Raw genomic sequence first — 144,179 nt, 5'->3', positions numbered from 1 at the left:
TTGACTTATTCTTTATGAAGCAGCTCTCTTTCTAGTGACCCATTTTAGAAGTTTTCAATTGTTTTTTTCTCTTTTGGTTTTTGCAAGGCAATGGGGTTAAGTGACTTGCCTAAGATCACACAGCTAGGTAATTATTAAGTGTCTGAGGCTGGATTTAAACTAAGGTCCTCCTGACTCTAGGGCTGGTGCCTTGTGACACCTAACTGCCCTGACAAGCTCATTTGTTAAGACAATATAGTGTTCCCTAACAAATATAGATTGATAATAATATTGCTAATTCACTGAAAAAAATTTTTTTTTGGAAAATAAGGTCATTTGATCATCTTCCATCTTTGCATAGCTTAAAAAAACTCAAGTTGGTTAGTGAATTAGCAGTATTTTCCTATTAATTTTTTCAGATAACTTGCACTTTCCTCCTCTTCAGAATTATTTCTCTATGTGTCTTTAATTTCATTCTTGACAACTTTCCATCTCTTCTGAGCTAACTTACTTTGTGTAAAATTTTAGTCCATGAGATCCAAACTATCTTTCTGCTATACCCTTTAAAAATCTATTTTTCTTAAATTTAGAATGCTTGGGATGGCTGGCTTTTTCATCTCTATCACAAACTCCAGGAAGGATTAGTCATTTCATTCAATTAGTCAATCAATAACTATGTGACAAATATTAGGGTAAGCTAAAGAAGCAAAAGATAGTCACTGCCATGAAGGAGCTCACAATCTAGTGGGGGGAGACAAATATGTCAAACAATCTAAATTCTGGGTAAATAGAATGAAGGAAAGCGCATGCATTATTAAAAGGAGTTGGGAAAGGCTTCCTATAGAAGATGAAATTCTATCTGGGTTTTGAGGAAAGCCAGGGAAATCAGTAAAAGGAGATGAAAAAAAAAAGAGCCTTTAAAGTATGGGGATGGTTAGTGAAAGTGTCTGGAGTCCAGAATTGTATTGACTAACAGTGAGGAGGTCAGTATCTCTGAATCAGACTATGTACCAGGGAGTAACATTTTCTATTTTTTTTCCTAGAGGCAACAGGGAGCCATTGCAGTTTTTTAAGTAGATAAGGGATACAGCCAGACCTGTGTTTTAGGGAAATCATTAGCAGCTGAATGGAGGTAGGAGTGGAGAGGGAAGACTTGAGGTAGACCGACCTTCCAACAGACTATTAAAAAAAATTTTTTTTAGGCTTTTGCAAGGCAAATGGGGTTAAGTGGCTTGCCCAAGGCCACCCAGCTAGGTAATTATTAAGATTTGAACTCAGGTACTCTTGACTCCAGGACCAGTGCTTTATCCACTATGCCACCTAGCCGCCCCTTGCCTGATGTTTCTATCAGCTCCTCCCTGTTAGTAGAATCAAATACAGAAGAGAATTTTCTCTTGTTTGATTCCACCATTTCTTGGAGGCAAGTTTTAAAGTAATTTACTACCCTGCAGAGAGAGAACACTAGCAGGGGTCTAGACAAGGAAGATTCCCATCACTATTGTTGCATGCTTCTGTGCTAGGGTTTTAATCTGTTTCCTCAATTCATGTTTTTCCCCTTTTTGTACAGGTGGCACATAATATACTTCATTCTCTAGTCATCTTCACTTAAATGCTTTCAACCATGCTTCCCAATTCTGGTTTCCTGATGACCTTACATGAGTATACATTGTCTCTATCCTTTGGTGATTCTTATTTTTTTTAATAAGGTATACAAATTCGAAGTCATAGTTGAGTTATAGGTATCATCCCATTAAATCTCAGTGTTATTTGTGTAATGAGGGTTTGATGCAAAATTCCTCAGCATCTCAATATGGAGGATATTAGGTAACAGATTACATCTTTCTAAATGCATATGCTAGGGAGCTTCTTGGATATTTGTGTAAAGGCATTTGAGGCTATATGTTTTACTACTGGCTTCTTTTGTGAATTTTGTCCTCTCAAATGCCATTTTTCCTTCATCATAGTTGCTCTTTATGGTGTTTTGATTGGTAAATCTACAAAAACATTATTCTACCATTTCCTTCCATTTTATTTGGAAATTCTTTTGATTTCTGGTTATCACATTTTAGGAAGGACATTAATAAGCTTGAGAATGTCCAGAAGAAGGCAACCAGAATAGTGAAAAGCCTCATATAGCAATATGGAGATTTTTTTAGAAAAAAAGAAAACTGGGGTGGCTAGGTGGTGTAGTGGATAAAGCACCAGCCTTTGAGTCAGGAGTACACGGGTTCAAATCTGGTCTCAGACACTTAATAATTACCTAGCTGTGTGGCCTTGGGCAAGCCACTTAACCCCATTTGCCTTGCAAAAATCTAAAAAAAAAACTTACAAGAAGCATGATGGCTATGTTACAATATTTGAAAGGGTGCCAAGTAGTAGAGGGTTTGAACTTTTTGTCTTTATTCCCAGAGGGAAGGCAGCAATAAATAGAAGTACATAGAGGTAAATTTCAGCTTGATATAAAGGCAAATTCCCTTAAATTGTTTGTAATTTGACTACTCTGAGTTCAGCAAAGGCATGGATGTCTATTTGATGGAGATTTTTGTTTGGAATGTTTTTTTGATCTGCATCTGTGATATCAATGATGTAGGGAACTTACTCTTATCAGTGAAGGTGAGCAACTGTTTTCTAGTTTATAGTCTTACAGAATTACTTGGGAGTAGGAAAGGTTAATTGGTAAGGGTCAGACAATGAGTATTTATTAGAGGTAGGGCTTCAACCTTCTTGAAACTGAAGCTGGCTTTCTATGCATAAAACCAGTGTTACTTCAGTGGGGGATAGAAGAGATGGGAATTCAAGTTCAAAGTTCAGTTGGAGTAGACAGTTCCTAAGCTACCTTTCAACTCTTTGATTCTGTAACTTTGAGACCATATCAAACTAAAGTAGTGCCATCAGAAAACAATAAGGTCTTATTCAATCACTTTCAGCTTTCACAGATCAGAGGAAAAATCACCACTGAAAATCCTAGAGCTAGAAAGGATCTTAAAAGATAACTTACATCCTTTATTTTACATATGGTAAAAGTAAATCTCAGACTTAGAACCTAGTTAAATAATTGAGGTAGACCAGGTCATGGTAAATTAACATAAAATGTAGTACCTAAACTGAAATTTTCTTTCTCTTTCTCCAGCATTCTTTATCATAGTACTTCATCCCTCTCTGGAAATTCATACTATAACAGAAATGGAACTGAATTGGAATCTCAGAGGACATCTGTGATGTCTCCAATGACAAGACTCTGATCTAATCCAGCTCTTAATTTTTTTTAAATAAATGAAGAATCCAAGGATCAGGAAAATTGAATGACCTTTTTAAGGTCATAGTGTGGGAGTTGGAATTGGAATCAGATCTTTTGACTCCTCTGTCATGTTGTTTTCAAATGTACCATATTGCCTCTAAGACTTTAAAAAAGAGTTTCAGGGGCAGCTAGGTGGAGTAATGGATAAAGCACCGGCCCTGGAGTCAGGAGTACCTGAGTTCAAATGTGGCCTCAGACACTTAATAATTACCTACCTATGTGGCCTTAGGCAAGCCACTTAACCCCCGTTTGCCTTGCAAAAAACCCCAAAAACCTCTTAAAGAGTTACTAAGAAAATATAGGCATTTACTGCATTATGTTTCCCCCATGAATGTTGCGTTGTGATATTCTACTAATTTACTTTTTTTTTTGCCATTAGCGAACTGTGAGGTTGGAGAGTTCTGAGGCAGAAAAGCATATAACATCTTGTCCTACATGAAGGACATTTATGCTTGAGATCCTCCCTATAAACAGTTGAAATGAATAGTAGCTAATTGAGTTAGATACTTTAAATAATTGTTAACTTTTATTGAATTTTTTGTTTTTATAATTGCTTCCATTTCTGAATATATCACTTTCTATTCCCCTCTCCAGTGAACTATCTCTTATATTCTGGGCCTGGACTAACTCAGAGTTGTGATTCAGCATAAGGATTAGAAAACAATAAAATGCTTATTGACCATAACATGCAAAAAAAATCACTACACTTATTATGAAATATATAGTTTATTAAAATAGACACTGTCCTCCTCTGCCTCCACATTTACCAGGGTAGCAAGGGCAGTGGAAACTCTTGTCAAATCTTAGAAACAATAATACTCCCACAGACTAAGCTGTAGCAATTTTTCATTAAAGAAGCAAGGAGGCTAAACTCCAGATTTGGTTGTTCCAGAGGACTAGGGGTATAAAAAGCTAGAGGACTAGCTTGTGGAAGGTTATTACTGTTTCTGAGGAAAGGGTTGACTAGGTCCAGGACCAGATTCATGAACTTAACCATCTTCATGAACACTAGTCATTCAGACAGTAAGCATTTATTAAGGGCTTAATAACATCAGGCCTTATGCTAACTGCTGGGAGATACAAAAAAAACTCAATCCTTCCCCTCAAGAAATTTTTACATTTTAATGGGAAGGGGCATACAGGTAGAGATGCAATGTACCCCAAATTATATAAGAAGTATACAGGGTAAATAGAAGGTTGTCTCAGAGGGAAGGTACTAAAAGTAGAATAAGGAAAGGCCCTCTAATTAGGTTCCCTGTTTCAAATCTCTCCCCAGTCCACTTTATCTTCCATAGAACTACCAAAGTGATTTTTCTAAAGTGTAGATCTGACTATGTCACTCTCCTCTTTAGTAACTCCTGATGACTCCTTATTGCTTCTACAAAAAAATACAAACTCTTTTGTCTACCCTTTAAAGTCCTTCACAACCCATAACCAATCTACTTTCTTCCATCATTGTATATTACTTCCCTTCCTGAATTCTATGTCTGGCCAAGCTGGCTTCCTTGTATTTCCTTATATAACAAACTCCATCTCATGTAAAATGAGCTAGAGAAGGAAATGGCAAACTACTTCAGTATCTTTGCCAAGAAAATCTCAAATGGGTCATAAAGAGTCAGACATGATTAAAACAACTGAGCTAAATAATGCACATACATACATATATAAAACATATATACAAGTAAACATATAAACACCTACTTTATGCTTTGCATTGTGCTAAGCATTTTACAAGTATTATTTTATTTGAGTCTCATAACCCTGTGAGGTAGGAGCTATTCATTTTACAGATAAGGAAACTGAAGATAACAGAGATTACATAACTTGCCAAAGGTCACACAGCTAGCGTCTGTGGTTGGGTTTGAACTCCAGTTTTCCAGATTCTAGGTCTGGAGTTTTCTCCAGAGTGCCACCCTACTTGCCCTAGTTTTAGGATCAGGATTTAGGACAAAATCCTTCTGTTCTCTAGTTACAGTTAGATACAATTATTCATCCAGAGGGTATGAATGGGGGGGGGTCCTTAATCAAAATCTGATGAAGATAAAATCACATTTGGATCAACAAACACTTTTAGTGATGAGGAAGCACTCCAAGATTGCTCCAGCCAGAGAAAGAGACACAGAGAGAGAGAGAGATCCCTATCTGAACAGGAGGAAAGGCTAAGTTCAGAAGTCACCCATTTCTTGTGTGTTCTTCCTGCTTTGAAAGCCTCAATGGGAATAGAAACTATAATACTGCTGACTTTTTAGAAACTGGCGACAGATACATTTAGGCTGTGCTATCCATGGACCCAAATTTTGGGTTGGGGCCCACTGGGCTCAAGGATACCTAGTTTCCCACAGAGGATGGGGAGATCAATTATTCAGAAGTGGCAGCACTTCATAGCAGAAATGTTTGAATTCATATGGTAATGTAGATAGTAAATAGTCTGACATACCCAAGGGGAGACAAACAAAAAAACAGTTATGGTTTGGTGTTGTTTGCTGGAACAAAGCCTCAAACTGACTTGGGAACTGATGGTTGAGCAGTAGGTAGTCCTGGAGTTAAGACCTGAGTTCAAATTTGATCTCAGACACTTACCAACTGTGTGACTCTGGACAAACTCACTAAACCTCATTTGCCTCAGTTTCTTCATATGTTGAATAGCACCCCACCTCAGAGGGTTGTTGTAAAGATCAAATGAAATAATAACCTTGGGAGACAAGAGGTTGAGGATGCCAGGGAGAAGAGATGGGGCACATAGGCAGTCAACCTAGAACTCTTCTGAGAGGATTCAGAAGGGGGTCTGGGTATGAATTGAAATAAGAAAACTGTAGTTCATTACTTCCATACCATATATGGAAAAGCAAGAAGGCTATGTAAAATTGAAAAGTGATTTTAATTCTATTTTTAATATTTAGTCAAATTGACATAGGTTTAATACTCTCCCACATTGCATGAGTCTAAACTCTTAATTCTTATAACTTCACTATTCACCTACATTATGGAAAAAACTAGACAAAAGATCAAGCTTTTGTCTTATAAGTACTCCACAGTTTACTCAGGTAACATATCATATCTGCAGATTAATCTGAGTATTACTCCCATCTCCCAATGAGGAGATGAGATAGAGAGGAAGGAAGGTGACAACCCTCTTCTTCATTAAAATATCTGTTGTTCATTCATGTCTGACTTCTGTTACCCTGTGGAACACAGTATGCCAATATTGTCCATGGGGTTTTATTGGCAAAGTAGTCTTGCATTTCCTTCACTGTTGGAGTAAGGCAAAGAGTTTAATGGCTTGCCTAAAGTGACAGAATTAGTAATTGTCTGAGGTCAAATTTGAATTCAGATTTTTCTGACTCTAAGCTGGTATTCTGTTCACTGAGTCATCTAACTACCCCTATTAAAATGGGCAACTGTCTTACCTCTGCAAAAGGAAACCAAATGACACTGTTAAGTCAATCAGATAGAATCCAAAGGAAAACAGCTGTCAGCTTTGTTTCAGGGCTTTTAGCCATTGAAAGGCCATTGATCCAATTTATTGGTTGGTTGGTTCTTGCCCTTTATTATTGGAGAAGACTTAAATGATATCATTATGTTACAGACAAGATAGGTGTGTCCGACTGAGATTAGTCAGATAAATTTGGAATTTGGAGTGCTCTATCCCAGGTTGGGCACAAACAGTTCAAATGAATACCTGGAGTGGGTCATCTAGACTTATGCATCTCATGCTTCCTTTGAGTTGCTTCTATTCTGTCTTGCTCATAGAGCACAGTACCCTCTTTGATGAGGCCCTCCTTGCTGGGTACTCCTGTTCCAGTATCTTCCATACTACAAAATCCAATTCCAAAGTTTTTAAGAGAGACCTGCAGTCCCTGTATCACTTCTTTTGACCCCCCCATGAGCACTTGTCCTATATGAATTCTCCATAAAATAGTCTTTTTGGCAAATGTACATTAGTCATTAACCTGGGTATTAACCTGGACAGTACATTAGCCTGTAGTAATGTTTGAACATTTGACAATTTAGCTTGAGAAAGGACCTTGGTGTCTGGTATCTTCTTCTGCCAGGTGATCTTCAGAATCCTCCTGAGAAATTTAAATGAAGTGATTCAGTTTCCTGCCATGGCACTGGTAGACTGCCCAGTTTTCACAGGCATGCAACAATGAAGTCAGCACAATAGTTCTGTAGACCTTAATTTTGGTAATTAGTTTAATACCTCTTCTTACCCACACTTTCTTTTGTAGCCTCCCAAATACTGAGCTAGGTCTGGCAATGCATATGTCACCCTCATTATCAATATGTATTTGGAAAGGTCACTGCCAAGATAAGTGAATTTATCCACAGTATTAAAAAATTCTCCATTTGCTGTAACTGATGGTTCCAGACATAAATGGTGTGGTACTGGTTGATGAAGCACCTGTGTTTTCTTGGTATTAATTCTTAGTCCAAAATTAGCACAAGCAACAGAGAATAGATCTATACTTTGTTGCATTTCAACCTCGGAGGTTTCACTGAATGCACAATCATCTGCAAACAGAAAATCATACACCAACACTCCCTCCAATTTGGTCTTGTAGTTTTTTCAAGTTGAAGAATTTTCCAGTAGTACAGTGATGATCTTGATATTGTATTCATCCTCAGTGAAGGCATTTGATAATATGGTTGAAAATATCATGCTAAAAAGCATGGGAACAAGGACCCTTCTTTGTTTTATTTCATTGGTGATGGGGAAATCATGAGAGCGTTGTCCACTATCCAGAACCTGGGGAAGGACATAGTCATGAAACTGATGTACAATACTATGAAATTTCTCCAGGCAACCAAATTTTGACATAATTTTAAGTCTTCATGACTGACAATACCAAAGGCCATGGTAAGATCTACAAGCATTGTACACTGACTTCTGTTCTGCTCCTAGCATTTTTCCTGGAGTTGTTGGGCAGCAAACACTGTATTGACTACTTTTGACCTTTTCTGAAGCCCCACTAGATCTCAGGTAGATGACCATCTTCCAGATAAAGGATCAGCCTGTTGAGGAGAATTTTGCAGAAAATTTGAAAGTAAAACCCCTGTGATTTCCACAAGACTATTTATCCATTTACCTTTATAGATATAAGTGATGGAGGCATTCTTGAATTCCTGGGGGATAATCTCTTCATGTCATATAACCTGCAAACTTTCAGTCAGCTTTTGGATAAATAATAGACCCTCCCACCTTGTAAGTCTCAGCTGGAATAGAATCAGCACTAGGTGTTTTGTCACATGAAAGGAGCCTAATGGTATTCAAAACCTTTTCTTCAGTTGGGGTTTCAGCTAAAAATGGATTGACTTCAACATGAGGTAAATAATCAGTGGCTTCTTTTTGTTTTAGGTTTTTTTTTTGAAAGGCAATGGGGTTAAGTGGCTTGCCCAAAGCCACACAGCTAGGTAATTAATTATTAAGTGTCTGAGGCGAGATTTGAACTCAGGTATTCCTGACTCCAGGGCCAGTGCTCTATCCACTGCACCAGCTAGCTGCCCTAATCAGTGGTTTCTGCATTGATTGATGATGGTCTGTTAAGAATACTATGTACATGTTTATCCCATCTCTCTATGATCATGGCCCTACCACCAATGTAGCTCCATCAGCACTGAGTAATTGAGATTCAGCATATGTCTTTGACCCACAAATAGCCTTCATGGCAACATAAAAGCACTTTGGATTATTACTAACTGCATAAAACTGAATTTCATTTACTTTCCTACTGAGTAAAGCATCTCTCTAATTTATTCTTGTATTTTATTTTTTGAAGGAATTAAATGCTGCCTTCTTATAAACGGATGTACTATTCTGTTGGTAAACCCCATGGAGCTCTTATTTTTCATTTAGCAGTTTCTGTCATTTCCCCATCATTTTCATCAAACTAGTCTTGATGTTTGTGAGTGTTCTGATCCTGATGAGCAAATGCATTGTTGTCCACCAAATCTCTGAAAGCTCTCACTCCTTTTCTGCTTCACATTTGCCAACTATGTTGGTTCAACTTTCCCTTCAAGTTAACAACAAACTGTTCCCACTCAGAGAAGCACTCTAATCTCCTGACATTAATTTTTCTAGTAGTCATTTTGCCTTGGGGCCACATCTTCATTTGAATGTGAATTTTTAGCTTGGAGAGGATGAGTCTGTGATCAGTCTAGCACTCTGCACCACACATTGCCTTTGTCACTCTCACATCCTGTCTCTCTTCTCCTTACAAACACATCGTCTATTAGCTGCCAATGTTTTCTGCAAGGGTGTATCCAGGAAGTTTTATTGTATTTATTTTGGTAGACCTACAAGTTTTTTGTCTTATGTGAACCTACCCCAACTTCATGGTGTTCCCCTTCACTGTGGCTATTCTAGGAAAAACAATTATCCAGCTTCAAATACAGGAAAGCTGGTCTCCATTTGCCAACCTTGTTTCACTCAGGGCTGCTATTTGGTTATGAAACCTGTTTTGTTCTCTTATAAGAAGAGCTGTTTGTTTTTTAGATTTATTGGATCTTGTGTTGTCTATGAGTGTGCATACATTCTATGTACTAATAGTGAGTGGAATCTTCAAAGAAGATTGCACTTTGAAGATTTTTTTTTGTTTCAATTTTTTTTGTGTTTTGACCACAACCACAGGATGGGATTCTTGCCTGTTGTGGTAATCAGGTAAGGGTTGGATAAGCTGACAATTTTTAGGGCATCTTTTCTAGCCCCTTCTTTACACTAGGAGATGAGCAGTGTGATCTTTATAAGACCACTCAGACATCCAGGGGGCTGGCAAATCCCACTGCTGCTGTCAGTGAAGACACAATCCTATGATCTAGGCCACCTGTGTGCAGGGTTACAACTCCCAGCATACCTGTACTTGCTGCTTCATCATTTGCCTATAACCATAGATCTTTGAGATAGGACAGGTAAAAGGGTATGGGTGATGTCTTTTGATTCCTGGACAAATTGTATTTAAGCAAGGCAGAGTTGTACAAAGTTGTTGGCCTCCCTCTCTCTTCCAAAGTCATCACAATCCAATGGCAAGATAGGTTCAAGACAACTGGTGATGGATCTAGATGCATTGGGTTACCTTAACATTTTTAATATCTAACCAACCTCTCAGAGCTCCACAGAGCCTGCTTCAACTGCTTTCATGGTCATTGGAATTAATTGTTCTCATCCACTAATTCCACTAGTGTAATACTTCACATGCTTTGGGTAGACACTCCTCTAACTTATCAATGAATTTGAGATCCCTTAGCTACCCTCAACCTAGTTTAGCCCATCTGCCAAAACAGTTTATTGGGGTTTGACTGCTGTGCGTACTAGAGCTTCTTGGAGTCACAGGTGAGAGGTGGCTCAGGTGGACATCAAAGCTGGAAGGTAGCCCTCACATCAGAGGGAACACACTCTATACTCCCTAGTTACTGCTAGCCTATCTAATAAATTGATCCTGCTTAGAATCTTGTCTTTCAGTTTACCTTAATTTTCAAATGTAATTGTTAAGACCATCAAAAAATATGAAGGGCATATTATAAATATATTAATGCATAACAAGATTATGAACCTAAGTTGTTCACCAGAAAATTCTATGAATCCTTAAGAGATCTGTGGCATTAAAAACATAGGGAACTGCTAGTGTGAGAATTTCCCTTTACCATCTTAAATTGAAACTTGTTTTTTGACTTGGATAAATTCTAGGGAGTTTCCTGAGGCTCCTAGAGGTTAAATAGGATTGACTTGAGTAGGAGGATATAGCTGATAAGTAAATGACTTAGGACAGCTAGGTGGTGCATTGGAGAGATCACAAGCCCTGGGGTCAGGAGGATCTGAGTTTAAATCTAGGGACAGACACTTGACACTTACTAGCTGTGTGACCTTGGCCAAGTCACTTAATTTTGATTGCCTCACTTCTGGGGCCATCTTCAGTCCCTTGATTTATATCTGGCCACTGGACCCAGATGATGGTATAGGTGAAAGTGTGGCTAATGACTTAGCACAGCCCTCTTCACTCAAATCCAATTCATGTGCAAGTTATGGCATCACCACCCTGATGCCAACTAACTGATAAAGACAAATATTATCATCTGACTTAGAATTTGAATGCAATCAGCTAATACATTTGGTGCTAAACTATGTTGCCTTTGTCTCTAAGAAACATTTATTAAGCTCCTACTATATGCTAGGTAACACACTGAGTACTGGGGATAAAAAGACAGTTCCCCCATCAGTCTTATGAAGAGAAAACTATGTACAAATAAACTCTCTCTCTCTCTCTCTCTCTCTCTCTCTCTCTCTCTCTGAATTTTTGAGAGACAAAACCCACAGAGGGATCCAGTGAGGCAATTCTCCAGCCGAAGGTAACCTGGAAAAAGAGCAGAAAAGCTCAACTCCACGGGGTTAGGAGGGGTGGCCCACCAGAGTGAAGGAACTTCAGGCTTCCAGAGGCAGCCCCAGAGGGGGGACTTCTGCCAGAGGGAGCTTATGGAGCCCAGTCCTCAGGGCACTCAGCAAACAGCATGGCCGAGGCAACCCAGATCCAGGAATTGAAAGAAGGTAAAGTCGGTAAGTAGGAACCCCGAGGTGTGAGTGCTGAGCCTAGGTAGGGGAGTGGAGAGAGACTGCCAAGGTATGTCCTCTGTCCCTGGAACAGGACTCTGGGGCTCTGACCACATTCAGATCCTGATTGCAGCCCCCCCCCCCCCCCCCCAGTGTTTGTGGTCATTCACAGACCAGGAGGGAAGACAGAGACTCACACATGGAGATCCTTGTGGGGGGGTGTGTCCCAATAATACTAAAAAGCTCAGGAAGTACCCCAAAACCAGGCACAGGCTGGAGAAATGAGTAAGCACAGAAAAAAGAGGGACAGTATTGAGAAATAGTTTGTCTGTGATCTCAAGAAGGATGAAAATACTCAATCTGAAGATGGGGAAGTACAAACTCCTGCATCTAAAGACTCCAAGAAAAACAGAAATTAGGCTCAGGCTATGACAGAGCTCAAAAAAGACTTTGAAAATCAAGTGAGGGAGATAGAAGAAAAATTGGAAAAAGAAATGAGAGAGATGCAGGAAAAGCATGAAAAAGAAGTCAGCAGCTTAGTCAAGGAGATCCAAAAAAATGCTGAAGAAAATAACATGTTAAACACCAGCACAGGTCAAATGGATAAAACAGTTCAAAAATTTATTGAGGAGAAGAATGCTTTAAAAAGCAGAATTGGTCAGATGGAAAAAAGAGATAAGAAAGCTCTCTGAGGAAAAAAAATCCTTCAGATGTAGAATGGAACTGAGGGAAGCTGCTGATTTTATGAGAAATCAAGACATAATACTTCAAAACCAAAAGAATGAAAAATTAGAAGAAAATGTGAAACATCTCACTGAAAAAAAAACTGATATGGAAAACAGATTCAGAAAAGATAATTTAAAAATTATTGGGATACCTGAAAGTTATGATCAGGAAAAGAGCCTTGACCTCATTTTCAAAGAATTACTACAAAAAATTACTACAGGAAAATAGCCTAGAAGCAGAGGGCAAAATAGAAATTGAGAGAATCCACCAATCTCCCTGAGGAAGGGATCCAAAAAAAAACAACCCCCAGGAATATTATAACCAATTTCCAGAACTCCCAAGTCAAAGAGAAAATATTACAAGTAGCCAGAAAGACACAATTCAAATATCATGGAGCTTCATTCAGGATCACACAGGACTTAGAAGCAACTATATTAAGGGTTCATATGACTTGGAATATAATATTCTGGAAGGCAAAAGACCTCAGAATGCAGCCAAGAATCAACTACCCAGCAAAACTGAACGTCCTCTTCCAGGGAAAAAGATGGACTTTCAGTGAACCGGGGAATTTCAATTGTTCCTGTTGGATTGGCCAGAGTTGAAAAGAAAGGACTCAGGTGAAGCATAGAGAGTGGAGAAGGGTAAAATATGAGAGACATAATGATGATGAACTACATGTATTCCTGCATAGAAAAATGATACTGATAATACTCAAATGAACCTTCTCATTTAATAGAGCAGGTAGAAGGATCTTTTATGGATGAAGCACAGGAGAGAGCTGAATTTGAAGATATACTATAATGTAAAAATGGAGTCAATGGCTAAAAGGGAAATGTAATGGGAGAAAGAAAAAGGAGAGGTGGAATAGGCTAAGATATTTCATATAATAAGATTTTTTTATTACAATGAGCTATTGTAATGCTATGGAAGCAGGGAAGGCAAGGGGGAATGTGGCTAGGAGAGGAAACAGTATATATATATATATATATATATATATACTCAATGGAATATAGACTTCTAGAATAAGAAGGAGAAAAGGGGTTCAGGGGGAAGGGGGGATGTGAGTGATGGAGGAGAGGATGGACCATGGGGGGAGAGTGGTCAAATATAACACATTTTCTTTTTAACTTCTTGCAAGGGGCTGGGATTGGATGGCCTGTCTGGGACCATAGGGCCGGGTGGATGCTGGGCTTAAGGGGTGGTATGTGGCCTCAGGGCCAGGTATCTGTCTGCTGCACCACTCAGCTACCCTATAGCACATTTAAGAAGAGGGACAGAGTGAAAAGAGAGAGAAAATATAGTACATGGTAGTGGGGAAGTATGAATAGAGGAAATTGCAATCACCAATGGCAACAGTGGAAAAATATGGAAGTAGCTTTTGTGATGGACTTATCATAAAGAATGTGATCTACCCGTGACAGAGCTGGAGGTGTTGGAACATAAACTGAAGCACATTTATTATTATTATTTTTTTGGGGGGGGTTGCAGGGCAAATAGGGCTGGGTGGCTTGCCTGGGGCTGCACAGCTGGGTGATTGTTGGGTGTCTGAGGCCAGATTTGGACCCAGGTGCTCCTGGCTCCAGGGCCAGTGCTCTGTCCCCTGTGCCACCTGTCCACCCCTACTATTATTATTAATTTTAATTTTTTCCTCTTTCCTTTACTTTATCGCTCATGTGGGTCTATATTTTTTTGGGGGGAGGGGTGTTATGTTTACTCTTAAACAAGAATATTTTTGCAATGCATAAAAAATCATTTGTACAAAATAAGAATAAATTAATTAATTAAAAAATAAGAATTTGGGGCAGCTAGGTGGTGTAGTGGATAAAGCACCGGCCCTGGAGTCAGGAGTACCTGGGTTCAAATCTGGTCTCAGACACTTAATAATTACCTAGCTGTATGGCCTTGGGCAAGCCACTTAACCCCATTTGCCTTGCAAAAACCTAAAAAAAAAAAAGAATTTGATTTCCACACCTTAATAGTGAGTTATTCCTTAAATCACAATCCTCATTACTTTCTATCAAAATCTTCACCTCTTGGTTGGTGATAACCTCTATCATTGCTTGTACTTTTATGAGTCTTGGGAGTAGAACTGAAGTGTGATAGTTCCAACTCTCTTTCTTTGCTAAAGGCAGGCAACAAACATAAGGTTTAGCTACAAGGAGGGGGCATAAATAGGGGTAATACACTTACAGAATCAAGGGGAAAATTACAGATAGCAAAGGGGAAGATCCTCCTAACCAAACAACTCATACACATAGATATGAGATGGAAAATATGAATGGGTCCAGCCTCTCTCTTTTCCCCTGAAGACATCCAATGTCCTTATACATCTTCAGAGTCTGTTCTGAAAGGGTCCTCTCTAGTTCAGGTGACATGTTGAGATCTTCTTTACTAGTAAAGGAACTTCTTAGCATACCTTTTTAATCAAATAAATATTCATAATTCCAACACTAGACAATAAAATTCTAGAGCTTATAACAATTTACTTACTGTCATGTTGATATACTCTAACAAAATAAATGTTTATAATTGTTTCACTACACAAATAAATTCACTGAAAATTGCCAAATTAACTTGAACTTGTAACATATATTTGACGATCATCTTAGTGCTGAGTGTCCAGCAAGTGACATACAAACAATCTTAACCTTTTCTCTTATTAAAACAATGACTCAAGCATCCCTAACTAAAATGAATTTCTCTCCTCAAATATTTCTAAACACACCATAGATTATTCTTTTGCTGATATACTCAGGAGATTTATACATACATACATATACATGCACATGCACATGTATACACACACATATACACACAAATGTAGAGATATGCACATTTCTTTCCTTAAAATAGAAATTGAAACTGTTACTGTACAGAATCATGTCTTGAGATCACAAAAACTTCTTATTCTTCTTACCTAAATATCTGATTTTCTTGTAGCAGTTTATGATAAAGATCCAGGACATCAAAGGAAAATTCCTTCATACATGTGTGTAGACATATATGTCTCTGTAGCCATAAAGGCACGTGTGTATTCATATACATGTATGTCCATATAGACACGTATGTCTATACACATGTGTAATTTTGAATGTCAGTTTTCAGGCAGAGTCATGTGCATAGCCAAATGCTTTGAGCCCAATTTTATATCTACCAGGTGAGAAATTATTCAAATGTCACATTTGGGAAATCAAGTCAGAAAGGGTCCAACCTCAGACCATACTAAAAAGCCACTCCTTCAACTTCTCATCCCAATGTACCTGTCACCTATAGTCTTCAAATCTCCATTGGACTTTCTGGTTTCAAAAGACCATTACTCCAATAGCATTTCCTTTGTTGACCATACCTGGTATCTGACACACAACAGAAAACAGAATCATCAGTCCCATAAGATTTTTAATAGTAAATTCCACTTAATTAGAACTTCAAATATGCCCAGTTCAGAAGGAATAAATAACAATTATAATCTTATGTCAAAAATAGCAAGTGATTATCCCAGAAAAAAATATCTCAAATTATTAGTATTATTCTTACCTTTCTCATATTACTCAAGTACTTTCATTTCAAAGCAAACAACCACAGTTTTAGGATTACAACCACAATAATCCCAAATTACATATAGAACTGGAAAATTTCTATAAAAACAACTCTTTTTTAAGCGTCTTTTTTCAATTTATATTTTATTTTATTTTTCCAATTACATGGTATGAAAAATTTTCAACATTCATCTACATGCTTATACATATTTTTAAGTCATATAATTTCCTTCCACCCTCCCTTCCTACCTCCCCACCTCCCCAATGAATAGTCAGGTCAATATTGCACATATACATTTGTATTTAAATTTACAGATTATTTATTTTCAGTATGAGGAATTAGGATTAAGGGAATAGAAAGAAAATCATGAGATAAGAAAGAAATACTTAAGAGAAATTTAAAAAACTAATTCAGCGTTCATTCAAATTCTGCAGGGCATACAAACAACTTTTTTTTTTTTTTTGACTTTTTGCAAGGCAATGAGGGTTAAGTGACTTGCCCAAGGTCACATAGCTAGATAATTATTAAGAATCTGAGTTTGGATTTGAATTCAGGTCCTCCTGACTCCAGGGCTTATGCTCTATCCATTGTGCCACCTAGCTTCCCTGATAAAAGCATCTCTTAACAGTAAACCTGTTTAACTATTAACCATGCTTAAAATACAAATCATTACTTTCAAAATTATTTCAAACCATTAGAACACCTTAGATGACTTTAAATCTTCAATATGTTTTATTAATTCCAAATGTAACAAAACATTAATAAGAATAACACATTAATTACTAGATTTTACAAAACAATCTTTCCATTATGATATTATACATAAATCTATAGACTGTAGCAGGTTCAATACATTGTTAGAAATTTCAGGAATCCCAGTGGGGTCTTGATATTTGACATTTTCCCTCATTATCCCTACAAACCAATCAAGTATTAATTCTAGACATCACCATCATTATAGTAACCCCCCAAATCTTATATTTTCACAACAGAAAGCCAAACAATTGTAAGTATAATACCTCTGTGGTTACAGAAGTAGAAAACATAGCTAATAAAAATTTCTTAACATCTCACTCATCAGTAAATAACCTTATAGGAGGTTACACCATTTTAAATTGTTCAATCATTCTTCAGAGTCCTCACACTTATCCAATACTATTGGAAGAACATCTTGAGATCAAGACATTTTTTCCAATTGCCTGTCCACCATCCCCCTGGGTTTGCAGCTAATATGGGAAAGAAATCTACAATCCTGACTTCTTTAAAGCTGAACATATTATTGTTAAGCTACATTAAATATAAGGTTTCCATGCATCTTATTCCCTTCAAACAAAACAAAACAAAGAGGTTTTCTTAACTAAGGTTAATCTAACATTTTTGTTTTACAAGTTTATTTACCTCTATTCCAGATACACTTCTATTTTCAAAAAGAAAATGAGATTCTTCAAGAATTTAATGTTATACACATGGTAATTTCAAAATCCTAATATAATTCTTATTTATGCCATGGAATCCAGCCAAATGATTTATGCCAGGCAGTATCAATCATACTTACATAGAATAAGATTTCAAATGGATACTTTTATCATTTTCAAAAAAATAAAAGATGTTAAGTAAATTAACTTTAATCTTACATATACATGTGATAGAAGACAAAGTTTTCAAAAACTTTCTGGGTCAAAAAGACTTTGAGAAACTGTTGAAGTAGTCTCTAGTTTTCACATAACAAAGGTTTACAGTACCTAGAACATTAAATGAAACTTCAATTCATTCATTCAGTTTGCTATAACATACCACTCACATTTCAAAACTTAACTCAAGAGAAAACTTAAAGTTCTAGAGTCTCATTAATTAAAATATGTTGGATACAATTGTTATCAACATTAGGTTAATATTACAACAAATTAGCTTACAGATTTGAGAATTTAGTAGGCTCTGTTACATAAATGACTTTATAAAACATTTCTTTCCTGATAGTGTTTCTCTTTCTCAAAAGAAATCAGTAAATATTCCCACTGTTAAAAGGCTTAGTTATTCAATCTTAAAGCAAAAATAAATCTTTAAAACTGAAAGCTATGAACCTTAAGTTAGTATAAATTATCATTTTTAAGTATTATATATAAATTCCACAAATTTCTTCACATGCAATAAATTCTAATTACCACAAAACTTCTAATACCCTTTTCCTTATCAAAGTTTTAAAATGCCATTTTCCTTTGTCACTAGAAATAATAACATATGGCATATTCTTAAATTCTTAACAATCTAAGTTGCATAATTACTCCCATCCTGTATAAGAATTTTGTCAAAATTTCTTCAAAGCGATCCCCCAAATACAGTTTAGAAATGAGGTAATGAAGGAGTTGGAAGTTGATTTAACCTAATCTCAAAAACCTGAAAAATGGAATGGGGCAGGAGTGTTTAGTGCTTTAAATCATGTGGTCAAAGCAGAGGGGCTGATTTAGCATAATTTCCTGTCAGAATTTCCCCAATAACTCACATTAACAAATTCACAATTGTTCATACAGATTAGTAACTTTAAATCAAATTCCTCCCAAGTACTGACTTTAAAAAGTGACCTTACCATGACTAAACTATCCTCTAACAATTAAGTCATTAAGATTACCAAAATCAACCAGCTTAAATTTAGCTAAAAGCCCATCTAGGTTTACTTACAAGGATAGTCTCAATTTAATTAAAAGGATAATAGAATATATATAGCATAAATGATATTAAATTTCAATTTAGCATTTTTTTTAAACACAGAGAGTGGGGGTGGTGTAGGGGTAGGGGTGAAGTGGCCTTCCTCAGTTTGAACTCCTAGAAACTTGGGCAGACTGAAGTTAAAGTATTAATGAGATGGGAGATGGTTGAACAACTATGTGTATACCTCACCCCCACCCCCACTACATCCTTAGATGAGACTTGCCTTCTCTTATTTGACTTCAACTCATCCTGTTCTTACCAAGAAGGACTTTCAACTGAATCTGTGCTGATAGTCTCACATCCCTCCTGAACTAAATTCTATCAGATGATTAAATTCTTAGCTCTTCATAAATATAACTATTTGCATAACTTCACTAGCATTTTTCTTATTAACTGATCATGGACCAACATGGAAAAAAAATTCCACACAATTCACTAAAAGAGATTTAATCATATCTCAATTATGACATCTAAGCACAACTTAATTTAATTCACCCCTAGATTCCATAATCTCAGACAGATTATATAATTTAACTCTTTCTCCCATAACTTCTCAAAATTTCTCATGCCTCCCTCAATTTTCTTAAAATCTACTTTACAAATTTTCATAGCATCACATCTTTTTTCTCAATTTGTCACAATTAAAATATTCCCCTAAGAAATAAAAGCATCATCCAATAAATATGCTATCTTTTAAAGAGCTCAGCTCTCAACTCACTTCTAACTCCTACACACTGAGGTGCAACTGGAATTGCCACCTGAACCAGAGCAGGGTTAGGGCTGAGCTTGCAGCTGTGAGGGAGACAGAGAGAACTTTTTCTTTCTCCTCACCAATTTGCCTCCCAGCCCCCACAGTTTAAAACTTCACACATAGTAATCACAATACAGAGACTAGACAAGGATATCATTCAAATATACATATGCCTTCCCACCCCGCCCCATCGCCCAACACACACACACGCACATCCAGTTAAAAGGGCTGCACCCATACTCCTCACATCTCTTGGTCTGAGCACACACAGGCCATTCTGGTCTGCTAGCACATCTTCCTCCTCCCCTTCCCTTGGACTTTTTCTTTTTTGGGAAAATAAAATCCCAGGAAGAAAATCCTGGAAGGGGGGTGGTGGTGGAAGAAACCTGTTTTCCCCTTTCCTGAGTACTCTTTTTTTTTCTCCTTCTGATCCTTGGCATCTCATAGCTAAGATTTTTAGTTCCCCACACAGCATGAGGACTTCTAAGCCAATTTTAAAAGGCAATACTAAGCCACCAGTTTTCCCACTTTAATGGATCTACAGACCACAGTTTTTACTCTTAAGCTTTCAATCACTTTCAAGTCCTTTCAGACATCTGCTGAGATATTTTCAGAGAGGAAAACTGAGACTTTGCTTGAATTCAAGCCTGAATGATCTTTTCCTAAATTCTTCTGGGGAAATCTCAGTTATTCTGTATTTTCCTGAGATGAAGCCCCCAAGTTGTTATAAATGACTCATAATCATAAAACCTATTCAAGCACTCCAGGCTAAGTTTTTATGATTATGAGCCATTTATAACAGGGCTGTCTCTAAAATCTTGAGGGGGACTGTCCAAGTTAGTTGTTGAGATCTTTGAGTGTCAGGGTCAGTCTAGATAAAGGCAAAAAGATTCTGGGAATCTGGATGGAGTGGCACAGTAAAGATGGCATTTTTAAGATATGAGACTGAGTACAGTATAGTAGAAGAGGGAATGAGGGAGGGCAAGCAGTATATATGGGTTAGGTACTACAAGATGTAGAGGAATAACAGTCTGGTTAATGATGCATAGGTCCTGCATCCAAAAGAGCATTAGGCTTTTTTACTGGAAGTATCGGGTTATTATTGGGGGATGATGAGCCTCAGTTTAAGAAGTCTAACAAGTGGCCTTGAGTCCCCTAAGACCCACAAGGGGGACAGGATATTGAGGTCTGCTGGGGAAGAAGGTGGGTCCTTCAGCATATTGCGAATTGCCTCATGATGGGAAGCTATTAGAGGGACAGAAGTGTCCCAAATGACAGGGTTTATAGGGAGATATGGGAGACTGAAAGCATTGTGAGTGGGAGAGTCAGAGAGTGAAAGAAGGAAAATACCCATTAAGATCTGAGCCTTTAGATGGGAGAAGATATCCCTGACCAATAAAGGTATAGGACAGTTGAGAATAACTAGAAAGGGTTGAGTAAAATTGGAAACCCCAATAGCACAAGGTGAAGGAGGAGTAATTAGAGGTGAATCCCAATCCCCATAAATTGAAATAAGTGGTTTTTTTGTGGGTCCTTTATATTATGGAAACACAGAGAAGGTGGCCCTATGTCTAGGAGAAAAGATGTTGCCTTACCTGACACTTTGTAGAGTTACCCAAGGTTCTGCTTGTGTGATGGATTCGAGGGCTGAGGCAGAACCTGGGCACATCAGTTATCCATGGCCAAACCCGAGAGCAGGAAGGTTGTTAGGAATCAACAAGGTCCTCCTTTTTGAGGAAGATAGGTGAAGTCTAACTTCTAATGTCCTTTTTTGTTCAAGATTTGGAGGGGGTCTGGGATTTGGGCATTGGACTCCTAATGTCCTGACTTGCCACATTTAAAATTGTCACCTCTGGGATCACTGCCATTATTAAGTGCCCTTCAGAGGTTTTGGAACTCATTAATGGCAGAGGTTAACATCTGGAGAGATTTGGTCTGGAATGTAGCTTTCCCTTCATCCCAATTATTAAAATCCAAGGTGTCTGGGGTGGGGTGGGGTAGCCTCCTTTTCCCTCATTTTTCTACTGATATCAGGGGCTGACTAAGAAATGAAGTGGATTTTTTGGAAAATAATCCCTTCAGGAGATTCAGGATTAACATTAGTTATTTGGTAGTAGCCTCTTTGAGTCTGTTAAGGAATGCTGTGGGGGCCCTGCGAAACTTCCTTAACTTTATGAAAGTGGTCAGCTTTCTGAGCTGTGGTTTGTAGCCCAGGCATCAAGCAAGCAATCATTCCATCTTGCATGTAAGTCTTAGGAATGTTGGTAGTCCTATTTAGGGTCTTCCCAAGGAATGGATGGCAATTGTTTCTACAGGACTGTCTTTGGGATTCTTAATTAAAATGTCTGCATGATCCTGTGCTGCTTTCCAGACCCTTTCCTTCTCATCAGCAGTCAAATAAATGGAATAAATAACATAAATCTCTCTCCAGGTCAGGTCATAGAATACAGTAAACTATTCTTTAAAAAATTGAGAGGGGGAGGGGCAGCTAGGTGGTGCAGTGGATAGAGCACTGGCCCTGGAGTCAGGAGGATCTAAGTCTCAGATACTTAATAATTCCCTAGCTGTGTGACCTTGGACAATTCACTTAACCCCATTTCCCTGCAAGAACAAAAAAAGACAGAATGAATGAATGAATGAATGAATGAAAGAAGGTAAATTGAGAGGGATCAGTGGAATAGGAATTGAGGCATTTTTCAATTTGACTGAGGTCGGAAAAAAAAAAGGGAAAAAGGACCCCCCACTTCAGGAAGAGGGAGGACAGAAGGGAGGGGTTAGAAAGAGGACCCTCCACTTCAGGAAGAGGGAGGACAGAAGGGAGAGGGGAACCTTAGGCAAACTTGAAGAGAAGGTGAGAAGGGGGAGATGTGGTGGTTGAAGAAGGTAGATTATCTGAGAAAGAAGGAGGGAGAATGGATGTGTTCACACAGACCGGAGGTGCAATCAGGAAGAGGAAGAAGAGGAGGAGGAGGAGGAGGAGGAGGAGCATGGTTGGGGGAGGGAGTGGAGTGGGGTTGAAAGGAGGGCATTTTCCAGGAGATTGTTTGGAGGTGTGAAGGAAGGTGCTGAGGGATATGATGTACCAGTTTGGGGAAGTTCTGGTTGATAGAAAAGAAGAATTTGGGTAGCAGAGATGAATTTGCATAGGGAAAGTGCTGCCTTAGTTAAAAAAAAAAAAGCAGCTGGACATGAATTCTCACTTCCTTTGCCTTGCCTCTAACACAGGTTGTTTAGGTCAGTGAGGGTAGCATAATCAAAAGTCCCCTCAGGTGGCCATGCCTCCCCATTATCCAATTTATATTGAGGCCACTATATGGTGGAATGAAAGACAAGCTTTTTTAGGCTTGAGTTGGGGAATCTATTTGTTTCAGATTTTTGTAGGCATAGCCAAGGGGAATCTTTGGGGGTGTTCTTGGAATGTAAGGTCCCCATAAAGCTGTGTATTAGGAGAGGTGAAAATCCACAAAGTGACCCAGTGGCTAACACTAAGACCCTCACAGGGGGCGTCCTCACCTGCTGAGTCATTTATTTTCAGTTTAAACAGAGAAACAAAGTGGCATCCCAGTTCCATTTCTCTGTTTTAAGGTAGTTCCCCACCTAGGTAGTATTTCCGAAAGGAGCAACCTGGGTGCCCTGGAAAGCAAGAAGGGGGAATGCCAGGGAAGGAATCTCATTTCTCAAATTAGCCTCAGTTTCTGGAGTGGAAGAAGTGGTAACAGTTGTCCTTAAATAATAATGTTTATCCTTAATTTTTGAAGAAGACGACATCAGGGAGGTGATGCCATGACAACAAGCATGTGATTTGGATTTGAGAAAGGGGGGTTGTTGTGCTGAGTCACCAGCCTCACTTTCTCCTCTAGAGCCATCGGGGTCCAGTGGTCAGATATGAATCAGGACAACTGGAAATGGCCCTGGATGTGAGGCAATCTGGGTTAAGTGATTTTCTCTTGCTCAAGGTCAAACATATGGCAAGTGTCTGAGGTTGGATTTGAACTCATGTCCTCCCATCTCCAAGACCAGTCCTCTCTCCACTGCACCATCTAGCTGCCAATATTCAGGGTTTGGTAGGTCCAGGAGGGGGTTTGCAAGGGGTCCTTTAGGCAAGATCAGGGAGTTAGTCTGAGAGTGTTACCACAGTTCACTGTTTCCCTGATAGCAAGCCTTTGGGATTCCCTGCCAGTCCTCTCCCAGGTTTTGACACCAAATGAAAGGCTAAAAGGTGAACCTGTGGTAAAAAGGAAGATCTTGCTATAAATAGAAGTGAATGAAAATCTGTTTATTATGGGAAAGTAGAGGTGGACTGGATCTGAGCAGATTCCAGCAATGGGTAGTGGGGAGAGCAAGACTTTTGATAGGTTATGGGATATAGGAAGCAGGATGGTATGGTTTCAAAAGGGACTGGGAGCTGTTGGGGTCTCCATGGAGGATGTGTTTTGTTTAGGGGGTCACCAAGGTGTGATTGGGAATTGTTTGGAGTTTCTATGAAGGTTAGGATTTGTGTCCTCAGGAAAGGATAATCAATGGGGCTCTACTGGGCAAGAATGAAAATCAGACCTGGATCCAACAATTCATAGCTGATTATCTTGCAATACTCCATTTATTTTGTATAAGGTTCATTTCTATTGTATCAGCTTCTGTAAGTTTTTTATTGAGAGCATCCTGTTCATCATTTCCCATAACAGAACAGCATTTCATCTCAATAACATACCACGTTTTCAGCCTTTCCTGAAACACTGGCCATCCCCTTAACCTCCAGCTCCCTGCTACCAGAAAAGAACTGCTATAAATATTCCTATACATATAGAATCTTTTCTTCATGTATTTCATCTCTTTTGGAATATAGTTCTAGCATTGTCACAGCTAGGTCAAAGGGTAGGCACAGATTTATGGCCTTTTGGGAATAGTTCCAAATTGCTCCAAAGAATTGTTGAGTCATTTCACAACTCCTCCAAAAGTGTTTCAATGTCTCAATTTTCCTACATCCCTTCCTACATTTATCATTTTCTCCTTCTGTCTTATTTTCCAATCCAACAGGTATAAGGTAGTACTGCAAAATTGTTCCAATCCACTTTTTTCTTATCAGTAATGAGTTAGGACATTTAAAAAATATAAATAGATTGCATTGATAACCTCATCTGAAAACTATTCATATTTATTAATTATTTATCAAGTGGGATGGTTCTTATTTTTTGTAAATTTGACTCAGTTCTTTTTTGAGAAATGAGGTCTTTAACAGTGAAACTTGTTTCAGTATTTTTCCCCACAGTTGCTATTGCTAGCTGTGTTTCCCTCCATTCCCCATTTATTCTATTTTCTCTCTCCTTCCTCTCTGTCCCTCCTCAAAAGTGTATTGCATCTGACTACCCTCTCCCACAATCTTCCCTCCCTCTAATCTCTTTCCTCTTCTATTTCTCATTGAGTATATATTCCTTCTCTGGGCCAGTTCTGATGAGAGTAAGGCTCACTCAGGGAATTGCTGTTATTAAGAGGAATTGGGAAAGGCTGACCTGGCTTCCCTCCTTAAATAGAAGTTCTCAGAGGAATTCTCTACCCTTCAATCAGATCAGTACCCTCCAAGAGGGTACTGATGAGATGTGAATTTTAGATCTAAAGAGTTTCTAGGATAAAGAGGTTCCTGGAACATGATAGAGAAGCTAAAAAAGTTCAGCTGGGTGGGAAATGAAGAGAATTTTTTAGGGAAGTAACATAATCAGATCCATGCTTTAGCAGGATCAGTTTGGCAGCTGGATGGAGGATGGACTGGAATAAGAAGAGACTTTGGCAAGGAGACTAACCCATAGGCTATTATATCAGTCTAGACATGGGTGATGAGGACCAGCACCAAGATGGCTGCAGTATCAAAAGAGAGAATGGACATGTAAAAGAGAGGTTGCAAAGATAAGACCAACAGGATTTGGCAATAAATTAGATATGGGAGATGAGAGACAGTGAGGAGTTTAGGATGATGCCAAGGTTGTGAAGCTGAATAACTAGGAGGATGGAGGTATCTTTGACAATAGTAGGGAAATTAGGAAGAGGGAAGAATGGCAGGAGATGATGTAGAGAATTGTGAATATAGGAAATTTATAATTAGAAACAAATTCTGTAATCTTTTAAGCTGTTAAATTTTGTTAAATGTAGAAGATTGTTTGCTCCTGAGATATAAGCAGAACCCTCTTGTTTGAATCCTGTCTCCCCATTCCCCCTTCACCCAGTTTCTGGTTCCCAGTTACCTGACCTTGCCCATTGACATTGGCGTGATGGGAAATGACATGTTGAACTTAGAGATCATGCACCTAGGGACAGGAAGGACTAATGTGTAGCTTGCCATTGGAGGATACCTAGGGGTCCAGGCGCTAGACACTCCCTAAGCACCACCCTTTGTCCAAGCCACTACGGAAGTGTTTTTAAGAAGGAGCAAGGCCCTTTTTTGCTTCCTCTTGACTCTACCTTCCATCCTGCAGAATGGCTTTCTCTCACTCTCTTTCTCAGACCAAACTTAGGTTTTTGGGGCACCATGCCATGTGGACAGACTAAGCCAAACCACTGTCATTTCTCTCTCTCTCTCTCTCTCTCTCTCTCTCTCTCTCTCTCTCTCTCTCTCTCTCCCTAGTCTGTCCTCAAAGTGCTTACTGCTTTTCTAGGAGTTTTAATATGTATATTTTATAATAATTTGTAATAAATCCTGAGCAGCTTTAAAAATACCAGGGAGCATGCAAATTCCTTCATTTTTTCAGTAACCCTCAATCTCTATCTTTAATTGACAACCCTAATTCCCATTGTCAGCAGGGAGATATTGAATTCATTTTTGGATATTTTGAATTTAAAATGTTGGTTTCTAGTTGACATCTAGTCAACTAGTAGGCAGTTGCAGATGCAAAACTGTTTAAGTGGATTAGAGAATTTTCAGCATAGAAAAGACCATTGAATCCCTCAAAGCTGATAAAAAATGAAGTGAAGTAGTATAGAGGAATCAAGGGAAAGAGGGCCCAGGATAGAACTCTGAAGGACACTCATGATTACTAGCAGTGAAATGGTTAGATAGGTATGAGAAGAACCAAAAGAGAGTAGTGTCAAGAAAATCTAGAGAGATGAGACTAGATTTTCCTTTCAAATTATGAAGGGATTAAAGAGGGCAGGACAAGTCTTCCTTTCAAAGTCTAAAGAGGATTCATTCCATTCCTCAGATGCAAACCTTTGACTAGAAATAGTTATAAAAATTTATAGTAATTATTATACTTTGATGATATATATTAAATTCCACATGTAACTTTCAGAACTGTTTAGTCTGTGCTTTCTCATGAACTTCTATCTTTTCCCTTTAATGTATTTAAAAAATATTTCAATGTCTCTCTTTGTCATCATGTTCACCTGCTTCCTTCCCACCCTATTAGAAACAGAAAAAAGAACATGAAACAGCATACTCAAGTAAAATAAATGCATACAGTGACCATGTCTAATAATGTTTGTCTCTTTCTGCACCTTGAGATCATTACCTCTCTGTTAAGAGTTTGGTAATATGCTTCATCATAAGTCCTCTAGAAACATGATTGATCATTGCTTGGATCAGGGTTCTTAAATGTTCATGGTTGTTTTTCTTTATAAAATTATTATCCTAGTATATATGCTTCTCTTGCTTCTGTTCACTTTACCCTGAATCAATTGATACTTTCCAGGTGTCTGAAATTCTCTTATCATTTCTTATAACATGATAAAATTCTATTATATTCAATCTCTAAATTATGAATACCCCCTTAAATTCTAGTTCTTTTATTTTTCCTTTTAATCCTGGCTTCAGGAATTAGAAGTTGTTTTGTTTGAGACTATTCTCTCCCCATTATTATCCTTCTTTTTAACCCCCACCCTTCCCTATTCCACCTGGTCCTCAGTTGAGTTTAAAGTATCTCTATATATCAAACTCTATGTGTATGAGAGTGTGTGTGTGTGTGTGTGTGTGTGTGTGTATGCTTAAGACTGTTATTATAGGTGGGTCTATTTCCAGAACTTGCTTAGTTCAGCTTAAATGTTGGGTTGAAATGAGACATTCAAAAGTCATTAAACAGTTAACAAAAAGAGATTTACTTTTCCCCTAGCACAACAAGTATACACAAGGATACATTTGTATTACTGGATAGGACCTCCTTAACTCCATATAGAAATAAAATAATTGTTCAGTTAACTCTGTATGATTTTCAGAAATCCACCACTATATGAAATGAATATTTTATGCCTTAGGTAGCCATGAAATTGTCAATGGAGGCAAGGGTCAATCATGTCCCAGAGACATCTTTGTCCTACTTTGTCCATTACTTCTTCCACGTCTATGGTATTTTTTTTTTTTTTTATCAAAATGAGTTACCCTGTTTATCTCTTTTAATAAAATCTATAAGCTATAACTTTGAGGTTATAATGACTATTCTTGCCTTTTTTTTCTTTGCAATAGATGAAGCATATTAAATTCTATTCCAACTCTCCATTTTAACTTTGTGTGTATCTCTGATTTTTAAATGTGTTTTTTTTGTAAGCAATATATTACTGGATTCTGATTTTTCATCCATCTTGTAAACTATTTCCATTTTGTGAATGATTTAAGCCCATTCACATTCAAAGTTATCATTACTATTTGTGAATTTCCATCTTATTTTTACTTATCAACTTCTTTTTTTCACTATCATTATCTTATTTTTACTTATCAACTTCTTTTTTTCACTATCATTATCTTATTTTCTCCCCTTACCTTCTTATTCCTTATTTTACCCACCTCTTTAAAAGTCTCTCCCTCATCTTCTCCCCCTACTCTCCCATCTATATACACCATTCTAAAAGTCCCTTCCCCATCCTATCCTCCAGTTTTCTCACCTCTCTAGAAGTTCAGTAGACTTCTAAACCTCTTCAGAGGTATACTTTCTTTCCTCTCCAACCCAGATGAGGCTAAGGTTTCAACATTACCAGTCCTCCACCCCCCACCTGCTTCCTCATATTTATTCTTCTTTCAAACCCTGTTTTTAAGAAATAATTGCTCCTTTTTACCTTTTCCTACTCAATTTTGTTTTTTTTGACTCATCCCATCACACACAGCTCAACTCCAATCTTTTTTTCAAACAACCCTAGCAATGATAACAGTTTTAAGAATACTGATAACATTTTCATATATCAGAAGTAAACAGTATGATACAAGCCTATGTCTTATAATTAGTTTTTAATAATGTCCTTTTTTCTTCTGAATCTTTTTTTATTTTTCCATTGAGTTCCAGATCTTTTTGTAGTAAATACCTGAAATTCTTTGTCAAATGTCAAATATTTTCATCATTATCAGCATAGTCTTCTTTAAGTAAATTTTCATCTTTTATAAAGATTATTCCCCTTCATGCTAAACTGGATCATCTCTGAAACACATTTTTCTGATAAAGGCTTCATTTCCAAGATATATAAAGAACTGATTAAAATTTATAAGCTGAACAACTATTCTCTAGTTGATAAATGATCTAAATAAATGAACAGAGTTCTTAGGGGAAGAAACTCAGGCTATCTATAACTATATATGCTCTAAATCACTACTAATTAGGAGAATTCAAATCAAATCATTTCTGATTTTCATACCTCATATTCATCAGAGTGGGAAAGGATATATAAAAAAGGAAAATAATGACTGTCAGTGGGTAAACAGACACATTGATGAATTGTTGGCAGACCTAAGAATGAATTTGAACATTCTGGAAAACAATTTTGAATTATATAGAAGAAGTTACTAAATCTTATGTTCTCTTTGTGCCACCTATACAATTGCTAGGCCTACACTAAAAAGAGATCAAAGAAAGACATAATATGTACAAAAATATTCATAGCAGGTTTTTATTTGTGATGGCAAAACCTGATGTACAATAATTGAAGAATGACCTAATAAGCTGTGAAGTATGAATATGATGGAATATTATTTTACTGTAGGAACTGAATAAATAGATGATTTAAAAAAACATGGAAAGACATATAGACTGATACAGAGTGAAAAGAGCAGAACTCAAAGAATAATTTATACCAAAACATAAAAAAGAACAATTTTGAGAACTTATATAAATTAATGAAGAATGAAATGAGCAACCCAGGAGAATAATATACATATTAACAACACTGTAAAAATAGACAATTTTGAAATCTATAAGAACCATGACCAATATAATGATCATTCATGATTCCAGGGAATATATGATGAAGCATGCTACTTATTACAAAGAGATGATGAATTTAGGATATAAAATTACATATTCATATACATAATATGAAACACAGTCATCAAGGAAATATTTTTGTTTGCCTATGCATATTTTTTATAAGCATCATTACACTTTTTTTTCCTTAGGGGGGTTAGTGGTGGGAGGGGAAGAAAATATATTTGTATTCATTTAAATGAAGTGCAAAAGTGATGGTACTATAGCTGTGGACTGTTCCATCTATTTTCAAATAAGATCACAGTTTCATAATTTTTGCTTCATTTCTTTACTTTGTTACAAAAGACCTCTCATGAAGTAGGAGTAATCTGTAAATGTAATAAAACCAAAATATATGTTTAAAAAAACTAGATTACTAATTGTTCAGTGTTATGTCATCTTCTTACTATCTTTTCAACTCTACTTTTATTCCTTCAGAATTCAATTCAGGTATTACTTCCTTTAAGTATCCTTTCCCAATAGCTTTACTGAAAGAATTCTCTTATTCCTCAGATTTTCTAGAATCTTTTTCTCCCATTTCTCCCAATCTTGTATTATACTTACATATCATAGTCCAACTCTCCTCTCCCTCAAAAAGAATGTTATTTCCTTAAAGTCATGGTTTTTTTCTTAACTGAATCAAAAAACCAAAACTGAGTGAATGTGACCTAAAAGTCCATGAAGTAATCAAGATTATTGTGTAAATGACTAAGCAAATTGTATAAAAGGAAAAAGTTATCTTAAAGGACCAGAAGAGAAGAAATTTTTATGGGTTTGCAAGTCAGAGATTTATTTAATGAAAAGAAGATACTATTCCAAAAAGGAAGGAAGGAAGGGATTATAACAGTCTGGATCTCAGAAACTGGAATATTCATGGCACTTCAAGCATACTCTTGATAAGTAAAAAATGAAGGGTTGAGCTATGGCAGAGAAGGAAACATCTAGAAGAGTCATTTGCTCTACACACATCTCAGATATGAAGAAGACCCAGGATGAGAAAAGTCCCGAGAAAGGTCAGTTTTTCTCTCAACATTTCATTTATATTTTTTTTTTTTTTTTTTAGGTTTTTGCAAGGCAAATGGGGCTAAGTGGCTTGCCCAAGGCCACACAGCTAGGTAATTATTAAGTGTCTGAGAGCAGATTTGAACTCAGGTACTCCTGACTCCAGGGCCGGTGCTTTATCCACTGCGCCACCTAGCCGCCCCTCCATTTATATTTCTTCTGAAAACTCTTCTTTTTTTTCTTCAATAATTTTATTTTATTTTTCCAATTACATGTAAAGGTACTTTTCAGCATTTATCCATTTGCAAGTTTATGAATTCCACATTTTTCTACCACTCTTCCTCCTATCCCTCCTTCCTATGGTGATAAACAATCTAATAAAAGTTATACATGGATAATTAATTGTGTTCAATATATTTCCATATGTCCTGAAAGAGAACATAGGGGGAAAATATGAGAAAGAAAGAAAAATATAAAACAAGTTTTAAACAGTAAAAATAGTATGCTTTGCTCTACATTCAGACTGCACAGTTTTTGCTAGGGATGTGGATAGCATTGCCCATAACAAGTCTCTCAAGATTGTCCTTGATCACTGAATTGGTAAGAGGAGTTGCATCCATCATAGTTGATTATCTCACAATGTTGTTGTTAATGTGTACAATGTTCTCTTGGTTCTGCTCACTTCAATTAGCATCAGATCATTCAAGTTGAAATTTCTTTTTTTTTCTTCAGGATGGAGGGTGGCCAGCTAAAAAAAATAATTTTTTTTATTTAAGATTTTATTTGAGTTTTACAATTTTTACCCAATCTTACTTCCCTCCCCCCACTCACCATGGAAAACAATCTGTCAGTCTTTACTTTGTTTCCATGTTGTACATTGATACAAATTGAGTGTGATGAGAGAGAAATCATATCCTTAAGGAAGAAACATTAAGTATAAGAGATAGTAAGATCACACAATAAGATATCAGTTTTTTTTTTCTAAATTTAAGGTAATAATCCTTGGTCTTTGTTCAAACTTCACAGTTGTTTCTCCGGATGCAGATGGTATTCTCCATTGCAGAGAGCCCCAAATTGTCCCCGATTGTTGCACTGATGGAATGAGCAAGTCCATCAAGGTTGAACATCACCCCCCATGTTGCTGTTAGGATGTACAATGTTTTTCTGGTTCTTCTCATCTCATTCAGCAGCAGTTCATGCAAATCTAGGCTTTCCTGAATTCCCATCCCTCCTGGTTTCTAATAGAACAATAGTGTTCCATGACATACATATACTACAGTTTGCTAAGCCATTCCCCAATTGAAGGACATTTACTTGATTTCCAATTCTTTGCCACCACAAACAGGGCTGCTATGCATATTTTTGTACAAGTGATGTTTTTACTATTTTTCATCATCTCTCTTCAGGGTATAGACCCAGTAGTGGTATTGTTGGGTCAAAGGGTATGCACATTTTTGTTGCCCTTTGGGCATAATTCCAAATTTCTCTCCAGAAAGGTTGGATGAGTTCACAGTTCCACCAGCAATGCAATAGTGTCCCAGATTTCCCACAACCCTTCCAACAATGATCATTATCCTTTCTGGTCATATTGGCCAGTCTGAGAGGTGTGAGGTGGTACCTCAGAGAAGCTTTGATTTGCATTTCTCTAATAATTAATGATTTAGAGCAGTTTTTCATATGGCTATGGATTGCTTTGATCTCCTCATCTGTAAATTGCCTTTTCATATCCTTTGACCTTTTGTCAACTGGGGAATGGCTTTTTTTTTTTATATGACACAGTTTTCTGTATATTTTAGAAATGAGTCCTTTGTCAAAATCATTAGTAGTAAAGATTGTTTCCCAATTTACTACATTTCTTTTGATCTTGATTACAGTGGTTTTATCTGTGCAAAAGCTTTTTTAATTTAATGTAATCCAAATCATCTAGTTTGTTTTTGGAGGTATTCTCCTTCTCTTCCTTAGTCATAAACTGCTCCCCTTTCCATAGATCTGACAGGTAAACTAGTCCTTGATCTTCTAATTTGCTTATAGTGTTGTTTTTTATGTCTACATCCTGTAACCATTTGGTTCTTATCTTGGTAACAGGTGTGAGGTGTTGGTCTAATTTAAGTTTCTTTCATACTAACTTCCAATTTTCCCAGCAGTTTTTATCAAAGAGAGAGTTTTTATCCCAATAGCTGGACTCTTTGGGTTTATCAAACAGCAGATTACTATAATCATTTCCTGCTATTGCACCTAATCTATTCCACTGGTCCACCACTCTATTTCTTAACCAATACCAAACAGTTTTGATGACTGATGCTTTATAATATAATTTTAGATCAGGTAGGGCTAAGCCCCCTTCTTTTGCACTTTTTTCCATTAAATTCCTGGAAATTCCTGACTTTTTATTTCTCCATATGAATTTACTTACAACTTTTTCTAACTCATTAAAGTACTTTTTTAGAATTTTGATTGTCAGGACACTGAACAGGTAGTTTAATTTTGGTAGAATTGTCATTTTTATTATATTAGCTCTACCTATCCATGAGCAATTGATATTTGCCCAGTTATTTAAATCTGATTTAATTTGTGTGAGAAGTGTTTTATAATTGTTTTCAAAAAGTTTTTGAGTCTGTCTTGGAAAATAGACTCCCAGGTATTTTATATTGTCTGAGGTTACTTTGAATGGGATTTCTTTCTAGCTCTTCCTGCTGTATCTTGCTAGACATATATAGAAAAGTTGAGGATTTATGAGGGTTTATTTTATAACCTGCAACTTTGCTAAAATTGCTAATTGTTTCCAGTAGTTTTTGGATGGTTTCTTGGGATTCTCTAGGTATATCATCATGTCATCTGCAAAGAGTAAGAGGTTTTGTCTCTTCCTTCTCAATTCTAATTCCTTCAATTTCTTTTTCTTCTCTAATTGCTGAAGCTAATATTTCTAATACGATATTGAATAGTAGTGGTGATAATGGGCACCCTTGCAAAATAAATAAAATTAAAGGATCAAACATGTAAAAGTGGGTGTGAGAAATAGAAACAACCAATTTAGTTCTTAGTCTCTTAATATATTCAAGTGCTAACATAGAAGGGTGATTTCAAAAAAGCCTAATCTCTTCTTATTCATCATCCCCAATCATGATATAATTCACATCCAAATCCCTATCTCCCCACTCCTCTAGCTTGGCCTTGCGCCCCCCCCCCCCAACCCCCCCCTGCCAGTGTCAAAAATATTATAGATCCTTCTCCTTCCCCACAAAGGGAGCCAGGGCCACATGGCACTAAAGCTTCTTGGGAACTCATTGTGTTTCAACATGAGGCTCCAAAACACCTCTGAACTCTTGTGGTGGTTTCTTTTCTGTGTAAGTTAGATTTCTGTATAAGCAGGAAGAAATAAAGGGGAAAGGAAGGCAGGAACAAGGGGAGAGATCTCCAAAAATTGTCCTCATGGGACTCCAAACTGCACGACCAACTCCTCTTTTGTATAGACCCAGATCTGAGAAAGTGCATTATAGTCCATGTACTTATGCTGCTCCATGCCCTGGGAGTCTTCTGCCGATATATTAATGATGTTGCTGGCCATTCTGGCAATGATAGAAGAAAGCAGAGCCTGCTCATCTGTTCCGGCTACAGGCAGGCTGTGGTAGGTGGGTTCTGCTCCATTTAAGGTCTTGGCTGGAGGACTGCTGGGATCCAGAAGTAATTTCCACTCCTCTCGATCCTGGTCCAAGTCCTTGTTGTCATTGCTATAGCAGCATCCCCTGGCCAGGACCAGCTGCAGGGAGTCAGATCTAGAAGACCTGCTTCCAAAGAGTCCTTTTTTGTCACATGACCTGTGACCACTGCCTGCAGGCTCCCACCGGCCCTGCTGCTGCCACCACAGCCCAAGATGAAATTTCCATGCTTCTCTAAAATCCAGCCTCTGCTCTTTTCTTATAGAATAATAGTACTCTATAACATTCATATACCACAACCTGTTCAATGATTCCCTAATTGATGGGTATTCCCTTGATTTCCAATTCTTTGTCACTACAAAAGGAGCTACCATAAATATTTTTGTGTTTCTCATCGACTCCCTTCTTTCCCTCTATTACCATAGGTATTTTGTACCTCTTAGTGTAATGAGATTTACCCCATTCAATCCTCTCCCTCCTCCTATATCCTTCCCGTCCCCCTTTTTAAGGAGGGAGTGTTTTTAAATCATTCTAAGTCATAGAAAATTCTGAGTATCCGTCACTTCTAGCTAAGTACATTCTATCTAATAGAGTTACAATTCTTGAGAGTTATTAGAGTTTCATGGATAAGTCATGAGTGTCCATTACTTCTGGCTAGGTATATTTGTTCTGTTAGAGTTACAGTTCTCAAGAGTTATGAGAATCTTTTTCCCCATGCTGTGATATAGCCAGGTTCAACTTATTGGACAGCAGCTTCCTCCCCCCCTTTTTTTTTTTACCTTTTCATGTGTCTCTTGAACCTCCTGTTTGATGTCCAACTTTTCTATTTAGCTCTGGTTTTTTTCATCGGGAATTTTTGTATTTCTTCCATTTTGTTAAATGTCCATCTTTTCCCTTGGAAAAAGAAGGATCAGCTTTGTGGGATAGTGGATTCTTGGCTGCATTCTAAACTACCTTGCTCTTTGGAATATCTTGTTCCAGGCCCTTTGATCCCTTAATGTTGATGCAGCCAGGTCCTGCATAATCCTCACTGTTGCTCCTTGCTATTTAAATTATTTCTTTCTGGTTACTTGCAGGATTTTCTCTTTTTATCTGATAGTTAGAATTTGGCCACAATATTCCTTGGTATTTTCACTTTAGGATCTCTTTCTGGAGGGGATTGATGTATTCTTTGAATAACTATTTTGCCCTCTGGTTCCATGATATCAATGCAATTTTCCATCACTAAATCTTGTAGTATTAAGTCCAGGATTTTTTTCTCTTCAGTGTCTTCAGGAAGGCCTGTAATTCTCAGGCTGTCCCTCCTCAATCTATTCTCAAGGTCAGTGGTTTTGCTGATGAGGTATTTTACATTTTCTTCTATTTTTTTCGATTTTTTGGTTTTGTTTAACGGACTCTTGCTATCTCATGAAGTCATTAGTTTCCACAGACTCCATTCTTTTGTTAAGAGAAGAATTTTCGGGGCGGCTGGGTGACGCAATGTATAGAGCACTGGCCCTTGAGTCAGGAGTACCTGAGTTCAAATCCAGCTTCAGACATTTAATAATTACCTAGCTGTGTGGCCTTGGGCAAGCCACTTAACCCCATTTGCCTTGCAAAAACCTAAAAAAAAAGAAGAATTTTCTTCATTTACCTTTTGCAACTCCTTTTCCTATTGGTCAATTCTATTTTTGTAAGAGTTTTCTATTTGACCAATTAAAGTTTTGAGAGAATTGTTTTCTTGTTGCAAGGTGTTAATTTTCTCTTCCAAATTTTCCAATTGATTTTTAAACTCCTTCCTTATTTCTTCAAGGAAGACTTTCTGTGCTGGAGACCAGATCATAATCTCCTCAGAGGTTCTAGGTCTCTCTGAGTTAGTGTCTTTTCCTTCCAAGAATTTTTGGACCCTCCTTTGAGCTGTCCTTTCTTCATTATCCTAAGACCTTGTGTTGGGAAGGGGCTGGTTCACAGAGGTTTGGTGTCCAGATCCCTAGAGGCTTTACTCACTGAGTGTAATATCTCCAGTTGACCAGTGGGGGTGCTATTTCTTTCTCTGGAGTGTCTGTGACCTTGATTAAGACTCTTTCCCTTGGTCTGGAGGGAGTGGTTGAAGTTGTTGAATACTTTTATCTCTGATCAATGGTGGGCTCTATGGTGAGGCTATCACTCTCCCTGTTCACAGATGAGCTGGTTCTACTGCTCAGCCTTAGCCTGGGGAGGAAGGTGGACTGTGATTGTGTTTATTTTGGGAAGAGGTTTCAGCTGAAATGAAGGTGTGGACTTTGAGTTCCTCCCTACCATAAGAGCCCAGGGATCAATGTCTGCAGTTATCCCACACTGGAACTCTCCCTCCATCCCTGCCGGTTAGTGCTACAACCAATGTCTCTGCTCCCTAGTTGTCCTGAGCCCCTGTGGCTGACCAGGTTCTAGCCCCTCCACTGATTGAGCTAGTTTGGTTCTCAGGCCCTTAGGCTCCCAGACTCCTGCCCCACCACTAATCAGGCTAATCCAAGGCTAATCCAGGCTTCCAGTCTCACCCAGAGTTCGCCCTTTGCACCCAGACTTACCCAAGATCTAGATCTTGGAAGACAGATTTTGAGGTGGATGTTCTCATGGCTTTTCTTTCTGGGTTTTGCAGTTTGGATTTCTGTTAAGAGGTTTGATTCATATCATATACAAGTGAAGATCAGGAGCCCTTTAGCACTGTGCATGTCTTTTCTCCACCATCTTGGCCGGAAGTCTACCAGACAGTTTTGATGACTGATGCTTTATGATATAATTTTAGATCTGATAGGGCTAAGCCACCTTCTTTTGTACTTTTTTTCATTAAATCCCTGGAGATTCTTGACTTTTTATTTCTCCATATAAATTTACTTACATTTTTTTCTTACTCATTAAAGTAATTGATTGTAATATTGATTGGTAGGGCACTAAATAAGTAGTTTAATTTTGGTAGAATTGTCATTTTTATTATATTAGCTCAGTCTATCCAGGAGCAGTTGATGTTTCCTCAGTTATTTAAATCTGATTTTATTTGTGTGAGAAGTGTTTTGTAATTGTTTTCAAAACATTTCTATGTCTGCCTTGGCAGGTAGACTCCCAGGTATTTTATATTGTCTGAAGTTACTTTGAATTTGATTTCTCTTTCTAGCTTTTTCTGTTGCATCTTGCTAGTCATATATATATATATATATATATAGAAATGTTAAGGATTTATGAGGGTTTATTTTATATCCTGCAACTTTTTCTAAAGTTGCTAATTATTTCTAATTATTTCTTGTAGTTTTTTAGATGATTTTTTGGGATTCTCTAGATGATTTTAGATGGCTTTTTTTTTGGGATACCATCATGTCATCTGCAAAGAGTGAGAGTTTTATCTCTTCCTTCCCAATTCTAATTCTTTCAATTTCTTTTTCTTCTCTTATTGCTGAAGCTAGCATTTCTAACACGTTATTGAATACTAGTGGTGATAATATGCATCCTTATTTCACCCCTGATCTTATTGGGAATGCCTCTAGCCTATCCCCATTGCATATAATGTTTGTTGATGGTTGATAACAATTCATTTTCTCCTACCTTAGTAATGTTATTGCTGGATAAAAGAATATGCACAATTGCGTAGTTCCACATTGCTCTTCAGAATGGTTGGATCAGTTCACAGTTCTACCAACAGTGCATTAGTGTCACAATTTTCCCATAACCTCTCCAACATTGACCATTTTCCTTTTTTGCCCTTTTTGCCAATCTGATAGGTATGAGGTAATACATCAGAATTATTTTAGTTTGCATTTCTCTTATCAATAATGACTTGGAGTATTTTTTCTTATGTCTAAAACTAGCTTTTATTTCTTCATCTGACAACTGCCTGTTCATATCTTTTGGTTATTTATCATTTGGAGAATGATAAATTTCATCAATTTGATTCAGTTCTCTCTATATATATTTAAGAAATGAATCTTTTATCAGAAACAAACTGAAAATTGTTTCCCAGCTTTCTGCATTCCTTCTAACATTGTTTGCATTGGTTTTATTTGTGCAAACCCTTTTAATTTAATATAGTCAAAATCATCCATTTTGAAATTTATCATGTTTTCTATCTCTTGTTTGGTCATAAACAAGATCCAATAGATCTAACAGATAGAGTATTTCTTGTTCTCTTAATTGGTCTATGGTGAAACCACAGACTAAATCCTGTTTCCATTTCAATATTATTTTGGTAGAGGATGTGAGATGTGGTTTCATGCCAAGTTTTTGGTCATATTATTTTCCAGTTTTCCCAGCAATTTTTGTCAAATAATGATTTTTTTTTATCCTTGAAGTTAGTGTGAGGGGCAAAGTGCTGACTTTTCAGAAACATAGTGCTAAGTTAGTCTAAGCCATAGGCCTCAGTTTCTATTTCTCAAGAATCAGGTGAGTGTGGGAACCTGGATCTCCAGCTAGAAAAATCATGTCACCCTAACCTTATAAGATGTAAACAAAGACTAACTTTCCTGGGAATGCTCAGGTATACTCCCCTTCTCTTCGGACCATCAAATTTGACCAATTGTTGTAAGGGTCAGCAGAAAAGAGGAGGGGGAATGCGTTGTGGTTTTTGTGGTTTTTTTTTTTTTTAACCCTGCTTTAACCCTGTAATTTGGCTTTTCCTGCTCTCTCTGTCTCTCTGTCTCTCTCTCTCTCTCTCTCTCTCTCTCTCTCTCTCTCTCTCTCTCTCTCTCATAGAGAGTTAGGAACTGCTCCGCTTAGGGTTTTAGATTAGGTACAAATTTAAACCTTAGGGTTTAAATGCCCCACCTAAATCTAAATCACTGATCCATTACTCCGTTTCTTAGCCAGTACCAGGCAGCTTTGATAACTACAACCTTATAATATAGTGTAAACCATCTTACTATTGTTCTAGATGAATTTTGTTATTTTTTTCTAACTGTCAGATTTTTTTTGATAGTTTTATTGGTATGACATTGAATAAATAATTTAATTTGGGTAGAATTGTCATTTTTATTATATTAGTTTGGCCTAATTGACATTTTTCCAATTATCTTCCAATTATTTTCAATTATTTAGATCTGATTTTATCTGAGTAGAAAGTATTTTGTGATTGTGTTCATATGGTTTTTGGATTTGTCCTGGGACGTAGATTCCCAAATATTTTTATATTGTCTACAATTACTTTAAATGGAATTTCTCTTTCTATCTCTTGTTCTTGGGCTTTAATTTGTCATATATTGAAATGCTGATGATTTATGAGGATTTAGTTTAAATTCTGCTACTTTGCTAAAGTTAATTGTTTCAGTAGTTTTTTTAGTTGATTTTCTAGGGGTTCTCTAAATATACCAACATATCATCTGCAAAGAGTAAGTTTTGTTTCCTTTCATTTCTTTTCCTTTTTTTCTTTTAAGGTTTTTTTGCAAGGCAAATGGGGTTAAGTGGCTTGCCCAAGGCCACACAGCTAGGTAATTATTAAGTGTCTGAGGCCAGATTTGAACTCAGGTACTCCTGACTCCAGGGCCAGTGCTCTATCCATTGTGCCACCTAGCCACCCCACCTTTTTCTTTTCTTATTGCTAAAACTAACATTTCTAATACAATATTGAATAGCAGTGGTCATAACAGGCATCCTTGTTTCACCCCTGATCTTACTGGAAATACTACTAGTTTATCCCCATTACATATAATTCTTGCTGATGGTTTTAGATAGATACTGCTTATCATTTTAAGGAAAATTCCATTTATTCTTATGTCCTCTAGTGTTTTTTAATAAAAATGGGTACTGTTTTAATAAGAATGGATATTTATGGTCTTTTTCAGAATCCATTGACATAATCATATGATTTCTTTAAATTTCATTATCAATTTATTCAGTTATGGTGATTGTATTCCTAATATTAAACCATCCCTGCCTACCCAGAATAAATTCTACTTGATCATAGTGTATTATCTTAGCAATAACTTGTAATCTCTTTGATAAAATTTTATTTAAAATTTTTGCATCAATATTCATTAGAGAAATTGGTCTATAATTTTCTTTGTTTTGACTCTTCCTGGTTTAAGAGTCAAGATACTAGATTGGTGTCAAAAAGGATTTTGTCAGAACTCCTATTTTTAAAAATTGTTCCTTACATGTTTGGTAGCATTCACTTATACATCCATCTAGTCCTGGAGATTTTTTTAGGGAATTTATTGATGTTTTTTCAATTTCTTTTTCTGAAATGGGTCTATTTTAGTATTTTATTTCCTCTTCTGTTTATCTGGCTAACATATTTTTATAAATATTCATCCATTTCCCTTAGGTTGTTAAATTTGTTGACATACAGTTGTGCAAAATAGCTCTAAATAATTACTTTAATTTCCTCCTCATCATGATCAGTTCACCCTTTTCATTTTTGATACTGGCAATTTGTTTTTCTTCTTTCTTTTTTTTTAAATCAGATTAACCAAAGATTTATCTATTTTATTAATTTTTTTCATAAAACCAACATTTAATTTTATTTATTAGTTCATTAATTTTCTTACTTTCAATTATTTTTCAGAATTTCTTATTTGGTATTTAATTGGGGATTTAAAATTTGTTCTTTTTTCTGTTTTTTTTTTTTACTTACATGCCCAATTCATTGATCTCCTCTTTCACCATTTTATCCATATAAACATTTAGAGATATAAAAGTTTTGCCCCAAACTGCTTTGGCTGCATACCACAAGTTTTGGTATGATCTTATTGTCATTGTTTTGGGTGAAAATATTGATTATGTCTGATTTGTTGTTTTGTTTACTCATTCTTTAACATTAGGTTATTTAGATTGAAATTAACTCATCTTTCCATGGTCCTTTAATACATGTAATTTTTATTACATCATGTTCTGAAAAGGATGCATATAATATTCCTGCCTTTCTGCATTTGATTGTGTGTTTTATGCCCTAGGACATGATCAATTTTTGTGTTAGGTGCCATGTCCTGCAGAACAAAAGATATATTCCTTGCTATCTTGAGTCAGTTTTTTTTCCAGAGATTTAGCATATCTAAGTTTTCTAAAATTATATTTACCATCTTAACTTCTTTCTTGTTAATTTTGTGGTTAGATTTATCTAATTTTGAGAGATGGAGGTTGAAGTGCTCTACAATTATAGCTTTGCTATCTATGACTCCCTGTAATTTGTTTAGCTTCTCCTCTAAGAACTGAGATGCTATGTCACTTGGGAGCATATATGCTTAATAATAACATCACTTCATTATCTATGATACCTTTTAGGAAGATGTAGTTTCCTTCCTTATTCTTCTTTAATGAGATCAATTATTGCTTGTTTGAGATCAGGATTGCTACTGCTGCTTTTTTTTTTTATTTTAGCTGAAGCACAATATATTCTGTTCCAGTGTTTTGCTTTTACTTTGTGTGTATCTCTCTGCTTCAAATGTGTTTCTTGTAAACAACATATTGTAGTATCTGTTTTTTAATACACTCTGCTATCCACTTCCATTTTATGGGAGAGTTCATCCCATTCACATTTATAGTTATGATTACTAACTCTTATTTCCCTCCATGCTATCTTCCTTCATTGATACTTTGCTTTTTCCTTTCCCCTTATCCTCCCTCATTAATGTTTTGTTCCTGACTACTGCCTCTTTATCAGTCCTTCTTTCTATCAGCCCTTTATCCTTTTACTTCTCAACTTTTACTTTACCTTTACTTTTACTTTTGGCATCCCTTTTATCTATCCCTTCTTGCCCCTACTTCCTTGAAGAGTAGGATACATTTTTATACCCAATTGGGAATTCTCTCTGTATCAAATTCATTGAGAGTAATATTTACTGAATGCTCATTCCCTCCCTTCTTCTCCTTTACTATAATAGAGCTTTGTGCCTCTTCATATGGTGTTATTTATCCTCTAATGCCTTGCTTTCTACTAGTATAATCCTTCTTTTCATATCTTGATTGTTAAGTCTGTCTTGTATCCAAAACATCTGTTGAGATATACTCCTTGTATTTATCCTGATAGAAGTATAATTCTCAAGGGTTGATGACTGATTGATTTATAAGCAACATTACTTCATAGTCACTTCACACCCACAGCCTCTGTTCAAGTACATACCCCTCAACTATTCTATTAGAAATACAATTCTCAAGAGTCATAAATATAATCAACTTATAATCACTTTATACCACACACTCTTTCTAAGTACCTTGTAAGGAAATACAATCTTCATGAGCTAAAGTATCATGTAAAGCAAAATCTCTTCATGTACTATTTATGTTCGGATCACCTCAGTGCACTCCCTCCTTTTGTCCCAATAGAAATACAAACTTCGTGACCTAAAGTATCATGTAAGGCAAATACATTTCATGATCCATTTATACCCATAACTCTAAGTTACTTCCTTGAACTGTCCAATAGAAATACAACCATTGTGACCTAGAGTACCATGTAAAGCAAAATTATTTCAAGATACATTTATACCCTTTAAATATACTTCCTCTAACTATAGTCAACATTCATGATCTAAAGTATCCGCTAAAGCATCATCACTTTCATGATCAATATGCAATTATACCCTCTTTCTAAGTATGTTTCTTGTTACAAGTACTGTCTTCCCAGGTAGGAATGTATACAGTTTAATATTCTTGACTAATACTTTTCCCCTTTCTATTTACCTTGCAATTGTCTTGCAATCAAAGATTGAATTTGCTGTTCAGTTCTGGTTTGTTTTATCAGATAATTTTGAAATTTTGCTATTTCATTGAAAGTGCATCCTTTCCCCTAAAAGAATATGCTGAATTTTGCAGGATGATTGATTCTTGCTTGTAATCCAAGATCCTTTGCCCTCTGGAATATCATATTGTAGACCCTCTAATCCTTTAATGTTGAAGCTGATAAGTCCTGCAAAATCCTGACTGCAGTTTCCTTGGTATTTAAATTATTTCTTTTTTGGCTATTTGTGGTATTTTCCTTTTAACTGAGAATTCTGAAATTTGACTACAATATTTCTTGGAGTTCTAATTCTGGGATCTCTATCTGAATGTATTAGATAGTTCAAGAACTATTTTGATTTTTTGTTCTAGGCTATTACAGCAGTTTTCCATGGTAATTTCATGAAATATATTTTCTAGACTTTTTTTTAATCAAAGCTTTCAGGTAGAGCAATAATTTGTAAAATTATTTCTCCTGAATTTATTTTCTAGGTTGTTCATTTTTCCTAAGAGGTACTTTACATTTTTTTCTATTTTTCAACCTTTTGGTTTTGTTTGATTGAATCTTGGTGTCTCATAGAGTCATTAGTTTCCATTTGTCCCATTCTGATTTTTAAGAATTTTATTTTTTCCTGGTAGTTGGTGTTTCTTTTCTAATTGGTTAATTTTATTTTTTGGAAGAGTTGATTCCTTTTTTATTTTTTGGTTTTTGAAAGGCAATGGGGTTAAGTGACTTGCTCAAGGTCATACAGCTAGGGAATTATTAAGTGTCTGAGGTCAACTTTGTACTCAGGTCCTCCTGACTCCAGGGCCAGTGCTCTAACCACTGCTCCACCTAGCTGTCCCTCACATTCCTTTTCTAGTTGTTCATTTTTACTTTGAAAGGAGTTTATCTTTTCAGTTAATTTTTCATAATTTTCCTGCATGGCTTTCATTTCTTTTTTCTATTTTTCTTCTTCTCTTCTTTGGTTTTAAAAATCCTTTTTGAGTTCTTTTAAGGAGTTTTTTTGGATTTGAGGTCAATTTGTAAACTCCTTTGAAGTTTTCCATGTAGGTATTTTGTCACTGCTTTCCTATTCTGAGATGACAGTTTTATCATCCCTATCAGAATAATAACTTTCTAATAGTGGGCACTATTTTCATATTTGAACTTTGCTCTTGGGCATAGGGACTATAATCCCAAACCTTTTGTACTGGCCCCTGGATTATCACTTGTCTATGCTCATGCAGAAGTTTGTTCCCTCTTTTATGCCAAAGTGTTGCCTATGCAGTGGTTTGTTCCCTGTGATAGGGTAGCCCAACCTAGTGCCATCTGTTGCACCAGTGTTCTCAGGGCTCAAACTTTGTCTTCTAGTTGGGGTTGGACTCTCACTGTTAGCCTGATGCAATGTTGACTTGCTGAGCCTTGACCTGAGCTAGGATGTGGCTAAGAACATTCAGATGGCTTTCCAGCTCTCTCACCTACATTGGGCTATACTTTCCTTTTACCTTTGAAGAGGCCAACATTTACTGAAGTTCCTTCACAATATCTTGAGTTAAGAACTAGTTTCACTCTTTATTTTTGTGGGATCTGTCTGAAGACTCTTCTTATCCTTTGACTACTCATCCATTGGGTAATGAATTTTCCCTTTTCAACTCAATGTCAACTCCTAAAGACTTATTTTGAGATGTTCCACATTAGCAGGTATTAAACACAATAAATTTAATGGTAAGTTACCTTGTAAAAAAAGTTTAACAATGTAAGAAAGTTCTTTTCACATACACACACTCAGTCACCTCAACCCTCTTCCTCTATCTTCTGTATTCATCTGGGCTACAGCAGAATTCTTACCTACTTTATTCTCTGCTCTTGTAAGAAATAAAATATACAAGAGAGGGAAGGTTCATGATCCAATATACTAAACAATTTCACTTGACTTAAAAACTCTAAGTGCTAGGCTATTTATCAGTCTTTGCCTTGTGATAGATCCCTTTGGGAACACTGGAAGCTTTTCCTCAGTCTGTCCCTGGGAAACAACACAACACTCAATATTCCAAGAAAGTAACAAGAGGAACTACCCTTGCCTTTCATTTCAGAAATGTGGCAGAGTCCAACACTGACATCAAGTCCAAAGTCATGAAGTAGACTGGAAGATGAGGCAAATAAAATAAGAATTCCACCATAAAGAATAGTTATGATAGTAGAGAAATTCAAGACACAAATACAGAAAAGAAAGACTCCAAAATATCTACAGACAATGCCTTGGTGAAAAATACAGGTTAGGCACAGACTCAATTAGTATTTCCTAGGAGAGATGAAGCAAGAGTTTTTAAAAAAAGTTTTGTAAATTAAATGAGAAAATTTGTGAAAAAAATTAAAAATAAATTAAATCAATGGAGAATTGGAAAAGGAATTAGCTTGTTAAAGAGGTACAAAATCTTATCTCTGAGATCCTGAAATACAATATCACACACACACACACACACCCAGCAATAGGAGACCACCTTCCCTTAAAGCATATATAGACTGGGCTTAAAATAAATTCCAAAGTCAGGAAGTAGGTACGAGAGGTGCAAAGCTTTGCCCAAGCAACAAATTTCCTGAAAATTAGAATGAACTAAGTAGAAGTCAGTTACTGCATGAGATAACAAGAAACATTAAAACAAAATCAGAACAATGAGCCCTCCACATTCTCACTTTTACAAATGAGAAGACTGAAACAGAGAGAGGCTGTGTAACCACCCTAAGTTTGTACAGACAGTAAAAATGAAAAATTCAAGTCAAGTAAATCTAAGTCCAAATCAAATATTTTTTCAGCACTCTGTAGGAGACATTATGAATTATCATGAATAATCAGAGTGGAAATTGATATTTGTATAAGATGATGTTTTTGCCTGTGTCAGCATAAGATTTCATCAATTCTTTTGTGTATCCTCAAGTCAATAGGAAGGGTCCGCTTCTGTTTTCCTTTTCTTTGGAACATCGGATGGGCATACAAGTTGTACAAGTGCAAGATAATAGGATATATCAAAATGGCATAATTGTGTAATAATTTCTACAAGATACAATTCAGGAGAAAGAACAGATATAAAATCTATCAGTCCAATTAAAAAAAAGCAATTGATTATTTCTTGACCAACAATTCTGGTGCCAGAATACTTATACTTGTCTTATGAAAGTGTCTTGAGTATGAAATCTTAACAGAAAGTTTGCAGACTTTAATGAATGCTATACATATCAGCATACTGATCTCAAAGAATATATGTTTTAGTTAGGGAGAAATTCAACATGCACTCTGATGATTATAATAGTGTGTGAAAATGCATGTAAAGGTTGAAAGTCCTGGAAGAGTTTCCAGGAATGAGGAACTATGTTTAGATGAGGGAATGTTCTTTTCCAAGATTTCACTAGTTACTCCAGTTCACATTAATTTCTTTTTCCTGATCTTTCTTAAGACCTTTCTTAAGTTAATGTTAATTGTTAATTGTTTTTTATGATCACCTTAAGTACTACTTTCTCAACCCATTCCTACTGGCAACAAGGTGTCTGGGGTGGGGGGGAAAGGAAGGAGATTTATTAAATGTTTATAATCTATAAGGTAGGGTGTCAAGTGCTTTACAAGTGAACATCCACAGTAATAACCCCACAAATATCTCATTTGAATAAGGATTTTGCATTATAGTAGATGTTAGTACTCAAACATTTTAAATGAAAAAAATTATCTTAAAGAAATTGGATTGACTTCTAAACGAAATTTATTATCCAGTTGGAACCTATATTTTATCTCTGATTTGGCTCTCTGTGATTTTCTCATTATTCTGTTTTGTCAAATGACTTTTCTTTGAATTCAGTCACCAAGCTTGGTAAAAGAAGCTTGTGATATCCTGGTTTGAATACACCAATATTCCAATAATACCACAGACATAGATGTAATTGAAAAGAGTGTTACTGGGCAGGATATATATTGTTTTGGATGAGGCCTTTGCAGTAAGGCATATGAATAGTATATACATCTAGCAAAGAAACAACTTAGTTCCTGGAATTTTCTGGCTTGGAAGTCCTTTCTTTAGATCATAGCTAATAATAATGATAATAATGGTTAGCATTTATATAGTTCTTTAAGGTTTGCAAAATACTTTACAAATAACATCTCATTTTATTTTTCACAACAACCCTTAGAGATAGATGCCCTGAATATTTCCATTTTACAGATGAGGAAACAGACCCTCAGAGGTTAAAGGGATTTGTTCATTGTCACACAACTGCTAAGTGTTTGAAACTGGATTTGAACTTGACCATTTCTGACTTAATGTTAAGTACTCTATCTGGCATTCTTCTCTGGTACAGTCATGTTCCTTGAAACTGCTTCCTTCTGCCATAACCAACTTTCTTACACTCTGGATACACTCTGAGATATGAATAATTTGTAAATATTCTTGTTTATAAATTATGTCCCCTGATTTATTGATTAATTCTATAATTCAGTCAAATTGATAAAAGTATTAGTGTAGAATATTTTGTTAATTTAAGTATACTTGTGGGGTGGGGATGGAAGGATATGGAACTGTTCACCTTACAGTTTCTTGAGTACTAGTCCTATTTCTCCAACTAGAATGTAAGTTAAAAGTGAAGATCTTTTTAAAAATCCTCAGTAGTATTAAGTACTGTTTAATACATAAACACTGGAGCCAGAAAATTTGGGGTCTTTTTCACATTTTGTTCTTCAAAATAGAGACTATATGATGTTTTTGCCTGAGTCAGCACAAGATTTCACCAATTAAAAAACTTAAAAAAATAGGGGGGGTATGTTCAAATATGAATTCCATGTTCTTTCTAGAACAGATCCTCAAGGATGCATATGAGGTTGTGGTGTAAGGAACCTCTCAGCCCAGTAAAACAGGTGGGGAAGTGTCACAAAGAAAGAGATATAGGGTTTGATCATTTATAGAGGTTATTATAAGAATAAGAAATAAGAATAAGAGGTTATTATAAGAGTAAGAAAATGATATCCATGTCTTTATATCATCATGCCTTCTTCTTCCTCACTGAATTCCCTTCACACTGTCTGTGGTTCCTCCTATTGCTCTGCTGGGGAGACAAGAGTAGGAAATTAGGAGCCAAGATGAATGTGAGTCACAGGGAAACAGCAGCTATTTGAGAATGGTGCTAAGAATATTTTATCTCTGATTTGGCTCCCTGTTATTTTTCTCATTATTCTGTTTTGTCAAATGACTTTGCTTTGAATTCAGTCACCAAGCTTGGTAAAAAAAAGCTTATGATATCTTGGTTTGAATACACCAATATTCCAATAATACCACAGACATAGATGTAACTGAAAAGAGTGTTACTGGGCAGGATACATATTGTTTTGGATCTTTCCCCAGAAATAAGTTGAGAAGAATAGATGCATTGTATTAATTTCCCAGACTTTCACTTCTTTTATGAAATGTTTCTTAGAAAAATGAAGAAATTTTAGTCATGAATAATTTGAGTTTTGTAATGCTTTAATTTTGGAAAAAGAGTCCACAGCAGAATTTATAGCAAAATAGACCTGGCATATATAGAAGTAGAGAAAAATAAGATATCTTCCTAAAATTTTGCTTCAGTAGTATATTCAGTCATTCAAATTGTTTTTTCTGGAGACCTAAAAATGCCAAAGCATTGCCAGCTTTGAGGTTATCCTGGAAAAGAAAAAGAAGTTACTCTTACTGGTGGTTGTTAAGTCAACATATCAAGGACCTATTTTTGCAAACCATCTAATTTTTAGAAGTTGCCTAATTCCCAGGAAGCTTAGTGTTCATAGTCACACAGCTAATAGCTATTAGAGACTGGATTTGAACCCAGCCTTCTTGACTTTTAAGTACAATACTTTATCTACTATATTACATTTCCTCTTATTCTTATTGCTATTGTTGCTATTGATGATATGATGAGGATAATAATGATGGTAACGATGATGACCTTGATGACCAGGTCTCTATCTCATTCATAGTAGAAGCGGACACTTACAATTCCAATCCCACTGCTGATCTGCATTGAAACTTCGACCTGACTAATTTCTGACCTGGGTCAGTTTGCCCTTTCTTGGTCCTAGTTCTTTGGGGCTTATCCTCCTGTAGCTTATCAAACTCTCCAACTAAGCCTTCTGTAGCTCAGAGCTCCCAAGCTCAAGGAATCAGTCAGCCTTAGCTTCCCTTAGTTGTAGGGATTATAATTTTTAAAGACTTTGCCTCAGTATAAAAGAAAATACCTTAGTGACTATCTCACCAAAATCTTATTTTCTTGTGATCTAAGAATCTGATGATTGGAACTCTTATCTTAGGAACAGAAAAAGATGGATTTGGAAGCTAAGCTCCTTCTAAAATATCCTTCCTTTCACTGTGATGGAAGTTTTCAAAGCAGTGTTTCCTCCTTAAACTAAACTATACTCAGAACTGGTAAAAGGTCTAAATTCTCTACCTCAAAGTACTACTTGGCCTCTTCTCTCTTTTCAAAGACCAGATATGTATATATAATTATTCCAAATATAGTAACTCACATTCATTTACCTGTTTATTTAACTTATCCTATCTATAGCATGCCTGTACATATTTGTTTGTTGTCTTCTCTAGATTGTGAGCTTCTTGAGGGCAAGGTAATTTTCAACATTCAACTATTTGCAAGTTTATGAGTTCCACATTTTTCTACCATCCTCCCTTCCCTTCCCCCTTCCTATGGTGATGAACAATCTGGTAAAAGTTGTACATGTACGATTGTGTTTAACATGTTTCCATATTGATGTTTATCCTTTGTTCTGAAAGAAGATCCATGGTGATGTCATGAAAAGCACATGAATTGGATTTGAGTAAGGGAGTGCTGTGCTAAATCACCAATCTCATTTTCTCCTCCAGAACCATCTGAGTCCAGTGACCAGATATGAATCAGGATGACTGGAAATGATCCTGGATATAAGGCAATCAGGATTAAGTGACTTGCCCAAGGTCATACAGCTAGTAAGGGTCAAATGTCTGAGGCTGAATTTGAATTTAGGTCCTCTTGACTCCAAAGCCAGTGCTCTATCCACTGTTCCACCTAGTTGCCATATTAATCATGTTGTGAAAAAGGAGTTAGAACTAAGGGTAAAAAAAAAACCATGAGTAAGAAAGAAAAAGCATAAAAGAGGTTTTAAAAAGTGACTATAATATGCTGTGCTCTGCATTCAGACTTCATAGTTTTTTCCTCTGGATATGGATGGCATTTTCTATAACATATCTCTCAGAATTGTTCTTGATCACTGAATTGCTGAGAGGAATGAAGAATGATTTTTTAAAAGTATGTTAAAATTTTAATTGACTAGAATGTTTGGGTAGTGAAATTAATTTAATTTTCTGATTAACTGATTAATATGTAACCCTTTTGTCTGAAACACCTTCTACCTTTCTCCTACCTCCACACAGTTCTTTAAAACATTTTAGAATATTTTTCTGCAAAGCCTTGGATGTGAATCAAGATGTTGCATTGCCTTGTGATTTTAATTTGAATCACAGATTTAGAACCATAAGAAACTTTAGAAATCATTTTGTCCAACCCCTTCATTCTATGGTTGAGGAAACTGAGGACTAATATTTGCTCCAGGTCCCACAGCTAATGAGTATCAAAACCAAATCATAGATCAGCTTAGATTTGGAAGGGATTTCAGAGGCCATCAGTCCAAACCCCTTCAATTTTAGATGAGAAAACTGTGGTCCAGAGTAGTTTGACTTGCTCAAGGTTGTATAGTAATCAGCAAAGCCAGGTTTTCTCAGTAGTTACATCCAAATTGTAACTTTTACAACTTGGATTTCACATCCAAGTTGACTATACTTCACTGTCTTCAGTATGTTTATGGTGTGACATTGTGGTTGTAAACTTTGCAGGACATCAGGTAATCCTGTATTAATGCTAGAATCTAACCCTGGAAAAGACTTATTAAATATATCTGTAAAAATCCTTTTTTTTTGTTGCTGTTGGCTTAAAAATAATGAAAACTCCAGCTACTTGAGAGTTTTGATTGATTGATTTCTGGGCCATCAAGAATTTAGACACTGGAGTAAAACAAACAGGATCATGACAATAGATCTCGTTTAGAAGCTTGGGAGCTTTGAAACAGAAATGTGAAAGATAATTGACAAATTTTCTAAGACTAATCTGACCTGGAAATATAAATTTAGTATTAGAAGATGCTTCTATACAGTTGCTGGTTTATCTACTTTGGTTATGATTGGTTGATTATATCCTTTTAAAAATTTCCTTCAATGTGAAATTAGTTATTTATAATGATGATGATAATAGTTATCATTTATATAATGCTTTATGGTTTACAAAGCACTTTACAAATATCTCATTTGATCTTCACAATAACTTGAAAGTTAGACACTATTATTATTTCCACTTTACAGATGAAGAATCTGAGATAAACAGAAGTTAAATGACTTGTCCAAAGTAACACAGCTAGTAAGAGTAAAGCAAAATTTGAGCTCAGTTCTATCCAATTTCAGATTTAATACTCTATACATTTGATCATCTAATTATCTCCAGAGACAGAATAACAGCTTTTACTTCATGGATTATCAAACGTTCTGATTTGGTGACTAATTCAGTATATATGCTGTTAATTATCAAATACCCCATGATAACTACACCTGTGACATTTCTAAGGAATTATAGCTTTTTGAATTCTTTTTTTGTGTGTGAACTCAGTCCCAACCTGAATCTGAAGTATACTCCAAAGAAATAATAATGAAGTAAAAAATCAAAGCTCAATTACCATACCTTTGTTTCATCATCAAATTCTTCCATAGACTCTATCAATTTTCCAGGTTCTGGATCACCCAGGACAAAGGGATAATCAGTCCCCAAAAGGACTTTATCCTGAAAACAAAACAAAAAAAACAGTGATTAAAAAAATCTGTAACTTCATTGAAAACTTAAGAACTTATGATAAATCAACTTTTGGAAAATACTAGTTTAAAACAAGAAACTATATCTACATTTGCTTTATCCTCTGAGGTCAATGAAAATTTAAAATGCTATTTTGATACTGAAAATAATTTTTCCTTATTTTGAAGGTCTTTAAAAATTCATCCTAACATCTCCAGCAGATGTCACTGTGGTGCCTCCTAAATTACAAAATTGAATAGAGTAAGAGAGCTAGAGGAAAATATAGAATGACAACCTAAAAATTAAGCCTTTCTACCTGATAACAAAAATGAGGATGACCTTAGGCTTCATTAATTCAATGTGATTCTGTCTAATGTTATAATTTCTGGGAAAACAGTCACTACACATGAAATATGTAGGATTTTTAAGGGTACGGATTTTATTGTACAAACCCCTCATTTTACATATGAACTAGAGCCCCATGAAGTGAAATGACTCATCCAAAGTCATATAGACAGTCACATAAATGACAGATGTAAACTTAAATCCAGATCCTTTGACTCTAAATCTGGTGTTCTTTCTATCTAGCGCTCTATTTTTAAAAAACAAACAACTAACCAAAACAAACAACTTTCACCAACTTTGTCTTTATTTTTTGAATGATGTTGCAGCAATATTAATTTTAGAATTCTTTGTAAATCAAATAAGTAGGATTGTATTAAAATGCATTACCTTCTTTGTTGAGCAAATTAATTGTCCTTAATGCCACATTCTTTTAAAGAATGGATTTCTCAGGTAAATATAAGAAGAATGATTCCTTCATTGACTTAAATTCTCTGTAATGTGGGAAAGGGAAACTTTTCTTTGTATCTGAAGGTGATGCTACTGATTTCTTGTCAGTGAAACCATCATGTGGGGTGGTTTTTTTCCGTAGTAATTATAGGTTTGACTCAATCCATCTGCATCCCTTGTAATTGCTCATGATTAGAGTAAAGATTACTAGATATGAACAAGTAAGAGGTACCGTCTTTGATTTTGGAACAAAATTGTAGTTAATCTATCAAAGTGAAACAGTAGAGGGAGCATTAGATTGAACATCAGGAGATTTGGGTTCTAGCCTTTGTCCTCTACAAACTAGCTTTGAGACACTGAAGTAATCATTTAGCTCTCTGGTCTTTTCTGCATGTAAGGTGGAGGGGGGAGAAAAAGGAGAAGGGGCAGGAGAAGAGGCATGCATAACTTGAACTCCAGACCTTGGTTTCATTAACCACATGTTCTAAGTACCTGAGCCATGCAGTCATAGATACTGTCATACCAGAACGAAGCCTATAGTTTTGAGGGAGTTCAATTTTAGTTAAAAATAATTACAAGGTTTTAAAAAATGTGTCAAACATAATGAACCCCATTTCTAATTTAGGACAAGACTGAGTTTTCATGGCATTGGCATAACATTGTCTCTTTTCATTAGAATTGTATTCCTGGTCTTAATACAATTGGATAATGTCATACAATGCAAATGTCTGTCATATAAATAACAAAGCATAACTTCACAAAGAGAAAAAAAAAAGGACTATATTCAAATTTAAACCATTTCAAATTTCTTTAGCACTTTAATTTTGAGCTGTTACAAGCCCAAATGATAGTTCATTTAATAAACTCACAAAGTCTTTAAAGATTTAAAAATATATATTTTATATGAAATAGTTTGAAAGAAAATTTGAAAGAAAGACATGCTGGATCAACAAATCTGTTTTGGATTTCTGTGCTCACTGCTATACCAATCCAAGCAAATTAATATTCTCATCTCCTACTGACGGAAGTCCCCCAAAGACCAAAAGTTATGTCTCTGTACATCTGTGCAAACAGCTGATCCTTTCTTAAATTGCCTGCTTGGTGTTCACTAGAGATTCATCTGTCCTTATTTCCAAGATTCCTTAAAAAAAAAAACCCAAGCTCCACAACTATTTTGTAGTTTTAAAACTCTTCTATCACGTTATGCATTTTAAAAATTTGAATGTTTTTATTACATTTGTGAACTTCTTGAATACAAAAAGCAGGTTTAAAATTAATTTATCTTTCTAGTCACTAGAGTTCCCATTCCCAGTGTTATGATAGCCTACTTTGATAGGGTAATTTGACTCAGATTTATTCTGCTTATACAAAGAAAACATAATTCAAAAGCAGAAATGATAATTGTTTCTTCTGAAAATATTCTAAAATTTGAATTAATTTCACAAATTCTAACATGAGTAGTAACATTAGGGATAATCTGGTTCAACGCTTTCATTTTACAGATGAGGAAACAGGCCCAAAGTGGTTAAAATACTTGCCTACATAGTTTGTTAATGAAAGAGCTAGAGCTGGAATCCAGTTCTAGTCATCCCTAATATGATTCTCTTTCTATTTGTTGCTTTGTACTTTCTCCCCTCTGCCTCTATTCTGGTTTTCTGGATTCATAATACAGAAAGCTGAGGTTATATGATTATTTCTTCTAGATATTTTTTGGAACCCACATTGTTTAGAAAATGTAGACTACAGAAAAAAAAAAGAAAAATATTGCAATATTTCTTTCTGCCCAAAGTTCTCCTACTTTACAACAATTCTGAAATGCTCTATTCTCAATGTATTTTCCAATATATTGTTTTTCTAATGAGATATTTCACGTTTGTCAAGTTTTCAATCTTTTAGTTTTATTTTATTGTTTTTTGACAAGGAAGCATTAGCTTCTACTTGCTCAATTTTAAGTTTTAAGCAATCTATTCTAAGAATTAGTGAATAATATTCTCAGAAACTAATTAATCAAATTCATATGGAAAAAAGGACCCTGATAGTGACATACCTCACAACTTTTTACCCATACTCCATTTGAAGACCTCTGATGGAAGGGAATCCCCCAATTTAGCAACCCAGTTGAATTCAGGATAGTTTTAATACTCAGGAAGATTTACTCCCCCCCTCCCATCCCTCAAGTTGAGCTAAAATCTTTTTTTTTGTATCACCTGTATATCACTTTTTTTTTTGGCAATGCAGTGGGGATAAGTGACTTGCCCAAAGTCACACAGGTAATTATTAACTGTCTAAGGTCAAATTTGAATTCAGGTCCTCCTGACTCTAGGGCCAGTGCTCTATTCACTGCGCCACCTAGCTGCCCCCTGTATATCACTTCTAGTTCTACCGTTTTGGGCCAAGCAAAACAAATGATAGTCCTTTAAATATTTAAATGAATTAATCATAATTAAAAATATTTATTAAACATATCCTATGTACAAAGCATTGTATGTAGTCCTGGGGATACATACAGGAAGACAAGATTGTCCCTGCTTTTGAGGAGCTCACCTTATCATAGATCACAATGCATTCAGGATAGGAGAAATATGGGTGGCTAGGTAGCACAGTGTATAGAGTATTGAACTTGGAATCAGGAAGACCTGAGTTCAAATCCTGTTCTAGATACTAGCTGTGTGACCTTGGGCAAGTCAATCACCTCTGTTTGCCTTAGGTTCCTCAAAATGTTTAATGGGGTGATAATTATAGCATTTATCTCCCAGAGTTATTGTGAAGATCAAATGAGCTATATTTAATAGCTATGATTTTGATGAGGAAGTTTTAGCTTCAAGTATGAAAGAACTCACTTACTTCAGTTTGTCAATGATCTTCCTCATAGGTGACAAGAAGGCTCAATATCAAACTCCTGTTGTGATTTAACCAGGATCTGGTACAGTATGATAATTACTTTGTGTAACCTAATTCTGATAGTTAACATTTATATAGCACTTAGTATCAGTCAATTATTTCATTTGATTCTTTTTTTTTCAGGTTTTTTTTTTTTGCAAGGCAAACGGGGTTAAGTGGCTTGCCCAAGGCCACACAGCTAGGTAATAAGTGTCTGAGACCGGATTTGAGCTCAGGTACTCCTGACTCCAGGGCTGGTGCTTTATGCACTACACCACCTAGCTGCCCCTCATTTGATTCTTATAACCCTTAAAGGTAGGAATTGTTATTTTTCCCATTTTACAGATGAAGAAACTGAGGCAAAGAGAAGTTGTGACTTGTCCAAGGTCACACATCTAGTAAGTATTTTGATTTGAACTCAGGCAACCAACCACATAATGCATAGATTACTGGAACTAGAGTCAGGAAGACTCATCTTCCTGACTTCAAATCTGCCCTCAGACATCTGACCCTGTCATCTGACCCAAGCCCTTTAACTCTGTTTGCTTTAGTTTCCTCATCTGTAAAATGGGCTGGAGAATGAAATGGCAAACTATTCCAGTATCTTTGCCAAGAAAACCCCAAATGGGATCACAAAGAGTCAGACATGATTGAAACAACTGAATGACAACTTTCTAATTCAAGACTTATTCTCTATCCATTGCACTGCCTACCTGCCTTACCCCATGATCTTTTCTGGATGCTTCATCACACTACTGACCCAAATTGTCCATTAAAACACCAGATTTTTTTTCCATATAAGAGGTGTTGTACACCTCTTTTCCATCTATGCTTGCACAGTTGATTATAGAAATTAATATTTATACATATTATGTCATCATATTAATTTTAATTCATCATTCTAATCTGGTGAAAGATTTTTGGTTTTTAATTCTCTGACTTCCATGTGTCAGTTACTCCTCTCAGCATTTTTTTTTAAATTTTTGCAAGGCAATGGGGTTAAGTGGCTTGCCCAAAGCCACACAGCTAGGTAATTATTAAGTGTCTGAGGCCAGATTTAAACTCAGGTACTCCTGACTCCAGGACCAGTGCTCTATCCACTGCGCCACCTAGCCATCCCTTCTCAGCAGCATTTCTAATCTGATTTAATAAACATTCCATCTATACCTTCATTCAAATATTATGTCTCTGATGGCCCTTGATAGGAACTTTATTATGTTCTTTAGAATGACAAAAGGAGCTAGATCTCTTTCCAAATATCCATTCCAAGATTTGGAGGCCCCCCTGGCATCTTTGGATATGCTGACTATGAGTTAACCAGAAATGAATGAATCCAGGCCTTAGGAAAATTCCTTTGGTACTCTGTGGTCCTACTTATGAATTCATCATTCACTTTAAATGCTTCTATCTTTATGTCTTTAATTTTTTTTTTTTCTGGCTAGGGGGTAGGAATCTGTTCTGACTAGACAGTTTTATTTTGATAGGATTAACCACTTCTTCCATTTTCTCTTCTCTTGGCTTCAGTAAAACAGCTCCTTTCTAGTTCTCTTCCTGTCTTGTACAACTGCTCCTTATCACCCTTTCCTCTTTCTGAACATGATATCCTCCAAAACTCTGTCCTCAGCTCTGTTTTTCTATATTCACTCCCTTGGTAATCTTATCTAAACACTTTATTACCATTATTACCTCTATCCAGATGACTCCCAAACCTATGTATCTATCCCCAGTTTCTCCCATCAACTTGGATGTTAAATCACCAACTGGCTGGTGATCATTTTCACCTAGGTGTCCTGTGAGCTCCTGAAGTGAAGCATATCCATAACTAAGCTTTTTTTTTTTTTTTTACCGACTTTCTAACCTCCTCCTCAGATCTGTTAATCCTCACAAATTATCTTTCTGCTGTTGAACCTCTCTTTCATTAGATGTTTTGGCTCAAAATCTCATGGTCATCTTTGACTATTCCTTTTATCTCACTTCTACATTCAATTAGTTGCAAAGGCCTGTGGATCTTACTTCCAAAACATCTCTCACATATATTCTGTTTTTCCACTTATACTGTTACCACTTTAGGTCCTTATTACTTCTCACCCAAATTATAATACTAATAGCCAACATTTATATAGGGTTTTAAGGTTTACAGAGTTCTTTGTATGTTTCATCTCAGTTGACTTTCACAACCACCCTGTGAAGCTAGGTACTATTACAAAACCTATTTTACTGATGAGAAAATGAGGTTGAGTGAGGTGAAATGACTCACATAGCTAGTGAGTATCTGAGGCAAAATTCAGACTCAGACCTTCTTAACCTTGACTCTAGTACATATCTATAATACCATTGTTACCTTCTAATTGTTTTTCCTGGTTCCAGTATTTCTTCTCTCCAACTCATCCTTCATACAGTTTCCAAAATAGCCTTAAGTTTTACACACGTTATCCTATTTCATCTTACTGATCAGAAACATTCAGTGGCTTTCCATTGCCTCTAAAATGAAATATAGCATTTATGGAATTCCATAATCTGGCTATAATCTACATTGGGTACAAAAGACGTTAATTTCATATATGTATTCTACCTTTCCAGCAGAACTAGATTATTCTCCTTTCCTTGATTTCATCCTGCCCATTCTTACTTCTGAACATTCACTTAGACTATCCTCTCTACTAGGGACTCTACTAAGAATTACAGAATTTATTTCAGAGTTGGGAATCATAGGGTCTCCTAATCCAACCTATACCTGATCAGGGATCCCCTCAATATCATCTCTGCAATGTGGCCATCTGGCTTTTGCTTGATGATGTCTTGTGATGGAAAATCTGGAGATCTGAAGCATTACATTCCTGCCTTGTCTGCATTTGTTGAACTCTTTCTCTTCTTTCTATATATATATATATATATATATATATATATATATATATATATATGTATATATATACACACACACACACACATATATATATATATATATATATATATATATAATATATGTATGTAATGTTAGGTGCCCGCCTCTTTCAAAATGTCATTCATGATCTTTCCCCTCCTCTCCCTGCCTCAACTAAAAAAAGACTTCTTTCTTTCTAAACTTTCTAAGTACATTTTGACTTCTGTATTTACCCTTATCACATTCTACTCACTGTACTTAAATGTAAATATGTTTTATCCTCTTTAAATTGTGACTTGCATCAATTTTTTATCTATCACAGTTCATCAGTCAGTCAATAAATATTTTTTAGACACCACTTTAATTCTAGAAATTGTTCTAAGTGTTTAGAGAAACAAAGAAAGAAAGAAGATAATCTTTTCTCTCCAGGAGCTCACAGAGACTACATGCAATGGTTGGAGATAATCAATACAAAGAATACATTAAAACTAAGGAGGAATGGAAAAGGCTTTCTGTAGAAGGACTTGAAGGAAGGAAGGCAAGCCAAGAGGTAGAAATAGGGATGGAGAGAATTCCAGGAATGAAAATTCCTGTAATTGAAAGATGGAGTTTTTTATTAATTAATTTATTTATTAACACATTACTACAATAGTCTTGTTGTAAAAGTAAACATAATCCTTCCTTCTCCCACAAAGATAGAGAAACTTCACGAAACATAAAATGGGAGAAAAAGAAAAAAATTGTACTTCAGTCTGTGTTCAGATGATGGAATTATTTGTGTGAACAGCAAGAAGGCCAATGTTCCTGGATCACAGAGTATAGTATGAATTAGTAGAAATGAGATTTAAACTTTGATTTCCCTCAGTACTTTGCAAAGTTCTAGCTGGTAGTAGGTAATCAATAAATGCTTAATAAGATTTTTAAAATGAATTTTGTTTCTCAGTATTAATTTTGCCTAATACTTTTAATAACAGAGGTGATTATATTTTAATTTCATCCTGATGAAGGAAATTTGGAAGAGAGTAGTTAAATCCATCTGTGCTATTGTCTTGATGTATTTAGACAGTTAAAGTTTTGAGTAACTCGAAGTTCTAGTATCTCTTCCCTTCAATCCTCATTACAGTTTCCTCTCTAGCAGTATTCTGAACCTTTGTCTTCTGCTCCTTATTCCCTGATCAAAAGTTAAAGGTAAGTACTTCATTCCCTTAGTACCTTTGATGACAGATCTCTAATTTACTAGTAACATTTATGGAACAATGGGCTAATGTAATAATATATTTGTATTTTCATTGGTCATTTCTGGTGATGTTATTTTAACCCAAGAAGTAACTCTAGTCTTAGTTGGGAATTTCATGGCAGCCCTATGGGAAAGATATTTTGAGCTAAGTTTGCTTTCTCATCACCCTTGATAGAAAACTTTCCAAAAGGAAGGTTTTAAGTTTCCTTGCTTATATAATTTTAAAATGAGGAATCCTGTAAAATTCAACAATAGTAATAATTTAGACCCAGATTCTCCCCTTCCATTTTTTTTTGGTAATGTCAATGGCATATATTTTCCTTTGAGCTCAAGTACTTTACTAAGTTCTTAATATAATAAACAGTCTTGTTAGAGAAAAAGGAAATAAATTGCTAGCAAATCAGTTGAAGGATCATTAGCTTGATGCCCCATTATATTTTTAGCATTCTCAGGTTGGGAGGGAACTTAATAAATGAATATACTACTGGCCTGAAAATGTTAATGTATTTTTATTATGTGAACAGTTGACTCCTTATCATTTGCAGATTTCATTAGCGGCACAAGTATACCTCAATAGAGGTATACTAGAATGCATTCTGTTGTTATACAGATTTTAGGAAAGCTATTCTATTTCCAGAAATATAACTCTAATCAGAAATAGCTTGATATTATTATTATTATAACTTTATTATTGAGAAATTGAGACTTAGAGAATATTAATTTTTAATGTAGAAATTCAATTTACATGTAGAAAATTAGCAAAATTGTGGGTAGGGAAGATATTTTTTTCCCCCAAATAGGCATTCTGGTCACTATCTTTGGCATCTGCAGCTTGATAAGTGTGAATACCATTGGATATTACAGTTAATCTTTTCTTTGGTTCTTAAGCAACAGGGGCTCTCCTAAATGTTCACATCTCTTCCTCCCCCTATTTCCACTACTTTCCTCTTTAAAAGATCTATTTTTAGATCTGAATCCTCAATTGCCTTGATTCCCAATTCTTGAATCCTTTATACTAATAAGAATCATCATCATCAGACTTGCAGGAGAGGTCTTTTATCTTGTGACTTGAGTCTTGGACAGCTGGGATATGACATAATCTATTTTTGAAAAAGCTAGTCACTCATGGTTTTAGAGAAGTCCAGAAAAAACTGGTAGTTCCTAAAAATGTGACTATTCAATCAGAAAAAATTTCATAACATCTATTTCACACAATTGGTAATAGTGGAAATGAGTTTTAAAGCTAAACCTTTGAACTCCAAATGCAGTGCTTTTCTTCTATTGTTTCAAAGTAAAACGAAAAGGAAAAAAAGAAGCTGAGCAGACAGAGGGCATTTTCTGTTTGTATCTGGGATTTTGAAGAAGGTATTAGGGAAGGAGGGGAAGACAGTCAACTTAATAGTTAGAACTACGGAATAGATTTGAGACTCTTTCCATAAAGGGGATTTAACAACTTTTTTTTTTTTTTGATCCTTGAAAGAATAATGAAATTCATAGGTTTTTTCCAAGTAATATTCAATAAAGAATAAAGAGAGAACAATGATGAGAAAAGTTATGATGGTTAACATCCTGATGAAGGGTTCAAAGGTGGCCATGTGATTTCTTGACATGAATAATTGGGATGTATGTTGTAGTCCCTGGTCATATTTCCAGAATTTAATAGAGAGGTTTGAGAGACTTGTGAAAGCTGAGAACCATTGCCTACTTCTATAGATCCTTTTAGGGACAAATATTATAGCAAGAAGGAATCATGGAAGCATTACTGGTGATTATGAAGTCTTTTGAAAGAAACTGACTTCCTAGGGTGCTTAAGTAGTGATTTTGTCACTGCCACTGATTAGAGTAGAGGGTTACATTAGAGAATGGTATCTAATGATAGCTAAAAAAATAATGACTCAGAAAATGGTATGCCCTAATGGAATTTGAATTTCTCTATCAGGACTTCAGATATAGAGTTATTCCAAGGAAGCACTTTGTAAACCAATCTATACCTATTCGAGTTATTTTTTTAGAACATTAATGAACATTTTATTGATATACCAACATACTAATTGACAATTTGAAGGGATGATAATATGCTAATATGGTCCATTTTCTCAAAGAGTATGCAGTGCATATGAAATATTTTTCAAGTAATGTGATGCCTTAATAAATTTAGGAAATGGATTTCTCTTTTCACATTACAGTTTTTTCACTTCATGTTTTTCACAAAATCGACTTCTTTCTTATTAGAAGTTTTTGGCATTAGAATGGTCTCAACAACAATCTTCTCTTCAAAAAGGGTTTCTTTCCAATGCCAATTTGTGTAATGGAAAAATAAGAGCATTCAGTTTCTTTTGATCTGTTAGAGGAGCATTCCTTGACTCTCTTCTTTCTATTCATTGTTTCCACAATAGAGAAGACAAGTCTGTTACTGGCACAGGTTATCTATAGGGTGGCAGAACCTGGTCTAGCATTAGCTTTGACAACTTCTAGTCTAGTCTCTTGGATTTTTCCTGTCCAGGTTTTCAGTCACTTTAAATATGCATCCTGGAGGTGATGGCTTTCCCAGTCTGGCTACCAATTAATGGGTTGGTGACTCAAGATTTTAACCCCTTAATTTCCAAAACAGAATTACTTGTTCTGATGATATCCAAAATAAATATTTATTTTGTTGAGCATTGGACACAGCTATTTTTTTTTAAATTTCATATGTGATTGGGATGTTGGAGTTGTCCAGGTTTGCAGACTACTGGGCAATGCTTGGCACAGGCATCAAGCAACTAGAGTAGTAACAATTATAGTATTAGTGTTGAAAAGGTCATCAGGAGTCATTATTGGAATAGCAGAGTTATGGTGGTGGTAATATATTAGATTATCCTGTGAAATGAGAGAAATAGAATATGAGTTCTAGAAGCAGATGATAAACTCAAAAGGGAGGCATAATATAGTTGTAGTGGGGGAACCTCAATTCTCTGAGTATCCCTTAGAGCTCTTCTTCAGAGAAAATTTTGATTTGGAAAGTTGATTTCAAAGAGGTCAAAGGTAAGAAGGACACTCAAGCAAAATGAGATGCTCTCAAGATAAATGTGCTGATAGAAGCCAAAATAATTCTGATGAGGAAGGAAAGGAGGAATTGTCTAAAGAAAGAGTTGTAGAGGAATATGGAACTCACTAATCAATTTAGATTTTTAAAATACATATACAAAATAAGACTGAAGCAAAGGTAGATAAAAGGATGAATTAAAAAATAGTGGTATAGTTCTATGAGAATGCTATTATTATCAGAACAGCCGAGGCTAATCAAACTTTTTTTTTTTTTTTTTTTTAGTTTTTGCTAGGCAATGGGGTTAAGTGGCTTGCCCAAGGCCACACAGCTAGGTAATTATTAAGTGTCTGAGGCTGGATTTGAACTCAGCTACTCCTGACTCCGGGGTGGTGCTCTATCCACTGTGCCACCTGGCTGCCCCCCAAAGAACTTTTTATAAAAATGTGTCAGAAACAGAAAGAGTTCAATTTTAGGGAAAACTCTGGAGACATTTGCAGCTATTAGGGGGAGCAACTGAGTCTGGACACTTAAATTGTGCCTAGAAATTCCAGGGTTGGAGGCATGTCTTTAGGTTGATTATGGATGACCTGGTTCCTAGTTGATGCTGTGCATGTGTAGCTTGCATGGTAGTTGTTATACAATATTTAGACTATGTTCCTTTTTTGCTTTGGTCAGGAGTAAAGACTACATAGTTAAGCCATGCCTGTGATTTGCTACATTATGCCATTATTCCATTGCCTCTGGTATTAAACATGAATGCCTTTTTCTCAACCTAGCTTCAATCTGCTTTTCCAATTTGATAGTTTCCCTCCATAGTACTCCATGGTCAAGTCAAACTGGCCTGTTTGCTTTTCTCATATACTATACCATCTCTTGTCTTCTTGATTTTGGAATGGAGGTTGGCACCCTACTCTTTCTAGATTTCTTCCATTTGGAATCCTTTATTTCCTTCAAGACTCCATTTGATTGGAATTTTTACATGAAGCTTTCCTGATTACCTCAGCAGCTAGTGCTGTCCCTTCCAAAATTAAATTGTATTTATTTTGTGTATATTGTTTATACATATATAATATATAATGCATACATACATATTCACACACACATCTATCATCTATCTATCTATCTATCTATCTATCTATCTATCTATCTATCTATCTATCTATCTATCTATCTATCTATCTTGTCTAATAGAATGTAAGCTCCCTGAGGGAACAGACTATTTTATTTTTGTCTTTGTCTCTCCAGAACCCTAGCATAATATTTTGCATATATTCAGTGCTTAATAAATGCTTACTATTTGGTTGATTATTTGATTCTCTTGTGATTAGAGTTCACTGAAATTCAACAGAACAAGGAAGAATAGTTTTCAAGATAAGTGAAGACTTTTTTTTTTAGGTTTTTGCAAGGCAAATGGGGGTTAAGTGGCTTGCCCAAGGCCACACAGCTAGGTAATCACTAATTGTCTGAGGTCTGATTTGAACTCAGGAACTCCTGACTCCAGGGCCAGTGCTCTATCCATTGTACCACCTTGCCACACCCAATATAAGTGAAGACTTGAGCTAAGATTCTAAATGAATAAATCTACACTGACCACACTCCCTAGATTAGTAAGGCAAGCACCTTCTTGGGACAATGGAAGGAATAGTTCTCTGAAAACCTTCCTGGTATTGGACAGAGCACATAATTGCCAGGAGAGCATGGTTTTTACTAGTGTTTGCTTCTTATTGTTGAAAAAGATAAGACTAGTGGTAGCAGTGCCACAAGATGCGTTGAACATATTTGATAGATCAGGGAAATTCTGCAGACCTAGGACATTTGGGTCTTAGCCAGATATTTGACAATATCTCATAATATATTTGTGAAAAAGATGAAGAGATATTGGTTAGATAATAGTATTGTTGCTGTTTAATCATGTCCAGTTGAATCTGACTCCATTTGGGGTTTTCCTGGGCAAAGACAGGGAGTAGTTTGCCATTTCTTTCTCTATTCATTTTACAGATGAAGAAACTGAGACCAACAGGATTAAGTGACTTGTCCAGGGTCATAGAGCTATTATGTGTTTGAGAACAGATTTGAAGATGAGTTTTCCTAATCCTAGGATGTCTTCCTAACCCTAGTCCCAGTGCTTTATCTACTGTGCCACCCAACTGGTCAACATAATAGTATAGTTAGGTAAATGCAGAATTGTTTGAATGATTGGATGAAAGGAGTAGTTATTAATGTATACATAAATGTCATCTGGGAGAGAGATTTCTAGTAGAGTGACCCAGAGATCTACTATTGATCATATTTCTCCCAGTCAAATGTAAACTCTCTGAGGGCAAGAGCTAATTAATTTTTTTAATCCTTAAAGTCCCCTTGTCTAGTACAGTACCTGGAACATCAAAAATATTTAATAAAGATTAGTTGAATCAAATCCCATTTTATAAATGAGAAAACTGGACTAAGAGTTTAAATTACTTATCTAAAGTTACTCAGTGAGTAATACTGTTGGGATTTGAACCCCAGTCTTCTGATTCCAATACCAGTGCTCTCTCTCTCTCTGTCATACCATACTACTTTTCTAGAAAGGGTCTTATTAATGTGTATTGTTGTGAAAGTGCAATATGATTTCAATTTCTTTTTTTTAGTAGCAGCTTCCTAAAAGACCATAAGATGGGGATACAACTCCACGGAAGCAAGCCATATTTTTTCTTTTTACTGTAAAATGAAATATAATACTTTCTGCTTTCCAGATCAGGAAATTTAGGTTTCTTATTAGAAATGAGGAAACTATACAGAGTCAGAAACACCCATATACTTAACAAACTTTATAGGTAGGAATTAAAACTCTCCAATGAATTCTGATATTGTTTATTTTCCTTTGTCATCTTTTCAACCTAAAGAATCACATTTTATCCTCAGGATAATATTAATAAAAATTAAATATTTGATGCTCAGGTATTGACCCATATTGGGTATGCATATTACACTCATGTTGTGACAACTAGGTGGCCAAGTGACTAGAGTGCAGGATTTGGAGTAAGGAATCCTGCCATAGATACTCAGTTTTATTATTGGGGCCAAGTTGCTTAACCCTTTTGTGCCTTATTTTCCTCATCTGTAAAACTGGAATAATAGTATCAAAGGGTTGTTGAGGATTATGAAGAGCAGCTGAATTGTGTGTGTGTGTGTGTGTGTGTATGTGTGTGTGTGTGTGTGTGTGTGTGTGTGTGTGTTTGTGTGTGTGTGTGTGTCTGTGTGAAGAACTTTGCAAATCTTAAATCATTATAAATACCAAATAGTATTATCAATTACATCTGTCTCTATCTCTTGTCAAGATCCCTACCTGGCTAAAAGAATGACAGGATCACTGAAGACAAAGTCTCTAGTTACAAGTTGTCATGAACAGGACCAACTACTCCAAAGGTGAATTTGAGTAGTACAAATCTTGAGGGACATGGTTTTACTTGGCATAGCTACTAGAAGACTCCTAAGCAAAAGGAATCTTTCATCAGAGGATCAAAGTTCTGCTTTTAAAGGTTAGGACCAGATTATCATAGAAGAAAGGGTCTTGGAATCAGAAGAAATATCCCAGCTCTACTATCAACTATCTAAACCTTTCTGAGATTCAGTCTTCTTGTTTGCAAAATGGGGAATACTTATACCACCTACTATGTGGGGATATTATAAAAAATTGCTGTGTAAATATGAAAGAGCTATATAAACGTAAGCTATCATTTTCCTTCTTCTTCCTGTGGGTAGGAAATGTGACAACAGAAGAATCTTGCTAGTATAACATTATATCTAGAACTTTCTTTGATTCTACAACCAATGTAAGGAACTAGACCAATCACACTAAAAGGAAGGCATATTTACTCTGTTTTTCATATTAAATATGATGTAGAATGATTTTTTATATATAAAAATTAATTATAACATAAATTACAATATAGAGATACAATGTGTGTGGGAAAACTACTAGGGTTCTTGCCTTGAAGTCAAGAAGATTCCATATCCTGTCTCAGATATTTCTTATCTATGTGAGCTTAGACCTCAGTTCTGCCTCAGCTTTCTTATCTGCATAATGAAGGTAATAATAGCATCCATCTCACAGGGTTATTGTGAGAATCCAATCAAATGAGAAAATATATGTGAAGTGCTTTGCAAATCTTAAAGTACTACATAAATGTTAACTGTTATTTCTTTTATTGAGCTGACTGTGTGTGTGGACTTCTGGCCAAAAGCTAGAAGGTTATTGTGTTTTTCTTTTTAGTTTGTTTTCTTATGATTTGCTTTTTTCTCATAGAAGTGATAATTGAGAATTCTACTTAATTGAGTTCCCGTTAATCAAAGTTGCATTGTATTATCTCATGCACAACAGAGTAGAGCATACAAAAACAAATTTATTATTCCCATTATTTTATTTTATTTTAGTTAAACAATGTGACATGTTAGTTGAAATTTCCCTAGTGACCACCATTAGTCTAAATAAACTAGAGCAAAAGTTATCACCACATCTCAGGGTTTATTTGACTTTAAACTATTCAAATTTCATTTTTCTCCCGAGGGAAGCAGAGAGTTCTCATAGTTTTATTTCAAGTATAGTAGCTTTAAATGATTTGTTTTCCTCTTGACATAGTAAACACAATAAAAATCTATTTTGTCATTGTTCCTCATATCATTATTTATGCTCTTAACTCTAAACATGTCCTCTCTCTATTTTACTATACTCAATCTTTTTTTTAACACCTCAGCTACAGTATTTCTTAGGGTATTTTCACTTATTTTTAATTTCTCTTGCCTTTTCAAATCTGTGAACCTATTATTCATACCATCTATAGTCAAACACATAAGGATTACATAGCTAATAACTTGTTCAGTTCTCTAGAAGGAAGTCCCAGGATACGATTGCTTACATATTTTAGGTGTTGGATTTAAAAAACTTTTATTTTTAAAAAATGCCAATAATTCCTTCTCAGCACCTTTAAATTTTTTTAAAGTCTGAAATTTTTACTGACATTTTTTGTTTTTCATCCCATTCATTTCTGAATGTCCCTCCTTCCCTACTCACACAATCTTTCCTTGAAACAAAGATGAAGAAGAGAAAAAAAAATATCAATTCAGTAAAACCAATCAATACATCAGTCATTAATGTCCTTTATACAGAGTATTTCATCTCTGAGGTGAAGAGAACTTTCCCATCATTGTAAGTTTAAATAATTTATTCTTTTCCCAAAATAAGAGTTTTAGGGAAAGGGTAAGAGTTGAAAGTTATTAAACTAATCACATTGTGTGGGTCTTTGATTTAATAGGTAGGGATCTTTGGAGAGTATCTGGTATCATTAAGATGAAAGCCTTGAGGGGAGAATTCCTTTGAGGAAGTGGGGAAGACCTGAGTCTCTCTTCCTCCCCCCCTGCCCTTGACCTTGTTAACTGGAGGGTTGAAGGATGTGGATTTCTCATAGGTGACTTCTCAGAAGAACCAGGGACTGGCAGCAGTACTTTGCTGAGAGCAAACTAGACACACCGAGGCAGGAGTATACTGTGTTGGAGTAAACTCTCACCAGTTGGGGAGCATTTACAACTCAAGAATCATTGCTATAAATCAGGACTTGATTTATTGTTTTTGTTGATTGTCTAGACATAGGAAACTGTTAATAATGCCGATTAAAATTAAAAATGTGTATGTATACCCCTCCTCCCCTTCTGAGCAGCCTTTTTTAATAGATGCACTGCTTACTTCCCCAGGTGTGAAGAAGGGAGTAGTAAAGGTGTCATAAAATTGTCTATTTTACTTATTCTAACCCTGGCCTGCTTACCAGTGTAGTTAGGGATCCTACCCTGTAGCCAAAACACCCAAAAAATAAAAAACTTTTGCAAAGATGATTCCACTCACTATTGGTAAGTGGCACACTTATGGACAACAAGAAATCTAGTAAACCTGAAAGACGAACAACTCTTGATGCAAGAAAACTCAGCAGGTATCACATCCAAAAGCCCTGAGTGAAACAAGGATGGAAAATGAAGACCAGCTTCCCATGGATATATGTTTTGCTGGCATGGGTTTCACAATCAAAACTAATCTAGTCAATAAATTTATATGCCTTTCAAAAGGAATAAATGACAAGCTCATGGCAATGCAATTGGCACTTTCAGGAAAGTGCCATGCCACCATAATCAGTATGTATGCTCCCATCATCACAAAACCTGATGAAATCAAAGAAAAATTTTATGAAGAGTTGGAGACCCTCATGATCATCAATATGTTGAAAGAGGGCAAATTTGTAATTCTGGGTGATTTTCATACCAGAGTAGGCACAGACTGTCAAATATGGCAGGAAATCCTTGGGAGAAATAGAATCAGAAACAGCAACAGTTACTACTAAAGACTTATATCTCATGAACTTCTTGTGATCAACACTGTTTTCTATGCAACAAAAATTTGTGGATGCACCTTCGCAGCAGACATTGGCATTTAATACACTATGTTATCATTTGTAGAAGAGACAGACATGATGTGATAATGACAAAGGTGGTGTGTGGGACAGAGTGCTGACATCTTCTCTCCAAGCTAAACATTTTCCTTCAACAAAATTGGTGGGCCCCAAAACAAGATAATGTCAAGAGATTGGAATACTTCTCCCTGCATGAATAATTTGTTGCTAAGTTGAAAGAAAAGTTGAGCCAATACATGGTTGGCAACAGGGAAACATAAAAGGAATGGCAGCTACCAAGAAATTTTCTATATAACATGTATTTACTTATCTGGACCCGAATTCTTATCAAAACCAGCTCGATGAAAATGATGTGGAAATTCAGATGAAAATTGGGAACTCCACAGGATTTACCTGTAAGATAATTCATTCATCTCTAAGAAAGTATCATTAACTCCATCAAAAGTAAAGTACAACTGAAGCTTAGAGAGATGCAGGATTCTTGTCTCAGTTAGAAGGCAGAGAAAATTCAATTTTATGTTGATAATAACAACAACTTAAAGTTGCCTTGAAGGCTATTTATGGGTCAAAGATAATTGCTGCATCTCAACCACTCAGCACTGATGGAGCCATATTGATTAGTGATAAGGACATGATCTTGGAGAAATGGAGAACCATTTCTTAGTGTTCTCAACAGATCATCATTAATACTAAAGCTATTGGTTGTATACTACAGGTTGAAGTCAATGTCTATTCCAATTGAAGAAGAAGTTTTGAATGCTATTGCTCTTCTCTTATATGGCATAGCACCTGGTGCTAAGTCTATTCTGAGTTTTACAAGGCAGGAGTTCCACTGCTCATACAAAAGCTGACATATCTTTTTTGGTTATATGGCAAGAGGAGGTTATCCCCCAGGAGTTCAAGGATGCCACTATAGTCTATCTCTATAAAGGAAAAGGAAATATATTGTCCTGTGACAATCACAGGTGGATTTCTCTTTTAGTCACTGATAGCAAAATTCTTGCTAGAGTTCTCCTTAATTAGGTTGATCCTTTACCTGGAAGATGCTCATCTATCTGAAAGCCTTGGTGGCTTCAGAATGATTACTCAAGGAATGATTGAATAGGGTTTGCTACCCAACAATTCCAGGAGAAAAGTCAAGAGCAGAACAAAGATTTGCATAAAAGTTTGTCAGTCTAACCAAGGCCTTTGATACTGTTAGTTAAAGATCATGGCTAAATTTGGTAGCCCAGAGAAGTTCATTAGTATTGTATATCAGTTTCATGTTAGCATGCTACAGAGATTCTGGATAATGGACAATGCCCTTGCACTTTCCCAATGGAGTGAAGCATGCTTTTGCTCCCATGCTTTTTAGCATGACATTTTCAATGTTATTGTCAGAAACCTTCAACAAGAACAAAAATGTCAATTGAATCAAGGTCAACTACCACACTGATGGTAAATTATTTAACTTGAGAAGGCTATAAGCAAAGGCTAAAGAAGGGGGTTAGTTGTGACTTCTTTCATGCATTTAAAATAGTCTCTAAGCCTGAGATGATGAGTATGGGTTTATTCTCTGCTACTTGTTCTTATTTTGGACTAGCAATTAACACCAAGAAGATGGAGATTCTCCTCCAGTCAGCACTATACCACCCAAAACTTGAACTATTAGGTACAGTAAAGGGAAAAATTTTGGATGCTGTGGATTAGTTCACTTATCTTGACAGTATACTTTCCAGGGATATATACACATTGAAAATAATGCTGCCATAGGCATTGTCAGAGCTAGTTCAATATGTGGAGGCTCCAAAGGAAAGTATGAGAGAGAAGAGGTAGTAGGCTGCCTACAAAATAGAAATCTACAGAACTATGACCTCATTGTTGTATGTTCAGTATATTAGGTAGTATACTAGCACCATACCAGGATACTGAATTGCTTCCATTTGACCAAGCATTTAGATTCTAATGGAGAAAGTGCAATTTCAATGGACTGGTCAAATTGTTTGAATGCCAAACATATGTTTGCCTAAAAGACTGTTTTACAGAGTACTTACACAAGGTAAGTACTTACACAGAGATCAGGAGAAGCAACTCAAGTGAACTCTCAAGGTCTTGCTGAAAAATTTTGGAATCATTTGTGAGATATGTGAAACACTGGCAAAGGACCATTCAGCATGGCATGCCTACATCAAAGTAGGCACTGTGCTTTTTGAGCAAAGTAGAATTGGGGTAGCTCAAAAGAAACATGGGACATATACATTTAGATATCTCCATTTCAAAAGTTCATATCGACTATGCTTGACTTATGGTAGAGCCTTCTGAACTTGTAATGGTCAGATCAACCACAGTTAGACACACTGTACATTGACCCCAACATTGTAAGGTTTTTTTAGTCCTCTTTGAGCATAAAGTACAACCACCATTCCTTACCCAGGTGGAATCTGAGAATTTCAGTATCTGGTATATCTCTGAATGTAACCACTAGTTCTCCTTAACAGCTAGGTAGCTAGATTTTTTTAGTTTAGTGTATTAAATTTGGAGTCAGGAAGGACTGAGTTAAAATTTGACCTCAGGCAAGTCTTCAGAAGTACTTAATCTCTGTTAACTGAGAGAGCTCAATTTCTTTTTTGTCAGCTAGTCTTTTGACTTCATTTGGGGGTTTTTTGTTAGAGATGCTGGAGTGGTTTACCATTTCCTTCTCTAGTTCATTTTTCAGATGAGGAAACTGAAACAAACAAGGTTAGGTGACTTGCCCAGGATCACACAGCTAGCAGATGTCTGAGGCCAGATTTGAACTCAGGAAGATGAGTGTTCCTGACTCCAGATTTGACACTCTATCCACTCAGGCCAGTTGGCTGTCCCCTACCTCATAGTATAACGTTAAATACTATTTATAATGTGTTTTACTAACCTGAAAGTACTATATAAATGCTAGCTATGACAAACTGTCACCATCATAAAACTTCAAATCAAAACAATTTTATTTACAAAATATAAGACCCCCCAAAGTACCATGAATCTATCTCCTCAGAAGTTTAGTCAATCTTTATGACTTTCAGTATTGCCTTGACTAGGGCCCCAACAAGAATTCATTCTAACAAGCTATAGTATATGATTGTGAGAGGATATTATTATGCTATAAGTAATGATTAAAAGATGATTTCAGAAAAACTTGGAAAGGTTTGAATGCAAAGTGCAGAACCAGAAAAAAAGTTGAATACAATAACAGCTGTATTATATAATGAAGAATATGAATGACTTAGCTATTCTCAGTAATACAATGATCCAAGGCGATTCCAAAGGATTCATCATGAAACATGGTATCTGACTCCAGAGAAAGAACTAATATTGTTTGAATATAGACTGAAATGCTCTCTCTCTCTCTCTCTCTCTCTCTCTCTCTCTCTCTCTCTCTCTCTCTCTCTCTCTATCTTCTTCTACAATATGACTAATATGGAAATGTTTTCCATGATTGTTCATGTATAAATTATATTGGATTGCTTGCTGTCTCAGGGAATGGATGAGGAGGGAGGGATAGAATTTGGAACTCAAAACAAAAAAATGTTAAAAAATTATTTAAGATGTAATTGGGAAAAAAGAAAATATTAAAAATAAAAAAGAATTCACTCTTCTACATCTTTACTGTATCCTTTTACTGTACTATTTTGTTCCTTTGCCAATAATTCATCTGATTGTTTATCACTCTTGATCATCTATTTCCACCACAGCTTTCAGCCAGGATTTCTGAATTCCTTCATTCTCATTCCTATCACTGTTCACTGTAACTGCTTAGCTCTTCTCTGGTAGATGGGCTATGTTGCCCTATCTTTTTTGAATTAGAGTTTACAAGCTGCTCCATGGAGAGCTTGCCCTGATGACTTCTCAGTTAAAAGTGGCACAGAATTTGCAAGTTTCCAACATTTTGAATCAGGTGACTCAAGAATATTCCTTTGCATGAACAAGTCTCTAATTTATACTTCAATTCTTGAGTTATCAGTATCTCTTACATCTTCCCTTCCCTAGTATTTAGAGGATGTGTCTCCTATCAGTACCTTTTACTGAATTTTTTTATTTCCCACCTTCCTCCTGAAAAACTTGACTAGGTTGTGCACATTACCCTAGGTCACTTCTTAAAAGCTCTCCAGAAGGGGCAGAGAAAGAGAGAGAGTGGTCCAGCTGACAGTTCCCAGTAACTATTTCTAGCATTTGGACCTATGACTCAAAGGAAGAGGGACAAACCTGCCCTGAGGGTGACAATGTATCCTTACAATAATATTATTGAAGAGATGGTTTGTGAGTCCTTAGAAAGGTATTGGCCACTAATATTGATTACTAAGAGTCTGTCTGGTTTCATCATGACCAGATCAAGCCAGACTAACCTTATTCCTTTCTTTGACAGGGATATTAGACTAGCAAGTCAAAGGAATGACATAGACATGGTGTTTCTTGATTTCAGCAAAGTATTTAATAATAATTCTCAGAATATCCTTGTGAATAAGATGAAGAAATGTGAGGTAGGTAGTAATCTGGAATGATTAACTGATTTGGTCCGAAGTTTAATGATAGATGAATGCTAATTTACATGGAAGTGTCCCAAGACCTATCGTTAGTGTTCTTTTGTTAAGTATTTTCATGGATGACTTTGATGAAAGAGTGGATCAAAAAATGAATCAAATTTGTAGATGCAAGGACTATAAAACTGACTGAGATCCAAAAATAAATCTTGACAGGATACAAAAGACTGATCTAATAAGATAGAATTCTATAGCAATTAATGTAAACTATACCTGGGTTCAAAAATTCAATTTTGTAAATTTGGGATAGAGTAGGGTGTGGTATAGAGAAAAGTTCATTTTAAAATAGTCCAGTAATTTTAGTTTTTAGTCAAAAAATTAGTGCAATCTTGGGTTTCTTTGATAGGTATATACCATCAACAACGATGTAGGGAATAATCCCTTTGTTTTCTGATTTGGTTGGACCACAACTGAAGTGTTGGGTGCTAGGTGCCACATTTTAGGAAAGTCATTGATGAAGCAGTGCATATTCAAAGCTGTACAATCTAAGACTTGATTGAAGGAGCTAGAAGACTTATGGGAATTGTGATAATTGTATACAAATATTTTAGATTAGCTCCAAAGGGCAAACTAGGATCAGTGAATGAAAGTTGCAGAGAGGCAAATTGTAATTGTATTTTAAAAAACCCATTAGTATTATTTCAATGTAAAAGAAAATGCCTTGGTAAAGTCTATGGGAGGACCACAGGCTTTGATTGGATGACCACATGTCAAATTATTGAAGAGGGAATTAATTTATGTAGGTTGGGTTTGGTGATCATTGAGGTTTCTTCTAGCCCTGAGATTCTATGCCATGACAAAGGTAGAAAGACTTTAAGCATGGTTTTAATCATGGATTATGTGTCCATTTTTCAAACCTGCTTAAATTTGGAGAATCTCATGTTGGGAAGGTTGGTCTCCAAGTCATAAAGACCATTTACTAAGAAGCAGAGACCTTGATGTCTGTGTCAGTGGAGGAAATACCCATACTGATGAAATGACAGGGATTTTGAAGTACAGGAAAGAAAATAAATATCTACTGTGGACCAGGAACTGTACTAAACATTTTAGGAATATTAATTCATTTGAGATTCACAACACATGATATCATTTCATTTTTATTACCTAGTTAGAGGTAATCACTCTTATTATTATCACACCCATTTTACAGTTGGGGAACCTGAGGCAAATAGAAATCAAGTAATTCTCCCAGGGTCATGCAGTTTCTTAGTATCTTAGACTAGATTTGAGCTTAGATCTCTCCAATTCCAGACTGGTATTCTATCTGCTTTACCAATATAATAATTTTGTAGTCTCAGACACCATTATAACAAAAAATGAGTGAGATTTCCCAGGGAATACTATATATCACAGAACTAGCAAGTAGATAGTGGAAACTGCAGGCTATTGATGATTTCTGTTCCATATAATTAACTGTGAAATAGACATGGACAATTGTTCAATATAAAGAGCCCAGAGTACTACAAATCTCTCTTTGTGTGATTGAATCTAAGCTGTAGGATCAGATATTTCTTTGCTTTCTAAGCCAACACCAGATTTCAGACTTAAAGGTAAATTCCTTCCTTCTGTCAGAAGAACTACGAGCAAATTAGCTAAGACTCTTTCCCCCTTTGCTTTTCCAGGATTTAAGTTTAATGATAATAACCAAATTAACAAAAGTTAATTTTACTTTCATTTTTTAAGCAATTAAATGTTTCAATAGAAAGTTAGCTGAAATGTTCCATAGGAGACTTGTTGGCTTCTTAAGCGTTTCCTCATCTCCCACCTTTTTCTCTCACTCCCTTTCCCCACTTTCCCCAGTTCTATTTAGTCTCCAACCACTGCATACAGAGACAGGAGAACATAGAACCATGAAACTTAGAAGGGAACTTAGTTATTATTTGGTTTGACCCTCTTAATTTACAGTTGTAAAAATGAAGTCTGAGATAGTTTTGTGATAAGCCAAGGTAAGATAAATATTCAGGGGATTCAGTCAATTGTGCTTTTAAATACTCTCTCTAAAAATGACAAACTAGTCTTCCTCTCTAAGTAGATCAAAGTTCAGATGTTTTTATTGCCAGTGCCAGTAGACATTTATCAGATCTATGCGGATGAGATTGCAAAATTAATTGCTTATAGTATCTGCAAGCAAATCAAATATGTTTATCTACTATTAGCATGCTCCACAAATCTCCTCTGGTCTCATTCAATTGTTTATACCATCTGAACCCATGTTTAACAAATTGGCTGATATCCCATGTCTAATTTTCTTGGTGCCTTTTAGACAGCGGACATTCAATTCTGCTCTGTCCTTTTGTTCCAATGGCCAGGAAGGCAACTGAAGCAGGCACTGTGGAATGCTTAGAGCCTGATTAAATATGGAAGATGCCAAGGTCATCCACTGCATCTGGAGCCATCACAGGTTGTCTTGACTCTCTCTTGTTATTGACCAATGATGAATTTGGAAGAGAGAGTAAGACTGATGACTTCACACAACTCTGACTCATGTAAATCCAATTTATGCATGAATCAAAAGATATCACTCATACCAACTTACCATTCCTACCTCAAAGTCCTATGATGACAGAAAAGTGATAAAGCAGCAGGTATGGATACACTGGGAACTTTGGTCACAATACTGTTCACAGGTGATAGGGTTATTTTCTCACTGCAAACAGCAGTGGAAATCTGCAGCCCCCTAGCTGACTGAGCAACTTTTTTAAGGATTGTACTGCATACCTCCTGGTGTGAGAAAGCAGTTAGCAAAGGTGCTCTAAAAATTGGTCTGTTTATCCAACCCTGGCCTGATTACTGCAGCAGGTGGGTATCTCACTCTGTGGTTGAAACACAAAAAATAATGTGCAAAAACTTCTTCAAAGAAGATTCCACTCTCTATTGGCACATAGATTGTGCACATACTCACAGACAACACAAGATTCAAGAGACATTAAAGACAAACAGGTATCATATCCAAAAAGTAGCCCCAAGTGAAACAAGACTGACAATGAAGGCCAGCTTATTGAAGTCAGAGCTGGATACACATCTTTCTGGAGTGGCTACAGAGAAATGGAGTACCATGAAGCTGGGCTAGATTTTGTAATCAAAACTAATAGTCATCAAACTTGAATGCCTACCCCCAAAAAAAGAATATACAACAGACTCATGACAATGAGATTGCCACTTGTAGGAAAATGCCATGCTACCCTCATCAGTGTCTGTATTCCCACCATGATGAACCCTGATGCAATCAAAGAAAAATTTTATGAAGACCTGGAAACACTTATTATCAATGTACCAAAAGAAGACAAGCTTATAATTATGGATGACTTTAATGCTAGAGTAGGCTCAAATTACCAAATATTGCAGGGAGTCCTTGGGAGGAATGGAGTTGGAAACAGCAATAGTGATGGTCACCTACTGCTGAAGGCTTGTGTAACTCATGATCTTCTCATCACAAACACTGCAATAAAACCTCCTGGATGTACCCTCACAGTGAACATTGGCATCTATTAGACTATGTGATTGTAAGAAGAGACAGACAGGATGTGAGAATGATAAAGACAATGAATGCATGGTGTAAAGTGCTGGACTGATCATAGACTCATCCTCTCTAAGCTAAATATTCACATTCAACTGAAGTGGTGGCCCCAGAAGAATTAATGTCAAGAGATGAGAGTGTTTTTCTGAGTGGGAACAGTTTATTGCTAACTTGGAGGGAAAGTTGAGCCAAGATACAGTCGGCAACAGGGAAGCAGAAAAAGAGTGGGCAGCTTTCACAGATTTGGTGTATAGCACTGCATTTACTCATCTGGATCAGAACACTTGCAAACATCAAGACTTGCTGAAAATGATGGGGAAGCCGCTAAATGAAAAGCAGAAACTCCACAAGATTTACCAGCATGATATTTCATCTGTTTCCAAGAAGGCAGCATTTAATTCCATCAAAAGTAAAGTATGTGAGACTTAGAAAGATATAGTAAGAATGCAGATGAAATTCAATTTTATGCAGATAGTAAAACTTCAAGCTACTTTTATGATGCCCTGAAGACTATTTATAGACCAAAGACCTATGTACATATCAACTACTTAGTGCTGATAGAGTCACATTAATTAATGATAGGGGTAAGATACTAGATAGATGGATTTAACATTCCACTGTGTTCTAAATAGGCCATCATCAATCATGGCAGGGAACTGAATTGCTTCCATTTAAATTGTCTTAGGAATAAAATTTTGAAGATCACTGGTAGAATAAGATACCATACAGTGAGGTCCTTTCTCTAGCTAAATTGCCAAGCGTTCAAACCTTACTATAGAGAGTACAACTACAATGGGCTGGCCATTTTGTAAGAATGCCAAATGTATGTTTACCAAAAAGACATTTTTATGGAGAACTCACAGGGCAAGTGCTCATGGAGGATCAGAAGAAGTAATACAGGAACATCTTTAAAGTCTCTTTTTACAATTTTTGTAATTGATTGTGAAGCATAGGAGACACTGGCACAGGACTGCCCAGCATGGCATGGTCTCATCAGAGAAGGTGCTGTATTCTATGAATAAGGCATAATGGAAGCAACTCAAAGGAAATGTGAGATTTGTAAGTTTAGCATAACCATCGTTCACATGGACTATTTGTGTCCAATCTGAGATAGAGTATTCTGAATTTGTACTGTTCGGATCAGCCATAGGCAGACATACCGTAACTCATTTCTAACATAGGGATGTCAATTTTGTCATTTTTGATAAGGAAGGACAAGAACCAACTAGTTAAATGGTAGGGGATTAAAAAGAAAGATAAAAGAGAATTTCTACTCTCATAAAACTCATATTTAATGGGAAAATATATAAATAATATATATATATATATATATATATATATATAAATAAGATAAAAATATGACATAACTTGATAAATGGGTTATCCAGCATTTACTTGAAGACCTCTAGCAAGGAGCAACCCATTATTATATCCTGAGGTGGTCCTTTCTGCTTTGGATAGATATGATTGTTGTCAAGCTTTTCCTCATATCAGATCTAAATCTGCTCTGACACTTACACCTTGCTGTTATTTCTGTCTTCTAGAGCTAAGAAGTATAAGTCTAACAAGCAAATTATTGATGCTTTCTTACTTCAGGGTTACCTTTAAAGGACTCATCCTCCATATTCCTCCTTAGTGACCCCTCTCAAGAACCTTCCTTTGTATCAAAAAACAATTTCTAGGCAAAAAAAAACCCATGTAGACCTGGTTTACAAGGTTTGCTTCAGTGGTCAACTATCTATCATTTCTTTGCCAAGAAGAGGTATATATACATTTCAGTGCCAGTCAAATTAGTTGCTGCCTTGACAAGAATTCTGCTATCTTTCATTTCATCATTCTGATATCATTTTCCTGTTTTCATTGTGCAGATTATTCTTCTATTTCTTTTTACTTTATTCTGTATTATTTCATACTAATCTCCAAATTTCTCAGAATGCATCTAGGAATATTTTATTATTTTAATAACTTTAGTTATTTCCAAATAATATTTTATTAGTTCACACTTATTATATTCCATATTTGTTTAGTTTTTTCTTTTTCCTATTTCATATAATATATTTTAGACACTTGGAGAGCTGCCTTGTCCTTCCTAATACTTCTCTTAGGAAGTTTTCTTAAGACTTTTCTTCTCTAGATTAAACATTTAAATCAGCTCTTAAAGTCTTTTACCATTCTGTGAATACTCTGCAGTTTATCAATGTTCTTTCAATATGGTGCCCAGAACTGAACACATTACTCTAGATATAACCTTGTCTGACCAGAGTACAGTGGAATTAATTGTATACCAGTCATGCCCTTTTACTCTCTTCTTATTTGGGATTTCGACTTCTTGTTACCTAATTTGTTTTTTTTTCTTTTTCTAATCCAAAGTTAAATTTTCTTGATAGGAAAAAATGAAAACAAACACTGAGGAGTTCTCCCTTGTTTCTGTAATTCATTTTCATTTTACATCTGCAGCATCCACATTCTTTCTTTGATTTTTCTCTTTTCCCCAATATAATATAAAACAGCCCTGCTTTGCTCATCCTTTACTTTTCTTGTCAGACTTATTTCATTGAATTGTTTTTTTAATGCCATATATTTCTATCCCTCCTTTATTATTTGCCCCAATTTGATCTTTTGTACATAGATTTTTTTTTAAATTCTAAGTTGGTCAATGAGTTCCCTGTGCATTCACATTATTCTTTTTAAGCACACTCATTTTTGTACCTCATCAGAATTGTTTCTCTTTGGAATTTCATTGTTAATAATTCTCCATTTCTCTTGATTTGACTTTCCTTGAAGAATTGTAGTGCATGGGGGTGGCTAGGTGGCACAGTAGATAGAGCACTGGCCCTGGAGTCAGGAGTACCTGAGTTGAAATCCGGCCTCAGACACTTAATAATTACCTAGTTGTGTGGCATGGGCAAGCCACTTAACCCCATTGCCTTGCAAAAAAAAAAAGAATTGTAGTGCCTGTAAATGTATCTACCTTTTCTCAGAACTCTCTGAAATTTGTCCTCTACAATCTATTCAATACAATAAGCATTTCTCTTCCTTTCTAGCACAAATTCTAGTATAGATGTTCATTTCTCTCTAAGGAAACATTTATTTCTATTTTATTTTTCTTTTTTCTGGAATTAGGAGACACAAAATAAAAACTGATTTTGTTGCTTCCTTTACCTTTTGAAAAATGTAAACATCAAGGCAAACTAAAAAATAATTAGCTGCTTTGCTTTCAGCAGAAAGAGAATGCCGATAGATATCTGGATAATTAGTCTCTTATCATAACTATATCCTCCTTCTGTGCCAAGTTTTCTAGGTTTCTCCAACTCTTCAATCTATTTTCTTTGTGTGTACAAGTGATCTGTAATACAATTCAATGATAATATTGTTTCTGTCTCTACCTCCATAGAACTTTACCTGATATTCTCCAATGTACTTCTCCCTCTGGTTTCTGAGGTTCCACAGAAGAGTCTAATATTTTAAATTCTCCATGTTGTTCTCTTCCTCCTACTTCACCACATATTTTTACCTATTTAGCCTCTTTTGAATAAGGCATATATTTCCAGAGTCATATTCCAATTATAAGTTGCATCTCTCACTTGTGATATCAAATTTGCCTCCTTGATTTAAGATTTCTGATTCATTTTGGTTGTCACCCATATTTTATGTGATTACAAAAAATACTTGAGGTCAAGATTTTTATTGTTAGCTCCTTTCTTGGAATCTGTCTGTGAATTTCAGGGTATCTTTACTGTTTTTCTTCTTCATAAATTGCACCTACTATCTATAGTATATAACTTGGTGGAAACATATAAGCAATAAATTCACATTACTTCTTCCTTTCAAGTCAAAACCTCCCATTCCATTTTGGGAATATCCTGTCCCCACTAGATTTGCAAGACTTTAGGCAAATTCATTTTTTTTAGGTTTTTTTTTTTGCAAGGCAAACGGGGTTAAGTGGCTTGCCTGAGGCCACACAGCTAGGTACTTATTAAGTGTCTGAGACCGGATTTGAACCCAAGTACTGACTCCAGGGCCGTGCTTCATCCACTATGCCATCTAGCCACCCCTAGGCAAATTCATTTTTGTTAGTCCTTACTGGGTGCAGTTCATCTTTGGACAAAAGTCCATCATACCTATTTCTTAAACCATGATTCAGCAAATCCAAACCAGTTGTTTTTATATACTCCATCTTGCTAATTAAATTCACAGAATTGATCTTTCCTTTTTCTGACGTCACATAGCACTTCACACCCTCTTCCCCCTCTTTGTGTCTGTCTGTCTTTCTTTCTCTGTCTATCTCTGCTTCCTATATTCTATTCTTTTTAGTTAATTTATAGTATGGAATATTTGTGTCAAATACTGTCTCTAACAGTATGGGACAATATTATTTTTTCCCTCCCCCAGTGCATGGAATCTTATTTTACTCACAAGATTATGTATCTAGAGTAGGAAGAGGCCTTAGAAATATCTAATTTAACCATCTTATATTTTTTTTTACAAATGAGGAAACTGAAGGCTAGAGAGATTAAGTAACATGTATAAGGTCATACAACTAATTAATGTACAATTGGGACTAGAATCCAAGATTCCCCTAGTCTTGTGTTCTTTCTACTGTAATATGGTGTTCCACCTCTTTAGTTTCCCCTTGGGAGGAAGAGCTGGGGATATGGAAATATACAGTTGGTTAATCTGACTGGGACTTTTTCAGAATGGGTAACAAGTCCAAGGTCCTATTGGGTCCTAAGAATTCTCCTTGTTTAAGTAAGCCTACAAAGCAAGACTAGACCTTCAGTTACATAGGTGACAAATAAAGTTCTTATTTGCTTTCTCTTCCCTTTTCTTCTGTTCATATTTATTATTTATTTTGTAGGAAATAGAGAAGAAAATAGAAACTTATTCAGGAATCCTCCACTTTCTCCCTCTTTGCCCCCTGCAAGAGTAAACCTCAAGAACATGTCAGCTTACCTTTCCTATAACTTCTGTCAGCAGTTTCAGGGCCAGAGGATCATGAACCAGGGAGTCCGTATAAAAAGATCCCAGGTATTTCCTTGGGTTATATGGGTTGTCTTGGGCACACAGGTCAGGGCGCACATTGAATCCATGAGATATTCTCCCCACTGTGAATGGGAAAGCACCACCTACAAAGAAAGCTTCTTATTGAGGGGCCTGATCTTGATTGGAAAAATACATGACAAAGTAGAGAGACATCATTTTCATTGCTGACAATTATTTACTGAGCATTAAATTTATAAGAATCATAGGATTACAGATCTAGAACTATCAGCAATCTTAGAAAAGTCTAGTTGAACCTCATTATTTCACAAATGAGGAAACTCTTAGTGACTTGCCAAAGAACACATTAGAATCACCTTTTCAACATAGATATTCTGACTCCAGAGACTGCTTTTCTGATTTGACACAGGAAATGAAAAATAGAAAAGTCTGTTTGGGGATCTTATAGTTTCTTTTTTTCAGGGGTCTTACTCTAATGGAGAAGTAACAGTTGAATCCTTTCACAAAGAACTGTGCTATGAAAATACTTAGGAATAAAATATGTAAACAAGAATAACAGGTTGTGAATAGCTAGTTTTCTAAGTACATCCTTGGTGTTTTTATTACTTATAGGGTGTAGAACCAGAAGAGGTCATAAAGAACATCTAGTACCTCCTACCCTCCTGACCCCATTTTTTTCCCAAATGAGAAAACTACATTTCCAAGGTCTCATAGGTAAAAACTATTAGTGCTATGTATAGAGGTCTTCTCTAAGGATTCCTTTAAGATACTCATGTATCTAAGGACATAGGAATAGTATCTTGCTGCTTCTCAGGTATAAATGATGACACACATAGCATACAAAAATATGGTAATACAACAATGCAAACAAAATATGGATGTGCCTATGTTCCCAGAGAGTTTGCTTTTTTCCCCATCTGGGGAAATCTTAAAGTTTTTCTTTTTTTTACTTAGAAATGTGCCAAAATAGCTTCCTTTTGCAATGAAGAGGTAAAAAGGATTGTAGGTGCTAAAGTAGTAGAAATGAGAATGATATTATTTTCATTTCTTACTTGAGTGACTATTTTGAACCTCTATGAGATAGAGTAGAACTGTATAGGTCATCTGTACAGGAAGGAGATTCCCAGTGAATTATTTGACCAATCCCTATATTGAGTGCCCAAAGTCTTAATGCAGTTTTAAACTATTAAAGCTGCATGATGATAATGATAATAATAAAGATAATAATAACTAACTAAATGTACATATGTTGTTTTGCTTGATAGATTGTGAGTTCCTTGGGAGCATGAAATCTTTCAGTTTTTGCTTTTTGTCTTCTTTGGTACCTAATGTAATGCTTGGTAAATAGTAGTAGCTCAATAAATGTTTTTAGAGTAAATGGATGTTCAATAAGCATAATGAATAACCCCCTTTTTCTCTTATGTTTCCCCCCCCCAAAATCTATCAATGGAATGAATTCCTTGAACAATGCACCAAAAATTTTAATAAATCATAAATTTGACATAAATTAGGTCAGTTATCATTTAGCATATTGACCTTTCTCTCAGTTCCTTTTGGTAATTACTGTAGTGAGATATTTCTGTTGACTGCTTGTCTTCTACAGCCTTTTTAGAGAATGAGCCACTTTTAATCAAAGGTTGCTTTTTCAGACAGTAAAATCTTTTGGTTGGTAATGTTAAGATAAAAAAATTTCCCTTAATTCCCTAAGATCCCTGAATTTACTTCCCAGCAATTTTCCTGAAATAATTTGCAGCTGATTTTCCTATCTACTGGGGTTAATAATCTTGGAAACAGAATTCTTAGAGTTTGGAGGAACCTTAGCAGCCATTTAGTCTATGCTAAATTAAAAATGAAATCCCACTCCAACATACTAAGTAAGTAGTCAAGCAATCTCTGCTTGCAGGTCTCTGATGAAGGGGAACTACTTCTCAGAACAACCCATTTCCCTTATGGATCACTCTAATAATTAGGAAAATTTTCCTGACATTAAATTTAAATTGGTTTCTATGCAACCTCCAATCATTTTTCCTGGTTTTGCCCTTTGAGGCCAAATAGAATGAATCTCCTGCTTCCATATGACAGTCCTTATACTTGGTATAATTATATTTACCCTTGAAGTTTTACTTTTTCAGAATAAAAATATCTAGTACTCAACCAATCCTCATATGACATGGATGCAAAGGTCTTGCCATCCTGATTGCTTTTTTCTGGCCATTCTCCAGCTTATCACTGTCTTTCCTAAATGATGGCAGTCACAACTGAACACTAGACTTCATTTGTGTTCTTACCAGTACAGAGCAGTACAGGGCTAACATCTTATTCCTGAGAACTCTGCTTTTCAATGCAAACTAAGATTTTAGTTTTGATTTTTGATTTTTAGCTTCTACCTCATACTGACTCATATTGAGTCCAATAAATCCTATTTTCCACCCTCCCTCAGAAAACTTAGCTCTAGCATTGCCTCTTCCATCTTAAATTCATGAAGTTGAATTTTTAAATCTGAAACTCTCATATATAACTTCAAGCCATACATGTTGAAGGCAGTAGAACTGGAGTAAGGAAGAGAGACTGCCCAGTTGGAAACCCAACTTGGGTTTTCTTTTCTTAGTCTTCTTTCCCAACAGCACAACTAATACAATTAAGTACCATGAAGCATTATATATTTCTGTCTAAGATCAATTACATAGCATGGTGGAGCAGGTCAGCTACAGGAAAATCTATGGCTTGAAATCATCACTTAGCCTGACTAATCTTCTGTTCTATTCACGGAAGCACTGTTGGGAGTGAATGCTAGTTGATTTTTACAGTTATATATCTTAGAGCTGGAAGAGATCTCAAGAAATCATTTGGCTCAGCCATTTGCCTTTGGGAAGATAAATTATTTCTTATGCCTATTTTATAAATGAACCAAGTAAGTCCCAGAGGTCTTAAGCTACTATCCAAGGTTGTAATCATATACAGTATGAGAAAAGAACATAGCTCTAGAACAGGAACGAAGGTTCTAGTCCAATATCCTCACTTTAAAGATGAGGAAATTGAGGCTGATGGAGATTTAATGAGTTGACCAAATGTACACAAGTAGTATTAGAAGTGCAATTACAAATAAACAAGTTACAAGGAGAACAAACAAGAGTAACATTGTCTAGTGGAAAGAGGATAGGACCTGGAATTTAAGACACTTGGGTTAGATAAGCACAAAACTTCTCTGAGTCTCAGGTTCCTCATTTGCAAGCTGATATTATATTTTTATTACTAACCTTATGCTCTAGTGACAAAGACTGTATAAACCTTAAAGCTTTGGGTAAATGAGAGTTATTGTTATTATTCTAAGTGACATAGAAGAACTTTTTTGGGGAGTAACAAGAAAAGAAGCAAGGCAGCATGACCAGGAATCAAGGGAATTGACTGGTCCAGACTCTGTCAATAGATAATTAAGAGATGTGGAGAGATGTGAAGGAAAAATCACCCAAGTGTTCTAGAATCTGTCTGATTTATCTGCAAAAATAAAAAATAGAAGGTTGGACATGCTCATCTGAAGTTTTATTCAATTCTAAAATTCTGTTGTGCCTTAACTATATAAGGAGGGTTCAGTTGATAAATGACTTTGAAGTAAAGACTTTGGATTTTGAATTTATTCCACTAGGAAGCCAATTTCCAATTCTCTAGAAGGAAAATCATTGCATGTATATGATTTTATCATTTGTATTGAGTTATAAGCTTCTCTAGGGCCAATATTATGTTTTCTTTTACCCAGTTCCAAAACTATTTAGTGTGTTCTATCCAGGGTGCTATTGAAAAGTAATTCTGGTTCATCTGTTTCTATTCTATGCCTCTTGGGCCAGATTAGCATTGCCATTTAAATCCAGTAAGCTTAAACTGATAGAAAACATTCCAATGGTAGTAAGATTAGAAATACAAATCAGTGGTGGTGATGGTGAGGACAAGGAGCTCAATAATCAGGGGTCACTTTTTCTGATATGGAAGCAAGTTTTCAGTATAATCAAGGAGTGGTGTAGAAGAAAAGGAATAAAAGGATTGAAAGGAATAAGCATTCATCTGTATCAGACACTGTCATGAGTACTTTTTTTTGAACAAATATTATTTCTTTTGCTTCTGACAACAGTCCTGTGAAGTTGGTGCTCAATTTACAATTGAGGAAAATGAAGTATATAGAGGTTAAGTGACTGACTTAAGGTTATACTACTAGAACTGTCTGAGGCTGTATTTCAATTCAGATCTTCCTGACTTGAGACCCAGTGCTCAGGCTACTGATCCACTGGCTATCTTCTTGCTCTAAATCCTATGAATACAGTTATTTGACAAATGATATCTCCAAAGCTCTTACCTCCATGAGCAAAGCACACTTTAAGCTTAGGAAACTTCTCAAAGACTCCTCCCATAATCATGGAACAAATGGCTGTGGTGGTTTCTGCTGGCATGCCTGAAAATAGCAAGCAAAGTAGCAAGATAGAGAGTTTGTTAGATTTTTTTTGCAAGGCAGTGGAGTTTGTAGGATTAAATAGAAGACAATGCTAAGGAGTTATAGTTCTTTCCCCCTATTCTTCAGCTTTAGATTTAATGCTCCTATGAATTGATAAATACAGATCTTAAAAATGTCATTACTTTGGAGAGAAAGGAAACTTACTATTTTTAACTTTCAGACTGGGTTGTTTGGGGATTTAAACTAATACTATAGTCAGAAGACCTATTTTCAGTTCCTGGATCCTTTAATGATTTATGAACATGAATGGCAAGTTGACTTTAGTTTCTAAAATAAGGATAATAGCATTTGGTTTGCTACTTCTCTTTCCTGTCCTTCCCCTTGTACTGTCTGCCCTGAAGGAATAAGGTCAAGTTTAGTCAGTGTAGAGTAATATGAAATCTACATGATAGTTGCTCCAAATGCATTGATTAACTTCCCTTCCCATAGACTAGGGTCAGGGAATGTCTAGCCTATGGATATATAAACCCCAGAAATCATTTGGTCTGGCACTGCCATGGCAACCACAAGTAGGACTCAAAATTCAATAAGTCCAGGAACTTTTTAGGGGTGAAGTAATAAAATGTTTGACCAAATATTGCAGGCTAATTTTTAAGTTGATAATTTTATGTGGCCCATGAATAATAATATTATAAATATCCAAATGATCCTTAGCAGAAAAGGCTCCCAGTCCCTGCAGTAGACACATTACAAATCTTGTTAAAAAGATCTTCAAAAGAAGTCAACTTTGTGGAGCTGAGCAGGCACATTTCTGAGTTATTGGGTCACTAGGATATAATTCTCAGGGAAATAGCAAGAAGTTTCATCCTTTGAAATTAAAAAAAATACAAGTTACTCTACAGCTTTTAGAAGAATCTAAGCCAATTCTCCTGAAATCTTCTTTTATTGGACTCATTATAAGAAGGAAGAGAGATGGGGAGAAACTTCTGGTCACCTTAAGTACTGTGAGGGAAATTACATATACTTGGATATTTTTGAAAACTGTATGGATATTCCTTAAGACTTGTTGACTAGACATGAGTTTCAGTGTTTTACCTTTTATTTGCCAAGGATGATAAAAAGTAATCAAATAAGCCCAATGTAGATTACTTCCCTTTTCTTTTGTGGACTCTGGTAGTGTCATAACAAGAGGCAATATGAATAATCTAATACAGAATGGATGATCAGCCCATTGAAATTTGACTGACTAGTTGAAACACTGAGGATCTCAGTTTTAGGAATGGAAATTCTAAGATGACTAGAAAGGATTTCTTTCTCCCTCTACCTATTGGAATCTTTTTAAGTCTTCAAGACTCATCTTACGTTCCACCTTGTACACCAAAACCTTTCCTAATCCTCACAGCTTCATGTACCTTTCCCCTCCAGACTGTTTTGTAAAAATCTATATGTGTATATTATCTTGACAGAATGCAAATTTCTTGAGGGCAAGGTATTATTCTTTTTCTTTGTCTCTTCTATGCCTAGAACAATGTATGCTACTTAGTAGACAGTTACTAAATATACTTTGATTGATTGATGCTATTATTATAGTCCTTAGGCTCTATTCTATATTCCCATTAAGGACTTAGACTTGATCTCATATGTTTTAGCTGATGATTAGAAAAATGGGAAACTGTTGCTACATTTTCAGGCTCTAAAACCAATACTAACCCACTAGCCAGGGAAGCCAGTACTTGGCCATTCTTCCATCTATCTGCATGTCCCAGGGGTGAACAAACAGGGAGCAGTTCAGCTCTTCTGCAGCCTTCAAGGAAGCAAGCAACACAAAAGAGGTTACTTTGGATTGGCTATTGACAAAATATCAGTCAAGTTTATAATTGTCTTTAAAAGATAAAAAGATTATATACCAGATTATATACTATCTACTATTCATGGAGTTTGATTAGCATGTATAAGGAAGGGCAGAGTAAAAATGGTGGAGAGTCAGGAAAGCAGGGTGGTGAGGTCCCATCCACAAACTCCCCCATGTAGATCAAAAAATTCACTATATCTAACCCTGAAAAAGGAAATCCAGGAAAAGGGACTGTGTGTCCTTTGTCCAGCCCAGGTCAGCATAAGGACACAGATAAGGACGCTGTAGATAGGTTAGTTCAGGAGCATGTAATACACAGAGCATTCCAGTGGCCAGGAGAAGTACCTGGGTAGCTCGGATTGAGTTGCCCCCAGGTCCATACTAGTGTATTGCAATTGAGACAAGTGTGCATTGGCTTCTTCTTCTTCTTCTTCTTCTTCTTCTTCTTCTTCTTCTTCTTCTTCTTCTTCTTTTTTTGCCTATTACTCTGTTCTAGGTCTCAGATTCATGGCAGACTGATAATATGACCTCTGCAGGGAGTAGCATTCTGATGTGTATGGAGGCTCTGGACAGTGTACCAAGAAAGGAGAAAGTTCAGTTTAGAAGCAAGCAGCATTAATGGGGTGACCCAGATCTCAGGCTCAAATCAGTCTCACCTTCAGCATCTATCTCAGCTAATGAGAAATAATCAGTTGGGGAATCCTAGACCAAAGGGGAGAGTTCAATTCTGCTGCTCTGATCCAATAGATCATTCCAAATGACTGCTAGAGACTAAATATAGTTGCAGTCTATTCTTTTTTAAATTATTATTATTATTATTATTATTTATTTTTTTTTTGCAGTCTACTCTTACTCAGACCTAATCCTAGGTCAGGAAATTACAGAGCACAAACCAGGGGTCAACAATCATACTTTTCCCTGGATCATACCACTTGTCTTAAAATGTCCCTAAGATCGTGGAATAATACAACTCTCAAAAAAGCATCACTAGTTCAGCCTAGATCTTCACTCTAAAAGTACCTCAGAGCCTTGCCCTAAAATTAAGTTTGATGTCAGGAAGTAAACTAGAAGAATGGGAAAAGAATAAAAGATGCCCACCATAATGAACTATCATGTTGATAGGAATGTTCCAGACAAAAGAACAGGAGAGAATGTCTCAAAATATCTAAAAGCCAGGCTTCAGGGAAAAATACAAGTTGGACACACAAACTTAATGAGAATTACTGAAAGAGATGAAGCAAGTTTTTTTTTTAACTAGAAGAGTTGACAAAAAAGTATTTATAAATAAAAAGAGTATCTGAGCAAAAATTTGGAAAAGAAATGAAATTTATGGAGGAAACAAGTGGAATTTACAACTTGGCATAAGATGCATAAAAACTTCCTCAAGCAAGTCCCTGAAAATTCAAACAGATCAAATAGAAGCCAAACAAGAAATATTAAAACAAAACCAAAAGGCTTAAAAATGGAAGAAAATGTAAGATATCTCCTAGCAAAAACAACTGACTTGGATAATAGGTTATGGAGGAAAAAAACTGAAGAATCATTGGATAATGTGGATACCATGATCAGATAAAGAATCTAAGCATATTCCAAGAACTCTTAATAGAAAACTACCTAGCTCTCTGAATAACAGAGGTCAAAATAGAAAGAAAATAAATTCATCAAATCATCTTCTGGAATAAATAAGTAAATGAAAACTCCAAGGAGCATCCTAGCCAAAATCCAGAGCTCCAGGTCATAGGAGTGAAAAAATAGAATGCAAATATAATCACAACATGGTTTTAGCTATGGTAACCTTATTTGGACAAAATTTGGATCATGAAATCATAGGACTGTAGATCTAGAGTTAGAAGGGAAATCATGTCCCTCATTTTGCCAATGAGGAAACTGAAACTTGAGTTAAGTGATTTGTCCATGATCATGCAGATAGTAAGTATGAGAGATGGGATTTAAATCCAGATCCTCTGAGTTCTCTTTCCCCTGTATCTTATATGGGAAAAATGTTTTACTACTTGTTTCTTTAGCAGCCTTAAAGATCTCATTATAAATAGTTAGATGACACAGTGGCTAGAGCTCTGGACCTGAATTCAGCATGATAAGAATTCAAATTTGGCTTCAGACACTAGCTTTGTTGGTCTGGTCATTTAATCTCTGCTTACCTCAGTTTCATCACCTGTAAAATGGATTACAGCATTTATCTCCCAGGATTGCTGTGAGAATCAAATGATTTAACTTTTGTAAAGTACTTAATATAGTGCCTGGAATGAGGTAGGAGCAACTTAAATGCTTCTTCTCCTCTACTTCCTCCTTACTATATTGGGACTGTATCAGAATGTGTGTCTCAAATAGAACATGCAATCATTTAATAAATGCTAAATAACAAAGGATATATTCTTTTCAGTTAGAAATTTTTAGCATTGTGATGAGGTCTTAGGAAGTACACTGTATACAGTACTTTGAATGATTTTTACCTGCCCAAGGGAGGGGGTAAGGTTGGGACTTGTGAGTTTATCTTCATAGAAGGCTCCTTTTTAATTAACTCTTACCAAATCAGTCCTCTAGACCTACAAGTATTGACTGTAGGACACTGCCAAGTTAGGTAACTTAGCTAGAATCACATAGTCAATATGTGTTAGAAATCTTCCTAATTATGACGCTAATCCTCTGTCCATGATACCATATTGCCTTTCTCCTTGAGCATAATTAAAACTTAACAAATGCAAAGGAATTGAAAATAAAAAAATGCCAAGATTATTATTAATACATATCTTGTAATAGATAGACCACTGGTTATAAAGTCAGAGGACCAAGCACCTCTGCTACATACTACCTGTGTGATCTTGGACAAGATATTTATCTGCTCTGGTCCTCAATGTCTATACCTATAAAAAGAAGGGATTGAATGAGGTTTCTAAGACCTTTTTCATCTCTCACAACTTTTGATCCTGAAGTATCATCTTTTGGTAATTATATTTACAAACTGTAATGAATCATCTTTTTTTTTTGCATCTACCTTAAACATCCTTAGAGTAATCAAGCTGATGACTCTTGTTTATATGCAAATAATTAATAGATGAATAGATATGTCCCTAGAGTTGCTCCTTAAAATATCTCAAGGGAGTCCCAAATGATTCTAGGTCTAGAAAATAGAAAGATTAAAAGGGAACCCAGGTGACTGAAAGTGAAACCCAGGACACTTAGGAAAAGAGAAAAGGGTTTTAGTTCAATAGATGTTGAGACTTGAAAAAGACATATTTCTTGAGAAATGAGGATAGAGGAGTTAGACTTGGGCATAAAAAAGTATATCAGAAAAAGAATACATTCAAAGAACTGGACAGAGGGAGCTTGACTTCTATATAGATTAGGCTCAGGTATAGGATATCAGATATCAAAGGGCAATGCTCTCATAGGATTAGAGTTAGAAAAAAATCTTGAGATCATCTAGTCCAACAAGCTCATTTTATAAATGAAGAAACTAAGGCCCTTAGAAATTAAGTTATTTCCCTAGTCTTACATAGGAAGTAAATAACAATGGAGGCTCTAGTAGGAAACTTAACTCACTGCAATACAAACTATATAGAAGCAATCCCCAGTCTAGAAAAGGGTTGATATCAAGTATGATTTGTTGTCAATTGCTTGGAATTGAGGATGCCCATTCCTATCATTCCTATGAAAAGAGTATTAGAAGAGCTAGTCAGATTTCCTCTAAAACCTCTTTCATCCCAAGCTAAGGCCTAGGTCATTGATAATTATTACTCAAATTTATGATTTTCCTCTTTTCGACTTATTAGGTACTTATAAGATAGCCTTTCTCTGTAAATTAATCTGCCTATCTGTATGTCTGCCTGTCTAACTCTCTCACTCCCAATGGTTTAAAGAAAAAAAAAGAGAAAGAGGAAAAAAAGAAAGAGGAGGAAGAAAATTAAAGGGGATTATGAACAGACAAGAAAGTAATTTCTGGAGATAGAATGAAATGAACTATGATCAATTCTATGGTTCATTCAGAAACATGTTTGTACAAGATCCACTTGAAGGAGAAGAAAGGAAATGTTGGAAAAGAATTACTGAGTTAGACAGTTCCTCTTCTCTAGGCACCAAGATACCTTGATTTCTAATCAGTGAATGAGTCAGGGTAGGAAGCTCTCTGAGGTAGATAGAGGAAAGGGAGGGAATATTTAACTGCCATTTAGGGGACATTTGCATGTTGGATGATCAAGATTGAAGATGATGCTCCTGATTCGCCATTATAAGAAATGCTTTAAACTGTTCCAATGTATTTGCACTCATCTATTCACAGTCTCTGGTCTGGTTGTTCTGCAGATCAAGAAGGAATATTCATGGTAGCTGATCTGAAGTAAGGAGGTAGTCTGTTTTTTGTAGAACATAATGAAATCTATTGATCTATTTGGGTTTTAAAACCATTATCTTTGATTTGTAAATCTAGTTCTCTAAACATTTACTTAATTACAAGATAAATTATCAATTTATCATAATATAATAGAATTAAATATTGGGTTAATAATTCTTTGCATGAACTCCAGAAAGTAGCAGGGGAGACCTAGTCTATTTAGTATCAAAGGAGGACAAAGGACCTGGAGAGATTTGAGCCCAATGTGAATAAGATAAAAATGGTTTTTGATTTATATCCATGGATTTGATTATGTCAAAATGTATAGTAGTACACTAATCTCAAAATTCAGGCTTCTATCTATTGACTTTATAAAAGTACTGGCATTGATGTACATTCTGGATTGCCAGACTCTGTCAAAGTAAAGAAGTAGTCTGTGCAGCCACTGTGGTTTCTAGCCTTTTAAACTTGCATGGTTGTCACTGTCCCTCTTCTTTCTTCCATATAACGATATGCTATAACTAATGCCTCCTTATCAGTGTTTTTTTGGAAAGTAAAAGTTGGGAAACCCATACCCTGCAGTTCTGGGAATAGATGATGATGATGATGATGATGATGATGATGATGATGATGATGATAACTCACATTACAATTAAAGTTTTTGAAGTAAACATTTATATACATTATATCTATCATTCTTCCAACTTTGAATAAGTTAATATCTCTGTTACACAGATGAAGGAATTAGGACTAAGAGAGATTAAATGACTTGCTTAGAATCACATAGCTACTTGAAGGTGTCTGAAATGTAATATGAACCCAGATCTTCCTAACTATAAGTTCAGTGTTCTAGTCATCGAAGTTAGGCAGCCTTACTAGATAAAACTATGAAACTTACTCTCAGTTATCCCATTCCTTCAACTGGTCTGGTCCATCCTGTGTCAGATTTCTCCTGAAGTGGTATAAAGATTAACTAAGATTTTAAATTATAATTAAGGTGTAAACTGATAATTAAAGTGTTAATTGACAAGCATATTTTCATTTTAATGGGATAATTTTTAAGACTAAAAGGTTTCAAAAATTAAAATATATAAAGGACTTATTGTTTTCAGAGCACTGTGGATGATATATTTGTCCTTAATTTTCAACGAAAACCATGACATCAAGGAGGTGATGTCGTGACAAGCCCATGAATTGGATTTGAGTAAGGGGGTGCTGTGCTAAATCACCAGTCTCACTTTCTTCTCCAGAACTACCTGGGTCCAGTGGCTAAGTATGAATCAAGATGATTGGAGTTGGCCCTGGATGCAAGGAAATCAGGGTTAAATGACTTGCCCAAGGTCACACAGCTAGTAAGTAGTAAGTGTCTGAGGTCAGATTCAAAGTTCCATCCTTCTGACTCAAGGTCAATGCTCTATCCACTGTGCCACCTAGCTACTAGGAGCAGCTAGATAGATTTTTTTAAAAAAAGCAGCCTTGGTGGCTTGGTGGCTTGGTGGCTCAATGTCAAATCTGACTTCAGACACTTTCTAGCTATGTGATTCTGGGTAAGTCAATTAAGCATTTTTTTACTTCAGTTTCCTCATCTATAAAATGGCTGGAAAAGGAAAAGGCATACCTTTGCAGTATCTTTGAGCACTGTGGAAGGCATGGCATGACAGTGCTTGTGGACTCAAACTTGATTTAAGCCAATCCCTACCCTCAAGGATCCTTGCTATAATTAATCACAGGATCATAGATTTAGAGCTAGAATGAGGCCACTAAGCCCATCCCTTCTCCTTCATTTTACAGATGAGGAAACAGACTGAGAGGTGAATACTGGTAAAACAGACTTTAGAGTGGAATAGAAGGGACTCTTCATCTGCTAGAATTGAACCTTAGGTACATCACAAGCCCAGGCTAGGTGCATGTACATTGTATTTGCCTGTGGGCATTTCTGGGACACCTTTCCTTCTCTTCCTTGTCTTTTCAAAGTCTGTCTTTATTTAACAGAGTATCTAGAAAGTGTGTAGATTTAAGGTCTCTCTTTGCTTCTGGGCATATACTCAACTGTACTCAAGGATGCTACTTAGGGGAGAAGGAGATATTTTTAAAAATCTCATCACTCCTGAGCACATAAATTGCCCTGAAAGTGTCCGGGCATTGGAGTGGAAATCTGGAAATAATGCCATCTTCCCACCCCCTCTTCAAACTTTGGGTTGTCATTTCTGTGGCACCACTTCTCCCCTTCTTTGTCCTTTCAGTTCTACTTTAGAGGTTCATTGTAAGTCAAATTTACTTGTGTAAAAATATTAGGGGTGTTATTGAGTGGTGGAGAGGTAAAAGATTCACACAACAGATCACTCCTGTACCTCTCATGTTCTCAGTTTAGGAATGCCAGACTAGTCAATTTTGGGTTTTAGTTTCCTCCATCTGTAAATCAAGGAGCTTTGGCATAATGACATCTAAAGTCCCTTAGGATTCTACAGCCTAGGAGAACACTGCATATTTCTAGCAGAGGTGCCAAATTTTTCCCCTGAAGGCTTAAAGCATCAGGAAAACTCTGAACCAGATTAAACTGTGATTAGAAAATATTTTTTCCATAATTTCATTTAATATTGATGGCAGTTCAATTTCAATTTTGCATGAAGCAAATATCTTTGTGATGCCCCTTAATAATTTTGCATGAGTGTTCATACATTTTGATACAACTGATCAATAAGAATGTCTATATATATGATATATATAAATCTATGGATGAAAAAACATGGTTAGATGCCACAGAGTAGGTAGCAATTAGTATATGTGTTGTAAAGGCCACTAGGACCTCTTCCATCCTTATCAAGGGGAATGCTAACCTTCGTCTCCTTTCATACAACACGATTAGAAAATATTTAACAAAATAAATGAAAGTACAACCCAACATAGATATTAATTTGTGACTTTCTAGGATAAGATAAGGGCCCAAAGGTCCATTTCTAGTTGAGTTTGACCCTGGTAACTTACAGCATAGACAGGGAAGAGTTCCTTGGAGTTCAGGTCCCATTCATTGATGTGGGATCCAATCTGTATCCCAGGAAAACCCAGCTCCTTCACACAGCGATGCAGTTCTTTCACTGCCAGGTCTGGAGCCTGCATTGGCAATGTTCCCAAGCCAACAAACCTCTTTGGGTGTTCTGCAACAGTTGTAGCTAAGTCGTTATTTAAGATCTGGCACAGGTCTAAGGTATCATGAGGTCTGGCCTGGGAAGAAACAAAAAGGGATGAATGAACTAGTTGTGCAGCTCTCTATTTTGCTTTCTCTATCCCAAGACCTGTGATTTCATCAGTGATGAGAGGAAAAGGATGGAGCAAGCATTTATATTGAACCTGTGATTAGCCAGGTGTTGTGTTAAGCACTTTACAGATATATTCTCATTTAATTTAAGTAGGATCTGTGGATATGGAAGCTGCTTCTACTAAAGCAGCCTGCTTGAAATTATTGTTATAGACCAATGCTTGGGGATCTTAGATATTAGGTAATTCATCCATAGCTAGAATGTGTTTGAATTTGGATTTGAACTAAGATCCTTCTGAGTCCTGGCCCTCTAAACACTATGCCAAATTGTTTCTTATCCAGTAATGGAAACTTAAATGTTTATTTAATCCAGTTGAATTATCTCCTCCAGTCTACCAGCAAATGGCAAAACACAGAGGTCCTCAGTATACATTAATAGAAAAAACTCTGCCATTTGCCTCATGGAAGCACTCTTAGGACTTTGGGGCTTTTCTATTTGTTCTATAGCAGAACTTTCTTTTATGAATGCCCTACCCCAATTAAAGTGGGAGCTCCTAGAGAGCAGGGCCTATTTCATTTTTTTCTTCCCATTTGTTTCCTTAGTACCTAAGAAATATAACTATTTAAAAACAGGCATAAATAAAGCTGTGTGAATTAATTCATTCATGGTTTCTAAAATTCTCAACATTAGACACCATTTCTTTTTGTTAAAACTTTCTAATTCCAGGCACTCTTCCTTTCAATGTACATTTCCCTAGAAAGGGTAATGCTAATGTATTTAATAATTATTTTACTCTTTAGCATGAATAAGTTTGTTAATTTAGATTAGCAAATTAGTCATCTAACAAGGATCTCTAGAACAGATTTAGGACTGGTAAGTATTGATGAAAAGAGAGAGGGGAGGCTAACCATTACAAATATTGCTTGTTTTTGAAATCTTACTCATTCTGCTCCTGTTCTGGGTGTAGGGGAGCAGCAATAAAGAGAAAGAGTAGATGAAGGGAAGGAGATTTGTGGGCAGAGAGTTGTTTGTTTTGAAGACTCTAATTGTACCATTTGTCAAACAGTGAGCTATTAGCTTTTCAAATGGACAGTTTACACTTAACTTAATAATTACCTAGCTGTGTGGCCCTGGGCAAGCCACTTACCCCGCCCCCAAACAAACAAAACAAAACAAAAACTCTAAAAAAAAATAAAAACTTTACACTTACCCAGTAGCTAAACATAACAGGAACTGTAGAAAGTGCTTGGACAGTTACTCCTAATCAAGAAAAAAAAAAGACGAAATTAGAGAAAATGTCACTTCTTTATATTTCTTCCTATGTTATTCATTCCCCCCAAATATTACCTTCCCTTGAATTCTTTCTTGAAATATCACAAGTAATCTTTTGCACCTTGATTAAGTAGCAACTGGTGCAAACAGCATAAAATCTACCACCACTTCAGATCTATAATTCAACATTTTAAAAAGTTCAAACTGAGGGAATGTATAGGATATAAGGCAGGATAGACTCCTTGTGGGAGAAAGACTGGGCTACTGGCTTCCACTGGTGATGCCATAGAAGTGTTATGAACCTTGTTGGTGAAAGTTCATTCAAAATTAGGGAGAGGAGAGAAGTATAGGGGTATGTAGGAACAAGTTCAGATGGTGTGTAGCCAGAGTAAGGAGATGTGTTCTTCTTAATATTTTCCCGTGATAAATTATTGTTCCTCTTCTGATTAGAAATGAAACTCACTATGAGTATTGATGTTGTCAAAATGTAAATGCAATAAATTGAATAATAATACAAGCTATAATCAAAGAAACTAATGGTTTATCTATTTTATTAGTCCCCCCCCCATAAAAAAGCTTCTACTTATTTATTAGTTCAATTATTTTTTAACTTTCAATTTTCCTAATCTCTTCTTTGATTTTCAGGATTTTTATTTTGGTGTTTAATTAAGAATTTTTAATTTGTTATTTTTCTAGTTTTTAGTTGCATGCCCAATTTGTTGATTTGCTTCACTTGAATGCTTTTTCTACTCTCCCATCTTGATTGTAGCACCCTCTGAACAAATCTTAAAAATCATCATTTAACATTTTTATGCCTTCTAAATTTTGGTATCCCAAGCAAAAGATTTAGTCACCCTTTCATAGTTATAGTTCTGATTTTTTCCTTTACTTAGCTTTACATGAGTCCAGATTCCTTTATATTGGGTTTCAGTAGAACTCTAAAAATTCAAAAGTATGTTCAGTGAAGATTATCATTTCATCAGGGAAAGTTTATGAGTGAGGCCTATTCTGATAACTAGGGCTTGCAGTCCCAGTTGGTTTTCAGTACCATACTTTGATGATATGCTAAGTACAATCTCCATACCTCAAATCATGCCAAACCCGACAATAGACAGGAAAAGCCTCACTCTCACAGATGTAATGGATTGGCACTATTCTCTATTCACTCAGACTCCTGGAAATAGTTAATATGGGCAGCAAGTATTGTGTCTCGAGTCACTTTTATTTTTTTAAATTTACATTTTTATTTATTTACATATTACTAAAATAGTCTTATAAGAGTAAACATAATTCCCCCCAAATAAAAAAACCTCATGAGAAATAAAGTGAAAGAAAGAGATAAAAATTGTGCTTCAGTCTGTGTTCAGATGCCATCAGCTCTATCTCTGAGGTAGATCACATTCTTTATCAGAAATCCATCAGAGAAGTTGCTTCCATATCTTTCCACAGTTGCTGTTGCTGATTGTAATTTCCTCCATCCATTCCTCCCCACTACCATTTATTTTATTTTCTCTCACCTTCCCCTCTGCAAAAATGTGCTGTGGGGCAGCCAAATGGCATAGTAGACAGAGCACTGACCCTGGGGCAAGGAGACCCCAAGCCCATATCCCACCCCAGAGACCCAGCAACCACCCAGTTGTGGGGTCCCAGTCATGCCACACAATCCCACCACCTTGCTAAAAGTAAAAAAAAGAAAATGTATTATATCTGCCTATCATCTCCCATGATCCACCCTCTCCTCTATCGTGTATATCCCCCCTCCTCCCTATACCCTTTTTCCTATCCTCCTTTCCTTCTAGATTTCTATACCGTATTAATTTTATATATATTTAATATATATATATATATACTATATATGTATTTTATATATATATATATATATATGTAGTATCCTCTCTGAGCCATTTCCAATAAGAATGAAGCTCCCTCATTCCCCTTCACCTTCCCCACTTCCATACCATGACAAAATCTATTTCTTGACTGTTTTACATGAAATACCTTAGTCTATTCTACCTCTCCTTTCCTTTTTCCCAGTACATTTCCTTTTCACCCACTGACTCCATTTTTACAATATGTTTATTATACCTTCAAATTCAGCTCCTTCCTGTGCCTTGTCTCTCGAGACAAGGCACAGGAAGGAGCTGAATTTGTATATATATATATATATATATATATCTGAATTTATATATATCTGAATTTATATATATATATATATGCTCCTTCTAACTTCTTTATTAAATGAAAAGGTTCATATGAATATTATCAATATCTTCTTTCCATGCAGGAATACATGCATTTCAACTTCATTAAATCCCTCATAATTTACCCTTCTCATCCACCCTCTCTATGCTTCGCCTGAGTCCTGTACTTGAAGATCCAACTTTCTGTTCAGCTCTGGTTGTTTCAACAGGAACATTTGAAATCCCCCTGTTTCATTGAAAGTCCATCTTTTCCCCTGCAAGAAGATATTCAGTTTTGAAGAAGAATCAACTGATTCTTGGTTGGATTCCAAGCTCTTTTGCCTTCCAGAATATCAGAGTCCAAGCCCTATGAGCCCTTGATGTAGAAGCTGCCAGATTCCATGTAATCTTGAATTGTTTGCTTCTGGCAGCTTTTAGTATTTTCTCTTTGACTTGTAGTTCTGTACTTTGGCTATAATATTCCTTGGGGTTATTTTTTTTTTTTTTGGATCTCTTTCTGAAGGAGATTGGTAGATTCAGTTTCTATTTTATCCTCTGCTTCTAGGATGAAAGGGTAGTTTTCCTATAGAAATTCTTTAAAATGAATTCAATACTCTTATCCTGATCATGACTTTCAGGTAGTCCAATAATTTTTAAATTGTCTCTTCTAGATCTGTTTTTTCCAAATCAGTTGTTTTTACATGATATAGTTCATGTTTTCTTCTAGTTTTTCATGCTTTTGGTATTGTTTTTATCATTTCTTGATTCCTTTCAAAGTCATTGGCTTCCTTTAACTCCATTCTACATTTGAAGGAATTGTTTTCTTCAGAGAGCTTTCTTATCTCCTTTTCCATCTGTCCAGTTCTGCTTTTTAAGGTATTTTTCTCCTCATTAACTTTTTGGACTGCTTTTTCCATTTGACCTAGATTGGTTTTTAACATATTGTTTTCTTCAACAATTTTTTGAATTTCTTTGACTAAGCTGCTGACTTGGTTTTCATGTCTTTCCTGCATCTATCTCATTTCTCTTCCCAATTTTTCCTCTACCTCCCTTACTTGATTTTCAAAATCTTTTTTAAAGCTCTGCCATAGTTTGAGCCCAACTCCTATTTTTCTTGGATGCTTTGGATACAGAAGTTTGGACTTTCTCATCTTCTGAGTGTGTATTGATCCTCCATGGGACCAAAGTAATTGTCTATGGTCAAGTTACTTATTTTCTGTTTACTCATTTCCCCAGCTTGTGCCCTGGTTTTGGGATACTCCTGTAAAGACCTCAGCTCCTTCAAGGTCATATGAGAGGCTCTGACTGCTCTCCTGGCCTGTACTCTGGTCTGTGAATGACTACAAGCTGTGAGGAGGGCAAGGGGGGGACCCCAGACTGTGACCAGGGTCTGAATATGGACAAAACACAAGAGTTCTGTACCAGGAACAGAGGAGAGACCTTGACAGTCTCCCCTACCCCCTTACCTTCTGTGAGCTGAGCACTACGGGAGCAGCTGCTGGGTGATTCCCTGTTGGGTGGCTCCACAGGTCTGTCTCCATTTCCTAGGGTTTGGACTGTGCTGAGGGCCACAGCTGCATTGAGGGCTAAGTTGGCCTGGGCTTCATGCTTGCTCTGGCAGAGGTTTTCCTGATGATCTTCCTTGTGTTCACCAGGTCTAATTCAGGTATGAATCCCAGGCCCCTTATTATTCCATCTTTTTCCAGCTTTGTTTTGGGGCAGGTGGTAGAGTGACCTCAAGGGCACTAATTAAACTTTTCTTCTCATGAAGATGACACAGATAGATTTGAAACTCCTTCCTTAGAGCTTGACATTTTATCTTCTTGTCCCAAGGAGAAAGGAATACAGTGTTGAAATAAAATCAAAATGGAAAATGGGGGGCAGGGAAAGGGGAAAGGGAAAAAAATAAGAAGCACATTTTAAACTTGAGTTTAGTCATAAACAGTTTAAGACACCAATTACTCTGCATCCCATCTTCTTAAGTTTTCTCCTTGGAGGGGGGGGAAGATTTGAGGTAGCATCCCTTGAGCTTAAGTCTTGCTTCCTTTTCTCTCTAGGTAGTTCTTTGCTTTTTCCTTTTCTCTTCATGTTCTTGATCTGCCCCAACCCCTTCATCTAAACCAGGCTACATTTTATTCACAAAATGAATTCAGGTCTTTTTTAGCATACAAGAGGGTCAAGAACTATATTTACTAAGAATATTTTCTGCTGTTCATAGATTTTAGCAATCATTTGATTTGAGCAATTTGAGCTTGGGGAGATCATCTCCTTGTAAACCTGAAGGTTCAATAGAAATGTGAAGATTGAAGTATTATCATTTGATGTAAGTCTTCCCTCAGATGGAAGAGGAACATGGAGCTAGAGACAACCAGAGTGATTGATGAATCTACTTGGATACATATAGCTAGGACTTTATAGGAGTTCTGCAAGTGCTATTTTTGAACATGGCTCACATATTCAAGACTAGTATAGTCAAAGGTGCTCTAGGGTTTGCTCAACTCAGTTAGGAATATCCAGATCATTTTGTCTACACCATTATGAGTGTAGAGTTTCTTTATAAAGAAACATTTTTGGCTTGAGTTTATTTACTTGCCTGGGATTTTAATAACAATAATAAAAATAGCTAACATTTATAAAACTCTTTAAGTTTTACACAGATGTTAAAGGATTTACTCAGAGTTTTTCAGCTTGTTAATAACTGAAGCAGAATACAAGAAAAGATGTGTACCTTTGCTGTATTAATCTCCCCTGGAATATAGTTCGCTTCATTTATGCTTTTGAGCATTTATTAAGTGCCTAATAGGAGCATTTCTAAGTAGAATTCTTGCAGCTAGCTTGAAGAGGACAAGGCCAAATCTCTGTTCCTTGAAATCCAAAATTATTATTATCTCAATTAAAAAACTTCTAGAGAATAACTATAGTTCTCACAAAATAGTAACCTACCTTTTTGATCCATTTCTTTAATACGAACTATTGGATCCCAGCAGTTTTCTTGGATAATTCGGAAGAGCTTTCCATCTTTCATCATTTTGGCTTTTCCCTAGGGTGAAAAACTTTGATCAATAAATAGAATGTGAACCAAGGTGACTAGTGTGCTTTTGGAATCAAATTAGAGAAATAGAGCTTTGAGTATTTTGCAAGGATTTTCTCCTTAAAAATTTTAGATTTTTTGATATCTTCTGTTTTAGTTCCCCTTAGAAATGGAAATATATTTACCCTACCAAAAGCTTTCTCCCTACAGAGTTTTATAGAACTGAACATTTACTCTTAAATAATATAGCTAAGTTTGGGACCAATAGCTCATCTGATTAAAGTCAAGTGGAAATAAGGCCAAAGTTAATCTTCAATGGGTCCAGTAAACTTCCCTATATTTTTATAACCAAATATGACTAATCATAGGATCATTAATTTAAAATTGGAAGGAACTTTAGAGGACATCTAATTTAATCCCCTAATTTTTTAAAGCAAAAAACTGAGGTGAGAAGCTAAGTAACTTGCCTAAGGTTACATAGATTTAGAGGAAGAACAATAACTAGCATTTATATAATTTTTTTAGAATTTTGCAAAATTCTCTACAAATATCATCCCATTTTATCCTCAAAGAAACTTGGAGATAGTTGCTATTATCATTCCCATTTTACAGATGAGGAAACTGAGCCATCAGAAGTGACTTACTCAAGGTCACATTGCAAGTAAGTGTCTGAGGCAGATTTGAATTTAAGTCTTTCTGATTCCAAATTCAGGGCTATATCCACTAGGAAAAGTTGCCCCTCTAAATGATGCAATGGATAGGGAACTGGTTTTAGAGTTCTATATCAGTGCTAGTTATTATTAGTATTATTGTTGTCACAGTCACTTTGTAAATGTTGACTTTATCATAGGAAAAGATTAGGCAAAGGTATGAATAGATCATTTTGGATCTGGGAGACACTCAAGTCAAGTGGTTCAAGTCTTCTAGAGTAATCATAGAATTGGAGATTTAGAAATGGAAGGGACCTAAAATCCATTGAATCTAACTCCATCACTTTTTTGATTAAAAAACATCAAAACCTAGAGAAATTAAGTGATTTTTTCCCAGGGTCATATATTTAAAAAATAGCTGAAATAGGATTTGAACCCTGACTCCTGCAACCTCTCCACTTTTCCAGGCTTCTCATGGTGAAGATTCTTGCCTGAGGCCATACTGCTAGTTAATAGAAGGACAAGCATCTTTTCACATTCCACTCCCTCCCCTCCCCTTTTTTTTCTGGGCATAGTGCCTTTCTGAAAGTTATTTATGAGACACCTCAATGATTCAAGATTGACCTTTGAATCCCTAGTGGGAGAGCAAAGAGAGTGTGGGCAGGTAAAAAAGAAACACGTCCTCTGATTGGCTATTTTTTCCCCTCCCCTCTCCTACCTTCTATCCCTTCCAAAACTTAATCTTGAGTATCTATACCCAGTTCGATCTACTGCTCTTTGTCCCGCCCCCCTTTATATATATTTCATCTGCCCCAACTCCTTCTAATGCATAGGCTACATTTCACCCACAAAGTGAATTCAAGTCTCTTTAACAGATCATAGACTCGAGAAAAATGTTTGTATTTTTCCCTGAGCAATAACTCTTCAGAATCATTGAGCAAGTTGACTTATGAAATCATGTCAGAGAGAACAAACATAATGAATGTTTACATCTCAAAATGCCTGTGTCCTGGTCATCAGCACTAATATTTCAGTTGCAAAGTCACGTAAAATCATTTTAGGGGAAGGAGAAGAGGAGGTAAAATAAAGAGATGGCATTAAAGAAAAAAAAATCTGAGCAATGTATTTCATTTGTCACATGAAGGATTTTCCCTTCCCCTACCTGCTTAGTATTAGAATACTGTTTCATATAAAAGAATACTTAAAATTATTCCTACTTAAGAGGAAATTATTCATATGGAAACTATATTTTCATTGTATGTGTCCAAGGAATGTTAAAGCTAGGAGGAATCTTAAAGACCATCTGGTTCTCCACTTCTCTCATAGAATTATAGTCTCAGAATTTCAGAACTGGAAGGGAGAGGAGTAATTTTTCAACCAGTTAATCAACAAGAATTTTATTAAATACTTAACATAAACAAAAAAGGGAAGTTAGGTGGTGCAGTGGATAGAGCACCAGTCCTGGAATCGGGAGGACCTACGTTCAAATCTGGCTTCAGACGCTTGGTACTTACTAGCTGTGGGACCTTGGGCAAATCACTGAATCCTGATTGCCTTGCATCTAGGGACAACTCAGGCATCCTGATCTGGCCACTGGACCCAGATGACTCCAGAGGAGAAAATGAAGCTGGTGACTTAGCACAGTACACTCATTCAAATTCAATTCCCCTGCTTGCCATGACATCACTTCCTTAATGCCATGGTCTTCTAGAACAAAGGACAACATCATCATCATCATCAAGGTTACAAAGCCAAAAATGAAACTCCTAAGAGGTGTAAATGCTATAGGAATACTACACATATAAACAATGTAAATATAAGGTAATTTCAAGGAAGAGGGACTAGCAGCTGAGAGGGGAGGGACTAGGAAGGTTTCATAAAAAGAATTAATATATGAATTTTAAATAATAGTGTAATAATGTAAGGAAAAATGTAATTAAACAAGTATTAAGAGATTATTTTTTGTAGGGAGGCATTTTGCTAAATGTTGAGCATAAAAAGAAAAAGAAAAAAGCAGTGCTTTTCTATAAAGAGCTTATATACTCTAATGGAAAAGACAACATTTACATAGAGAAGGTACATAAAGGCAGGAAAAAGTCTTTGGAAATTAAAGTGAGCTGATTCTTGAAGAAGTAAGGGATTCTAAGAGATGAAAGTGAGGACATAGAGACTTCTTAAGGCAAGAGGGACAGCAGAAAGGGCAAAAGCACAGAGGTATATTCTCTGTGAGGCTTGCCAATTAAGCCAATATAGCTGAACCAGAGACTACATGGGGGATGAGTCCTATGTTGAAAGACTGGTGTTCAAAGTGGAGTTGGAATGTCATTTGGCTCAGTGACTTCACTAGATCAATGCACTTTTTGATTGAATCAAACAATCAGGACTGAGTGTAAATAGAACCTGTACAATTCCTTGTCATGACCTAAAAATTTTGAGTAAAAGGGAGAAACTACCTTAGAAGAAAAAAGGGGGTGAGGGAGGGAAAAATTATGAGTGTCTGAATTTGAGAAGTTGGAATAAACATGGCATTTCCCATGCAACTTTGAGAAATAAAAGTAAGACTAAGATATGCCAGAGAAGGAAAATATCTAGGAGAGTCAATTTGATCTAGGAATATTTTAGATCAGCAGACTCAGGCTGATGGAAATCTCAAGATAAGGTCAACTTTTTTCTGAACTTTACTTCATCTATCCACAGACATTATATTTTTGTTTTTGTTACCCACATGTTTCCAATAAATTTAATTTCCTTCAGTCACAAAGAAACCAAGGTTCAACTAGAGATAATAAAGGTAAATTTAGGTCAACATCTTAACCTTGGGCCTTGGTGTTAGGAATTTTTCCTTACTGACAATCTGCAGTAATCTTGGCAAAACTCTATTTTTCATCTAACTTCCCTTAAGCCTTAAGAAAGAAACCAAGAGGACCCCAAACACTTCCCCCCTTCCAAATGTAACTTTTGAGGGCACCACCATTTTCTCAGTCTCTCAGAAGCTAGGTGTCATCCTTTACTCTTCTATTACCTTCCCCCTCTCTCTCCAAATACAATCTATTGCCAAATCATATTTATTTCATCTTTGTAAAATTTTTCCATTATGACCCTTTTTTTCTAGGACATTTCCAATATCACAGGGTAGAAACTTCACTTCTTATACTTGGACTATTTCAGTAGCCTGCTATACAATCTACTTATCACAAATCTCTATCCTTTTTAGTCCTTCCTCCATTCAGTCACCAAAGTGATTTTCCTAAAGTGCTGCCCTGACCATGTTACTCTCATGTTCAATGAACTCCAGGAGTCCTTTATCACCTTCAGGATTAAATACAAAATTTTCTACTTAAGCCTTTCATAACCTAGCACTACCTTCTCTCCTTCTGTATTTTTAGTTTTCTAGCACCTTATATGTCACTCATGTAGTCAGTGATCCAGGGTCACTGGCCTCCTCCATTTTTCAATTCCTGGCATTTTTCTCTGGCTATGCCCTATATCTGGAATGTTCTCCCTCCTCATATCAACCTCCCAATTCTTCTGACTTTCATCAAGTCCCAGCCAAAATATTATCTTTACCCAATCTTTTTTTAATTCTTGCATCTTCCCTCTGCTGATTATTTCATATATTTAATGTTTTGTTGGTTGGTTCTTGTCCTTTGTTATCAAAGAGAACCAATATGACATCACTAGGTTAGAGACAAGAGGTACAGTGTGTCCAACTGTGTCTGATCAAGTCAATAAAACCTCAAAATGCTCTACTACAGGACAAGCACAAATAGTTCATGTGAACACTTGGTTCTGTTTTTTGAGTTGCTTCAATTCTGCCTTGTTCATAGAGCATAGCACCCTCTCTCATAAGGGCATACCATATGGGGCAGTCCCAAGCTAGTGTACATGTTGTACAATCAATTCCAAATTTCTTAAGAGAGACCTTGAAAATGTCCTTATATCACTTTTTTCTGACCCCCTCTGTGAGTACTTGCCCTGTGTGAGTTCTCCATAAAAGTCTTTTCAGCAAGCATATGTTTGGCATTCAAACAGCATGGTCAACCCATTGGAGTTGCCCTCTCTATAGTAATATTTGAATGCTTGGCAGTTTAGTTCAGGAAAGGATCTCAGTGTCTAGTATCTTCTTCTGTCACTTATCTTCATAATCTTCCTAAGTTAATTTAAATGGAAGCAATTCAGTTTCCTGGAATGGTAGGTTTTACAGTGTTACAACAATGAAGTCAGCATAACAGCTTTGTAGACCTTCATTTGGGTGGTCAATCTAATACTCCTTCTCTTTCACATTTTCCATCAAAACACTGAGCTAGCTCTTTCAATGCATGTGTCAACATCATTAATGATGTGTGCCTCCTAGGAAAGTTCACTGCCAAGGTAAGTGAAGTTATCACAGAATTCAAAAGTTCTCCATTTGCTGTAATTGATGGTTCCGCATAAAGATGGTGTGGTGCTTCATCTTGGGTTCAGTATCGATATCTCTTACAAGTTGTATGAAGAATAATTCCAATTTATGCTTCTTTTCAGTTTTTTAGACAGTAGAAACAAATGTCAATCAATGACCATGAATGGACCTTTAGCAGGCAAAACCACTATGGTACTGCAGCAGCTGGTAGGTAGGTAACCTTCTCAATTCTCAGTCTCCTTTGGACCTTGATCAATCAGGGCTTGCAAATGAATTGAATTATGAACCAAAAACCTAAAAAAAGTGTCACTAATTTCCTACACCAAGAGTGTACCTTGTGTTTTTTTTCCTCCTAACTGAATCTTGAAATGTCTCCCCAATGAATTTTTTAAGCTACTAGCAAACCCATTTCAATAAAGTGCTGCTTACAAAATTAAAACTTTTGTTGTCAGCTTGGTCAAAAAATTCCAATAAATCAAGAACAAAAAAAAGATTGCATGAGAAACTGAGAACTATTATTTAGTTTTTTAAGACATTTATTAAATTTAAGAAAGCAAGAAAATTGCAGTTTTTATGATCTTCAATTTTTTGTTTTCTATGCATTTAAATGTATTATTGAAAGCTTTTTTTGCATATCTGTATGACTCATAAACATGCCACCTCTTCTCTGAATAGAAGTTCTCCTTTGTAACAAATATGTACAGTCAAGCATAAAGAATCAACAGATTTGCAACATCTCAGGATAAGTGTTTCATTTTGAACTTCTTGTCCATCATCTATGCTCTTGTCAAAAATTATTTAACTAAAACAAAATTTAAAAAGTCAAGATATAATGGAATAGTGGACTGGAATGAGGCACAGAATGGTGACAGCATGCTCCAGTGGTACAAAAAACACTAGAATAATTAGATAAAATCGGAAACTACTACATCAGGGGCTTCCTGGCTAGATTTCAGAGGGTCCATGAACTTGGTTGAGAAAAAATTATACCTTTTTTCATTAATCTTCAATTGAAATTTAGAATAAAAAAATTAAAAATATCATTTTAAGAATGGGTCCCTTGGTTTTTCTAGACTACCAAGGGGGTCCATCATAAAAATAGTTAAGAAACCTTGCAGTACTGTTAGCCATGTTAACTCTGAGCAAGTCATATAAACCTGCTGGCCACAAAGATAAAAAAAGAAACCTTGCTGTTCTTCCTCCCCATGGTTGCTACATTCCAGATGAGTCCTTCTCCATCTTCCATATGGTTTAGTTTCCTTGTTTCTTGAATCTGTTTCCCCTCTATCACCAAATGAACTTATATTAAAAAGATGACTTAATGACTTTTTGCTTTGTTGTAATTTGTGAAATTTGCTTTAGGAAAGTTATATAAATGCTGAAATCATCACACCTGGATTCTAGTCCAGGTCTTTTCAGTAATTTGCTGTGTGAACTGGTCAAGTAATTTCATCTCTCTATGTCTAGGTATTCTTATTTTTAACGTGTAGGAGATGGACAGGATAATTATGAAGTCTCATATTCTAATATGCTATGGAAAACTATCAAAACCACACCTAATCTATTTAGTCAGTATCCTATCCAATTTAAATACCTGATATTGATTTATTTTTTTCAGAAGTTTATGATTATGCTTGAAACCTCACAGTTTCATCGACTATATCACAAGGCAACCTGCTAGAATGACTAGACTGAAGAAGTAGAAGTGATTGAAATAAGGAATCAATCACTTTTCTAAGGCTCTCTTTCTTAGGAACTTTCACAAATCTCTATCTAATTACCTACCTACCTAACTACATGCCTACCTACCTACCTAACAAACTAACATCCACCTGGATGTCTTGTCATCACCTAAAATTCTTCATGTCCAAACCAGAATTCATAATCCCCCCCTTCCTCCCCCAAAAGGATTGAACTATTCAGTTCCTTCTCTGAACTTCTTTCTTTTTAAAAAAATTTATTTATTTTTTAAAAATTTATTTTTAACTTCTTTATTTCTAATAAAGAGCTTCTTTTAATAAAAAATAATTATTCCCATCAAGCAGATTCCATTCTTTGAATTCATTCTCAACTCTTCTCACTCCTACCCCCCTTTACTTCCTTCTTATTCCTTTCTTTTCTCCCCACATCGAATTTGCTCATTTCATCCTTCACATTGATATTAACCTTCCTTATGCATAAACCTGGTCATAGTTCTTAATTCATGATTATTCATTCAATGAATTTCTTTTGCTTATTAAATAAAATTATTATTTTTTTAAGTTTTTTTTTTTGCAAGGCAATGGGGTTAAGTGGCTTGCCCAAGGTCACACAGCTAGGTAATTATTAAATGTCTGAGGCCAGATTTGAACTCAGGTATTCCTGACTCCAGGGCCAGTGCTCTATCTGCTGTGCCTCCTAGTCGCCCCACTATTAAGTAAATTAAAGAAAATTCATATTTCCTTGACCTGGCATTCAAAGTTTTCCACAGACTAATTTTATCTTATGTGGTAGCATCCTCTTTCACATGCTCTATACTTTATTCAAACCTTTGACTCTCCTAAGCTTTACGACCTTCATGCTTTTGCTTATATTATTTGTTGTTGTTGAGAGGCAATCATGATTAAATGACTTACCCAAGGTCACACCACTTAATATGATCATGTGTCTGAGGCCAGATCTGAAATCAAGGCCTCCATACTTCAGAGCTAATGCTCTATTTACTGCATCACCTAGTTGCCTCTGTTCATACTATTCTTATGCATGAAATTTTCTACCTTTTCACTCTGTAACTGTTGAACTCTTATTATCCTTTAAAAACCAACTCAAATATCACCAGTATAAAAGTTTGCTTTACATTCCCTCTTAGCAATGACCTAAACCTTTACTTGACATAGCACTTTATTTGTATCTCTACTGCATTTAACATATATTCTTTTGCATTATAACCACTCATATATGAGTTATAATCCCCTGCTAAACTGAAGACTTTTTCAGGGAAGGAGTAGTGTTTCATCTAAATTTTGTATCTGTCTCAGGCTCTAAAACAGTGTTCTGTACACTGTATTTAATTAATATTTGTTATATTTTTAACAGTCAACAAGTCATTTCAGTTCTTTTATAAAGTCTTTCATAACTACCAGTCCTTCTCACTCCCATTGCCAACATATTAGTCTAGGCCATTAGCACCTTAGTTGAATCTAGTCCTCTTGTTAATTTTCCTGCCTTTAATCTTCCCCAACTCCAGTCTTTTTGTATATATATGTATATATATGTATATATACGTATATATATATATATATAAATCTATTTTAATGCTATTTTAAAATTATGTTATTCATATGAATAAAATCAGATTTCTGTGATTGACTTTTTGACCCCTTTTACTTCTACTTTATTTTATTATATAGAATATGAGATGGAGGGTAGGGGTGAGATTTGTCCACGGATGGGAAATTTGTCCCAAAGAAGGAGATTTTTAAAGTGCTGAAGACAAGAGATTGTATTCCTCTAAGAAAGAAGGTTAGGATAGATCCTTGAGTTAAGGAATGGATGGAACTATAATTTTGTGGAGCCTTTGATAGGATAATGAAAGTGGAGATAGGAGAAGACTCTAGTTGGGTCTCTATTTTGATGATATTTTAAAGTTCCTCAGGTATGATGGTAACCAAGTTCAAAATCAGCCTTAGAATGAGAAGAGAGGCCTGGCCCTAGGATAGGGCCATCATCAATGGCTGCTTTAAAACATTTTCAACTTAAGAGCATCCAGGGTACCAGCAGAATTGATCTATGGCAAGTGGGATCATTCATTTGAAGGGCAAGATAAGAGAAGGGATACTGCTTCTTTCATCACTATGGCCTATTTCCCCCCTTAAGTCACTGTCATATACATAGCATGCTACTTAAAAATTCCTGAGGAGTAGAAGGAGAAGTTTAGGTTGGGTGATTTTGAGGCATAAGGTTCATGTGTAGGGTCTGGAAAACCAATTTTATGATTAGCTCTTTGTCTTGAGAGCAGAGATTGATGCCTTGTCTCCTGCACCATGTCTCATGTGTCTGAGGGAAATCAGATTTAAATTTGGCATCTTATCTAATTTTCCATGATCATAAGTTTTCTTGGCAAAGATACTGGAGTGGTTTGCCATTTCCTTCTCACAGATGAGAAAAATGAGGCAAACAGGGTTAAGTCAATGGCCCTAGGACACATACTATTAAGTATCTGAGGTCACATCTGAACTCAGGAAGATGAATTGTCATGACTCTAAACCTGACATTCCATTCACTGGACAACTTAGCTGTCCTAAGATTTAAATCACCTGGAGAAAAGAGCTTTGGCTTTGGACTAGAAGACAAGAGAAAAGGATTCCTAGTCTCTGCTCTAAAACTAACTCAGCTTTCTTTTCTATTTTGTAAAATGAGAAGTTTGGACTAAAGGATCTGTAATTCCCTTTCTGTCCCCATACTCTTCAAGGCTATCAGATTTGAATTTATTTGACTATGATCTTAGATAAGTGACTTCCCACTCTTACTTTCATTTTCTTCTCCTTTTTTATTGGGTACATAATTTAATTATAGTATAACAAACAATACAAAGACATTTTAATGTTTCAACAATATATATTAATTATGAGAAAAAAGTTCTACCAGAGCCACCTCTAATAACATTTTGTGTGTCTGTGTTTGTTCTGTTTTTTTCCCTCAGTTTGAACTTTTCCCTCAGTTCTGAAAACATGGTCCCATCATTTAGTTCTCTCAGATTGGTAGTTAAAATCTCTCAAGAATTCTCTTCAGGATACCTCTCTGCATCATAGAAGTCAAACTTATTCTTTTCAGAAAATATCTTTTCAGTAATTTTCTGAAATGCCAACTAACTCCCCCAATCTCTAAGGAAAGAAATCCTAGTCTTTTCTGAGTCTCATAGGGTGGTGGTGGAAACATGGTTGAATATTTTGAAGAAAAACAGGCTTTGAGGCTAGTAACAATCCCTCTGTAACAATTAGGGAATTTTAATTCTTTTTTAGGACCCTTCAACATCTTGCACACCTTGTTAATGGACTGGAGCTAGCAGATTCCTGGTTACTTAGAAGGGCTTGTTAGGGAGATAAGACTCTCCTTAATTATACAAAGATAGTCAAGGACAGACAACATACCTTTGTGTGTGTGTATGTGTATGTGTGTGTGTGTTTGTTACTTCTTTTTTTTCACTTTATTTATTTATTTACATATCACTACAATAGTCTTTTTTTACAAAAGTCTTGTTGAAAAAGTAAACATGATCCCCTCCTTCCACAAAGATAGATAAAACCTGAGAAAAATAAGGTGAAAGGGGGAAAAAATTGTATTTCAGTCTGTGTTCAGATACCATCAGCTCTTTCTGGATAGAGCATACTCTATATCATAAATCCATCAGAGAAGTTGCTTCAATATTTCTTCCCCATAGTTGCTATTGCTAATTGTATTTCCCTCCATCTATTTCTCTCCAATTTATTCTATTCTCTCTCTCCTTTCACTTTTTCTCTCCTCAAAAGTGTGCTGTGGGTCAGCCAAGTGGTGCAGTAGAGACAGAGCACCAGCCCTGGAATGAGGAAGAACTGAGCCTAAATCCAGTCCCAGACACCCAAAAATCACCCAGCTGTGTGACCCTAGGCAAGCCACCCAACCCCACCACCTTGCCAAAAAAAGTGTTGTATTTAACTACTCTCTCCCATGATCCTCCATCACCTACACTACTCTCCCCTCGCCCTGTCCCCCCTTTCCCATCCTTCTCTTCTCCTTTTTCCTTTGAAACAACACACACACTCAATAGGGTAGATTTCTATATCCTATTGTCTGTGCATTCTGCTTCCTCTCTGAGTCATTTCCGATGAGAATGACATACCTCAAGACCCCTTACCATTCCCCCCCTTCATGCTACTGAAAAAGCTATTTCTTGACTCTTTTATGTGAAATAACAGCCCATTCTACTATCCTTTCTGTTTCTCCCAGTACATTCCTTTTTTGCCCACTACTCCATCTTGATAATATATTACACCTTCATAATCAGCTCTCTCCTGTGCTTTGTATATATTCCTTCTAACTGCCCTAATAAATGAGAAGGTTCCTATGAGTCAATATCATCTTCCCATGCAGGAATACAGGCACTTAAACATCATTATATCCCTCATATTTTGCCCTTCCCATTTACCTTCTCTATGCTTCACCTGAGTCCTCTACTTGGAGATCAAACTTTCTGTTCAGCTCTGGTTGTTCAAACAGGAAAATTTGAAATTCCTCTATTTCATTGAATGCCCCTCTTTTCCCCTGAAAGAGGATGTTCAGTTTTGTTGGGTAGTTGTTCTTGGTTCTGGAATATCATATTCCAGATGCTGCTAAGTCCTGTGTAATCCTGACTGTAGCACCATAATATTTGAGTTGTTTCTTCCTGGCTGCTTGTTATATTTTCTCTTTGATCTGGGAGTTCTGGAATCTGGCTATAATATTACTGGGAGTTTTTTTTTGAAATCTCTTTCAGGAGGTGATTGGTGGATTCCCTCAATTTCCAGTTTGCCCTCTCCTTCTAGGATCTCAGAACAATTTTCCTAGAGAAGTTTTTTTTAAAAATGAAGTCAAGGCCCTTTTCCTGGTCATGACTTTCAAGTAGCTCAATAATTTTTAAATTATCTCTTCTGGATCTGTTTTCCAAGTCAGTTATTTTTCCAATGAGATATTTCACATTTTCTTATAGTTTTTCATTCTTTTGATTTTGTTTTATTGTTTCTTGATTTCTCACAAAGTCATCAGCTTCCTTTAGCTCCATTCTACATTTGAAGGAGTTGTTTTCTTCAGAGAGTTTTCTTATTTCCTTTTCCTTCTGCTCAATTCTGCTTTTTTAAGGCATTCTTTTCCTCATTGACCTTTTGAACTGTTTTTTCCATTTGACCTAAACTGGTTTTAACATGTTATTTTCTTCAGTATTTTTTTTTTGTATCTCCTTCACCAAACTGCTGACTTGGTTTTCATGATTTTTTTGGCATCACTCTCATTTCTCTTCTTTTTTTGAGCTCTTCCATAGCCTGAGACTAATTCCTATTTTTCTTGGAGGCTTTGGATACAGAAAGTTTGGCTTCGTCATTTTCTTAGTGTGTGTCTTGATCCTTCATGGGACTAAAGTATTTATCTATTTATTTATTTATTTATTTATTTTCCTGTTTACTCATTTCCCTAGCCTAGGAACTAGTTTTAATGTACTTCCCAAACTTTTGAGTGTTTTTTGGATGCCCACTCCCCCATGGACCTCAATTCTCTCAAGGTATTATGAGAGATTCTGACTGTTCTCCTGGTCCGTGCTCTGGTCTGTGAATGACCACAAGCCCTCCCCTCTGCCCTGGAGCTGTGATGAGGATCCCTCTCTGACAATAGGAGGCTCTAGACCATGACTAGGGTCTGAATATGGACAATGCAACAGACTCCTGTCCCAGGGATAGTATAGAGACCTCAACAGTCTCCCCCATCCCCTTACCTTCCTTGGGCTAAGTGCTCTGGAAGCAGCTGCTAGGTGACTCCTTCCTGGGAGGCTCCATAGGTCTGCTTCTGATTCCCCAGACTGGGCCTGTGCCAAGGTCTGGCTGGCCTGGGCTCTGTACAGCAGAGTTTTCCCACTAAAGTTCCAAGCTGTTCTTGGTGATCTCTAGGTTGGGATGTCTGGAAACTGCTCTGGTTGCCATGAGCCCAGGTGCCCCATGGACTATTCCTGGAAGGTTGGAGTTTGTTTGCTCCAGTGAAGCTAGGGCCTTGACAGAGCCATGGCCCCTTCCAACTTCAGTGGAACAGAGACTTCCTGTGGATCTTCCAAGTTATCTTGGGCTGGGAAATTGTTTCACTTGGTCTTTCTGTGGGTTCTGCGACTCTAGAATTTGATTAGAGTCATAATTTTAAGGTATTTAGAGCATTTTGGAAGAGAGCTTCTGGGAATTCCTGCTTCCATGCCTCCATCTTGGTTTTGTTCCCCCATTTCCTTCCTTCTTAATGAAGGAGTTTGACTAGGCAATCGTTAAGGTCCCTTCTAGCTTTAATATGATACTTTGAGGGAATTTTAGGGGTTAATTTGAAGTTCACTTTCAGCCTCCTCTTCAAAAATCTTTTTTCTGTTAGTGCATTACCTTACATCCCTTTGGTTAGACTTAGATGCCAAATGTGAAGAAATAACTGACCTCAGCACCTAAATATCAAATATAATCAATTTGTACAGCATGTATTTTATTTATTACTTAATCCAGAAGCATTTATTAAGTGAATACTATGTGCTCGGTCCTGTGTTAGTTATGGTACATGCCTTAACTTTCTAAGTAGACTGTAAGGTCATTGAAAAGAGAGACTGTATTTGTTTTTGGATGTAGAATGCTCAGAATATAGAAGACCTCCAATAAATGTTTGTTAATGAGAATTACCTAAAGATGTAGAATGGATTTTGTTCCAGCCATCTTCTGTCATTTATGCACTTGAAACATTTTCATGGTTTCACTGGCCAATATTTCAATGTACGCAGACTTCAAATATATATATATATATATGTATGTATATATATAAAATGAAAAAATGAATTGCTTTTTTGAAATCTTTATAAAGCCCTACAATAATAAACAAATATCACTGGAGCTGATACAGGACTATTTAAGAATTCAGGATCTAGAAGGTAAACAGAGAGGAAAAATATAGTTGTAAAGGATTTTAGGAAGAACTTTTGGGAAGTTTAAATCTCTGCCAAATTAGGCATTGAGACAAGTTGTCCCTGAATATTTTAGTTTTACTAAATGAAGGTTGAAGAGTGAAAACACCTTGTAAATGAAAAAACCCCAGATTTCATTATTATTGTTTACCCAGGGAAGGTAGAAGAAAATTGTGTCATAACTGATAAATAGCTTATGAGTCAACTTTTTGAGTTCAAACCACATTTTGCTTACAAAAACATTTTATTATGTTTAGAAATAATCTAGGAATATAGAGAATTCACTGATAGAATGATCTGATCCTAGTGCTATTTGCAGAGAAGCTTATTAATGACTTATTTGATTTCTTCTTCTGAGTGGTTTATTGAGGTTATAGTTCTTACTTTCTAAGTTCAAGCATTATTTTGTATATATTTTTCCTTTTATGTTTCTATTTGAATAAAGTTATGTATACATATCTCTGACTTTCCACTTTATCAAGAATCCATTGATGTGAATCAACAATTGTAATTTTTTACTCCTCAAACTAATCACTCCTCAAATAATTTATATTTTAGAGTGTTACCTGGGGCATGGAAAGGTTAAATGACTTGCCCAAGGTCATGAAACTAATACATATCAGAGGTGGGATTTGAACCCAGTTCTTTCTATCTTCAAGTACAATATTCTATTAGTTATGCCACTCTACTGCTCAGACTGCTCAGATTTTGTTAGCAATAATTGTCAGCATTTATTGAATTTCCCGATTGCTTATCAGTGTTATAGACATTCTTGGCAACATAGCTTGAGAAGGATAACTGGTGAAACCACTAGAATGGTGAATGACCTCAGTTCAGGGGGATATGAAAACTGTCTGCAAGTACAAATTGATTTATCATCTGAAAGAGAGATCAGATTTTTTCTCTTGGATCTGAGGAACAATGAATGGGTAGAAGTTACAAAGAAGGAAATTAGACTTTAGGTAAGAAAAATTGTCTTATCTTAGTAGTAGCCCCAGTCATAGTGCTCTGGTCTCCACCTCTCCAACAGTTCACCTTGCTCTCTGTCTGCATTTTTCCAGATTCTCTTTATGTTTTGTTTTCCTCTTTTGGATTATAAGCACTTTTAGAGGAGGGTCTATTTTGTTTTCTTGACCATAGCACAATGCCCGGCACAGAGTATAAGTATCTAAAAAGGTACCATCTATCCTTATATCTCTATCCATCCACCCACTCCATCAATTATCTATCTATCTATCTATCTATCTATCTATCTATTTATTATCTATCATTCAAGTTATCTAAAAGCAAAATGGGCAGTCTGGGAAGTAGTTGGTTTCTATTTCATCAAAGTTTTGCTTAAGGTTGAATACCATGTGTCAGGTATATTGTAAGAGGGAATTCTGTTTGAGATGGGATTAGACTAGTTGGTGAATGAAGTCCCTCCCAACACTGATTTTTTTTTCTGGGTCCTGCAAATGCTTAAGAAGTGTTATTTTTAAATTTTTAAGAAGTGTTATTTTATATTTTTACACCAATTTGTATTATACATTTATACCCATTAGTGTTTATTACCATTTATACAGATAATCTTGCAAAAAAAAGAGGGGGAAGAAAGAGAAATGAGGTTTTACTTCCTTACTGCTTATTACATCAGCCAAAGTGTAGGAGTGGACAGGTTTTAGAGATTTGATGTATAGCACTGCATTTGCTCATTCGGGTCAGAACACTGACAAACATCAAGACTGGTTTGATGAAAATGATGAGGAAATATAGAAGGTGCTAAATGAGAAATGAGAACTTTCCGGGGTTTACCAGCAGGATAGTTTATCTCAGCTAGATGCATGTGCTAAGGATGAGAGGATGCTGTGTACAGTGATATTATTGTTATTGAGCTTTTCAATATCATTTACTTGTTGCGCTTCTATAGCTCATATAGCCACAACTGCAATGATTTCCAGAGTTCTATGACAGGTAATTAGGTGGTGCAGTGGAGTGCTGGTTCTAGAGTGAGTATAGCCCTTAGTTTAAATCTGATTTAGATACCTATTTGCTGTTTGACCTTGGATAAATCTTAAAACTCTTAAGGCATCAGTTTGCTTATCTGTAGGGATGTAGGGTATGTTCAAGGAAGACTAGTACCTTTGGTATGAGAGCTGTCAGGTCCTTTCAGGGCACCTTTCCTCCTTTGAGCTACACTCACCTGTAGCTCCAAGAAATTGTTACATGCACAGTGGCCAGATCCTAATATACCCTTTCAGCAGATGGACTAAACCCAGTTGAGGGTAACTGATCATTTGAAGTGAGCATGTGAAATCTTCTGCTGGTAGAATGGGTGAATGAGAACAATTCGTTACAGTGGTCATGAGGACAACTGAAGCAGGCAATGAAGAGCCTTGTTAGGCATGGAAGATACCAAGGTCATCCACTGCATCTAACCATCAACACTTGTCTTAACTCTGTCTTGACACTGGATAATGATGACTATGAAAGAGAGAGAGTGGGACTTTATGCAACTCTGCCTCACTTAAATCCAATTTATTCATGAAATAAAAGACATCACCCATATCACTGTACCATTCCTATTTCAAAGTCCTGTGGCAACAGGTAAGTGATGAAGCTGCAGGCTGCAGATACACTGGGAGCTGTAATCACAGCCCTGCACACAGTAGTCTAGATCATAAGGTCATTTCCTCACTGGAAGCAGTAGGATTTCTTTTTAGAATTTTATTTAAGGCAATGGGGTTAAGTGATTTGCCCAAAGTCACACAGCTAGGTTGTTATTAAGTGTCTAAGGTTATATTTGAACACAGTACCTCCTGACTCTAGGGCCAGTGCTCTAACCACTGTACCACGTAGTTGCCCCTCAGAAGTGGGATTTGATAGCTTCCTGGGTGTCTGAGCAACCCTTTTAAGGATTACACTGCATACCTTCTGGTGTGAGGAAGGGACTAAAAAAGGTGCCCTAAAATTATCTGCTTATCCAACCCTGGCCAGATTACTTTGGCAGGCAGACAAAACAAGATTCAGTGGACCTGAAAGATGAACAGTTCTTGTTGCAAGAGAACTCAGCAGGTATCATAACCAAAATAGTCCTGAGGGAGACAGGACTGGCAAATGAAGGCCAGCTTAGTGAAGTTGGAACTGGATACATGTTTTTCTGAGTGACCACAATAATGGAGAACTTTGTAAAACTGGGGTAGCTTTTGCAATCAAAACTAATCTAGTCAACAAGCTTCAATGCTTAGCAAAAGAAGTTAATGATAGGCTTATGACAATGAGAAAACCACTTGCAGAACAACATCTTGCCACCATCATCAGTGCCTATGTTCACCATAATGAACCTTGATGAAGTCAAGGAAAATTTTATGAAGACTTGAAGACCTTATCATCAATGTATCAAAAGAGGACAAGTTTATAATACTGGATGATTTTAATACTAGAGTAGGCTGAGACTACCAGACATGGCAGAGCATCCCTAGGAGGGATGGAGTTGGAAACAGCAACAATAATAGTTATCTACTACTGAAGACTTGCTCTTCTCATGACCTTCTCATCACAAATACTGTCTCCCATTTACCTAAACACAATAAAACCCCCTGGATGCACCCTTGCAGCAAACATTGGAATCTAATAGACTATATGATTGTAAGGAGAAGAGACAGATAGGATGTGGGAGTGCTAGACTGGTCATAGACTCATCCTCTCTAAGCTAAATATTCACATTCAACTGAAGCAGTGGTCCCAAGGCAGAGTGACTACAGGAAGAATTAATATTAAGAGCTTAGAGTGCTTTATGCATGGGAACAGTTGGTTGCTAACTTGGAGAGAAAATTGAGCCAACACATAATTGGCAACAGTGGAGCAGAAAAGGAGTGGACAGGTTTTAGAGATTTGATGTATAGCACTGCATTTGCTCATTCGGGTCAGAACACTGACAAACATCAAGACTGGTTTGATGAAAATGATGAGGAAATATAGAAGGTGCTAAATGAGAAATGAGAACTTTCCGGGGTTTACCAGCAGGATAGTTAATCCATTTCTAAGAAGGCAGCATTTAATTACATCAAAAGTAAAGTACAAGGGAAACTTAGAGAGAAGTAGGATTCTTGGCTCAGTAAGAAGGAAAGAAGAAATTCAGTTTTATGAAGATAGTAACAATCCAAAGTATTTTTTTTCTGATGCCCTGAAGACTATTTATGGGCCAAAACTCAGTGCTAATAGAGTCATACTGACTTAGTGATAGAAACAGGATCCTAGAGAGATGGACTGAACATTTCCATAGTGTTCTTAACAGCCCATCACCACTCAAGCCACTGACCATCTAACTCAAGATGAAGTCAATCCAACTTTACCTGAGGTTCCAACTGAAAAAGAGGTTTTGAATGTCATTAGGCTCCTTTCATGTGACAAAGGACCTGGTGCTAATTCTTTTCCAGCTGAGATTTAGAAGGTAGGGGGTTCAATGCTTATACAAAAGTTGACTGAAATTTTCCAGGTTATATGGCATGAAGATATTATCTCTCAAGAATTCAGGGATGCATCTACTCTCCATCTCCTTAAAGGTAAAGGGAATAGATTGCCCTGTGGCAATCATGGGTTGCTTCTTTTTTATAATTGCTGGTAAGATTCTTGCCAGAATTCTCCTCAATAGGAGAATAATCCTTCACCTGGAAGATGATCACCTCCCTGAGAGCCAGTGTGACTTCACAAAAGGGCATGGAATAATCAATATGGTGTTTGCTGCCCAGCAACTCCAGGAAAAATGCCAGAAACAGAACAGAAGTCTGTATAATATGTTTGTAGATCTGACCATGGCCTTTGATACTGTCAGTCATAAGGGCTTATGGAAAATTATGCCAAAATTTGATTGGAAGAGTTTGTCAATATTGTACATCAATTTCATGACAGCATGCATGCTTGGGTTCTGTATAATGGATGATGCTCTTGAGATTTCCTTTGGAAGTAGAATGAAACAAGGCTGTGTCCTTGCTTCTTTGCTTTAGGTATGATGTTTTCACAGCCTTCCCTGAGGAGGAACATGCTATCAAGGTCAACTACCACACTGTTGGTAAATTATTCAACTTGTAAAGGCTGCAAGTCAAGATCAAGATCAAAATGAAGGAAGTATTGGTGCATGATCTTCTGTTTGCAGATGATTGTTCATTCAATGCAACCTTTAAAACCAAGATACACCAATGTATGGATTGATTCTTTGCTGCTTGTGCTAATTTTGGCTTAACAATCAACACCAAAAAAACACAGGCTCTATCAGCCAGCCCCACACCATCCATATGTGGGATCATTAGTTACAGCAAATGGAGAAGTTTTGAATACTGTGGATAAGTTCAATTACCTTGGTAGTGTACTTTTTTTTTTTAGATCTTTCAAGGCAATGGGGTTAAGTGGCTTGCTCAAGGCCACACAGCTAGGTAATTAGTAAGTGTCTGAGGCTGGATTTGAACTCAGGTACTCCTGACTCCAAGACCAGTGCTCTATCCATTGTGTTACCTAGCCGCCCCGGTAGTGTACTTTCAAAGGAGGTTACATTGATGAAAGAAAGTGTTCAGGAAAGAAGAGATATTAGACTGATTACCAAACTGAAGGTCTACAGAGCTGTTGTGCCGACCTCATTGCTAAATGCCTGTGAAACCTGGACAGTCTACCAGTACCATGCCAGGAAACTGAATTGCTTCCATTTAAATTGTTTTGGAAAATTCTAGGATAAGATACCAGACACTGAGATCTTTCTTGAGCTAAACTGCCTAGTATTCAAACCTTGCTACAGAGAGTGCAACTATGATAGGCTGGCCATATTGTTTGAATTCCAGGCATATGCTTGCCAAAAGATTATATTATGGAGAACTCACGGGGGGGGGGGGGGGGGAAGTGTTCACAGAGTGAGTTAGAAGGAGTGATACGAGGACACCCTAAAGATGTCTCTTAAGAACTTTGCAATCAATTGTGTAGCATGAAAGACCTTGGCACAAGACTTCCTGGCATGGCATGCACTCATCAGAGAGGGTGCTGAACTCTATGAACAAGACTGAGTTGAAGCAGTTCAAAGTAAACATGAGATATATAAGTTTAGAATACCTATTCCAGATGTTCACATGGACAATTTGTGCCCAACCTGTAACAGAGCATTTTGAGCTTATATTTTTCTAATTGTTCACAGTTGGGCACACTATAACTCATCTCTAATATAGTAATATCATTTTGATAAGTCCTTTGATAAGTCTACAGTCCTTCCAGCTTCAAATTTATTTCTTTATTATCCTAATAAAGTCAAGTCACCCTCAGGGTCAAATAGTATCTGGCACAAAGTAGGGACATAATAAACATTTGGTGACTTGACTTGTCCTCTGGCCTTCCACCAAAATCTTCTTAGACTACCTTATTATGATATGAAAGTGGTCCCTGCCTCCCAAAGGCAATTTCAGTTGAGTGCAATTTATGGCTAGTCCTATCCAGCTGGGAAGGCTTGAAGTATGGATCCAATGACATCTGTTGCCTGAAGACCAGTTTAGCTAAGTTTTGAGAGAGTGATCCAGAGAATATGAGTAGAAACTGGGGCTCAGGAATCCAGATCCATACTCCTTTATAGGAGACTCAAAGGGTTGAGTCATTGTCAAATTAAGGACCTAGAGGGGAAAATTAGGAATCAGATATAGGAATTAAGATAGAGGGTAGCCAGGGCTCAGGCTGTCATAATGCTTGTGCCCAACTAGATGGGTAAAGTGGTTAGGTCTTGAGTGAATAAGACCTTCATTCAAATTCCACTTGAGACATTTACCAGCTGTCTGACCCTAGGCAAGTCACTTAACTGTTGTCAGCTCTGTATAGTTTTCTTAACTATAAAATAGGGGCTTGTCTCTCAAGATTATTAGAAAAATTAAATGAGATGATATTTATAAGATGCTTAACAAGTGCCTAGAACATAGTAGACATTTGACAAGACTTTTTCCCTTCCTTTCATCATCTGTGAATATTCCAATGTACAATTGCCATTCCTGTATCAGTGAGAAGGGGAGAGGAGCACATATTAAATTGACCAGAGAGCTCTGTGTCTGTGTGTTATGAACATCATTTGTATCAGAGGCACTGTCAAACACTTCATCTTGATCTTAAGAGATGAGGTGATTCTGGAGCATGTCACCTATTCAATCCTTCATATTACAAAGTGAAGACAGGTGACACAGTTCTTCAATATTAGCTGCTATTTACAGAATTTAAATCTTCAAATGATTGATAAGAAATTAGCTTTTAATGATCTCTTAAGCTCATCAAAAGTTTTAGGGGTTGTGAAGATCTCATCACTGGCACAGGTTTGATTGCTTATTGCGTCCTCTCTTTGACATTTACACCCCTTCCCAGATTGGTGCTGCCCTAACTTTCTAGGCTTCTTTTGCTTTTGCTCTCCCTCATCCCCTCTAAAATGACCTTCTTACTATTAATCATAAACAACTTGGCACCTTCCATCTCGGCAGTCTGTTTCGCATGCTGGGAGTGCTTTCCTTCCTTCCTCATTTCTACCTCTAAGGATTCCTACCTTACTTTAGAGTTCAGCTAAGGGCTACCTCTTAAAGATCTCTTTTCTGATTTCCTATTACTATATCTCCAAACCTAACCCAAACTACCCCGTCTATGTTTTACACAGACTTTGGTCTCATTTTCCTCATTTGTAAATTGGTAGAGTGAGTGAAGAAGATCATCAAAGTCCCTTTGAATGTTTACGTTCTGAGATTTCACTTGATTTGTTTCTTGGGCAACTGGCCAAGTGATATTACAGAGGGGTTTGATTATAATGCAGTAATAAGGTTTTTGCAACAATAACAATGCTCTAGGCAACATTTCAAGTGATATGCTTCTATTATCATTGCATTGCACAGTAGTGCCTCCAACAAACACCACGATTTCCTTTGTAAGATGGTGTTACTTATTAAAAAATTGATAGGACTCCTTACATTTGGGTACAAGTCAAATATTTATGGATTTATATATCTGTAATAGACTTAGATTTCCAGAGCAGTCAGATTTTGTTCTGTAGCCAAACTTAAAATTGTAACACTGGCATAAAAAAACAGGCACTAAGTCCCTAAAATTTGGGCCACTTGGTAGCTTAAAGTTGTCTCTCCCTATATTGTCCTTTATCTTTAATTAAATAACCAGTCAGTTCAGGTTGGGGACTCTAGAAAATGAAGTATAATGCTTCCTTTTTGCTGTATCCTATTTATATTTTGTGCTATGTACTAAGCATACATGAACATTTTATAAATAAGATTCAGAAAAAAGGGAAATTGAGGATGAAATGCTAAGCAGGCTCCAGCTGTGTTAATGATAGCTCATTATTACTCTGCCAATAAAGTTAGGAGATACAGACCTTCCCAGGGCCAGATTTCTAGCTCGCCCTTGGGCCTAATTATTTGCAAATTGGATTGCCTGGAGGCCCCTTCTCCTTCCTTGCTTTCTATGATTATCAAACTCTGGCCCCAGTGAAGGCTTCTCTCCTTTGCCTCTGATGTTTAATTTCTCTAACTTGCTCTGGAATCCAAAATGCTTCATTTATTTAGCCTACCTTAATACACAGCAATAATCTGTGGTGAGGCCTAGGTCAATTCTTAAAGACAGAATAATAAATGCCCAAATTGGTTTCAGGGCAAAATTTTTTTTAAATGACATTCCCAAACTACAGTTTCATCTTTTTAAATGCTGTTCTTTGAAGATAAACCATTTCCCCCTAATAACCCCGAAAAATCTCCCTTCTAATGTCTCAGGGAATGCTAAGTTAATCAGAGAGTCAAAGGAGACCCTCCTTTGGCATCCCATGTGTTTCTACAGGTTCTATGCTGCATTGGTTCTTGTAGGGAATTTGTAAATTCATAAAACCTGATGAGAAAAAGATCACCAACCTTGCTCTCATGATGGAGCTCCACCCATCCTCCGTAGCCATATCTCTGTAGAGGGTAGAGAAGCACGATTAAATTCTCAAAAAAGTAAAAAATGGAAACAAATGCATAGTTCATAAAAACATTAAATTCAGGGAACATTGTATTTAAATTCCTGAAAATAAATAACAATGAGTATGATATGAACTAAATACTCCATGAACTAAAATATTCAAATAGATCTATGATCTCATTGATTAAGATGTTCCTTCCAACACAACCCATCCACCTGTTCATCTTCTGTAAGTCTAGTCTTCACCCTCCCATAAGATTGACACAAGAAGTCCTCCTTATGTACTGGAGGTATCTCTTGCTCTCTCCTGGCATTTCAAGGGGATGGGGGGGGCAGAGATTCTAGTTATGTTCCTACCATACTTTCTCTCCCCATGTGACTAGCCCATTTTCTCTTCCTCTCATAAATTCCTTGATGGCATCAATTTCTCCTGGTATTTGGAGCTCATTATTGGTTATATGTTTTAGTGAACCATATTTGGCTCACCATTGGGTTCTTGAAAACTATTTGAAAAGCAAAGATTTAAGAATGTGTAAGGGAATGTGCTTTGAAGGTGAGTCTAATGCTAGGAGCCTTGGGTTTAAGTCATAGCTGTGCCCATTTCTTTGACATTGGGAAGATTGTTCCTTTTCTGGTTTTCAGTTTCCTCCTCTGTGAAATGATCTCTAAAGATCCTTTCTTCTCTGATCCCTGCTTCAGATTTTACTTTAGTCCCTTAGCTTAAATGAGTCCACTTTACTTTAGTCCCTTAGCTTAAATGAGTCCACTTTTACTTTAGTCCCTTAGCTTAAATGAAATTCCATGGTAGGTTGGACAAGAGTGGTGTAGGGAGAGTGGTTTAGCACCTCACTCCAGATATTCTCCAATACATATGCCACAGTGGTGATCCCCCAAGGAATGACTAAGACAGTGCTGGTTCCTCACAGATGACTTTCTTTGCTCTAGTCTTTCCTGTCTCAAAGGGTGTAAACCTTCAAGTCTGACATGATATTTCCCTATGCCCTGCTTCAGCTGAAGAAAATTTAAGAGACTATACAATCATCAGCTTTTTTTTTTATCATAACAGAAAACCTAGCTTCCTATTTTATTGAGATTATCCACAGCTAGGTGGTCCTGTGGACAGAGTCCTAGTGCTGGAGTCAGGATGACTTGAATTCAAATCAATCCTCAGAGCCCTACTAGAAGTTCAACCCTGGACAAATCGCTTTTTCTTTTATCTGCCCTTTTCATTTCCTCAACTGTAAAATAAAGATAATAATAGCAGCTACTTCCTAGGACTGTTGAGGACCAAATGAGGTAATATTTGTAAAGAAGTTAGCATAGGTCTTTCACATAATAGGAGCTTTAGAAATGCCAGCTGTTATTATTGTTTTGATTATTATAAGACCTCCAGAGAAATAGATTTTATTCATATCAAGTATTCATATCAACTCTACCCAGAAATACAGCAACCAGGTACATATAAAAGTAATACTAGGGAAGATAGTAGAAGAAAATTCTAGGCCCCTGAAGCAAAGCGACTATAATTTTTGTGGAACTTTTGCATCCATCCATTTTCTCAAACTCTCAGAAATCTTTAAATGTCTTAGGGTAGCCTTACTAAGATTTGCTTGCATTGACCACTGGCCTAAACACCTACTAGATGTGGGTGGAGTCTGTGATAATTGTTTCAGGTTCTCAGTTTTAGCAAAATTGCTCCTTCTCTACTCCATACTCCCCCCCTTTTTTTTATTTTCCCTCCCTTTTAAAGTAGGACTACAGCTAAACTTCACTCTCACTTGTTGATAATATTCTTTGGATTTTCCTCCATGACATTTAACAATTCAAAGAGCTTTATAGAATCTTTGCAGGCATTTGCAGCCAATACAGACTTCCAAGGCATTTTAATTTGGTACTTGAACTTCAAATAAATATAACAGCTATATTACTGAAAAAGTTAACTGAACATTAATTTTTCATAAATTGGATCATATTTTTAAGAACTCACCACTTAAATAATAATAGTTTATGTTTATAGAATGGTTTAAAGTTTACAATGAATTTTCTTTACAACAACCCTATGATATATATGTGACACATATATTATTATTTCCTCTTTATAGATGAGGAATTTTCAAGATACACAGGTATAACTAAGACAGAGTGACTGGGGTTTTGTCCTAGAGCACTAAATTTAGAGGGTGATGACAATATTCAAAAGACCACTGAAGCAACAGCTCAATGGCTAGTTTGTAAGATAATTTCTATAGGAAACTATAGCTAGGGTAAGCTGCAAATGATGGCATTATTTTGTACTCATCTCTCTATATGCAGAAATTCCTAGGGTCACTACAAAAACCACACAACAAATAAGAGAAAGAACCTCAATTCAAAGAACATTTATAGTTAACTCTTTTTATGATGTTAATAGCAAATAACCTCTAATTTATTTTCCTTGTAAAAAACCAAACTTTTATGTATGGTATTACATGAAATCATGCTATGATTATTATAGTTTCTTCCTAAAAATTGAAAGTAGCAAAAGATAATTATTAATTAGCAATTTAATTAGTAAATAGCAGATGAGAATATACATATATAAACTTGAAACAACATCCTTAGATTTGCTTATTTCTTTTGAACTTATCAGAGGAGGAGGATTCTCACAAGCTGAGGTTATCTTCTTTATAATTACTTTGTGAGTCATAGGATCATGGATATAGAGTTGGTGGGGACCTTGGAAGTCACTCTCATTTGACAGATAAGGAAAATGAGGCCTAGAGAGATTAATTGACTTGTCCAATATCATAGAAGTGGTAAGTGGTAGCACTAAGATTTGAACCCAATTTTTGCCTCCCCAACCAATATTCCACAGCACAAAATAAGGCACACAATTCTCACTGTTAATATTTTTTGTTAGAATTTTTATTTTTGGTGATGAGGGAAAAATTTGTAGCAACCTAAATACTGCCCCAAGAAATCTGTCTCTTCTCTACCAGGATATTTCCCAAAGTCTCAGCAAGAAACACTAGGCCCAACAACACTATTTTTCCAGAAAAGATGAAAAGCACAGCCTAACTGTTTCTTTGATCTTCTTCATTTGCAATCAACTAATGATTAGCCAGTGCCCTGTTGATACTGCCTGCCCTCTTTCCTCCCTTCAGCTACCAAGTTAAGGTCACCTTGGTTTGCCTATTAATATTTAAAAAGCAAAGATGGGCTTGAAAGAGGCATTGATTCTTTCAAATAAGGCCTGAGGTTCTAAAATGATCCTTGAGACAGATTGTTCTTTTAATGCCTTTATTATGAAGCTTGCAAAAAAAATGGAAAAGAAGAAGAAAGAAATGGTAAAGAACAGCAGATAAAGGGGGAAGAAATATTCTACAGTTGCATTGAATACTCCAAGAAATATTTTAAAAATAAGGAATGTCTTTAATGTTACATCTAATATGCTTTATACCATGCCTTCTTTTGGGTCCTTGAATAGGGAAAACATGATATCAAATTTATTTGTGTCTCTGGCATCTTTATTCATTCCATTTACCCAAGTTTGCTTATGCATTTAATGGTAACTGAATTTCTGGCCATGTGCCCAGTCATTGAATTTGTTATTGATATCTGTACTCACAATTGGAAAATTCTTATAGGATAAGTTTGATGGTTTGGTCCATTGCTTGAAAATCAAGCCGAAGTAAACCTTTGGAGAAAAATTTTGTGGATTTACAAGGAAGATATACTGGAGAATGTTATGGCCTATCAAGGCATCATGGTACAAAAATGACTAGAGTAATAAAAATCCTGTATTTAAAAAAAATTATTTGGGATAGTTAGGTGGTGCAATGGATAGAGCACCAGCCCTGGAGTCAGGAGGACTCCAGTGTAACACTTACTTAGCTGTGTGATCTTGGGCAAGTCACTTAATCCCATTGCTTTACAAAAGCTAAAAAAAGATTTAATTTTAAAATTATAGAATAAATCAAGCATTTCCATAGTATAGTATAATAAAAAGATTATTACACATGAAACTACAAATCATTTTGCTATTTCTTTTAAATATATAAGTTATCCTGTAAATTTCTATTTGCATTCAAATAAAAAAATTGATAAATACAAGTATGCATATCATGAATATTTGTTTTCCCTTCTAATATACCATTGTGTGTGTGTGTGTGTGTGTGTGTATAGGAAGTGAATGGAGGTTAAGTGACTTGCCCAAGGTCACACAGCTAGGTAATTATTCAATGTCTGAGGCTGGATTTGAACTCAGGTCCTCCTAACTCAGAGGTCATTGCTCTATCCACTGCAAACAAGGGTAAATATTGAATAAATTTAAATGTGATTTAATTAGCTGTAAACCGACGAGGTTAAACTGGGTGGTTTGTAAGGTAGTAAGGGGAGAGGGAATGGTTATAGACTGCATCCCTGAGTTTTTGGGTGGCAAGGAGAATTGGGTACATAAAATGGATTAGTAGATCATGTAACTTATTCAGCAATTGCTTCCATTGACTGGAATTGGGGAAAGTTGCTAATAGAATCATAGATTTGAAGCAGAGACTTTTGAAGCTATTGAGTCTAACCTTTCATTTTAACAGATGAGCAAATTTAGGCATACAGAACTTAAACGACTGGTTCAAGGTTACTAAGGCAAGAATTGATCCTAGGTCTTCCTGAATCCAAGTCCAGTGCCCTATCCACCACTCCAGGCTGCCTCAATTAGATTTGTCCTAGTATTAGGAAGAGCAGAATTGCCTAGTTGTTCTGTTCACTTAGTCACTATACTAAACAATTTACAAGTATTATCTCATTTGATTCTTACAACAACTCTTGAGAAGTAGGTATTATTATTATTATTATTATTATTACCATTTTATAAATGAGAAAACTGAGGCAGAGATTAAGTGACTTGCCCAGAGTCTCACAGCTAGTGTCTTTGTTTCCCTCTGATCTGTAAAATAATGGACTTTACTAGATAGAAGTTCTTTGTAGTTATAAAGCTCTATGCTTCTAGGGAAGAGAATGGAAAGTAAACCTGAGTAAGATAATTCAGGAAAGGACTTTGAACAATTGGTGGGCAGCATGAGGACACTAGGTAACTAAAGGGCAAGAGAGGAGGTTAGATGTAAAAAACAGATTTGTGTTCATTGATAAGCATCCCAAGGCCAGATCTCCCAGAGTACTCAGATGGGAGACTGTGGAGGAGGGTTGACTTTGCTGATTTGCTTAAGAGGGCCAGAATATCAAATGCAAGAGTAAGGAGATGAACAAAATTGGCACAACTCCTACTTCTGGGCCTGTTTTTTTTTTTAGGTTTTTGCAAGGCAAATGGGGTTAAGTGACCTGCCCAAGGCCACACAGCTAGGTGATTATTAAATGTCTGAGACCGGATTTGAACCCAGGTACTCCTGACTCCAGGGCGGGTGCTGTATCCACTGCACACCTTAGCCACCCCTCTGGGCCTGTTCTTGAGAATCTTTGACCCACTTTTCCTCTCCTCAAATGAGAATTGGTATTTAAAAATCACTTAAAACCACTGTCATTAGCTCCCTGACCTCAGGAATATGGGACCTAGGATTTTCTCATCTTTGTTCTGCTTCTGAAATGTTTCAGATTCCAGGTAAATGTTCTTCTGATCCTCCACCTTTTAGAAGCAATCAACAATGATAGGTTTTGAAGACCATTTCAGGGCTCTCACCTGTGTGATATCTCAGCACAGGATGAAAGGGAGCTGTTGATGGGAGTTTAGGATTTACTTCTCCATAGGTGGATCCGTGCAATGTGAAAGGTCTTAAAGCCTGCATTAAAACCTGATATCTAAATTATAGCTTTGGAACTGGACTCCTCTATAGATAAATGAGTTCACTGCTTATTCTTTGTGTCTTGTATGGTTCAATCCGCATTCCTCTAGTATCTAAGCTATTCAGAGAAAAAATTTTTTAAAAATACTAAGACGCACTAGTCTTAAAGTTTGAAATAAAATTACTAACATTTCCAGCTCTAAATGCATTGAATACTATCCCCCAAACAAATATGTCTATTTGATTCTGTCTCAAGATCTTATGAACTGAGAACTTTTAGTGTTTCATGAAATCATTAATATCAAAGAGAGTCTACTTATCCTTCAGGAATACACAACTGGAGCAAAAGGATCCTAAGGAGCAAATTCTTAGCATAGATATAGCCACACTATTTTTGTTTTTTTTTTATTATTAATGGGAAGGGGGTGGGAAAGGAAAAAAACCTTCAAAGATCTCCATTGGTGATGGATTACAGAAATGTAGATAGTCAGGGTTTGTAGCTTTTCTTAAAATTTTTTCTAATTGATGTTTTGTTTATACATCAAATTCATCTGAAACTAAGAATAAAAAGGAAAGAGAAAAAAACAAAACATTTGCTCAAATCCAACCATTCCTTCAATATAGTGTTATTGTACTGGCAGTATTTCATGCCCGTGATCCCTCACTTCTGTAAAGAAGAGGGGAAGGTATATTTTTTTATCCCTACTCTAGGATCAGATTTATAGGTCATAATTTCATTGTTTTAGTTTCTTTTTCCTTTTACTCCATGAGTTGCTTTTGAAATCCCTTTTCTAATTCCCATAGACAGAACTAGGGGTCATTACAGAATTTTAATCTTGGTCCATATACTCCTGAGAAATTCTCAGAGGAATTCTCAGAGGTAGAAAAAATTTTAAGCTTTCATCTGCACCAGTAAATGAAAAAAAATAGGATTACCAATCTTCCAGAGCATATGAATAGGGAAAAACAAATTCATTTGTACCTGGAATGAAATTTAAATGAAATTTTGGAGTTAATTTATTTTCTGACTTGGATTAGAGGAGGTGGAAGATTTTTGGTGGTGTAAAATTAACAGAAGATTGAATTCTGTATTTTAAAAAGAGAGAGAAAGGCTTTTCCAGATTAGACTAAATTGAAAACTATTTTTAAACTTCAGTAAAAACTAAACAAAACAAAACTACTTCTCCCTGACTTCACCAAAGAACATTCATTCCAAGTTCATTGTGAAAAAAGGAAAAACAAATTTTGGACTTTAGGAAATCCCAAATTTTTGTCTTTAGACAAACTTATTTTACAAAGGACATGTCCTTTGTCTGGTTTCTGAGGTTGTAGCTTCATTATTCTTCATGACAAATCCATCAGAAAGGGAAACTAGACATAAATAAGAGATCTGGCATAGGATGTTGAATTAAGCCCCTCATTTCCAGATGGGAAAAGCCAATTCCCAGAAAGGAGAGCTGGGATTTGAGCCTTGGCTTTCTGCAAATAGAATCAGAAGACACATTTCAAATCTTGGTTCTATGGCTTTCTTCCTATCTGAGATGACAGACGGCTTTCTAAACTTTTATTTTCCCCACCTGGAAAATGTTGTACACCCTCTCAGTTCCAAATTTTATCAACTGAAGTTCTGCCAGAACCCACAGGTGAAAAGCCTGTGCACTCTCTAACAACTATTACCTAAACCCTGTAAAACTGCCAGGCTTATTCAATGTTCTGGGAAGATTATGCAAATACATTTGATGGTCATTTACTTGAAACTCTCAGTTTTTCAATTCTGCAGCTGCGACACATCTCTGTGAATCTGTTTGTTCATTTACAATCTGGTTTAAACCAAACGAAGCTGCTTGACTTCCAGACAGATTTGTGATCTACAGGGGATGAGATATAACAATAATAATAATAATAATAATTTGAAAAGTAATAAAGTTATGATTTCTTCACATGAGTTTTTTCTTGGAGCAAATGTCAGACATGGAAACAAATTGAGAATCAGTAACAATTGAATCACACAAAATTAAGGAAACATACCATCTTATTTCCTAAGAAAGAGAGAATGTTAAGACAAACATGAAGAAATCAAAATTACCTTTTTCAGGTCAGGCCATTCTTTAGGCAAAATATGACTGTGGATATCAATTTTCATTTCCAAAGTATCAACTGAAGGCAAGTGTTAAAAAGATGTTGCTTTGTCCAGTGATACCTGCTCAGGCTAATATATTGATCAAGTAACTTGAATTTCTACAAAGATTTATCCTCCCTAGCCAATCAGTAGCTTGGGTCTCATGAGGTGGAATCTCATTGGACCTGTCTCATTCAAGTTAAAAATAGTCACTGTTTGTCAAATCTGCTGAATCAGTAACCCTTAAAGCAATTTTCCCTGTGCTAATTGTTAAAATCTAATCTAAAAACTCTAATCTACCTCACTAGGTTAAAAAATCCTGTAGGCTGTTTCAGGTTGAGTAGTATAAAAAAAATTATACTTAGGACCATAGATTTAGAAGGGATCTAAGAGGTTATTTAGTCCAAATCCTTCCATTTTATAGATGAGAAAACTGAGGCCCAGGGAGGTTAAGCAATTTTCCAAGGTCACATAGGAAACAAAAATCAATGGTAGGATTTAAATCCAGATCCTCTGATTCCAAAATCAGTGTTCTTTCCATTATATCACAATGATTTAAAAAGGAATTAATTTTTTAAAACATATAGCAAGTTAGAAACATTTTGTGAGATCTTCCAATTACTTGAGTTGTTCATTTTTTATCTGTTTTATTTTTATCAATAGTCAAGGGTAAAGCATGAAGGATAAGAGTTTCTGTTTTACAAATTTAAGTATCAGATGAATTTGATATAGAGACTGACTGAGAGGCAAGACTTGAAGATAACTCCAAAGTTTTTAGGAAATAGACATATTTCTTTCTATTCCAATTCATTAATCATGAGAAATTTTTCTAAAATTCTATTCAGACTATTTCTTACTTGTGTTTTTGTTAGGTTTGTCTTGATCTGAAAAGGTCACATTAGGGTCCCCAACTATTCAAGTTTTGCTCTCTATTTTCCCCTGTAATTTAATAAGCTTTTTCTTTAAATACTTAGATGCTTTGCCTTTTGGTACACATATATTAATTATTGATATTATTTAATTATCTGTGGTGCCTTTAAGCAGAATGTAATTTCCTTCCTTAACTATTTTAACTATTCCAGTTTTACTTTTGCCTATCTGAGATTATGATTATATAACTCCTGCTTTTTGAATCATCCTGAAGTATAACAATTTGTTCTCAGTGCTTACCAATCTTTATTTTTCTTAATTTTTAATTATAATTAATTTATTATTCCAACTACATGCAAAAGATAGTTTTGTAAGATTTTGAGTTCCACATTCTTCTTCCTCCCTCACCCTCCCCATGTCAGCAGTCAATCTGATATAGGTCATATATGTGTATAACTATGTTAAACATATTCTCATATTAGTTATGTGAAAGATGGTAGAAAAGGGTGCAAAAAACCATGAGAGGGCAAAAAAAATCTCCAAAAAGCATGAAACAAAATTTAAAAATGGAAAATAGTATGATTTGATCTGCATTCAGATCCTTTAGTTCTTTCTTGAATGGCATTTTCCATCACAAGCTCTTTAGAATTATTGTACAGCTGAGGAGAGCTAAGTCCCATCATAGTTGATCATCACACAATGTTGCCGATAATGTATACATTCTTGATGGTTTCTGCTTCCTAATACATCCTGCCATCCTTTTCTGTAGGATGATTGAGTTAACTTTATCTTTTTCTCCATTTTAACCTTATTTATTTTTCTCTCTCTTTACAAAAAAGGGGTGAAGAAGCAGAAGTAATTATTAAACCAGACATGTATAATTGAAGCAGACTATTCCTATTCCTTTGCCTTTCTTCTCTCCTTAAGCCCAGACTCTGATTTTTGGTTCTTACTAACTCTGTCTTTTAAATCTTCCCTTTATGATCTCCTGAAGGCAAAGTTGACTTTGTGACTATTTCCTCTATGACTGTCTTTCCTCTTACGCCCTTCTTTCCTCTTTCCCTGTCCGTGCTTGTTTCATTCATTTCTAATTTCATTTTGATTTCTTACTTCATTTCTTCTAGTTATTATGGCTAATACATTTCCCCCCCAAGAGTTTCTACTCATAGTTTTTGTGAAGTTACTTTCTTCTTCTGATCTAGTTTTTGAGCATTTCCTAACTCAAAGTATTTCATCTTTGTTTTGTTTTTCATCATTTTCGTTGGTTTACTCATATTTTCAGCATCAGATCTTGGATTAGGATTTTTTCTCAGGATAGTCACTTAAGGCACTATTGGATGGATTAGAAGGGTCTTGTTTGGTCTTGTCACCTCTACAGTCTGCCGTTGCCATTGTCACTGTTGATCTCAATGGGATTGCTACTCCCCAACTTTTGCCATACTCCTTGACTTCTGTTTCATTTTCCTGATAATTCATTGTGAGTTCTGGCCTCCGTTCCTCACTCCTTCACTTTGCATGATTTCCAGCCAGGATTTGGTTCTGATTGTTTCTGTGGTCCTGAGATCATTCTTGTCTCAGGCTTCTTGCATGCTTTTTTTATACTGGTACCCTGGTATTGTTGTTGCTCAGACATTTCAGTCATGTCTTTGTCACCCCATTTGGGGTTTTGTTGGCAAAGATAGTGGAATGATTTTTCATTTCCTTATGGAGATCATTTTTTTAGGTTTTTTTGCAAGGCAAATGGGGTTAAGTGGCTTGCCCAAGGCCACACAGCTATGTAATTATTGATTGTCTGAGGCTGGTTGTAACTCAGGTACTCCTGATTCCAGGGCTGGTGCTCTATCCACTGAACAACCTAGCTGCCCCATATGCAGATCATTTTTAGATATGTAAAGTGACTTGCTATCTAGTAAGCTAGATTTGAACTTGAGTCTCTGTGACTTCAGACCTGGCATTGTATCTACTGTGCCATCTAAATGCCCCACAATATCCTGATAGTGAAGTGACTTTATCTTTCACTGTATCTCCTAATACTGAAAATAGTACTGTGGACTCTAGCTCTGTTCTCTGTTCTGACAACTTGGAGCTTCAGGTCCCTGATTAATGGATCTTATGCTTCATTTCAATCCCCATATTCAAAGTACTGGTTGGCACCCAAACTGAATTTTCTTGAGTAATTTCTCTTTCTGCCTCCATTGACTTACAGCAATTTGTTTGACTCCTCAATATTACAACTTTGGTACAACCCCTCTGCCATCCTTTGTAAAATTCAGGTGGTCTTTTTGTATAGTTATGAATGGATAGAGAAGCTTACATCTGCTTCATATAAAAGAAAATTATTTGTCATTTTTAGTGTCTTTTTCAGATATTTATTTGTATAGGTTTTTCTGGGAAAGTTGGACTTTATGATTTTTTAGGTCACATTTCATTTAGAAACCTTTGCTCTAATGCTTCTATTTTGGATGAAAGAAATATTCATATTGTGACTACCAAGAATAAGGAGTTTACAAAGGATAATGGAAATGATATCTTTTGTTTGGGTTTGTTGAGTTTGAAATCACAGTTATGAGACCTTTCAGAGAATTTGGAAATATGGACTGGAGAGAACAGGGATGACCTCTGACTTTTTTTCCTGAATAATCTCATACTTCATTGAGTCTGCGATCTCAATGACATGGTTATTGCTTCCAATGATTTAGATAACAACGTATCCATGCCCACTCCTTTTTTTTATAATTCTTTCCTCCCAGAAATCCTCCACTAAAGATCTATACAATATATTGAGATATTTTAGTATATCTGATCTAGCCTTAATATAATGAACCTATTTTCTTCTAGTCTTTCCCTAGCTGAAACAGATGGTTCTTCCTAGATATGCTGGCATCATTACTTGGACCATAAAGGTTTCTCTATGGCAGCCTCTGGACAGTACTACCTTAGACAGTGCCAGGAAAAAATCCAGTAGGGAGGAGGCTGGCTTGTAGGAGGTTAAGGAGAGAATGGTTGGGGTAGAAGCAGAGGCTGGCATTGCAGAGTTCTGGGAGGTAAACAGCTAAAAAAAGAAATAAAGATAGCTAATGGCTGATGAATAGGCTTGAACAAAGGTTTGGCTTTTTTTCCTTTTCTTCAAATCATTCATTAAGCATTGATTAATTACCTACCAGTGATACAAAAATAACATTGTCCTTGCCTTATAAAAACTTATATTCTTTTAAAGGAAACAACTTAAACAAGGAAAAACAAAATAATCCAGCATCTTTGAAGATAACAAAGAAGACTCTGGAGAATAAATTGAAAGTACTAGAAACCTGGCCAAGATGGCAAAGAGAAGCCAGGCACCGTGCTTCCCTCAGAACTAATATGAATCAAACCTCTTAACAGAATTTTGATGTACAAAACCAAGGAAAAAGAATATAAGAGAAGAACATCTACCAACAAGGTCTGTCTTAGGGATCATGGGTGAGCCAGAGAGCAAGGGTGTCGGGGTTAAGCCTGAGGACTAACCTGAGAACAGTCATGGAAACTTTGGCTGTGTGTGTGGCAGGCAGGTGAACTCTAGTGGGGCTGGAGGGAGAGTTCCAGCATAGCAAGTGGGAGAGTTGCAGAGTGTGGCTAGACATCGATCTACTTAGCTCACCAGGGCCATGAGCCCCTATTTTCAGCAGAGTCCCCTGTGTCCAGCTGAGTCCCCTCCCCCCAAATCCCTGTGGGAGAAAGTGACTTTTCCCAGAAAAAGCATAGTAACAGCTTCCTCCCTCCCAGCCTCAGGTATGGGCAGCAGATATCTCTCAGAATAAGGAGATTAACTACCTAGCCCAAAGGCCCTGCCCACATTGTGCTAAAATAATCCATATCCTGCTGTTCCCCCCATACCCCCCAGGCCTAGGGAGTAGACCACAAATCAAGGTCACAGACAATCCAGAGAAAGTGTCTAGCATCCCCTACTGGTCAGCCCTCTTGGAGTTACTAAGCTCAGTGAGCGAAGTCTCTAGAGAGGATTTCAACACCAAAGGTCTGTGAACCAATCCCTCCCCCCCCACACAAGATCCTAGGAAAATGAAGAAAAGCCAGTGAAAGGGGGTCCATCAAAAGCTACCTTGAAGACAAAGATCCTAACTCAGAGAGATCCAGGAAAGACCTGAGGAAAGTTCTAGAAAGACTTCTTAGAAAGCCCAGAAAGACTTCTTAGAGGAGACCAGGAAGGAGCTTAAAAAATCAATTGGAAAAATTGGGAAAAGAAACTCAAGAAAAAATTCATACCCTGCAACAAGAAAGCAAATCTTTGGAAAATAGAATTGGACAAGTTCAAAAAAGAAAATGATTCTCTCAATTCTCACAAATGTTAAATGGAAAACTCCTTCAAAAATAGAATTGACCAACTCGAAAAGGAGTTGCAAAAGGTAAATGAAGAAAATTCTTCTCTTAAAAAAAAATGGAATCTGTGGAAACTAATGACTTCATGAGACAACAAGAATCTGTTAAACAAAAACAAAAAAAATAAAAAAATAGAAGAAAATGAAAAATACCTTATTGGCAAAACCTCTGACCTAGAGAATAGATCCAGGAGAGACAACTTAAGAGTCATTTGGCTTCTTGAAAACATTGAGTATTAAAAAAAACAACAACTTGAATCATTATTTCAGGATTTAGTGATTGAAAATTGTCCTGATATCATGGAACCAGAGGGCAAAATAGTTATTGAAAAAATACATTGGGGTGGCTAGGTAGTGCAGTGGATAAAGCACCGGCCCTGGAGTCAGGAGTACCTGGGTTCAAATCTGGTCTTAGACACTTAATAATTACCTAGCTGTGTGGCCTTGGGCAAGCCACTTAACCCCATTTACCTTTCAAAAACCTTAAAAAAAAGTTCATGTGGAGAAGAATGCTTTAAAAAGCAGAATTGGCCAGATGGAAAAGGAGATAAGAAAGTTTTCTGAGGAAAACAAAAATATTCATAGCAGTTCTGTTTATGGTAGCAAAGAATTGGAAATCAAGTGAATACCCATCAATTGGGGAATGGCTGAACAAACTGTGGTATATGTATGTTATGAAACATTATTGTTCAATTAGAAATCAGGAAGGATGGGAATTCAGAGAAGCCTGGAAAGGCTTGCATGAACTGATGTTGAGTAAGATGAGCAGAACCAGAAGAACATTGTACACCATAACAGCAACAAGATACTTGTTCATAATCAATAATCAGGGATAATTTTAGGGTATCTGTGATAGAGAATATCATCTGTATCCAAAGAAAGAATTGTGGAGTTTTTTTCAACAGATTTCCCCTTTATTAATTCCCATGTTATTACTATACAATCATTCACAATGGTTCAGGAATCATAATGACAGAGCCAAGGGGCCCAGGGTACTAGCTACACCATCAAAGATAGTATCTGATTCATAACATGAACAATCAAATTCATGCAAACCTGGGGTGGAGTGAGAGGAAGATTGACTGATTTATCCCCTCTCTATCCTTCTTCCAATGAGACTCAAATATGCCTAGTTCTCCAAGATAAAGTCTATCATCCTCTGACTACTCCAAAAATCAAAGATTGGGGAAAAGGAGGAGGGCCCAAGCTTAAGAATAAATACACTATTTCCATTCTTCCACCATGGTGTCAGGGGTAAACCTTGTAAACAGTGCAGATGCAGTAGGCTGCAGTATTATCCTTCACAAATATCCTTGACTCACTCTTCCTCAAGACAGAGGATTAGGAGTTGAAGCTCATAGCCATCGTCAGATGCAGCTCAGACATGGCGAATAGCTCAAGAATTCCTATTATAGATGGCACCAGGGGCTTCTCTCACTTAGGGAGAAGAGGGCTAGGGACCAGGGAGAATGGGGAACTCCCATGATGGGAACTCCTATGATGGGAACAAAAGGGAAAATACTGAAGGCACTTGACTTCTGAAATCCAAGCCTAGTCCTGGTCCCAGTACACAAGGGAGAGTGAGGTGACTGAGATACTTCACCCTTTCCCCCCACAACTACACAGCTAAGGAAGCTGGATGGTGAAGGTAAGAGTAAATTTGGTGCTGGCCCTGAGCTGGGGCTGTGGGGAGAGGGATCCCTCTTGTACTGGGCCCATATGGAGCTAGATCAAGATGGAAGGAAGAGTTGGGTAGGATGGGAAGTAAGCCTGTATCCCAGGGGAGTAATGGAAAGGAAGTGTCAGGAGGAGTCAAAAGGTAGAAGAGATCAGTTCTGATGTCCTGGGCAGTGACAGAATCAACTGGTGAAGATGTTATATGCAGTGCAAGGCTAGGGAACTGGATTTCCTTTGCCAGCCCTAGCAGTTCAGAGGCCTATGGCAAGTCAAATCCTGTCCTCTTCCTGTCTTTCCCCAGTTTCTTCTCTTGAGCCAGAGATAGCTCACAGGTTGGCTCATGGATGTTTCTGTAGTAGGGTATACATGTCCAATAGGGCTTTCTCCAAGTAGTGAGCAAGACGGGCAGCATTGGTCTCAGCACAGCTGTTGTAGGCAGAGATCACAAAGTTGATATGCTCACTCATGGGGTTGTAGCAGACACCATAACCATCAGGAACTACCAGCCCAAAGCACATGACACAATCAGTCTTGGCAGGGACCTGGCTGGTAGAAAGGTTAAAGTGCATTGCAATGGCGTAGGATGTATCCATGAAGATTTCAGGGATGCTCACGAGATCCTCAATAGCCTGAAGTTTTAGGCCCAGTAGATGTCGGTCAATGACTTCCCCTTGTATAGCCTTGTCAGTGTATGATTGGTGTGTCAGCACTGCCTTCCTCAACAGCTCTACCTTCATTTGCTCCATCATGTCAGCATCATCCATGGCTCTGACAAAGTTGAAGGAATCAACAGAGTTGGAACGGATAGTATCAGTATGGCCCAGGTGGAAGATCCGAATCATAGGTAGAACAGGTATGGCCATAGATTCTGTAATAGGCCAGCTGTAGGGCCATTTGGATGAAACCATCTGGGCTCATCTTCATTGACTTGGGGAAATTCTTCCCAAAGTGATGGAACACTAGCACTGTAAGGTACAGGTCTTGTACCATAATGTTGAGATTCTGCTTGGCTTTCTCAATATCACTCTTAATCTCAGGGGTGATGTTGAAGCATTGCTTCTTGGGCATATGTAGGGGAATCATGGGTGACCTCACAAGCTCTGGCTTCTTCAAGAACTCCACAATGTGGTCCAGCAGTGCCACGATGGGGGGGCTCCTCTGCGGTAGCATGTTCATACACGAGGCCACATGAGCCATCTTCTGCCACTACAAACTGTAAGGTTTTATCAAACCAGTGGTTCCCACTATTTTGCTTGCTGCCTCCACCATGCAGCATCTGGCTGGCCACCTGGCTTTTGTAGATGTCCTCTGAGACCTGTGGCATGGGTGCATCCAAACACACAGTGAAGATGCTCTTCTGTATTGAGTGTACTGAAGCCTTGTTTGTTTTGTCTTTGATAAGGTTATTGTAAGCCTTGGCCCAGGTGTTTCCATGATTAGTGGTGAGAATGCCAATGGGCTCCTTGTTGGTCTACAGTGAAGAGTTCCAGATCTTCTCCAGTTGTATGAAGATCTGGTCTGTGGTGAAATGTGTCCCATCACTGTGGTACACATCCAATTCAAAAAACTGGAAATTGTGCAGAATGGTGATATGTATAGCGGGCTTTGTTGTCTTGCTGTAGTTAATGATTGAGTCCTGCTTGGGGCCTGGGATTCTGCAGGAAGAGAGGATCTGGTAGTACTGGTTCATACACAGAGGCTTTTCTTCAAGATATTCCACTGGCAGAGTCTCATTGTCAATCATGGCCTTGAAATCCCAAACTCCTTCTATGAGTTTGGCTGCAAACCGAAGCTGACCTTGGGAATCCACAAAATCTTGTTTGGGTAGCATCAGTCCTGGGCTGGAGTGGATCACCACAGGCTGTCGGTACTGGAGGTAGGCAGGCTTTAGCCACCATTCAGATAGCCAGTTGTCTGTCTTCCTGGCTCTTCGTTCCAGGCTCTTCTGTAGTCGCTCCCCTACACCTGAGGTCTGGAACTCATCCACTAGCTGCTGGTGTTGTTGCATTCCTCCTCACTCACAATAGGCTTCAAGACCTGAAGGTAGTGATCCAAGGTCTGCTGCAGGGGGGTTGGCACCGGCAGTCGAGGCAGGGAGTTCTGATGTGCCTGAAACCTGCTTGGCACCTTCCTCAAGGAGACTAGCCTGAGGAAGCCCAAGGGCTTGATCTTCTCTCCCTGCTGCTGCCTCTCAGCCATGGCCGGAGTGAGGCTCTGAGCTCAACCTCTTTGTTTGCCTCAGGTTCAGGCTCTGAGCCTAACCTGTGTTAGCAAGCCAACAGACGGACTAGACGGACAGGTGGGACCTAGTGAGTGAGCAGCCACCAGCCTCCTGGGCACGATTCTCACCGCAAAGGCCGGCATCTCGGTGACCCGGGGGGGCGCTCTGCCCACCTCTCTCCGTCCGAAGTACAGCAGGCTCCAGTGGACTTCGCAGCCGTGTCTAGCTTCGGCCAAGCGGGCCAAGGGCAGAGGACGGCGGGTGGCAGAGCCAGTCCCGCCGCCGCCCGAGCTGCCGCCGCCGCCACCATCACCCACTGCCCAGGCAGGGGAGGCGTCCCCCGCCCCTCGAATTGTGGAGTTTAAACAAAGACCAAAGACTATTACCTTCAACTAAAAAAAAAAGTTTTCTTATGTACTACGTAATTTTGCTATCTCTTTTATTTTTTTCCGCAAGGATATGATTTTTCTCTCAACATATTCAATTTTGATCAATGTATAGCATGAAAACAAAGTAAAAATTATCAGACTGCCTTCTGTGGGGGGTTGGGAGGGAGGGAAGGGAGGTTGGGGGAAAATTGTAAAATTCAAAGCATTCCAAAAAATGATAGGTAGAAACTACTATTGTATATAATTGGAAAAGAAATAAAATATTCACATTAAAAAATAAAGTGCTAGAAAAAGGGAGGGAGATAGCTGTGGAAGTGAGTAGGGCTAACTCTAGACCACATTATGAAGTAAGTAAATTTTGTACTTAGAATACTTATCTCACAAAGTTTTTGTGAGATCAAAGAGGTGATGTATGTATAGCATTTTGAATTATTGTTACCTTTACAGATTATCTTTTCAGCTGATTTCTGCTCCTCTCTTCTGTTTTTACTCCTTGTTTGAGTTTAGGTCACCATAGCCTTCTTTCATGTATCAGTGGATCAGAACTTTGCAGTGGAGTCAGGATTAGAGTATTGCCTCTGGCAAAATTGTTTCTGAGACCTTTATTTCCTGAAGCCACACCAACCAAGAAGATTGTTCCATTTTATGGGTAAGGTTCTGTACATAATGGAATCAAGATGTGATAGTATCCAGAGGTGAGTTGGAGGCAGAGATATTCCCATGATGCCAAAATAAGACTTTGTTTCAGATGCCAACAAATTTAAAAGGTCATCCAAACTTTTCCCAAGGTTTTCCTGCATCCTCAACACTCTGGCATTGTAGAGTTTGTCAAGGGGTGTAATATAATATTGAAAAGATGTGTTGGGATCAAGTTGTAAAGGATTTTGAATGTCAAACAAGTTTATATTTGATTCTAGAGATTATAGGGAATCACTGGAGTGTACTGAGTATGGAGTAACATGGTTGGGTCCAAACTGAGGCACAGTGGAATCATGGGCTTGGAAATCATGAGGAATTCTCCCCAATCATCAAACCTTCCTAATGAGGAGATTCTTTACCTGGGCATGTGGAAGGGAGTAAGCAAAGGTTGCCTAGTCACTATGTGACAGGCTGTAGCTGACTTAGGCCATTGGACCCAATTAAGGGGGCAGGAGGCTTGAACAGGGCTGGGACCTAGAACTGGAGGATCTCTTATGTATTAACACCTTGACACTAGATCATATGGTATTTTTCTGGGTCCCCATATCTAAAGAGGTGGTAGGTATTCTCATTCTTCACACAGAGAAATGGACCAAAGGGGCAGCTGATTGGGGATCTGATTGCATAAACTTTCCTATCTCATGCCTTGAAAATTTCCTGTCTCACTTCCTTTTTTTTCCGATTAGCCTCCCTTAAGAATGGAAAGAGGCATTGTGGGCCTTGTATTGACACAGGAATAAATGAAA

General features: G+C 36.5%; 1 protein-coding gene, 1 non-coding gene and 2 pseudogenes across 2 annotated transcripts; all 4 read right to left on the bottom strand.

Moving 5' to 3' along the window:
* Nucleotides 1-34,170: 34,170 nt before the first annotated feature.
* On the bottom strand, nt 34,171-36,733 carry LOC141505802 (ragulator complex protein LAMTOR1 pseudogene; annotated as a pseudogene).
* An 11,772-nt stretch (nt 36,734-48,505) lies between these two features.
* On the bottom strand, nt 48,506-133,318 carry ACMSD (aminocarboxymuconate semialdehyde decarboxylase). The gene is made up of 10 exons (XM_074215048.1): nt 133,172-133,318; nt 125,263-125,307; nt 102,552-102,648; nt 97,367-97,416; nt 95,885-96,121; nt 88,410-88,503; nt 86,604-86,699; nt 82,211-82,383; nt 51,825-51,923; nt 48,506-48,715 (listed from the first exon to the last, which is right to left on the bottom strand). Exons 1-10 carry the CDS (start codon nt 133,226-133,228, stop codon nt 48,653-48,655), a joined length of 1,011 nt encoding a protein of 336 aa, XP_074071149.1. The 5' UTR covers nt 133,229-133,318; the 3' UTR covers nt 48,506-48,652.
* LOC141510754 (U6atac minor spliceosomal RNA) lies at nt 95,638-95,759 on the bottom strand. The gene has a single exon (XR_012475167.1). It is a non-coding gene; the product is annotated as a U6atac minor spliceosomal RNA (small nuclear RNA).
* A 7,144-nt stretch (nt 133,319-140,462) lies between the features above and the next one.
* LOC141522060 (carnitine O-acetyltransferase pseudogene) lies at nt 140,463-142,323 on the bottom strand (annotated as a pseudogene).
* Nucleotides 142,324-144,179: the final 1,856 nt, after the last annotated feature.

The sequence above is a fragment of the Macrotis lagotis genome, chromosome 1 (assembly GCF_037893015.1).
Source record: "Macrotis lagotis isolate mMagLag1 chromosome 1, bilby.v1.9.chrom.fasta, whole genome shotgun sequence".
NCBI lineage: Eukaryota > Metazoa > Chordata > Mammalia > Peramelemorphia > Peramelidae > Macrotis > Macrotis lagotis.
Note: the sequence above shows the minus strand (reverse complement) of the source record. Positions and strands in the feature narration are given on the sequence as shown.

Coding starts and splice junctions, on each gene's coding strand:
- ACMSD (XM_074215048.1), bottom strand. CDS start 133,228: ATGAAAATTGATATCCACAGTCATATTTTGCCTAAAGAATGGCCTGAC. Junction 51,924..82,210: donor TGACAGAAGTTATAGGAAAG/GTAAGCTGACAT, acceptor TTTTGTTTTCAG/GATAAAGTCCTTTTGGGGAC. Junction 48,716..51,824: donor AATTTGATGATGAAACAAAG/GTATGGTAATTG, acceptor TTTCTTTTCCAG/GATAACCTCAAAGCTGGCAA.